Source organism: Giraffa tippelskirchi, chromosome 5 (assembly GCF_054371585.1).
Source record: "Giraffa tippelskirchi isolate mGirTip1 chromosome 5, T2T-mGirTip1v1.2.pri, whole genome shotgun sequence".
Classification (NCBI taxonomy): domain Eukaryota; kingdom Metazoa; phylum Chordata; class Mammalia; order Artiodactyla; family Giraffidae; genus Giraffa; species Giraffa tippelskirchi.
The window spans coordinates 97,333,022-97,435,590 of record NC_137279.1 but is presented as its reverse complement, the minus strand read 5'-3'; the positions used below and the strand labels follow the sequence as shown (position 1 = coordinate 97,435,590).

General features: G+C 47.5%; 6 protein-coding genes and 1 long non-coding RNA gene across 31 annotated transcripts; 2 read left to right on the top strand and 5 right to left on the bottom strand.

Annotated features, from left to right (window-relative positions):
- Window positions 1-8,744: 8,744 nt before the first annotated feature.
- Window positions 8,745-16,016, bottom strand: MRPL9 (mitochondrial ribosomal protein L9). 3 transcript variants are annotated; one of them, XM_081490869.1, is made up of 7 exons: window positions 15,833-16,016; window positions 15,483-15,639; window positions 14,636-14,760; window positions 14,380-14,430; window positions 12,626-12,727; window positions 9,585-9,668; window positions 8,745-9,472 (listed from the first exon to the last, which is right to left on the bottom strand). In XM_081490869.1, the coding sequence occupies exons 1-7, from the start codon at window positions 15,983-15,985 to the stop codon at window positions 9,338-9,340; spliced, it is 807 nt and encodes a 268-aa protein (XP_081346995.1). In that variant the 5' UTR covers window positions 15,986-16,016; the 3' UTR covers window positions 8,745-9,337. The 3 variants fall into 3 exon arrangements, with proteins under 3 accessions (XP_081346995.1, XP_081346997.1, XP_081346996.1); XM_081490871.1 differs by having other exon boundaries at window positions 9,608-9,668; XM_081490870.1 differs by lacking the exon at window positions 12,626-12,727.
- On the top strand, window positions 15,629-21,952 carry OAZ3 (ornithine decarboxylase antizyme 3). The gene is given in 6 exon segments (XM_081490876.1): window positions 15,629-15,660; window positions 19,710-19,773; window positions 19,775-19,849; window positions 20,620-20,795; window positions 21,286-21,371; window positions 21,698-21,952. Coding segments are annotated over 6 exon segments (576 nt in total). The 3' UTR covers window positions 21,841-21,952.
- A 1,530-nt stretch (window positions 21,953-23,482) lies between these two features.
- TDRKH (tudor and KH domain containing) lies at window positions 23,483-44,507 on the bottom strand. 13 transcript variants are annotated; one of them, XM_081490856.1, is made up of 15 exons: window positions 44,078-44,321; window positions 31,187-31,230; window positions 30,705-30,841; window positions 29,967-30,073; window positions 29,166-29,355; window positions 28,123-28,262; window positions 27,695-28,016; window positions 26,440-26,600; window positions 26,085-26,257; window positions 25,787-25,851; window positions 25,353-25,504; window positions 25,026-25,127; window positions 24,682-24,775; window positions 24,394-24,481; window positions 23,483-24,215 (listed from the first exon to the last, which is right to left on the bottom strand). In XM_081490856.1, coding segments are annotated over exons 2-14 (1,698 nt in total). In that variant the 5' UTR covers window positions 31,189-31,230; window positions 44,078-44,321; the 3' UTR covers window positions 23,483-24,215; window positions 24,394-24,428. The 13 variants fall into 13 exon arrangements, with proteins under 13 accessions (XP_081346982.1, XP_081346972.1, XP_081346980.1 ...); XM_081490846.1 differs by having other exon boundaries at window positions 44,115-44,321; XM_081490854.1 differs by having other exon boundaries at window positions 44,207-44,321.
- Window positions 44,508-44,637: 130 nt separating this feature from the next.
- LOC145506379 (uncharacterized) lies at window positions 44,638-48,862 on the top strand. The gene is made up of 3 exons (XR_014053834.1): window positions 44,638-45,052; window positions 48,419-48,518; window positions 48,610-48,862. It is a non-coding gene; the product is annotated as an uncharacterized LOC145506379 (long non-coding RNA).
- A 2,802-nt stretch (window positions 48,863-51,664) lies between these two features.
- LINGO4 (leucine rich repeat and Ig domain containing 4) lies at window positions 51,665-56,993 on the bottom strand. The gene is made up of 2 exons (XM_081490843.1): window positions 56,513-56,993; window positions 51,665-54,128 (listed from the first exon to the last, which is right to left on the bottom strand). Exon 2 carries the CDS (start codon window positions 54,113-54,115, stop codon window positions 52,331-52,333), a length of 1,785 nt encoding a protein of 594 aa, XP_081346969.1. The 5' UTR covers window positions 54,116-54,128; window positions 56,513-56,993; the 3' UTR covers window positions 51,665-52,330.
- Window positions 56,994-57,296: 303 nt separating this feature from the next.
- Window positions 57,297-82,141, bottom strand: RORC (RAR related orphan receptor C). Of its 9 annotated transcripts, none has more exons than XM_081490863.1 (11): window positions 82,044-82,141; window positions 79,361-79,390; window positions 67,519-67,608; window positions 67,095-67,236; window positions 65,319-65,831; window positions 64,857-64,978; window positions 63,897-64,029; window positions 63,625-63,732; window positions 63,339-63,449; window positions 61,804-61,913; window positions 57,297-58,803 (listed from the first exon to the last, which is right to left on the bottom strand). In XM_081490863.1, exons 4-11 carry the CDS (start codon window positions 67,105-67,107, stop codon window positions 58,642-58,644), a joined length of 1,272 nt encoding a protein of 423 aa, XP_081346989.1. In that variant the 5' UTR covers window positions 67,108-67,236; window positions 67,519-67,608; window positions 79,361-79,390; window positions 82,044-82,141; the 3' UTR covers window positions 57,297-58,641. The 9 variants fall into 9 exon arrangements, with proteins under 9 accessions (XP_081346989.1, XP_081346983.1, XP_081346988.1 ...); XM_081490857.1 differs by having other exon boundaries at window positions 67,523-67,608; XM_081490862.1 differs by having other exon boundaries at window positions 82,068-82,141.
- Window positions 82,142-90,154: 8,013 nt separating this feature from the next.
- On the bottom strand, window positions 90,155-92,176 carry C2CD4D (C2 calcium dependent domain containing 4D). Of its 3 annotated transcripts, none has more exons than XM_081490867.1 (2): window positions 91,749-92,176; window positions 90,155-91,394 (listed from the first exon to the last, which is right to left on the bottom strand). In XM_081490867.1, the coding sequence occupies exon 2, from the start codon at window positions 91,319-91,321 to the stop codon at window positions 90,272-90,274; it is 1,050 nt and encodes a 349-aa protein (XP_081346993.1). In that variant the 5' UTR covers window positions 91,322-91,394; window positions 91,749-92,176; the 3' UTR covers window positions 90,155-90,271. The 3 variants fall into 3 exon arrangements, with proteins under 3 accessions (XP_081346993.1, XP_081346992.1, XP_081346994.1); XM_081490866.1 differs by having other exon boundaries at window positions 91,979-92,176; XM_081490868.1 differs by having other exon boundaries at window positions 92,145-92,176.
- Between the last annotated feature and the right edge of the window lie 10,393 nt (window positions 92,177-102,569).

The following is a 102,569-nucleotide window of genomic DNA, read 5'->3' as shown; positions in this document are numbered from 1 at the left end:
AAGGCTTTGGCATAGTCAATAAAGCAGAAATAGATGTTTTTCTGGAACTCTCTTGCTTTTTCAATAATCCAGCAGATGTTGGCAACTTGATCTCTGGTTCCTCTGCCTTTTCTAAATCCAGCTTGAACATCTGGAAGTTCACGGTTCACGTATTGTTGAAGCCTGGCTTGGAGAATTTTGAGCATTACTTTGCTAGTGTGTGAGATGAGTGCAATTGTGAGGTAGTTTGAACATTCTTTGGCATTGCCCTTCTTTGGGATTGGAATGAAAACTGACCTTTTCCAGTCCTGTGGCCACTGTTGAGTTTTCCAAGTTTGCTGGCATATTGAGTGCAGCACTTTCACAGCATCATCTTTCAGGATTTGAAATAGCTCAACTGGAATTCCATCACCTCCACTAGCTTTGTTCATAGTGATGCTTCCTAAGGCCCACTTGACTTCACATTCCAGGATGTCTGGCTCCAGGTGAGTGATCACACCATCGTGATTATCTGGGTCGTGAAGATCTTTTTTGTACAGTTCTTCTGTGTATTCTTGCCACCTCTTCTTAATATCTTCTGCTTCTGTTAGGTCCATACCATTTCTGTCCTTTATTGAGCCCATCTTTGCATGAAATGTTCCCTTGGTATCTCTGATTTTCTTGAAGAGATCTCTAGTCTTTCCCATTCTATTGTTTTCCTCTATTTCTTTCCACTGATTACTGAGGAAGGCTTTCTTATCTCTCCTTGCTATTCTTTGGAATTCTGCATTCAAATGGGTATATCTTTCCCTTTCTCCTTAACTGTTATAGGTTTGTTCAAATGATATATTTCATATTGAGTTGATTGTGATGTTTTTTCCCTAGGATTTAATCTGCTTGTCCAAGTTCTCAATTTTATATGTATAGAGTTCATAGTATTCCCTTATCTTTTTTAGTATTTGCAGGGTTTTTAGTGATATGCCATGTTTCATTCCTATGTTTGTAATTTTGTCTTTTTCTTGTCACTCTTCCTAGGGGTTTGTCAATTTTATTGATTTTTTTTTTCTCTCAAAGGACTAGCTCTTTGTTTCATTACTATTCTCTATTGTGTTTTATAAGTTTCATTGATTTCTGTTCTGTTTCCTTATGTTTTTTTTATTTCCTTGCTCATGCTTGTTATGGGTTTAGTTGGATCTTTTTCTAAGTTCTTGAAATGAGAGTTTAGATGACTGATTTTAGACCTTTCTTCTTTTCTAATGTATGCATTTAGTGCTATAATTTTCCCTCTAATGCTTTAGCTGTGTGCCACAAATTTTAATATATTGCATTTTAATTTTTATTTAGTTTGATGTATTAGAATTTTTTTTTTGAGACTTCATTGAGCCATAAGTCAGCTAAGTATTTGGAGATTTTCCTCTTATCCTTCTATTATTGATTTCTAGTTTGGTTTCAGTTCTTTTAAATTGGTTGAGACTGGTTTTATAGCCCAGGATATGGCCTATGTTGGGAGAATAAAAAAATATGTATTCTGCTCTTGTTGGGTAGAATGTTCTATAAATGTTGATAAATTCCTGTTGGTTGATGGTGGTGTTGAATTTTTCTGTATCTGTGCTGATTTTCTGGTTGTTCTATCAGGAGACCCAGGTTTGATCCCTGGGTCGGGAAGATCCCCTGGAGAAGAGAATGGCAACCCACTTCAGTATTCTTGCCTAGAGAATCCCATGGACAGAGGAGCCTGGAGAATCCCATGGACAGAGGAGCCTGGCAGGCTGCAGTCATGGGCACAGAGTTGGACACAACTGAGAAATTAACCAATTAACACTTTTACTTACATATATTTATATACACACACATATATATATATCTTCCGGTTTTATTGAGATATAATTGACATACAGCACTGTATAAGTGTAAGGTGTACAGCATAGATATTTGACTTACATACATCATGAAGTGATTATAATAATGAATTTAGTGACAATCTGTTATCTCATATACAAAATTAAAGTAATAGATACATTTTTCCTTGTGATGAGAGCTGTTAGAATTTGCTCTTAACTTTTATTTATAACATACAGCAGTGTTAATTATGTTTATCATGTGCATTATATCCCTAGTACTTATTTATAACTGGAAGTTTGTACCTTTTGACTATTTTCATCCAGTTCCTCTTCTGCTCATTCTATCATTATAGTTCAAGTGAGTTTTCAGTAGACGGTATTTATTTGGGTCATATTTTTTTTTAACCCACACTGTTGATTTCTGTCTTTAATTGATGTATTTAGACTATTGCATTTAATATATTTATTGGTATGTTAGAGCTTAAGGCTGCCATTTATTTTTTGTGTTTATTCTGTTTCTGTATTCTTTTTCCTGCCTTCCTGAGGATTACTTAGACATTTTTTAGAATTCCATTTTGTTTTTGAGTGTATCTCTTTGTATAGCTTTTTAAAAAATTGACTGCTGCAGGTATTTTATACACACACACACACACACACACACACACACACACACACACATATATGTATAATTTATCATAGCCTACTGATGTTATCCTTTACCAGTTTGAGTGAAGTATGGAAACTCTACATCTGTATAATACCCTATTCTCTCTCATTTATAATTCTTTAAAATATTTCCTCTATATATTGTTAGGAGTTTCCCTGGTGGCTCAGATAGTAAAGAATCTGCCTGCTAATGCCAGGAGACCTGGGTTCAATCCGTGGGTCAGGAAGATTTCCTTGGAGAAGGGCATGGCAGCCCACTTCAGTATTCTTTCCTGGAAAATTCCATGGACAGAGGAGCCTGGTGGGCTACAGTCCATGGGGTTGCAAAGAGTCAGACACAACCGAGTGACTTACATACACACACACATATTGTTAGAACCAGATCAGATGATGTTATAATTTTTTTCATCAACTGTCAGACATAATTTAGAAAACTCAAGAGGAGATCTGTTGACTTTACCCATATTTTCACTAACCCTGCTGTTTCTTTCTTCCTGATATTCCAAGTTGTTTTTTTCTTTATTGTTTCCTTTCTGTTTAGAGCATTTCCTTTAGCCATTGTTTTTTTTGATTCCCCATGGACAAAGGAACCTGGAAGGCTACAGTCCATAGGGTCGCAAAGAGTTGGACATGACTGAAGTGACTTAGCACACATGCATGCTTTTCTTTTTTTAAAAAATTAATTAATTCATTTTATTGGAAGCTAATTACTTTACAATATTGCAGTGGTTTTTGCCATACATTGACATGAATCAGCCGTGGGTTTACATGCGTTCCCCATCCTGAACCTCCCTCCCACCTCCCTCCCCATCCCATCCCTCAGGGTCATCCCAGTGCACTGGTCCTGAGCACCCTGCCTCATGCATCGAACCTGGACTGGTGATCTATTTCACATATGGTAATATACATGTTGCAATGCTATTCTCTCAAATCATCCCACCCTCGCCTTCTCCCAGAGTCCAAAAGTCTGTTCTTTACATCTGTGTCTCTTTTGCTGTCTCGCATATAGGGTCATCATTACCATCTTTCTAAATTCCATATATATACGTTAATATACTGTGTTGGCGTTTTTCTTTCTGACTTACTTCACTCTGTATAATAGGCTCCAGTTTCATCTACCTCATTAGAACTGATTCAAATGCATTCTTTTTAATGGCTGAGTAATATTCCATTGTGTATATGTACCACAGCTTTCTTATCCATTCGTCTGCCAATGGACATCTAGGTTGCTTCCATGTCCTGACTATTGTAAACAGTGCTGTGATGAACGTTGGGGTACACATGTCTCTTTCAATTCTGGTTTCCTTGGTGTGTATGCCCAGCAGTGGGATTGCTGAGTCATATGCCAGTTCTATTTCCAGTATTTTAAGGAATCTCCACACTGTTCTCCATAGTTAGCCATTCTTTTAGAGTCAGTCTACTGGTGACAAACTTTTAGTTTTCCTTTGTCTTAGAGTGTCTTAATTTCCCTGTCATTCCTGAAGGATATTTTTTTTTTCTAGGTATAGAATTCTGGGTCAGCAGTCCAACATTTGAAAAATACGGTATCAACTCCTTCCTGCTTCCATGGTTTCTGATGAGAAGTCTGCTGTCATTTGAATTGGGCTGTTTTTCCCTTAGCAGCAGTGTCATTTTTCTCTAGCTGTTTTCAAGAATTTTTGTCTTTAGATTTGAGAAGTTTAGTTTTGATATGTCTTGGCATGGATTTCTTTATCTTCTTTGGGGTTTGCTTAGTTTCTTGAATCAATATGTTTGTGTCTCTTAACAAATTTGGGAGGTTTTCAGCCATTATTCTGTTGTATGTATATATATTTTTAGCCCTGCCTTCTTTCTCCTCTCCTTCTGGGACTCCAAGGACAGAAATGTTAGATCTTTTGTTATAGTCTCACAGGCCTCTGAGGCTCCGTTCTTTTTTTTTCCCCCTGGTTCTATTTTCTCTGTGTTGTTCATAGTGGGTAGTTTCTGTTCTCTTTTTCAGCCCTTTCCTCTGTCCTCTTTGGTCTGCTGCTGAGTCCATCCACTGAACTTTTCATTTCCATTATCACATTTGATAGTTTTAACATTTCCACTTAATTCTTCTTTGTATTGTCTATTTCTCTATAACCTATTTTATCCTGTTTGTTTAAAGCGTATTCATAATTGTTTGTTGAAGCATTTTTCTCATGGCTGCTTTAAAATGTGCCAGGTAATTCTAATATCTCTATCATCTCAGTACTGGCATTGATTCTCTTTTTTCATTGATTGAAATCATCTTGGTTCATGGTATGAGGACAGATTTTAAAAAACTGGAATCTGGGCATTTTTGTATTATGAGACTCTGAATCTTAATTTAAAACTTACTTCTGTTTTAACTGATTTTCCCTTATACTGCTTTGGCACAGAAAGGGGAAATAGGTTATTACTGCCAAGTATAGTTTCAGATTTTATCCCTTACCTCCACTGACACCAAGACACATGGAGCTTCTCTTTCCTGTTAGGTGGGGATGTGAGTTCCAGCTTCCTGCATGGTCTCCACTGATACTATGGTGAATATGGCCTCATTACTGCTGGGTGATGGTGAAAGCGCATACTCTCCACTAGGTCTCCTCTGACTCAACCCTGTAGGAAGGCAGAAGCATGCTTCTTTTCTGCCAGGTATGAGTGAATTCCAGGTTCCCTGCCAACACCAGTGAGGGATAGGACTTGTTACTGACTGGTGGAGGGGAAGGTTGTAGTTTCTTATTTGGCCTTCTGTGGCACCACCCTGGCAGCGGTGTTGGCCCAGGTGTTATAACCTTTACAGAGAATGGAAGTCTAGATTCCTCCCTCAGCCTTGGCATGGTGGTGGTAGGGCCACAGCGTTGTCTGTGTTGTTTAGCTGAAGTAGAGCAGTTAATTGTCTAAAAGATTTTTTGCTAAGGCTGCTCCTTTGCTTTGACTAGGAGCAGGCTTTTACTGACGCTTATTATTTGTACTTTTATTTGTACCCCAATTTGGCCTTTCTAAGTTACTGGTTCTTTAAGTCTGGGATAAATGAGGCAAAAAGAAAATCCAAGGGACTCACTGCAGTGTTGTTCCTTGGGTCCCACCATTCCTAGGCGGTATGCTTTCTTCCTTCCACTTCTTAGTTGTCTTTGTTTCATGCATAATTTCTAGGGTTTATAGTTGTACTAGGAATGGTGAAAGTGTATCTACTCCACCTTCCCCAGAAGTAGAAGTTCCATCAGTGTATTTTTCATGTTAGGTATTGTATTCTTCATCTCTGAAAGTCAAAGTCACTCAGTTGTGTCCGACTCTTTTCGACCCCATGGACTATACAGTCCATGGAATTCTCCAGGCCAGAATACTGGAGTGGGTAGCCGTTCCCTTCTCCAGGGGACCTTCCCGAGGCAGGAATCGAGCCAGGGTCTCCTGCATTGCATGCAGTTTCTTTACCAGCTATCAGGGAAGCCCCGATAGAAAGAAGTTCCATCAATGTATTTTTCATGTCAGGTATTGTAGTCTTCATCTCTAGAAGTTCCATTTGGGTATTATATTCTCTCTCTCATTATAGTTTTGTTTGCCTTTACAGCCGTAAATGTCTGAAGCACATTTATATCTGTTTTAATTCCACCATCACTGTCATTTCTAGGAAAATTTCTCATGGTTGGGGTAACATTTTCCTGACTCTGTGTCTTTTTTTATGGTAATATTTGATTGGCTGGCTCTGTGGTAAAGAATCCACCTGCCAGTCCAGGAGATGCAAGAGACGTGAGCTTGATCCCTGTGTTGGGAATATTCCCTGGAGAAGAAAATGGCAACCCACTCCAGTATTCTTGCCTGGAAAATTCCATGGACAGAGAAGAGAAGCCTAGCGGGCTACAGTCCATGGGGTCGCAAAGAGTCACAAGTGACTGAGCATGCATGCAGGTTGATTGGGCATCAGACGCTGGGAATTTTGTTTAGTGTTGTATTTTATGTTTGCTGCATTTCTTTCATGAGTGTTGGTCTTGGTTCTGGCATGCATGGTTACCAGTTTGATCCTTTCAAGGCTTCCTTTCAAGCTTTGCATGGTGGGTCCAGAGTTGCCTTTATCCTAATGCCCTTTTGAAGACTCTACCCGGTGCTGTATGTATTATAAGATCTACCCACACTGTCAGGAATACAATTCACAAAACATTCCCAGTATTGTGTGTGGGAGCTCTGAGAACTATTTGGCTTACTGTCTTTTGGTGTTCCCCACCCCCCAGCCTCATGGTTTCACCCCACACATCCACAGGTCAGTATTCAGACCAAGGTTTGAGGGGATCCCTCTGCAGATCTTCAAAACTCCAGTCACTCCTTTATCTACAGTGTTCTGTTTCTCAATTTCTAGTCAGTTTATCTTCCATCAACCCTAAGAGACCCCTATTATAGCAAGGAGGTACAGCACTGGGTACATGACCATAGGATCCATGGTCTGATCACATACCATACTATCTAGAAGCAACACAACACAACATCTTGGACACCAGCTTGGAGACAACACCCTGTAAAGATAAGATACCATCCTCCAGGATACAGTTTATACCCTGGATCAACAGACAACCTAGAATGCTGTCCCTAACTAAAACATATGGGTCTGCGAAACGGGGGTTGGGTGTAGGAGCAGCCCCCCTTTACCATCACTCTCAGTGACCCACCTGGAGGAAAGTGTGCCTCCAACTCGGGGCTCTGAATATTTAGAAGTCCTGCTTCACAGAAGGGAAATATTTTTACTAGTGAACACACTAAAAATCTCATTACATTTTAAGTTAGGGCTGTCACCAGATTTACTTCAGATCATTACCAAAAGACAATGAGGTTAAGGGAAGGAATCATTAACCTGGCAGGAGTAACTGATTTAACCATCAGGAGGTAGGGCTGCTATTACACAATGGGGACAAGGGAGTGTATATTTGGCACCTAAGTCATCCACTCTTGCTTCTCTCTTGCCTAATTTTTATTATAAATGGACAAGTGTAGTCATGACCTGAGAAGGTAACCCATTTGGGCCAACAGAAGTATAAACTGAGGGGATGTGGGGGAGAATCTAGAATGGGTAGGCGAAGAGGAAATAGGTATCAGTTGTAGACTTAAGCTACAGCAGCAGGGGCTATAGTCTGTCCCAGATCTTCCTCTTGTTTTCCCAGAACCTGAAGGATCATTTTAGGACTTATGAAGCAAATGGGTCTGAAGAGAACAATAAGTGGACTGTAGTGGACACTGTGATGTGTTGCCCAGACTCCTGCCTTCAGCACTGAGTCACTTACTTCCCAGGCTGCTGAGAATGCATACAGCTCTCATCCATGTTCCCCCTGGGAACTGCTTGTCCCTGAAATCAGTCACCTCACTCAAGACCCTCTCCTGGTCAGTGTTGGGTTCTATAGGTCTGGCCACTTGCCTCAATGTGGTACACATCTCTGTAGAGCCATTCCTAGCTTCAGCTTCCCGTGGGACTAAGACCTTTGCTGAAACTGCATCAGCTCAACTTCTGTCTCTACCTAATCTTGCTTCCTTCATTCCCCAACAGGTGTTAATCTAGAGGACCCCCCCCACCCGAGTAAACCTCACCCACATCATGGTTTTGCCAAGAACTCACCTTATGACAAGTATTTAAACACTTTTTGAGATTAGCTGTGTGGAATGTTGTCTGTTGCTCAATTTCAGAGAGCTTCAACATAGTGATGGTGGTGGTGTGGAATGATGTGGTGTTGTGACCTTTCCATTTCAAGGACAGCAGGGATTGATGGCAAATTTGACAGTGGAACAGCAAATTTCAAAGAATACTAGTGATTGACCTGAGTTATGGAATTCTGGAAAGTGTGAGGTTGGATACAGATAAAAGTGCTGCAACCACTGATGAAAGAACTCTCATTAGCAAGGATGGCTACATGTGGATGAAAGTAGTTAATTGGCTTGGCAAGGCAGGTGAGCTCAAACAGGATAAATCAATTTCTCTGAGCTTCTGGTAAGGGTAGCAGAGTCAATGGTTTCATCTTGATCCTTCCTAAAAATCCCACATTTGAGTGACTCCAGCACAATCCACTTAACAAGAGTTGGTCTTTCTTCCAGGAATGAACCTTGCACTTATGTAGAACTATCTACTTGCCTCATCTCCCAATCCATAATAACCTATGAACTAACCCCACATCTTAACCTTTGTCTGAAAACCAAGGTATTTTCTTTTTCAAAATTTCAAAGAGTTCCCTTTTTAAACTTCCTTCATCCCAGCTTTATTTTCTCCAACAACTGTCCTTAGGCCTTATTCAGATCTCCTTAGAAAAGTAGAATCCATTGTGCTTATTTGCATTGGGGACTTTATTAGTATACTTAGTAAGTTTTAAGACCATAGGCATATCAGCTTGTTGAGTAATTTGTCCATAGCAACTGTGGGCTGTAGCCAAAAATGTTTTCTTTTTCCCCTTTAGCAGCAAACCCCAGGGGCTTTCCAAGAGGACATTCCACTTGGAAGTCCTGTCCCCAGTCTACTCAAGTCAGAAAAGAACACAACCTTTTTATTTTTTCTTAGATACAAGGTTCAGTTTGGATGATGAGATAAGCTAGCTAGCTCTACCATTTAGTGCAATGAATTCCAATGAGGGAAGAGGCTAAATAGGATCTAGACTCTTTTGGTCTATTAATATTTAGCTTATCAAAACCACAGCCTGTACTTCTGGAGTAGGCCTCCCCAATAAGGCCAAACGTGGTAACTGTTGAAGATGGCAAATATGGACAATTCAACACATACATACAGTCTGATCTGCTGTTGCTGCCCCCATATGCTCTCTCAAATTCCGTATCTGGTTAGAGCTAGGAGCAGTATCACAGTGCTGGTCCATCTTTGCGCCACCATTCCTCTGATTCTGCTTCGCTGCTTTCGCGGGAGAACAGGTTCAGATCTTCTGCAAGCTGGTGGAGGCCATTCCCTTGGCAGCTTGCTGGGCTAACCAGTACTTATATCTTTTGGTTTTAGGCCTCTCAAAGTTCACCACGGACATAGGTACCCTCACAGTGTCAAGTCCATTTACCTGCACACAGAACAATAGGAATGCTTAGATCAGTTGGGCAAATAAGGCTACCACCACCGAATCCCAGCTTTCTACCCAGTCAGGAAAAGGAGACCATATGTGAAACACTCACCGTCACCTCGCACCAGTACTCACCCCTCTGGGTGATGGGCTCTTTGGGCAACTTTAATGCATGTGGGGCAACCACAACGCCAAGCTGCAAAAAATCACAGCCAAAAGGAGCTATTTACATGGCTGCCACTCTGGGCAATCTCAAGAGGATTCTAGACTTCCCTGTACAGGGATGAGTAAAACTGGGGAGTTTATCCTGGCTGATCCCACGGAAAGGCACAAACCTCCATAAAGAGTGGCAGAGAAACTCAGTCCTGATTTCTCAGGGAGGTGGATTCACAAACAGAAACAGGGTTTGAGATCAAAATCACTTCATCCAAAAAAGTAAAAATTCTCCAGTGTGACAATTCCTCAGCTTTTCCTATCTAGAGAAAATAAATGTTCCCATCTTCTCCAATCAGTTTTCAATTTCTATGTGACCATCCTTAGTCATTTCCCTCCCACACCCCTGCAAACCAATCAAGAACACTTTCCCTAAGATAGACAGCCACATGTAAATTAATGAAGTTAGAACACACCCTCACACCATACACAAAATTAAACTCAAAATGGTGTAAAGACTTAAACACAAGACGTAACACCACGAAACTGGAAGAGAACAAAAGGAAAACATTCTGACAGACATTGTGCCAATGATTTCCTAGATTAGTCTCCCAAGGCCACAGAAATACAAGCAAAAGTAAACAATGAGACCTAACCAGACTTACAAGCTTTTGCACAGCAAAGGAAATCATAAAACAGAAAGACAACCTACAGACTGGGAGAAAATTTTTGCAAATGATGCCACTGACAAAGGCTTAATTTCCAAAATATACTAACAATTCACATACAACTCAACAACAAAAAAACCAACCCAACTGGACTTCCCTGGTGGTCCAGTGGTTAAGAATCTTGTCTGCCAATGCAGGGGACGTGAGTTGAGTCCCTGAAGATTTCACATGCTGGGGGGCAACTAAGCCCATGCACCCCAGAGCCCATGCTCTGAAACAGAGGCCACCACAGTGAGAAGCCTGTGCACTGCAACGAGAGAGTAGCTCCTGTTCACTGAAACTGGAAAAAGCCTGTGCACAGCAATGAAGACCAAGTGCAGCTAAACATAAATAAAAACTGAAAGGAAAAAAAAGCCACCTTAATCAGAAAATGGGCAGATGACCTAAACAGACATTTCTCCAAAGAAGACATACAATGGCCAACAGACACATGAAAAGATGCTCATCACTGATAATGATTAGAGAGATGCAAATCAAAAGTAAATGAGGTACCATCTCCCACCGGTCAGAATAGCCATCATTAGAAAGTCTACATAGACCTCCTGGGTAGTCCAGTGGTAAAGAATTCACCTGCCAATGCAGGGGACATGGGTTTAATGCCCTGGTCCGAGAAGATCTCACATGCCGAGGGGCAACTGAGCTCGCAACCTGCAACTACAGAGTCCACACACCACAACCACTGAAGCCCATGCTCCGCAATAAGAGAAGTCACTGCAATAAGCCCATGTACTGCAAGTATAGAGTAGCCCCAACTCTCCACAACTGGGAAAAGCCCACATGAAGCAATGAAGGCCAGTGTATCCAAAAGTAAAACAAAAAGTCTACAGATAACAAACGCTGGAGAGGGTGTGGAGAAAAGGGAATCCTCTTACACTACTGGTGAGAATGTAAACTGGTGCAGCCAGTATGGGAAACAGTATGGAGCTTCCTCAAAAAAATAAAACTAGAGTTGCCATATGATCCAGCAATACCACTCCTAGGTATGCACTTAGTGACTCAGTTGTGCTGGACTCTTTGTGACCCCAGGAACTGCAGTCCACCAGGCTCCTCTGTCCATGGGGATTCTCCAGGCAAGAATACTGGAGTGGGTTGCCATGCCCTCCTCCAGGGGATCTTTGCAACTCATATACCTGGGTTCAAACCCAGGTCTCCTGCATTGCAGGTGAATTCTTTACTGTCTGATCCACCAGGGAAGCCCATTCCTGGGTTACTGTCTGATCCACCAGGGAAGCCCAATCCTGGGTTTCTATCTGGACAAAACTATAATTCAAAAAGATACATGTGGGACTTCCCTGGCGGTCCAGTGGTTAAGAAATCACCTGCCAATGCAGGGGACAGGGGTTTTATCCCTGGTCTGGGAAGATCCCACATGTTGCAGACCAGACCAACTCAGCTCCTGTGCCACAGCTACTGAAGCCCCCACACCTAGAGCCCATGCTGTGCAACAAGAGAAGCCACCACAATGGGAAGCCTGCACACCACAACAAAGAGCAGCCCATGCTTGCTGCAACTAGAGAAAGCCTGCGTGAAGCAACAAAGACCCATCGCAGTCAAGACATGGAACAACCTAAATGTCCGTCAACACATGAATGGATAAAGAAACTGTGGTACATATATACAATGGAATACTGCTCACCCACAGAAAAGAATGAAATCATGCCATCTGCAATAACAGGGATGGACCTAGAGATTACCATACTAAGTGAACTAAGGCAGAAAGACAAATACCATATGCTATCACTTATACGTGGAATCTAAAATATGACACAAATGATCTATGAAACAAACAGATTCACAAACGTAGAGAACAGACTTCTGACTGCCAAGGAGGAGGGTGCATTGATTTACATATAGCTGTCCAACTTAGGGAAAGCATTCTTGACTGGCTTGCACAGCTGTGGGAGGGAAATGACTTGTGGTTACCAGATTGGGGAGGGATGGATTGAGAGTCTGGGATTAGCAGACTATATATTATGACTATATAGGATGGATAAACAGCGAGGTCCTACTGTATACAACAGGGAACTATATTCAATATCCTGTGACAAGCCATAATAGACTATGAAAAAAGATACACATATATAAAACAATCATTTTGCTGTGTAGTAGAAATTAACATGTTTTAAATCAATCAAAAAAAAAAAAAAAGCTTTCCTTAACTTCAACTGGATGATCATATCCTTTCCTAACAGAGGGATCAATCCTGGAATAGCTGCTTCTTCCCAGGGGTAGCTTCCTTCTTAGGGGTATAGTGGTGTTTGGGAGTACTCACATTTCTGAGAAAGTGGCGGGCAACTATTTCAGGGTTTAGCTCCCACCTGACATTGTTCTTCATTCCTACCTCCAGGTGACAACTCCTCAGAAATTTCACTGTCTGAGAGGAATTATAAACAGAAGATAGGTTAGAGTTGGAATCAAGGAGAGGAAACATGTTAGCAAGAGGCCAAGAGGCATAAAGTCTGAGAGTTCAGGCAAAGCACGATTCCTGCCTCATAGCCAAGAAAGGTGAGATGATGAATAGGAAAGATAAAAATTGCTGTTGTGTCAAGACTGATATTATGGAAAGATGTTTTAGCAATGCTCTGGAGGGGAATGCTGCCTATACTTGGCTATTTCTAAGCAAGGAGACACAGGCCATGTCAAAGTTAGGCTCATCGACTGTTCATCTCAGGATGGGAAGACTTTCATAGACTGTTTTAACCCAATATTCTGGCCCTTCAATCCTACCACTACACCATTAATGCTTCCTCCTTGCTTACAGAATGAAGTATAAATTCATTAGCTGAGGATTAAAGATGTTTTATAGATCATGCCCACCCCACCTTCCAGTCATGTATTTCCTAATATACTCTTTAAGTCCTCTACTTTAACTAGACTGGTCTACTTTCTATTTTAAAACATGCTTTAACTGAGCTATCACTTCACTGACATAGTGGCGATCATCAAAAGAATATAAGTAACAAATGTTGGCAAGGATGTGGAGAAAAGGGAATCCTTGTACACTGTTGGTGGGAATTTAAATTTGTGCAGCTACTGTGGAAAACAGTATAGCGGTTTCTCAAAAAACTAAAAATATTAGAACTACCATATTATACAGAAATTCCATTCCTGGGTATATATATCCAAAACCCCCCAAAACACTAATTCAAGAAGATACACACACCCAAATGTTCATAGCCACGTTATGTACGCAACCTAAGTGTCTATTAACAGATGAATGGATAAAGATATGGTATATGCAAATACACACACACAAACACAATGGAATACTATGCAGCCATTTGCGGCAACAAGGATGGACTTGGAGAGCATTATGCTAGGTGAAATAAAGTCAGAGAAAGAAAAATACTGTATGATATCACTTATATATGTGGAATCTAAAAAATACAAACCAGTGAATATAATGAGAAAAAAACAGATGCAGAGATATAGAGTGTAAGATAGGCTACAAGGATGTACTCTACAGCATGGGGAATATAGCCAATATTTTGTAATAACTATAAATGGAAGTATAACCTTTAAAACATGCCTTAATTATCTACTGAAACTTTGTCTCCCTTAATACCTTTTCTACCTTCCTGATCTATCCAAAGTCTATTAATCCCACAAGGCCTAATTCAATCCCATCTGAAAAAATCCCTCCTCAATCACCCTAATCCATTTTAGTCCATGTCACTCATAATTTATAGTCTTGAGTTTATGTATCACCTTCTCTTGTGTCTATGTTCTCTCCAACTTGTCTGTAAACACCCCTGAAGGCAGGGTCCTCATCTCATACTTTTCCATGGGTCCCCTGGTGCCCAGGTTGGGGCCTCCCTCAATAAGCTAGAGCACTTAACCCAACATGTCAGGATCTCCTAAGAGATCTTAATATTAATATCAGTTACAGTAGCCACAATACTTCCCCTTGCCCCTACCTTGTGCCTGAAATCAGGAGACTTCAAGGAAATCAAGAAGCCTTTCAGGGAGAGGTTGGTGACTTCTGTAGGTGACCAATAAATAAAGATTTTCTATGTTTCTACTCACCGCCTCACCTGCCTTGGTCTGGATTTTGTCTAGTTTTCCTTCTTGTCTCAGCTAGAAAAGAAAGTTACAGATTGAGAAAAAGAAAAGAGTAACTAACAACAAATTCTTACTATGCCGGCCATAGTCTGGGCTTCTGAATTCCTGTTCGTCTAGTCCCTACCTCATTTTCAAATTAAATATCAAAGGGAAAGAAGTTGTTAGAAGTAATGTTCAGGTTTTAATATCTCGAGTCCCTTTGCTTTCTTTTTGGGCTCACCAATTTCTCCTCTTCAAACAGCTTCTTGTTTTCAGGAGATGCATACACAGCCAGTCCTTGAGGAAGTAGTCGATTACGGCCCACAGATTTTTTCACTGAGACCAGGTCACCTCGGACTCCAAGTTCTGCCAACATTGAACAGAGGCACAGGATCAGAATTATCTAGCAGTCCCTAAAGACGAGATGATCAAAGAAAAACAGACCTTTTCTTCTCTCTCTCAGTGCTTATTCCTCCCAGAAGAAATATTAGTATTCACAAGGAACAACACGGTTAATAATTCATTTCTTTAGGGCCCAGTTGAGAAACTCAATATTCCATGTACAAAGTGAAGCATTGGCCCATCACGGAGATTTCAGTATGTGGTGCCTACTGTCAGGCCTTTCTCCCCACACAATGTTAACGATGCTGTGCTAAGTGGCTTCAGCCCTGTCCAACTCTTTGCGACCATGTGGACTGTAGCCCACCAGGCTCCTCTCTCCATGGGGAGAATACTGGAGTGGGTTGCCATGTCCTCCAGGGGATCTTCCCAATCCAGGTATCAAACCCGTGTCTCTTTAAGTCTCCTGCATTGGCGGCGGGTTCCTTACCACTAGCGCCACCTGGGAAGCCCACGCACAGGGAAACAGTCAAAATGAGGCCTTCCAAGACTGGAACATAAAATTAGATGCTGCTGCATTCATATTCTAATTTTCTATGTAGGAAATCAATGTCACAATCACATTACTTTTTACCGCTTACTCTTCTCAAAACAGACAGCTGATCATTCCCCCAAAGTAGTCAAAGGGCAGAAGAAAGTTGATGCCGAACAGAACCAGCCTAAGAGAAGTACCTCTCCCCGGGCCTTACCGTCCACCGACTGGGTGAGAATGAGCTCCAGGTTGTCTTTGGGCCGGTGTTTCGTATCTTCCACGAGCTTGTAGACGCGGTGTCGCCGGTGCAGGCGCGGTTTCCGGCCTTCTCCAGCTAGCGGCACCTTCCACCAGCGCTCTACAATGACCGTGCCCTGGCGGCCGGGGGAGCGAGGGTGAGCGAGTCTTCAAGGAAAAGCCTCCTCCACTGGCCGCCGGCACCTCAAGGAGAGCCCACCACCCCCGATTTGGGGCCCACCCGGTCTCAGCGCGCTCCTCAAAACAAGCCTCGACCATAACTAGCTCCACCGGAGGCAAGGAGCCCCAGAACTCAGACCCGGCCCTCACCCGACTGTGAGACAGGCTGAAGTCGCGCTCCGAGCCGGGGGTGCTCCCTAAAAGTCGCGGTCGGAGGAGCTCCCGGAACCCTCCTCGCAGCAGCCGCTCAGTGAACACCCGCAGCTGAATTCCCCGCGGGACCGCGAAACCGGCTACCGCCATGTTCTCGAGGGCAGAGGAAGATCTGCAAGGCGCAGGCGGCAGGAAAGGCCCCCACGGGCTGCCCGCGGCGCGCCTGAGCCGGCGCGGCTCTGTGCGCGCTGAGCTTCAAGGAAATCCTGGCACGGATTGAGCTGCGATTGGGGTGTCTGGAGACCAAAGATCTGGCTGGGATGACAGCTCCACGATTCAGCATTTCTGCCACTCCCTTTTCCCAATTTCTTCTCGGGGGAGGGACACCCATGGCCATTGACAGATAATAGAATGACTGTTAGGTGCCCTGACACCGGGAAAGACACCCTCTCCCTCGGCTTCACTTTATTATTGGAGGCCTTTTATTTTTTTTTATCTCCAGTCGCTCTCTGAGGTCGCTTCCAGTTCTGACGTTCTGTGATAGCTGGATGCTGAGAGGAGAGGGTGCTGCTCTCCCTTTTCCTTACTTCAAATCTGTCTAAAAGTGGTGGAAGGATGGAATCCTCTGGAAAACTCTGCCAACCTCAGGATCGTCTCTTAATCGTTACACTACAGTATTTAGTCCTCCTACCCTGGAATAAGATACTATCTTCCTTCAGGATTACTGCAATAGTCTAACAAATAAGTGTAAATCACGAGGGAGACAGTTCCCTCTGTGGAGGGTCTCAGTACTGGGGAGTAAACCATATAAATGGAATGAATAGGGCCTGTTTGGCAGAAGAGATTTATGGAAAGATGCTCTAAGCGTCATGTTATTTGACCTATAAACAGCCTTTGGCCAGCAGTCCCTCGTAATTACACTTTCTTTAGGTAGCTTCCAGGACACTGATTTATTTTTTTCCTTGTGGTCTCAACGTGCTCCCAGAAACAAGCGGGGAGCTTCATTCATTTTCTTCAGTCTCCTTTGCTGATTTCTCCTTTATTCTTCATCTCTTAGATTGCCCCCAGGACTCAGTCTTTGGATCTTTACTCTTCTCAATGCCAATCTTTACTCATATGCCAATGACTTCAAATTTCTGTCTTCACGCTAGACGTCTCAACTCCACACATGACTATCCAGCTGCTTACTTCATCTTCCCCTTATACTGCTGCTGCTAAATCGCTTCAGTTGTGTCCGACTCTGTGCGACTCCATAGACGGCAGCCCACCAGGCTCCGCCATCCCTGGGATTCTCCAGGCAAGAACACTGGAGTGGGTTGCCATTTCCTTCTCCAATGCATGAAAGTGAAAAGTGAAAGTGAAGTCGCTCAGTCGTGTCCGACCCTTAGCGACCCCATGGACTGCAGCCTACCAGGCTCCTCCTTCCATGGGATTTTCCAGGCAAGAGTACTGGAGTGGGGTGCAATTGCCTTCCCCTTATACATCTGTGGACAATTCAAAGTTAACATGCTCCAAACTAAACCCATCTCTATCCTCTGCCCCATATTGCCTCACCTGCAGCCTTTCTCCTCTCAGTCGATTGTAACTCCATTCTTTCAGTTCTTGGACTCACCTTCTCTCCTACTTCAGGAAATCCTGTGAGTGCTACCTTTATACTATTTCCAGAGTCCAACCGTATCCCATCACCTCCAGCTCTCCACCATAGTATAAGATACCATCTTTCTCCAGGATTACTGCAATAGTCTCCTAACAAATATCCTTTAGAGCTCTCCAGTTTATTTACAATACACCAGTCAGAATCTTATGAAAAACATGTCAGATCATGTCTCATCTGTCCAAAACCTGCAAAGACTTCCCCTTTAGTCAAACAAAAAGGCCATACAATGGTCTACAAGGCCCTGTATAACCCGGTCCCATTAGCTGTTGTCGTCTTCTACTCCCCCTATAGCTTACAAGGCTTCCCAGGTAGCACTAGTGGTAAAGAACTGGTGTGCCAGTCCAGGAAACATAAGAGATGCCAGTTCAATCCCCTGGGTTGGGAAGATCCCCTGGAGGAGGAAATGGCAACCCCCAGTATTCTTGCCTGGAGAATCCCATGGACAGGAGGCTGGCAGACTATGGTCCATGGGGTCGCAAAGGGTCAGACATGACTGAAGCAACTTAGCACAGGGCTTGTAGTCAACCCAGAGTGGACTCCTGTTTCTTGAAAACATTTGACACGTTCTCCTTAGGGATTTGCACTAGCTGTTGCTTTTACACAGAAGCTGTTACCCTCAGATGTTGGCTTGGCCTAACTCCCTCACCCCCTTCAAGTCTTTAAATGTCACCTTTTCAATGAGACTTCCTTAGATCACCCTATTTATTACTGCCACTGCCCCAACCCCTTCACACTCCTGATCCTTCTTTTTACTGTATCATATTCTAACACGTGAAACAGTTTTCTTGTGTTTAGTGTTTAGGTTTGTTCTTTCAGTGGTAGAAGCTCCATGGGGCAGGGATATTTGCTTTGTTTACTGGTGTATCCCAAGCTCACAGTAGGCCCCCAATAAGTATTTGTTAAATGGATGAATGAAGAATGTGCAGAGGTCTCAGACTGGTGGCGCCAGCTCCAAATTTTGCACACAATGTTGATTTATCAATAATTTTTATTTTTTGAGTTAGTAGTAAAATTTCTCAGATTTAAAAAAAATCTTTTTGAGAAACTTATCACAAAAATCTCTTTCCAGTTTCTGTTGAAAATCATATGATCTGGTCTGCATTCCTGCATGGAAACTTGGAGCTGAGCGTGTCCACGCCACCCCCCCACTTCTTTTTTGAGTGTGTGAGCTTTTCATTTTGCTATAGCCCCACCCAGCAGCTCCACTAATTTCCCCAGCTGTCCAGGCCCCTGGAGGCATTGAGTTTGCAGTTCCTACCCCATAAGGCACTGAGAAAGTTCAACAATATGTAGAACCATTGGGTTATTAAAGGTAGGGGTAATAAAAATATTGAACTGACAGGAACAGGGAACCAACCAATCAAGTCAGATACTGGATCAGGGCCTTAGAAGCCTCCTGCAGTGTCAGACCCCAATCTGTTGCTGAAGTGTGTGTTTGCCACATGCACATGCCAGAGGGGAGCCCACATTCCGTGAGCACAAGTGGTCAGCCGGGCTGTTTACCAACCATACAGAAACAAAAGGTATCTTAATTTCTGGTACAGCCGTGAAGTCCATACTAGTTGAACAAGAGCTTTGGGGGCTACCTAAGGGGGTAGGGTGGGGTAGGGAGCAGCAGAGAGGAGTCCTGAAGTGACTGAAGGGCTGACCCTTTGTCCATGTCACAGTGCTCACCATGTCACAATGACACCAGTGGCCTGAACCCCTGCCACCAGCCCCTGAACCTCACTTTGCCGCGGGGAGGCACTGAACTAAGAAACTGCCTTGTTACAGGTCACGCCCCTCTTTCTACTCCCTTTCTTATATCAAGAGGGGAAAAACACGGAACTACCTCTACCCGTTCTGGTCACCATACGCCTATTACCTTTACTGTTACAAGTACCGGATCACCCTCCGGGAGAAGATGCTGCCTTGCTGTAGAAGGTACTTGTTTTAATCTCTACCTGTAGTTGTTTATATAAACTGTAAAGAAAAGTAAAAGAATTTGAAAGGACTCCTTAAGTGGCAAAAGATAATAGCAAAATAGGGTGGAAGGCTGGCATGGGACTTTGTAAACCTTTCTATCTGGCTGGCCTGGGGAAATGGAAATAGATAGGCTGGTTCACATAAGATACAGAAGACAGTGCCAGAGCCTGGCCTGGTGTACCTGGAAGGTAAGAGTCTCTCCTCATCTCAGACTCAGAGATCAACTAATTTGGGCCTCTTTTTCCTCATCAGCATCACCACTTATAAGGAAGAGGAGGACTTGACACTCCGGCCCCGTTGCTGTCTTCAGTGCTCCTGAGTCCCTAGTAGGTCTTCAGGGGGGCAGACGCACCGAGCAGGGTGATCAAGACCAGCTTAAAGAATTACATTCGGTAAGTGGACTGGGAGCTGGTGCTGGGACATGGCAGCCCATTGCTTGCTGTAATATGATATCTTGCAAAGGGACATGAACTAGTTGGAAAATAAATCATAGAAAGCTAGCTCATGTGAGCTCCTATGTAAAAGTGACTTGCTTATATACAAGGATTCTGGTCCAGAGAACTTAAGGCAGGGTCCTAGGGCTGGTGTTGAAAAGCAGGATGGGAAAAGAGGAATTGAAAACAAAGATAAACTATATTAAGACATAAAGCTGTATTCTGGGACATAAAGCTGTTCAGATGCCAAGTTTTGGGTCTAGAATCTGGAACTCCTGCACTTGCCTTTGTATCATCATGCCTAGGTATGAGCTATACATTCTTAGATAAGAAGTGGCAGAATTTAGAGAAAACATATATGATGGAAAAAAGTAGAAGAGTATTATTAGTGAGACAGTAAACAGATGGCACAGCTTTGTTTAAATAAGCTGTTTGATGTAAATACCAGTTTCTGAACCGTTAGTGCACCCCTGAGTGAAGTCAGCAGGTAGTATACTGTATTGACTCCAGATTCCACATTTTGTGTCAAGGAAAACTCCATGATAAAGACAGAGTTAGGTCCTAGGACTAAGGGATATTGAGTAAGGCCTGGCTCCACTTCGCCTAGGCTCTCCATCAGCCCCCTCCTTGCTTCCACAGATACACCCAAACAGGCCTGAGATCTGATTTGAGGGTTAGGTGAGCACAGAAACAGGAGACTGTTACTCTCATTTTTACTCCTTTCCTAGGCTGGGAACCTGACGGTGCTGTCTACTGACCCCCTGCTTCACAAGGACCCAGTGCGGTTAGACTTCCACTTCCGCCTCACCCCCCAGACCTCTGCCCACTGGCACGGCCTTCTGTGTGACCATAGGCTCTTCCTGGACATCCCGTATCGGGCCTTGGATCAAGGCAGCCGGGAAAGGTGACTGAGTCTGGGTTGGGGGGGAGGGGGAGGTGAAGGGAAGAGGTAGGGATTTCACTCTGATGTCACAATCAGGTAACAGGAATGCTAGCCAGTGAGGGCTTATTCAGGAGCTGGATACATTCAAATTACTGAACCAGCCGGCGAGCTGAGCCAGGATCTGGATTTAAGGGATAACAACCCATAGGAGGTTGCTAAACTGATTCAGAATCACAAGGTGGAATCCATCAATAGTTGAAAGGAAGTGATCTCCAGCTGTTTGTCTTTATAGAGTGGCTCCTTTCCCCAAGCCCCTTTGATGGCAGGGGTATCAGGCCATAGTGTATAAACCCTTAGCTTCAGAGAAAAATCCATCAAAACTAGTTTGGAACTTTCACCTCCTTGGGTCAGGAAACACTGAGCAATAAAATATCTTCTGCTGCAAATAGGCACCTTTCTCGATTTTGAGTTTGTGAAATGTGCTATTAACCATTTTCCTTCTGGTCCCTAGTTTGACCGCAGCACTGGAGTATGTGGAGGAGAAGACCAATGTGGATTCCGTGTTTGTAAACTTCCAAAACAACCGGAATGACAGAGGTGGGGAATCTGCTCTGTCCTTCCTGGCCCTTTGTGCTGAAGCAGCTGACAGTGATTTCCCCTTTATAGGAGACCTTCCTCCCCTCACTTTAAAGGGCATGTTCAGGCAGTTCAGGGATTCAACCCTCATCCCCTTCTCCCCATCAAGGAAATTAAGGCACCTTAATTTCTGTTCAGTCAAGTCATAACTGAACTGTCAGGAAGGCCCTGCACACAGATTTCAGAAGCTAGACTGAAGGAGCACTGGTGAAATTACACAGAAGCCAAATCTAGGGGAATGGTTGCATGGAGCCTCAGAGTAGTCTAATTTTGTTCTCTTTTCACAGGTGCTCTGCTACGCGCCTTCAACTACATGGGCTTTGAGGTAGTCAGACCAGACCACCCAGCCCTTCCTCCCTGGGACAATGTCATCTTTATGGTGTATCCCCTTGAAAGGGATGTTGGCCACCTGCCCAGTGAACCTCCCTGAACATGCTTATTCCTACTCTGTGAGGGGCTGGGAGTCTTGTTAAGTGAGAACCAAGCTTCCAGGATGTGACAAAACATCTTCCATCTAGGAATAAAGGGTAGTGCAATCCTCATGTGTTTACTATTTCTTTGCAGGGGGCTGGGGGGGTGGAGAGGGTTGGCTGGAGTGAAAAATTAACCTTACAGAGCTGAATTCACTGTAGGATAGACAGACATTTGATGACTGAAAAGGTCAAAGGGGTCTGAGCAAGACAGGGAAAGGACCCAAGGATTTTAAGCTTTTGCCTTCCCCCTGTCCCCAAACCATTCCCTTATTTATTTTAACCATCTGAGCACTTGCCAGGAGCAGGAACCAAGCACCAGGGAATTCAGAAAGCTTAAGCTTTACTGGGATATTTTTATCCATATATTTCGGTTCAAACTGGAGACAAGTGAAGGAAATCAGAGAAGGTACATGGTTCCTGTGGCACTAATTTAAGGGCAGGAACATTCCAGGAGGCTGCAAAAGTAGAGTGTTGTTAAGAATAGGGCCATCAGAATGGGTTAAGAATAGGGCCGTCAGAATGGGTTAAAAGGTCTTAAAAGCCATATTAAAGGAAAAGAGTTTCATACACAGTAACAAACTGCAGCTAAGAATGACACACCACTCATTTTTCAGAGAAGTCCTATGAACAATTTATATCAGGAAACCTCTTTTTAGAGTAAAGGCTGATAAACAACAAGGTCCTACTATATGGCACAGGGAATTATACTCAATATCCTGGGATAAACCATAACGGAAAAGAATACAAAAATTAAAGAATGTCTATATGTGTATAACTGAGTCACTTTGCTGTACAGCAGAGATTGTCACAACATTGTAAATCAACTATACTTCAATTAAATAAAATTAAAAATAAAGAGTAAAGGCTGAGGAAACTGGGGACTAACTGGCCCCACGATCCTGTCGTAGAGCAGCTCCAACTCCAGGGCCAGGCCTGCTGCAGTGAGCAGCAAGTGCAGCCAAGGTCTGAAATATCACATCAACGGCGCGCTTTCACTGATTCCTGTGGGACTACCCAAGCTACACAGAGGTGCTCCTTCACTGAAGTCTTTCTGCTAACTGGTACTGAGGTTTTTCTGAGACAATAAAATTTGAAAATTGTGTTTCTGGGAAAATATAGTTGCCATGTAGTATATGGGTAGACTTCATTAATTCCTAGATTAAAAAGTCCTGCAAAGGACAGTCTTATATACTAGTTTTAAGTCTTCTACTTTACCTTGCTGATCTTTAAAACAAAAAAAAAAGTTAATTTACTGTTATTCTCCCATCCACTTTCAAACACCTTCACAGTTCTCACTGGATCCTCACAATACTGTCAGAAATGGAGAGATGCTATGTAAGGAAACAGGCTCTGTAAGTTCACAGCAAAGATCTATTCCTAGAACCCAGGCTTCTATAATTCTAATCTACCTCTTTTAGGTGAGGTTTTAGTGAATGATTAATTCTGAAGTCGCTTTAAGGAAAGAATATGATCTGCACATGAGAGGGACAGCTGTTTCATAGGTGGTGTGAGGTGTTAGGCAATTTTACCAGATTTCAGTACAGCAGATACCCACAGGCTTATTGCCACCTTGTGATTCAACCAGCATTTAGTTTTAGATAACTTTCGTAAGAACTTTATTCAGCAAAGAACACCCCAAATGATCTAAACAGCTCTACAAGTTCTCTATGGCTCTGTGTGTATACATATATTGATATAGATACTATACCAGCAATATAGCAATATTTCCTGAGTTACCTTTCTCCTTGTCTACTTGTATTTTAACCAAAGTTTACCGGGAAATAGCTGGAGCACTGTTACAAAAATCTTGTCTCCAATAACATATCAGCAGTTGAGGCTGGGAGGCAGTATTCTCTTCTCACTTCCTGAGGCTTTTAATATAATTATGCTGATTTTTGCCTTTGCTGCCTGACTTAACTGCAATTTTTGAGTTTACCACTCAAAAGATTTCCCCTTAACCAGAGTCAGCTGATGCGGTGAGTCAGTCTGCAGAATCATCACTTCCAATAACCAAACCCTGGCTGTTTCCCAGCCTCAAAGAGGACACTGCCTAGCAGTGCCGTGCATTATGAACTGGCAGAGGGGAACAAGCTGGATACTAAGCAGCCTGAAAGTCGTGTGGCAGTACTCACACTACACAGGGCACAAGGGGTAGTGGTGAAGTTAGGGGCATGTGTCTGTCTCCCTCCATCCCACATGCTCTCTGGTAGTCCAGTGGAAGAAGAAAATGCATTTGGTTCACGGCAAGCCAGGTCATGTATATAACAAAGGAAGAACTGCATAGATCTCTATTACAGGCTCTTCTCTCCAGGCACCAAGTCTTATGCCAAACCTGCCAAAGACAAACACAAAGAGACACAAAAATCTTGGAAGGGCTCAAACTGAAAGTAAAGCTGCAGGAAGGCAGCTGCAAAGAAGTAGTAATAAGATGGGCTACAGGGAAGAGGCAAGACCCTGTGGTCACCCTCATTACTCTCTGGTTGCTACAGATAGAGGACAGTTCTACTCACAGCAAAGCAGATGGCCAAGGCAACTGAAGGTGACTTCAGAGTAAGTAGTCATCTTCAAGATTGTCATCACCAGACATAGAGGCAGCTTCTATTCAGACATGAGGGTAAAGTTAGATACTGCCCTACTGTAGCAGGCACTGCCATTGAGAATCAGAGAAAAAAATAGGCTTTTTGGTGTTCAATGACCACTCTGGTTAGGAGATAAATCTTGACACAACTTTCCTAGTTTGGAGAGGCTAAGAATTGGTAACTTCCAGAGATGCTCGAGGGAGCAAATGCTGTTTGTACCTGATAAACTGAGGCAGGACAGGGTGTTTGCTATCTCTCCAGGGCTCTTCTTGGTCTCAGTGAGCATGCTCAGTGAGACATCTGTTTCTGTGGCCTGAGGGCATGAAACAGGAGAAAAAGGAAGAATGTGTTTGGCTGGTGGAAAAGGAGAAGCCACCCCATCATTTTGCTCACAGTCTGGTGTGGCTGCTGAGGGACACAATGCTTCCCTTGATCAACTAGTGAAGCAACTCGAGTCCTTAAGAGTGCTCTACAAACTGCATGCATGACTAGAAACCCTCCTGTCTCGAGGCACAAGGTTTGTCCCAAAGCAGCACCCCAAATGACGATAATGGCTCACTTACCAGGTCATCCAACATTACTGGGACAGCTCTGTTTTCTTCCATGTCTTCTGCGAGCTCAACTGCGTATCCTTTACGAACTAATTCTAGCCCAATATCAAGTTTCTGAGAAAAGAAATGAAAAGGCTTCTTGGGTGTTCAAAGAAGGGCAAATCAAAGGAAGGGGAGAAGAGCTGGGGTTGATACTTTAAAAAATTCCTTTGGTGGTCAGTTAAGCAGGATCTTATGAGGCAGGACTATCATCAAATAAGGATTTCTGGGAAAGGAAAAGAAGATGAGCCTATAAGTATACTGAAGAGACAGTGAGCAACGAGTGAACTTCAGTCTTACCTTCCCGTTGCTAGTATCATATAAATAGATCTTGGGCCAAGTTGAGATCCCAGATTGGACATAGCTAGAGATCTTGGCCACCAGGGGCTTCCAGTCAGCACAGTGAGTGAGTCTGTCAAACTCATCCAAAGCTTCCTCTTCCCATTGTTCACCTGGTTAAAAAAATTTGTAGACAGAGCCTAAGAAGGGGTCAGTGCTGACGGGGGTGGGATTATGCCCTGGAGGGAAGCTGGAATTAACCTCTGTCTACTTCAGAAGGTACCCATATCTGACTGCCAGGCAGGTTTCTGGCTGTTGCTGTCTGGCACTGATTATGAAAAGGCGCCTGAGCCCCCAGAACTCAAAAAGCCTGGGAATGTGAGAATCCCCACCACATGCTCTATAAAAGTTATTCTATTTGGATGCAGAGTCAATAGGTAATAGGACCAATTTACCTGAGGGGGCAATCCGTGCCAGACTACACTCTATTGCTTGAAATGGAAGGCTTAGGAAGTCACTCCTAAAGTGAAAGAAACTGAAATTAGAATCCGAGTGCTAGGAGGGCCTTCTTATATTCCTTGCTTCTAGACAGCACCAATTAACCCAGCAGCAGAAGATACTTATCTGATCCCTGTAAAGAGGTTCTCTTCCAACCCCCACCCCTACCCTCCCCAGTGAGAAGTGCCAACAGCTCACCACCCTATGGCCAGGACTGAGTCAACAGATGAGACTCCAGCCTGACTCCACACTGACCTGAGCACCCTGAGGTCCCTCAGTGGGCAATCTCCATTATCTCCAAAGTCAACAAAGTAAAGGTCCAGGTTCCCATTCTCCAAGGTACCAAGGACCCGGGCTCGATACCAGGAACCATTTGTAGGTAAAGGTGCTGCGACAATGTCTCCTACATGTACAGTCAAGTCTTCAGGCTACGCAAGGAAATGAGGAGTCAGGAGAGGGCAGAGTTAGGAAGGGATGGGCTAAAAAAATGAATACCAGAAGGAACAAAGAACAAGCCATTGCTCCACAGCAAAGGGAAAAGAATACATCACAATGAAAAAGATATGTCCCCCTTTCATCAAACCCCAGCCCTGTTCCTACAGCAACTCACCAGACTATTTTCGTAGTGCTGGGTCATCTCTCTGACAAGCTTATCCAGTTGCAGGCTGCGGGAGCCAATGATTTGGATCCAGAAGTGGTTAGGATGTTCAGAGGCAGAGACATAGACTTCTAGGAATTCATCAGCATGGAAACTGAAGTCCGGACTGGGAACTAACCACAGGCATAAGCAAGTTAAGCTACAGAATCATTATTATCTAATATGATGGCCATTATCAGAATCATCTCTGATTGAAATGGGAAGATTGCATCGGTGGGGTGAAAGGTACAAACCAAGTGGCTAATACCATTTAAAAATGGCTGGAGGGACAACTGGATGAATCATACAAGAACATCCTGAAGGAAAGGTACTATAAGCTATGTTCTGTTCCTTTCTATGTAATTGAGTAATTAGAGTTCATTCACATTCTTTGTCATCTGCCATGTATTCAAATCAGCACCAATTATAATGAAGTGAAATCCCAATATGCTAGCTGCAGCAGACCAGGGAGAAGATACATGGACAGATGTGGGCCTGCTGCAGATTGTATTCCACCACTGACTCATTACAGACTCTGGACACATCTATGAACCTTTTAAGGACACTGGTCTTCCCTCCCCATCCCAGTACCTATGTATAGAAGAAAAAGCCCACAGCCTTTTCATTCTTCTTGAATGGTAAAGATTTTTAAGAACAGTAATGAGACAGGAAAAAATATTGGACTCAAAAGTATTTTACTTATTTGTATATGTTTGAAGAAAGAATACCATGTAATTCAATTATTTGATGTATTACTCGCAGACCAGTTTCCTGTGAACGAGCATATTTCTATATTGTTCTCTAATTATTAGCTGGTTTGTATTCAGAAAAAAATTTGTGTTCAGTATTAACCCAAGGAAAATATTACCAGAAAGTCCCATCTGTAATTAAAGAACTGTAAATGTAGTCAAGAAAATAGACATTATTTTTTATTGTTTCCTTATTCTGGGTTATCTAAGCCAGTATTTCTGGCTTCCCAGGGAGCAGTGGTAAAGAACCCACCTGCCAATGCAGGATTGGCAGAGGGCTCGATCCCTGGGTTGGGAAGATACCCTGGAGAAGGAAATGGCAACCTGCTAAAGTATTCTTCCTGGGAGATCCCATGAACAGAGGAGACTGGCAGGCAACAGTCCATGGGGTTGCAAACAGTCAGACACAACTGAGCATCCACACATAGCCAGTATTTCTATCTTCCATACGGCTAAGGGGTTTCCCCTTTGTTACATACTTTCAAACATGGACATCTCTGGACTGGTCTGGACACCAGACCTCTGAAAGCTGTCATCATTAGGTTTCTCCCAGGAACCCTCTTCTGGTCCTACAACAGCCACATCACCATCTCCTTTGTGGGGAGGAACTGCCAGAGGTGCCGCCTGTTTTAAGCTAGTGCCAGTGTTTTTCCATAAAGCTGGCTCTCTGGCTCCACCTGGCTCTGTCACTTCCTCTCTTCTTACGCTGATTGGCTGCTTCCGTGGAACTCTGGTTTCTGCAGAATGAGCAATTCTCTTTCTAAGTTCTTCATCTTCTGAAACTTTCTCCAGTATCAAATGCTGTGGAAAATAAGAGAAGGGATGATATCTACATGGTCAGATACTGATCCAGGATGGAGTAAAGGGTTCTTCTCACTCTCAGATACAATTCAGGTTAGCTACTTGCCTTAGCTGCTGCCACTTCCTTCTGTGTTCCTGAGATTTTTATAAGTCTTGATAGTAGCAATGTCCCTTCTGATTCTTTGTCACAGGTTATTTTGGCTCCTGAGGCCTTACAGATAGAACGAATTGTCTCGCCGCCTCTCCCTGTATTGAATAATACATAAAACCCTGTCCTTTTCTCTACTACTACTAGCAATGCCACTATCTTGTATACACTACGAGGGGAGAGTCAGGGCTCATTTTCAAACTAAACAGAGTGTAGGATAGTGAATGGAAAACAGGAGCTACTGAAATCCTTACTATAATAAGGGGGGTACTAGATTATTTGCTCTATACATTTTATTTAAATTTTACACACTGGCTAAGTTAATGTGGTCATGTCACTTTCATCTTCTGGCCACTGAGCAGACTTCACATCCTCACTTCATTAGAAGGTATTCTACATGAAACCACTGGACCAAGGACAGGACATTTCTCTGCCTCTCACAGCAGCATGAGGAATGCTCTAGGGGAAGGCATGAAAGGTGCTTTCTAGAGCACGGTCTTGAGAGATTTAGGATAAAATGAGCATCCTTAGCTTCCCTTTAAAAGTCTACTATGAGGTAAATACATTTACCTGAACCCTTGTGGAACCTATTTGTAAGGTTCAGATCATACTTTAAAAAATTTTTTATTATTTATTTTTGGCTGCGTTGGGTCTTAGCTGTAGCATGCAGGCATCTCTCCAGTTGTGGCACACAGGCTTAGCTTCCCTGAGGCTTTTAGGATCTTAGTTCCCTGACCAGGGATCGAACACATGTTCCCTGCATTAGAAGGCAAATTTTTAACCACTGAACCACCAGGGACGTTCTCTTACAACTTCTTGAGGTAATGAGTTTTGTTCTACCACTGGCTCTATAAAAAAGTAAAGCTCTGGTCTCAATTTCCTGTCTTTTTTTCCTCAGCAAGGTGAAGGGGAAGTAGGCCAGGAAAAACCCTTCGGAAGGTGTGAAAGAAAGGCAAAGGGAAACAAAAGAGGAAACAGCAGAGAAAGCTGTCCAGTGGTACCTATGATTCTGCCCACAGATCTCTGGGGAACTGATAGCTGCTCAGACACTGGGGTATTCTCTGTCAGGATCTGATGAATTGCTGCTTTGGCCTTGCACACCTGAACAGGAAAACCACTGATAAGCAGCACCCGCTCATCTCCTATATCCTCCGTGTCCACATCGATCCGAGCACCTGTCTTCTTTCTTAGCTGCAGAGAAAAGGATACGTGGCAGTATGTTCTGGAAGAGCTCTCACCTGGGTCAGCTAAGGATACTCTAAACCTAACCCTGGAGGTGGATGGAACTGGACACAGTAATCAGTGAAATCGGGTGCTATAAGCAGTCCTCAATTACATGTACTTATGGAAGGAGAGACAACGGTAACCCTAAACAGCAGTTAATCCAAAACAGTTTCTCTGTGTTTAGACTGGTCTTTCCCCAAATTTGGATTAAAGAATCAATTATTTTGTTTTCTTGACATTCCAACTGAATAATGGAAGATGGTAAAAAGAATCAGGGAGCAATTAATTTATTACTGCCAATTAATAACAGTTCGTAATTCCATAGTAGAAAGGAATGATTCAAACTATACCAGGATGAGAACCATACAATTAAAAATCCCCATTTCAAGCTAAGTCACCCATTCTGTAAGGAGTAGAAGGACTCATCTCCGGAAGGAAAATAGCTGCTAGAAACTTCCTTTTTTGTTGTTGTTGTTGTTTAAAATATACATAGTGTAAGTGGGTTTTACAGAATGGGGGCAGAGGATGGGCAGCAGAAATCAATCCCTGGGAAAGCTGTTGCCTGCTCACACACTTACTTGTTTAATATTGGCTCCTTGCCGGCCAATGATGAGCTTTACAGCTTCCTGGGGAACTCGCATCTCTATCTCGATGTCCTCTTCCCCAACAAATGTCAGCCGTTCTTCTGCACAGATCATCAGATCAGACTTAGACAATACCCAAAGCTATTACTTCCCTCCCCTGAATCAAAGCTGTCAAAGAGACACTGATGTAAAAGATAAACTGAGGATTTCAATCATAAAGAGAAGGAGAAGCAGCATCTGAGTGAGAACTAAAAGGTCCTGCAAGACCAGATGGGCATTCTCTCTGGGATACCATTTTCAAATGTTAAAATGGGAAAAGCCATTGGATTCTGGGCAAACTACTTCTCCCAAGACATGACTCCTGGAGAAGAATTAAGGCCAGAAGTTGCCTGAGGAGTCCACTAGGCTCGGAACTTCCCTTGTTTATACACAAATCATTTTTCTAAGTCTTACTCTCTAGGTCAAGCCTGTGGAGAAACTGGACCCAACAGTTAGCAGAATCCCTTACAGTGCTGGTGTTGCTGAAGGGAACAAATCAACAGAATTATAAAATGAGTTCTTTATTTCACAGACTAGCTTCACATTAACATAGAAAAGAAAAACTTTGTTTCAAAGGTCCCTCACAGAGAGCCAATTACATCCCAACAAATGACAACCTGAAAGAAGTTTCAAGTTAACAATGCCAGAACAGAGTCTAACCATTTTGGTATGTACAGCCATGGATTCACATACCTCTGCTTTCCCTATATCTGCGGTATAGGATATAGGCAACTGTTGCACCGGCAGGGATCCCAAGGCCCAGTGCTATTTTTTGAATAGTGGACAAACTTGTCCAACAAGTCCGTTCAGTGGACATTTTTGGCTGCCTCCTGAAATAAGCAAATGAAGAGAAAAGAGCTTTCATACAACTTTTACGTCAGAGAGAATGGAACACATTACAATATTACAAAGAATACTACAGCCTAATCTCCCATTTCAAGAGCTTGAGCAGTCTCAAGGTGTACTTCATGTGAAAGGTCACAGAGTATTTTTTCAAAAAGTAAGCTGAGGGACACATACACATATGACTAAATAGAGGAGTGCTACTACCTTCTCAACCCCTGCAAAGAGAACTACATATTGATCAGCTTTAAAAGACAAAGGAACAAGAAATTCACTGAATCAAATATTTTAAAAAATTTACATTTCATATCAAACTATTTAAAATTCCTTACATGTGCACTTCTATGCCTCCTGGCCTTTCCAGACGCTGTTGTCTCTGAAAGGAATGGCATTCCAGGCCCAGGTTTAGGTTTTGCTACTTCTACTTCTCTTTCTTGGAAGTGTGGTCTATTTATTCTCTGTACTCCTTATTTCTACTTACTCCTCAACTAACAGTAAACGGGGATTCTCTCCCATGCCTTCATCAAAACTAGAACTTTCCAGGTAATTAACCTAGATGGCATATATAAGCCTTATCTAATCTCACCTCTGTTCCCTCTTTCCCATGGTTTCTATTTGTCTGGAGGAGTCTTCTGAGTTTTGAGCTTGTCTTCCAGTGGCCTCTATCCATTGCTATTGTCACTCTGCTCTCTTTGGGCAATTTTATCCAAACTTGAAGCCTGAACTACTATCTATATGCTAATGACCCCAACACTGTACCTGAACTGATTGCTCATCAAATCTCATTTAGACCACTGTAACCGTCTTCTTGCTATTAGTCTCTCTCTGACACTGTATCTTCATTTTCTTACAAAGCATATCTTAATATGTCCCTCACTCTATTTATTTATTTCATGTATCAATACTTTATCACCCTCCCAATTATTTTATACCATCTCTTCTCAAACTTCTAGTGCTTCCTTCTTCATTCTCCCTCTCAACTGATGTCTGCTTCCTATTTCACTGAGAAAGTAAAGCATTTGGAGAAAATATTAACTAAACTGATCCATCCACCTCCACCTCCTAAATATTTTTTGTCTTCTCTCCTGTGGTCATCGATGAACTGTCCTGGCTCTAGCACTGAGTCTTTCATGTAAGTGCTGCTCTCCTTCCTTTTCCTGCATCATTAATGTTTTCCTCTCTACTGAATCGTTCCACGAGAAGACAAACATGCTATTATTTCTTAAAATTCTTTCTCAATTCCACTTATTCCTCCAAATACTACTTATTTCTTTCCTTCCTTTTCCAAGAAAACTCAGTGTCAATGTTTCTGCGCTAGATTTCTCTTCTTGAATTCACTCTTGCTGCTCTAGTGACGGTCACCAGTGATTTGGATTTGCTAAATCCAATGATCAAGCCTCAGTCCTCCCTTTACCTCCCCCACCACCAGACTCTGGCACAGCTGGTGACTCCCTCTTCTCTGACACTTTCTTCACGTGGCTTCACAGTACTGTTTCCTGGTTTTCCTTCTCCCTTTCTGGCTGCTCCATCAGTCTCCTTTGTTGGTTCTTGCTCCATTTTTTAACCTCTAAACACTGGAGTGACTCAGGGCTCTGTTCTTTGCCCTCTTTATTCAAGAATCATTCTGTATTGGCTTTAAACCCCATCTATTTGCTGATGTTTAACTCCCAAATTCATAGATCTAGTGGGGACTGTTCTCCTGAACTCCAGGTTTGTACATCCAACTGCTTATGAAGTATCTCCATTTGATGTTTAATAGGTATCTCAAACTTAGCAAATGCAAGTTTGCTAAGCACTCCGGATCTCACTCCTTTCTTCTTTGCCCTATCAGTTAGTGGCAACTTCATTCTTTTCAGTTCCTCAAGCTAAAAATCTTACTCTTCTTCCCCTCAAACAGCACATATATCCTGGAAGCAAATCCTATTAGTTTTACATTGATTATCCAGAATCTGACCACTTTTTAACCTCTCCATTGCTATGACCACCATCTGCTCAAAACCACCATTATCTCTTGTCTAGATTATTAAAAAGCTTAATTACCTCCCTGCTTTTTATCATCATCCAATTTATTCCCAATACAACAGCTGGAGTAAGTGAGAAAGTGTTATTCATCTGTGCAAATCCTTCCATGGTTTTCCATTTCATTATGATTAAAAGCCAGTCATTATAATGACCTGCAAGGTGTTCATTTTGATTGTTTCCCCACTGGAAAGTTAACTCCCCAGAGGTAGGAATTTTTTGGTTTTATTTTGTTCCTCAGTACTTAGCACATAGTAGCCACTCAATAAGTATTTGGTCAATAATAATCTTTGAATGAATACACTTCCTCTTATTCTTCAGCAACTCTCTTGCCTACATGTAAGCTCAGTGGTATGAAAGGTTCTTTATAACCTAATCTCTGCCTACCATCGCCATAGCCTTATATTCTAATACTACTTGTACTAGGGGAACAGGATGTGCTTTCTTAAGTATCCTTGCTCTGTCACATGTCACTTCTATCTTCACAGTCTTACTCCTTAGCCCATCAATACACTTACAACCATTCTGTTTTTCACTTTAACAAATTACATGTGATGAAATAAAAATTCACATTCTAAGGCAAGTCGAGGATAATTTAAACATTAAAAAAATTTTCTCTGCCCTTTGGCCTTCTCTCTCCTCTCCACTGTGCACTGTGTATCTGCACCATGCATTGACCAAACCTCCTCACTGGCAGAAATACCTGCCCAAACCATAAAGCATAACATTCTTGGGGAGCTAGACTTAGAAGCAGCACACATTCGATCCACTATACTGCCCTTATAATGTTGCTCAGATTGTATCTCATATCTGAATTAGGCTGCCAAGTTAATAATGGGAAACTGTGCCTCGAAGGCCAAACTCCCGTGCAGACAGACGGGGATCACCTATGGGGATACCAGCTGGGTTTATGTGTGCTCGCAAATACTTAACTCAAAATTAAAGGAAACCCCACCCTGAAATGGCCAAGACTGGGTTCTCTTTTTGGCATTCCAAAACTGATTTTCTGAATGCAGTTAAAAGCTGGCAGTCTCCTGAAACTCTGCCTGCAGGGTCTACTAGAAATAGTGGAAAGAATTTTTCTCTTTTAAAAATTAGGTTAGCAGGGAGAAATATTTGTACAGGGCTAGCTTTTTAAAGCTTTGGATCCTGTGAATTGAAAAACTTCCAAGTTAAAATTTTAGAGGGCTTTCATCTTAAACTACAGTACCTATTTCAACTGATATGCAGAAGCCTCAAAAGGCTTCAAAATTTCAAAATAGCCTCATTGAAAGATTTGTTGTAGAGGGCTAATGAAAGATTAATGATAGGTATCTAAAAACTGCTCCCCTCTATCTTTGAGTACTCATTCTAATAATCCTCTCTCTGACTTGCCTTTCTACTCTGGAGACACTATTAAATGGTTACCTTTAGAAACGGGACCACCTGAGGAATGCAAGTTGGTACAGCCACTATGGAAAACAGTAAGGAGGTTCCTCAGAAAACCAGAGTTATCATATGACCCAGCAATCCCACTCCTGGGCATACATCCAGACAAAACTATAATTCAAAAAGATCCATGCACCCCTATGTTCACAGCAGCTCTACTCACAAAAGCCAAGACATGGAAACAACCTAGACGTCCACTGATGGATGAATGGAAAAAGAAGATGTGACATATATATATACAATGGAATACTACTTAGCCATAAAGAACAACAAAATAATGTCATTTGCAGCAACATGGATGCAACTAGAGATTATCATACCAAGTGAAGTCAGAGAAAGACAAATGTCACACTTATATGTAGAAACTAAAACACAGCAGAAATGAACCTATACAAACAGAAACAGACTCACAGACAGAGATTAGACTTGTGATTGCCAAGGGGGAGGGGGAGGAGGGACCAGCTGGGAATTTGCTGTTGGTAGATGCAAACATTTAGAATGGATAAACAACAAGGTCCTACTATATATAGCACAGGAAACCATAATGGAAAAGAATATTTAAAAAAGAAATATATATGTGTAAAACTGAGTCACTCTGCTGTATAGCAGAGACTGGCACAGAATTGTAAATCAACTATACTTCAATTAAAAGAAAAAGAAATGGGATACCTGAGGCTATAGACCATAGTTAAATAATTTCTTAAACCCAGAAAGAATCCTTAAAAGTGTTTGCAAATGGATTGCCAAGATGGGCGACCACTGGCATGGCTAAACTGATCATAGCTGATATTTAGAACCTGACAGGAATTTTACTGGGGGGGGGGGTGGAGTCTCTGTCCCCCAAGCTAAATGAGGGAACATAAAATTTCAGCATTAGTGAATGCATATGTCAGTCCTTGCACTGAGGTGGCTACTCAGTTTTATGAGGAATTAAAAACCACTGTCCTTGTGTTGCAGGAAGGGGGACCCCTTCCAGGGCACCAAAATGGGCTCCTGTCTAACACTCGGAAATGAACTGTCTGAGCAGACACATGTGCTAACCAAGCAAGAAATATTACTGGAAAGGGCTCCTGGGCAGACGGCTGTAGGGTAAGGGAACCCAGGAAAACAGCTCTGCCACATAGCTCACAGTCTCAGGTTTTATGGCAATGGGATTAGTTTTCAGGTTGTCTTTGGCCAATCATCCTGACTCAGAGTCCTTTCTGGTGGCACATGCATTGCTCAGCCAAGATGGGTGCCAACAAGAAGGATTATGGAAGGTGGTCGGACACATGGTGTCTCCTTTTGTTCTTTCTCGAACCCTTCTGGTTAGTGGTGGCTTATGAGTTCCGTGTTCCTTACCAGGACCTCCTGTCATAAAATAACTCATGCAAATAGTTACTATGGTGCCTGGCCAGGGTGGGCGGTTTTCAGTCAGTGTGCTTCCCCTAACACTTGTTTTAAAAATCTAGTCTTCACAGGACCAGAGGTGTGGCCTTCAGAAATAATACAAAACTCACAGGTGGCACCAGTGGTAAAGAAACCTGCCTGCCAATGCCAGAGACTCAAGAGATGAGAGTTCGATCCCTGGGTCGGGAAGATCCCCTGGAGAAGGAAATGGCAACCACTCCGGTATTCTTGCCTGGGAAATCCCATGGACAGAGGAGCCTGGTGGGCTACAGTCCACAGGCTCATGAAGAGTCGGACATGACTTAGTGACTAAACAACAACAAAACCTCACTTATTAAGAGGCTTGCAAGTACTGAAAAACAAAAATCTAGCCCTTAAGGAACAAAGTGTTCCAAGGAGGAACTTGTGTTTTTCTTCCTATGCCTTTGAGACACAAATATTCTATTTGGTCTTTTCCAGGAGCTCTTATCTGGACCATCTTTTTTTTTTTCTTTGCTGCACTGTGTGGCTTGTGTAATCTATGGTCCCCAGAGATTGAACCTGGGCCCCCTGCACTGGGAGTGCAGACCACCAGGAAATTCCCTGGACTATTTTTTTAAAACACAAATTTCATGCAAATCAAAACTACAACGATATACTACCAAACACTGTGCAAAATGGCCATCATTAAAATGTCTACTGGATACTGAAGAGAATAAGATTGTGGAGTAGAAAGACTTAAGCTTACCTCCTTTCATGAAAACACCAAAATCACAACTAACGGCTGAACAATCTTTGACAAAAAAGACTTAAACCAATAAAAAAAAGATATTCTACATCCAAGAAAAACCACAACAAGACAGAGGGGCGCTTTCACGATTTAATCAAATCCCATATTCACTGGGCAGGCAACTGACAAACTGGAAAATAACTATATTGCAGAGGTTCTCCCACAGGATTGAGAGTTCTGAGCCCCACATCAGGCTCCTCAACCTGGGGATCTGGCATCAGAAGTACGAGTCCCCAAAGCATTTGGCTTTGTGGGCAGTGGGGCTTGAGTGCAGGAGCGCCACAGGACTGGGGGAAACAGACTCTACTCTTAGAGAGCACATAACAAGGTTTTACATGCGTTGGGACCCAGGGCAGTGACTCCATAGACGCCTGGGCCAGACCTACTTGGAGGTCTTGAAGGTTCTCCTGGGGAGACAGAGGTTGGCTGTGGCTCACAGTGGGGGCAAGAACAGGTGGCAGAGGCCCCAGTGAATATTCAGTGTGAGCTCTCCAGGAGGTCACCATTTTGGCATTGAGACATGGCCCCACTCAAAAGCTTACAGGTTCCAGTGCTGAGATGTCTCAGGTCAAACAACCAACAGGGACTCCCTGGTGGTACAGAGGATAGGAATCCACCTGCTAATGCAGGGCAGATCCTTGGTCCGGGATCCACGGATCCCTGGTCTGAGAAGATTCCATATGTCGTGGAGCAACAAAAGCCCATGTGCCACAACCATTGATCTCACATGCTGCAACTACTGAAGCCTATGCTCTGCAACAAGACAAGCCACTGCAATGAGAAGCTCATGTGCTGCAACGAAGAGTAGCCTGTGTGCAGCAACAAAAGACCCAGCAATGAAGACCCAGCGCAACAACAACAACAAAACTAACAAGGTGGGAACAGAGCCCCACACATCAGTAGACAGGCTGCTTAAAGTTGTCCTGATCCCACAGCCACCTCTAAACACACTCCTGCTTACCAGAGGGACAAGACCCAGCTCCACTCACCAGTGAGCAGGCACCAGTCTCTCCTTTCAGGAGGCCTGCAGAAGCCCCCTGGACCAACCTCACCTACAAGGGGACAGAGAACAGAAGCAAGAAGCTACAATCTTGCAGGCTGAGGAACAGAAGCTACAAACATAGAAAGTTAGACAATAGAGAGTAATGATAGTAAACAAATTATATCAAGCATCTTTTCCAACCACAACAATCACAACACTATGAGATCAGAAGTCAACTACAAGAATAAAAAAAAGGTAAGAAACAAACAACATGGAAGCTAAACAATATGTTACTAAACAACCACTGGATTACTAAAGAAATCAAAGACAAAATAAAAAAATACCTGGAGACAAATGAAAATGAAAACAGTGATCCAAAACCCGTGGGACACAGCAGCAGCTCTGAGAGAAGTTTACAGCAATACAATCTTACTTCAAGAGACAAGAAAAATCTCAAACAACCTAACCTTACAACTAAAGCAACAAGAGAAAGAAAAACAAATTCCAAAGTTAGTAGAAGAAATCATAATTGTCAGAGCAGAAATAAATGAAATAGAGATGAAGAAAACAAAAAAGATCAATGAAACTAAAAGCTGGTTCTCTGAAAAGATAAAATTGATAAATCTTTAGCCAGACTCATCAAGGAAAAAAGAGGGCACAAATCAATAAAATTAGAAATGAAAAACTGATACCAGAGAACTACAAAGGATCATAAGAGACTACTACAAGCAACTATTACATCAATAAAATGGATAACCCTAGAAGAAAAGGTCAAATTCTTAGAAAGGTACAGTCTCTTTTCTTGGAAGAAAGGAAAGAAAACCAGGAAGAAAATAGAACGGACCAATCACAAGTACTGAAATTGAAACTGTGATTTAAAAACTTTTAACAAACGAAAGTCCAGGACCAGATAGTTTCACAAGTAAATTCTATCAAACATTTAAACACCTATCCTTTTGAAACTATTCCAAAATACTGCAGAGGAAGGAATACTCCAAACTCATTCTATGACACCACCATCATCCTGATGCCAAAGCCAGATAAAGATACCACCAAAAAAGAAAATTACAGGTGAATATTACTAATGAACATAGATGCAAAAATTCTCAAATAGTAACCATGTGAATCCTACAATATATTAAAAAACATACACCGTGATCAAGTGGGATTTATTCCAGAGATGCAAGGATGTTTCAATATCTGCAAATTGATCAGTGTGATATACCACATTAACAAATAGAAGAATAAAAATCATATGATCACCTCAATAGATGCAGAAAAAGCTTTTGATAAAAATTCAATACCAATTTATGATTTAAAAAAACTCTCCAGAAACAGGGCATGGAGGGAACCTATGTCAACATAATAAAGGCTATATATGACAAACTCACAGGTAACATCATACTCAATGGTGAAAAGCTGAAAGCATTTTCTCTGAGATTAGGAACAAGACAAGGGATGTCTGCTCTTGCCAATTTTATTCAACATAGTTCTGGAAGTCCTAGCCATGGCAATCAGAGAATAAATAAAAGGAATCCAAATTGGAAAAGAAAAGAACTGTTACTGTTTGCAGATGACATGATATTATACACAGAAAATCCTAAAGATACTACCAGAAAACTACCAGAGCTCAATGAATCTGGTAAAGTTGCAAGATAAAAAATTAATACACTCTTGCATTCCTATGGGGCTTCCCAGGTGGCACTAGTGGTAAAGAACCTGCCTGCCAATGCAGGAGATGTAAGAGATCTTCCCTAGGTCAGGAAGATCCCCCGGAGGAGGGCATGGCAACCCACTCGAGTATTCTTGCCTGGAGAATTTCATGGACAGAGAAGACTGGTGGGCTACACTCCATGGGATCGCAGAGTCGGACATGACTGAAGCATGAAAGATTAGAAAGAGAAATTAAAGAGACAATCTCATTTATCATCAAAAAGAATAAAATATCAATACTTAGAAATAAACCTATCCATGGAGGCAAAAGACCTGTATTCTGAAAACTATAAAATGCTGATGAAAGAAATCAAAGATGACAAACAGATGAAAAGATATACTGTGTTCTTGGATTGGAAAAATTAATATCGTCAAAATGAGTATACTACCCAAAGAAATCTACAGATTCAATACAATCCCTATCAAATTACCAATGACATTTTTCACAGAATTAACAGCAAAAAATTTTTAAATTTTTATGGAAACACAAAAGACCCTGAATAGGCAAAGCAATTCTAAGAAAGAAAAAAAGAGCTGGAGGAATCAGGCTCCTTGACTTCAGATTATACCACAAACAGCTCATGCAGGTCAATTAAAGAAACAAAACAACCCTATCAAAAACTGGGCAAAAGATCTAAATAGACATTTCTCCAAAGATGAGAGATGATCAAAAAACACATGAAAAGATGCTCAACATTGTTAATTATTAGAGAAATGCAAATCAAAACTACAATGAGGTATCATCTCACACTGGTTAGAATGGCCATTACCAAAAAGTCTACAAACAATAAATGCTAGAGAAGGTGTAGAGAAAATGGAACCTGCCTACACTGTTGGTGGGAATGTAAATTGATATAGGCACTATGGAGAACAGAATGGGAGTTCCTTAAAAAAACTAAAAGTAGAACTACCATATGATCCAGCAATCCCATTCCTGGGCATATATTTGAGAAAACCATATTCAAAAAGATACACGTACCTCTATGTTCATGGCAGCACTATTCACATTAGCCAAGACATGGAAACAACCTACATGTCCATTGACAGAGTAGTAGTGAAAGAAGATGTGGTACAAGTATTACTCTATCACAAATATTACTCAGCCATAAAAAAGAATGTAATTTGCAGGAACACATATGGATTTAGAGATCATCATACTAAATAAGTCAGAAAGACAAATACCATATGATATCACTTACATGTAGAATCTAAAATATGACACAAATGAACTTATTTACAAAACAGAAGCAGACTCACAGACATGGAAAACAAACCTATGGTTACCTAAGGGGAAAGGGAATGGAGAAGGGATAAATTAGGAGTTTGGGATTAGCACATACAAACTACTATATATATAAAGTAGATAAACAACATCCTACTATATAGCACAGGGAACTATATTCAATATCTTGTAATAAACCATAATAGAAAATATGAAAAATAATACATGTATATATGTATAGCAGAATCACTTTGCTGTACACCAGCAACTAACTTAACACTGTAAATCAATTACATTTCAATTTAAAAAATAAAATGCAAATTTCAGGAAGGGTGTAGGTAATTTGGAACTTGTCAATGACAAAATCTTAACTATCTTCTCCATTTAGCAAAAAGGGTTTAGCTATCTAAAAAGGTGACTGATTTGTTCCATCTGCCAGAAACTCAATTTGAATTTGCTTGTAACTGATGGGTTTAATATTATTGTCCCTGATTCATGACTGAAATTTTGGAATGAAAACTATAGGGTGTCTGTTATGTATCTGTGTTATGGATGTGCTGCATTGCCAAAATTAATTTGTAAAAGAACTCTATATAATTGGCTTAAAGGATTTAAAACACCTATATAAATACTCAGAAATTTCACATGATCTTGTAAGCAGATAGGATAAGAGGTCCCTGGACATGGTTTTCTTGACAGTAGAGAAGCCATTTTTAGCCTAAGTCATTTTGTGATCTAAGCCTGGCCACAATGCTTGTCCTTGAACAGGTCTCATGACAGTAACTAAAGATTTTAAGGGAACAAAGAATCCAGAAAACAATGGCTTATCAGGCAAGAGAAGTAACAACAGCAAAGATAATGTTATCAGTTGTTAACAGAACTCCAGGTTCTGTTTCAGTCTTAAAGATTAGCCTGAAGCACTGAACCACCAGATCAACTGGCACCTAAGGGATGATGTCTTTTCCTGCCTCTCCTGACTTCAACCAACTAAGGCTAGGACTCTCAATCACCCAAGTCCCTTCATGAATATGCAGAATTAACAGCATAAAATATCTATATTTTGTGCCCTTACACAGACCCACCAGTGTTGCTATTTGAGGAGACACTGTTTTGGGACAGATCCTCAGTGTTCTCCTTACTTGCTGCAAGTAATAAATCCTTTTTCTCCCAGTCTTTGACTTGGTTTTATGGCTTGACACCCACCAAGAGGTGAAGCCAATTCTCTGGTAATATCTGGGAAATACTCAATACTGAATCAATATCTGGTATTAAAATTAGCTTAAGTTTGCTGAATTAATAATATACATCTCTTTAGAATCATCAACATAGTGGATAATATTTTTATTGTACCTAGATTTACTAGAAATCAAACAAGACCTTAAATCTGTTGCAAAATTTGCTGGCAAGAAAATAACTTGATATGATGAAACTTTTAAGTAAATGGAAGTAAATGAAGTAAGAGCCTTTAGGTAAACTCTTTTGGACTAATTATGTTTTGGGAATGTCTATCCAAAATGCTCTCCATATTTTGGTAATTTGAAATTTAAGCATTTTGCTAAATTAAGTTAAATACTGAAAGTCTACTGAATAGATAATTACTAAATAAAATGAGATACTGTAGCATTAGTGAATATAGATTTCCTTTTACAAAGAAACTAAAGATATTTAGAACTATTTAATATGTTTGGTGCCATGCTAAGACATTTTCTATTAAAAAGCACATGTTTTCTGGAAACCATAAATAGTATTTATGTACTATTTATAAGCATAAATAGTATGTAAGTATTTCTATACTATATATAAGCTTGCCAATCTACAGAATGCTAATGTAAAAAAGTTAATAATTGCTTACTTGTTAGTTTTCATTAAAAATTAGAGTTTTAAGAGCTGAGAATTCTAATTAATACACGCAATTTAAGCTACTAGAATAAGGGAAACACTGCAGTATATGAGGAAAGAAAAATGTTTTCAGGAAAAAGAAGATATGAGGAACAGAAATACATTTCTATATTTGCCTTTGAGATCTTTTATTGTCATTTTGGTTTGGTGACTAAGTATCGTTCCACGTATAATCGTATTTGACCAAGCGTTTTAAAGCTTTTTGATATATTAATTTTTTTTTTTTTTTTTACTTTTAGGCCACACGGAGTGGCATATGGGATCCTAGTTCCCAGACCAGGGATGGAACTAGCACTCCCTGCCATTGGAAGCTCAGAGTCTTAACCACTGACAAGGAAGTCTCAAAACTTTTTGATATTTTTGACAAACTTCCCAAAGTTGTAATTCTAAATAAAGTTCATCTGACCTCTAATTTACTTTGAGATTTTCCAAAGGGTCTCTAGAACACCTCAAAATGTTTTTCTCTGTCTCAGAGAGGACAGAATGACCCTAGTATGACTCTGTACTAAGTTGGGTTTTATTGCTATGGGTTTCCACAGTACTCCAAACATCCCTTTATAGCACTTGCATTGCTTATAATCATTGATTAATGGCTATGTCTGTAGTGAGAATGAACTGAAGGCAGCAACAGCCGGTGTAGGGAGACCAATTGAGAGGCTAGTCCAGGTGTCAATGATGGAGATGGAGAGAGGCAGACAGAGGGTTCAGAGAGCTTTCAAAGGAAGAATACACAAGATCCAGCAACTGATTTATGGAAAAGTCAGAGGGTGAGCCAAGGAGCTGGCTATCATGTTTCTCATTTGAGCACCTGGTAGATGGTAGTGTCTGAGACAGAATATTGATGATCTGTTGGGAGGGGGTGGGGGGGGATGTTTGTAACATGGATGAATTTACTGGGTGACTTCCATTTGAAACAAAACCTAAATTTTACTAACATCTCTTCAGATACTACAAATGAGGTTTGTGCTAAAATATCAGCTGATATCTCAAAGAATATCTACTTGATTAATATTAATCAAGTATAGTTGTTTACAATTTACATATCCTTTCACATTGTTAAGTTTCTCTTAAAAATTAAAAGTGGAAAATATGATGGAAATGAGAGTAATTTTATAGTACTAAATGCTAACTTGTGTTTGATTTTATTACTTCAAGTTGAATGTAAGGAGGAGACTAGAACTTAAGATCATAGCTCCTACATAAAGAGTAGACATGTGGGTCATTTCAAGGTTGAGAAATGTAGGCAGGCAACGAGTTTTTCCGTAAAAGCTAACTTTGACATTTCCTGATATTTGTATTAAAACAGTTGCTAATAACTATCTGATATGCATTTCAAAACACAAAGTGAACTCCATGGGAGCCAGGATCTGATATATCACTCCAGTATCTTCTGACAACCAGAACCTACAAGGTACCTAAAACATGGTGATCGGTTTGTTGAACTGAAGCAGCTCACTCAATTTTCTCATTCTTGCTACATTTATTTTTAAACCAGTGAGTGAAAAAAGCCTCCACCCATTTCTCTCAGCTGAGGAACGAGTAGCTGTGACACAGGAGTCTTGAGCCAAAACCCACGATTCTATCTGCATTAAAAACTAAAGAGGGAAACTGGAAAAACAAATACTGAAGACCATTAAAGAAAAAGCTTTGGGAAATGAGGCAAACTGATAGTAACTGGCTTGGGGCAAACTCTCTCGCACAGTGCAAGGGTCCGCTGTGACCACCTTGGGACAAGCGCACTTTCTTTGAAAACAGTTAATAGCCCCGGGATGGGAGAAAGCTGCCCCCACATAGCGCCTCACCACCCCAGGCTCAGAAGCTAGCTCCCGGGCCCCATACCCTCGTCTCGCCCAGGGACACCTTCTTTCTCTCAGACCCACATTCCCCGCCTTCTTGTTGCCAGTGGTGTTCCTGGCTCAGACTCCCCAAACCTTCGCTCCTGGTCCCTGCCTTTACCGCTCCTGAAGTCAGCCGTCGCGCGCTTTGCCTCGCACCTCACCCCCGGGGCCGTAGCCGCCTCTCACCAGCAGCACCACTCCGAGGCCCGCCAGCCTCGCTTCAGCCGCCTCTTACCCGCCCCCGTAGCCCGCCCGCACCAATCAATGCCCGGCTTGCAAGCCCGACCAATCAACCTCCTCCTCGAAACCAATCCTCGCGGGAGCTGCCCCTGAGCGACGGCGCTGTACTGCGTGCTGGTACCCAATTACCCGGATGGAAACCAAAGCCCGGCCCACCAGGTCAGCCAATAGACTCCAGGGAAAGCCGACGACGTTGAGATTGCACCTGCTGAGTATTAAACAGCCAATTAGAGGCTCAAGGAGTACTCCCAGCCCACTCCAGGCCAATTACCTAGGAGGCTTCCACTGAGGTGGGGGTGGGGATGGAGTGTAAATCAGCGCTCCAGAGGGGCAAGGGGGTGGAATCACTCAACCGCATCACCATTCGCACAAAATTATTGCCTTTGTAGAAAGCCAGTGCCACTCTACAACCCAGTGACCATCGGGGAAGCCGCCTCCTGACGGGCGATCCTTTGCCTCGATCGGTCTGCAAACCATGACAGAGACTCAGGAGACATGAAAAACGTGCCCCCCGCCTCATCTCGCGGGAAAACATTAAAAAGTCTTTGTAGAGATAGAGAAAAAGCCAAGCGGAAGGAATTGCGCCGCAGAGCGTGAGGATCTCTATTTCTCTATTTCTCTGTCGAGGAGTGAACAGACGAGGAGGACTGACACCACACAGCAGGAGAGATGAAGGACCCAAGTTCGGAGCAACCCGTGGTAAGGGAGCTGTAAGTAGTTCGGGCATCAGGGGCCCACCCTTCCCTGGGGATTAAAGGGAGACCGGTCAAGGCTACTGGCGCGAAGGCACAAGCTGCGGGTAGGGGAGCCGTTTCTGTGGGGGCGAGGAAGGGGATGCAGACGGCGGTTTGCTTTGGAAGAGTGTATTCCAGTCGCCGTCTGGGTACTTGGACGGTTATGGACGGTTGGGCCCTGCTACCCATTCAGAGCGGCGGAGAGCCTCGCGAGATGGCCCCGACCCTTCCCTGCCTCCAGTCCCCGCCCCGCACTAGGGGCTCACCCTGCGGGCAGGGGTTGAGCGCTCCATGTAATGTGGGAATCGTTCGCACCAGCTTCTGTCACAATGCCTGGCACATGATAAGCATGCAGTAAATGTTTGTAAAATAAATGCAAGATTATATGTTTAGTCAACTAAGGAGATGCCATTGAGCCTCAGTTTTCCGTTTTGTATTAATTTAAAAAATATATGTGTTTTGAGTAAGTAATACATGTACATTCTACCAAGGAATGAACAGGTTTCTCATCCTTAAAGAAGCAACCGGTTTTACCAGATTCTTGTGGATTTTCCACAAGATTTCTATAATATGCATACATTAAATTCATATATATTATCCAGTTGGTAACATGTTATATATGACTATTTTGCAATTTCACTTTGCATGCTCCAGATATCTATCTGTAGCAGCACATGCCTAATAGTTAAGTTTCACAGTAAGCTTGAGGCATGTATTAAGGTTTATTCAATCAGTCCTTTAACATTATATTGATACCCAAGTATATTTTGTTTGTCTCTTATCTGTACAGTAAATATTTAGGGCTGCAAACATTTAAGTCTGACAAGTGTGTGTATTATTATTATTTTTTATTTGGCTATATACAATTTCACAAATTCTCTTTCTTCCACAAAGATTTTTCTCATTTACATTCCACCAACAACATTTGAAAAGGATTTTGGTAAGTATAGTATTGCCAAATTGCCTTCCACAGAAATTTTACCAGTTTTCTCTACCATCAGCAAGCTTATATAGCCTGTTATAAAACTTTTGGATTTTTGACAATCTGATAGTGTAAATGGCATCTCACTGAAATTTTAATTTTCATTTCTCTTACAAGATTGAACATCTCTTAGTATGTTTAAGTGGCAATTATATTTTTCTGTAAATTGTCTGTTCATATACTTTGGATATCTGATAAGGGTTGGATAAAAGCTTCCCAGGTGGTGCTAATGGTAAAGAACCCCTCTGCCAGTGTAGGACAGGTAAGAGGTGAGAGTTTGATCCCTGGGTTCAGGAAGATCCCCTAATCCCCCAGAGAACAGAATGGCTACCCACTCCAGTATTCTTGCCTGGAGAATTCCGTGGACAGAGGAGTCTGGGTGGGCTACAGTCCATAGGGCCGTAATGAGTTGGACACAACTGAGGTGACTTAGCACATAAAACAAAATTGGATCTCTATTTCACACCTTAACACCAAAATAAATTCCAGGTGAACTAAATACTTACATATACAAAAAGGACATTATAAAAGTATTTAAAGAAAACATAGGGTAATTTTTAAATAATCTAGATAGTAGGAACCAGTGAAGTTGTTCAGTCGTGTCCGACTTTACAATCCCATGGACTGTAGCCTACCAGTCTCCTCCATCCATGGAATTTTCCAGGCAAGAGTACTGGTGGAATGGGTTGCCATTTCCTTCTCCAGGAGATCTTCCCAACCCAGGGATCAAACCCAGGTCTCCCTCATTTCAGGCAGACGCTTTACTGTCTGAGCTACCAGGGAGGCTCAGCTAGTAGGAGGCTTTTCTAAATATGATATGAAACCTAGAAGTTATCAAAGAAAATGCTGACTAATTCAGCTACATAAAATAAAAAATACTTGCATAACAAAAAAAGTCACAATAAAAAGAAGAAGACGTAGGACAAATTGGGATTGGGTGAATTGTGATTTCTTTATTCTCATCTCCAGTTCTAAAGAGTCCATTTTATTTCCTTGAAGAGTATTCTGAACAAGGTGTAGGTGGCAGCAGGTGAAACTAGTTAAAGTGTGGGTGGCCCAGAATTCAGTGGGCCGGTGTTTCCACTCCACAAGGCAAAGCAGGGAAGTAGACTTTAGCTAGAGGGCTGGACAGGGAGGGATTCTCAATACAGTAGCTTAGTTTCAGAGCCTGCTGCTTACAGAGTTCCCTTCTTGGACAACATGCAAACCATTCAAATGATACTCTGTCTGAGGTTTTGGAAAACAACACAGTGGCTCTGCCCATTGTAGGATTCACCCCATCACTCAAGGCTCTTCACCAGAAACCGACAACTGGGAGCATGGGTCTTAGTATCAGAAATTATGCTGGTGCTACCCTTTTGTCTTTAGGTAAGATTAATGAGTTGTGGCAGGTGTCCTAGGAGAGAGACACTCTCCTCACCCTCTTTGGCCACCATCATCCAGCTTGAAGTCTTCCTCCTTAATTCCCCTTTACAAAACAGTTTAGAGGAAAAGGATTCAAGAGTTCCTGATCTCACACACTCTCCAGCCTTCATCACCACCACACTGACTTCTTAGAGCAAAAATCCTACCCAAAGCCTCCTGCATCTCTCTGAGAGATGGACGCTGTGGGGAGAATGGTGGCGGGGAGGGGAGCAGAGCAGCTGGAGTATGTTTTCTTATAGGATCTGTCCTATCACTTGCTCTTACTTATGCAATTAGCTACTTCACACCATAGCCCTTCCTAGCCTTTTCTCTTTGCCTCTAATGGACCTGGAGAGCACAGGCAACCTAAGCCTTCACCTTTCTCCCTGCCACCTGAGGCTTCCCACAGCAGAGTTTCTATAAGCATTTTTGTCCGTTGCGTGCACCGGGTATTCTCACAGGGGTTTGTAACTCTCAAAGTTGAGGATCATTGCCTTGCAGCATGCTCTTCCTTTGAATCAGGGAAACAGCCCAGCAAAGGATGTAGGGAAATTAGAGCATCTCAGGGACCAAAATAGGGAGTGTGGAAGTGCTGCCAGAATGTCTTTGGGTCCAAACTTCTCTCAGCTTAGATGAGATCATGTCTGAAATGAAACAGAGGAGGGGTAGAGAGAGGATGGGGCAGGATGATCTCAGGAAGGTTCTCTCAAGCAGGAGTAGGCAGGTGAATAGAGCTGAATTCTTCTCAAGAGTAAAGCAGTTCACCAATCGTCCCACCATACTGGAAATTCCTGAGTTGGCACTCTATAACCTAAGAGGTTGTTGAGGTTAGAACTCTGAAAAGCACCTATGAAATCTGAAGCCTCCATTTTTAATCACAAGAGGCTGTGTTGCTGGCATCCAGGCATTTCATCTGATTTCTGGAATTTCTGCTTCTTTCTGCAGAGGCAAGGACATTGGGAGAGGAGACTGAGAAAAAAAGATTAAAAGCCAACAACTGATCCCTTGCTTCCTGAATCAGGTGCATTAGAGTTACTGAAAGAAGGTGAGGATCAACAACTGACCCCAGTTTTCCTTAAGAGTTGGTCCGAGTAGGTGGGGCGGAGGATGTCACCTGGATTTTACCTTTCTCACAGGTCAGTTCCTGCAGCCGAGAGACCCTGGGCAAGTGGGTAATGAGAGCAGACAGTGACTGGAGCTGTACGACAGTGTCATGGAAAGCATTTGGCTTTTGAGTCAGACAGCCCTAAGTTCAGAAGCAGCTCCCTTACTAATTAGCTCTGTGTACTCAAGCATGTTACTTAATCTACCTGACCTTTCGTTCCATCAGCCAAGATTCCCTATCTTATATGGTTGATATGAGGATTAAATTAGAAATCCTACATATAACCACTGGTATAAAATAAGTGTTATTTCTTTTCTATCTCCACGGCTGTCGCCCCAGGGGAGAGCTGGCATTGGATTGCCTGTGATGTGGATCGTAACATTCCTGCACATACACACATACCACTTGCCCATGTCTTTGGTTGTTGTCACACACTTGTCCACACACAGACACCTACCACCACCACCACCCCCAGCTAAAGCAGCCTTTCCAGACAGGTGAGGTAAGCAGTTGGCTTACTGATGATGGTACAAGCTGTGGTACAATTGCTCATCCCAGTAACCTTGTTACAGTAATTAGTGTCGCTCCTTGAAAGTGTTCTGGAAAGGCTGTATCAGGAGAGCAAGGGGTGGTTGTGGGGGTGGGGGAGCCCCACAGGCATTTCCTCTAGGTTGAATGTGTTTTTGGGGGGATACTTTTCCTACCTGTGCTCTAGTCTACACCTAGAGTTATAACATCTGGAGCTGTGTTGTCTAATAAAGTAGCCACTGGCTACATGTAGCTATTGAACACTTGAAAGATAGCTGGTGTGACTGAGGAGTGGAATTTAAAATTTACTTCATTTCAGTTAATTTAAGTGTTAAAACCAATATTTAGTTATGAAAAACTTCTTTTGGCTACACTGAGCTATATGTGGGATCTTAGTTCCCTAACCAGGGATTGGAACCATGCCCCCCTACAGTGGAAGCTCAGAGTCTTAACCACTGGACTACCAGGGAAGTCTCTAGAAAACTTTTAATATGGTTGGAACAACTTGGATGTATCAGTTGATTTTTTCAACAGTGAATTTTATGAAACCTAAATACAGATCAGATATTTCTGGCGAAAATTTAGTTACCAAATTGGAATGTACCATGAGTGTAAAGGATATACTAAGTTTCAAAGGCCTAGTATGAAAAAATAATGTGAAACATTTCATCACTCATTTTTATATTGATAACATGTTGAAATGATCATAGTTTGGGTATACTGGGTTAAATAAACTATAGTCTTAAAATTAATTGTATCTGTTGCTTTTTTTTCAATGTGATACCATTGAAAAAATGGTATACCCTAAGTGACTCGCGGGACTTCCCTGGTGGCTCAACTGGTAAAGAATCCACCTGCAATGCGGGAGACCTGGGTTCGATCCCTGGGTTGGGAAGATCCCCTGGAGGAGGGCATGGCAACCCATTCCAGTATTCTTGTCTGGAGAATCCCCATGGACATAGCAGCCTGGCGGGCTACAGTCCCTGGGGTCAAAAAGAGTTGGACATGACTGAGCGACTAAGCATACCACAGCACAAGTGACTCGCAGTCTGTTTCTCCTGGGCTGCTCTGGAGGCAGTGGGGCTCAGGCAGCAGCAGCTCCTGATCTAGACACATGTCATCTGTTCCCCACTGCCTCAGGGTGGGGATGCTTCCCAGAGAAGATTTCTCTGAACCGCAATGCTGCTTCTGCCCTTTTCTGCATTGCAATGTGCACAATTGAAATGAGAACTTCTAGCACCTGTCCCCCAAGTCGCAATCTAACAAGCAGCTGGTGGAAGATTTCGGAGATGGGGGAAGAGGGGTGTGCCCCAGGGGAACCTTTCTGGTGTCCTATAACCTGGAGAGGAGAGGTTGCTGCAAGGCTAAGAGAACTGTCTGTTGCATGGTAGGGGGCAGGGTTGGAGGCTCCAGGGTACTCAAGATTGCCTGATTCCCCAGCCTCACTCTCCAAACTGCTGGGTTTCACATTCACCTCTGCGTTCTCCCCACCCTACCCCCACATTCCCACCTCTGCCCCACTGAAGAGTTTGCCTACTGGTGAAGTCTGGCTGGCTCCATATGGCGCCAGCTTCTCTCATCTGTCAGGGATAGTTTGGGCTGGGAGTCTTCTAATGAGTAGAGTCTCCCCAGAGCAAGGACTATGACAGCAGGAATGGCTCGGAAGCTGATGATGCTTGCGGATTGTTGGGTGAGGGATGGGTGGGGACCCATGAAGATGGAGAGGAACTGAGGATGCTGTGCAGATGCTGCTGCAGAGAGAGAAAGAGAGGGAGGGAGAAGGAGAGGCTCCCCGGGACCTCGTGACTCTCCACTTCTCGGTCCCTCCTCCCAGCTCCTTTCCTCTCCTTTTACTCGTCCCCTTCCTATGATGCTGAGACTGCTTCTGCCTCTCTTTAGCTCTCAGCATCTCCACATTTTCTGGCACTGCTTTGCCCTCTCTTTGAAGCACACTCAGAGGCAGTCAGCATCTTCTCCTCCCACTCCACCTCTGCATCTGGGGTCTCCATAAGGACAGCGGGAAGGCATGTAGTTCCTGCTGCTCCTTCTTCCCTCCACTTTTCACTAGAGCTTGCAGTGCTCCTCCCACCTTGCTCCTCCAAACCTAGTTCTGTTGTGTTCTGGGTCTCTCTCCTTTGACAGCTGCAGATTCTCGTTTTTGTTAGCATTTTGTGGAGGTTCTCTTGCTTTCCACCAAGGGCACTAGGGATCTGCAAAACAGGAATGGTAGGGAGATTCCAACCAGAATGAGAAAGAAAGGGGAGGAGCTGGGTGTCCTGGGTTGGAATTTCTGCAGAGGGATCCTTTGGAAGGCAGAGACTCTCTCCTCCAACTCTGGAGATGGAGCACATAGAGGAAAGGGCTGACATGGAAACAGGCTGGGGGTGCTGATCTTTTCAGGCATGGCGGGCAACCTTTTGCATAAACCTTTGGCTGTCAGGCTCGTTAAATTCAGGCAAGGTCATTGGGTTACAGGCTTAACAGGCAGACAGAAGGGTAGGAAGCGGGATTCTGACAGAAGGGGTGGAAAAGACTGAAGTAAAGAAAACTCGATCACATTTAGTTGTGGCCTCCACTGTCATGGCCTTTTGATAGCAGCTTTAATGACATGACAGCAGCTTTAATGATATGGCGGGGGGGGGTTCATGCAGACCCAGTGCCAGTGTGTAGTCTGTCCCCACCCCCCATTCCCCACTCCCCCATCACATCCTCTTCTCTTTAGCTTGAGGTCATCGGCCCTAGTTCCTTGTGCCTAGAGAGGGGACAGAGCAGCAAGAGGGAGAGAGAGACACCACCTGGATAAGGAGCAGACTCCAAGAAGCAGTTGCCCTTTCCAGCCCCACCCCTGAAGTAGCCTTATCGCTGCGGTTGGCAATTGGTTTTGGTTATTCAGGGTATGTGTAAGTGTGTGTGAAGGAAGTCTGGAGTTTAGACTAGCAGACTGGAGGGTTATAGTTACTGCTTTGTATGTGGTGTGAGGGGAGGGCTGGGCTGACTACAGGATCTACACCTTCTGTTTCCTAGGACCCTCAGGGAAGAGATGACAATGCTTTCCTTAAACTGCAAAAGCCTGAGGAGGCAGCATTTGCTGCTGGCGTGGTGTGGGCAGGAGGTGGGGAAGATCTGGGCTGTTTGGGACGAACGTCCAGTCCAAGCAGCCTTGGTTCTCTCCTACTGTGGTATCTGAAGCTGGCCTAGATGAGGCCCCACTGTGGAAGGAAAGGTCAGAAGAGCTTGGCAGTGACCCGGTTACCCCCAGAGTTCTTATCCCCAGAGGTCCGAGGTGCCACAAAGTCGAAGGTCACGTGGTGTTTGACCCGGCCTTTGCCTTTGCTCCAGAGGGCGATGAGGCCGAAACAGAGGGTCACCGAGGTGAGGAAGGGGAGGAAGCCAACTGCTAGCACCATAGCTATACCTCTGCTGTCCAAGAAGAAAGGCCCTGGGATCCCTGGCGAGGTGATGTTGGGGTCAGAGAGAGTGCCATTCGGTGGTTCAACTTGGATCACTTCCAGCCAGGTCCTCAGGGAGTCATTCCCCGCCACGTTGCTGACCACACAGACATAGGCCCCTCTATCCCGGAGTTGCACAGAGCGGATCTCCAGTGTCCCATCCTGTAGGACCCTCACTCTCCCAGCCCTCCCCAGCCGAACCCCCTGAGGCCTCATCCAGGAGATGGTGGGGGCTGGGTCCCCATCTCCAGAGCAGGAGAAAACGGCGTGACCCCCCTCCTCAGCCATGACCCACCGTGGCCCGGATTTTCGGATCAGGGCTGGTCGGCAGGTGAAGTGCCCTGGAGGTAGGATATCTGAAAACTCCCTCAGGCTCTTCCCCTGGACGTGCTGGGGGCCAGCACAGGCAGGTGGGGTAGAGCCAAAGTCCAGGCGGCGGCGGAGCCGGAGAAGCCAGAGGAGGCGGCAGTCACAGGTCAGGGGATTACCTGACAGCCTCAGGGTGACCAGTTTGTCTGGAGAAGGGAAGGCTGTTTCCTCCAGTGTCTGAAGGGCGTTGTCGGCCACATCCAGGAGGTGGAAGGCTGTCAAGCCATGGAAGGCGTGGGCCGCGATGGAGGTGAGGCAGGCACCCGACAGTCGGAGCTCCTGGAGCCGCACCAGGGAACTGAGCCTCCGGGCTGGGATGGCCGAGATGGGGTTCTGAGAAAGATCCAAGACCCTGAGGAAGCTCAGGTGGTGCAGTGCTTGGAAGGGCACCGAGCTCAGGTTGCAGTGGGTGATGGCCAGGCTGCTGAGATTGAGCCCGCCCAGGCTCCCTGGCTCCAGAGCCTCCAGAGATGGCCAGTGGTGGATCTCCAGCTCCCTTAGCTGCCCCAGCCCCCGCAGCGCCCCCGCCGGCAGCCTCCCGATGTCCAGTTCTCGGAGCCTCAGGGCCCCCAGTGCCGGGAGACGGGCCAGGGCCGGGCCAGGCACGGTGCTGAGGTTGCAGCGCTCCAGGGTGAGGGTGCTCAGCTTGGCCAGCCCGGCAAAGGCTCCCGGAGCCACAAACACCAGGTGATTGTCCCCAACCTCCAGCTGCTGGAGGCTGCCTAGCTCCCTGAAAGCGCCGTCAAGGAAGAGGACGATCTGGTTGAGGCGAAGGTCTAGCAGTGTGAGGGCAGACAGGCCTGAGAAGACCCCAGGCCCCATGATTCGCAGCCGGTTGCCTTGCATCCTCAGGGTGAGTAGGCTGTGCAGGCCGTGGAAGGCCCCCGGCTCCAGGGTGGACAGCTGGTTGTAGCTCAGGTCCAGTTCCCGGAGCTGGCCCAGGCGGGAGAGCATTCCCTGCTGAAGCCCCCAAAGGCGGTTCCCACTCAGGTCCAGGAGCTCGGTGTCTAGTGGGAGTCCCCCCGGGACAGCCTCCAATCGCCGGTGGGCGCAAAGCACTGCCTGGGGTTGGGAGGTGCAGTCACACACAGCAGGGCAGTTGCCACTGCTCCCCAACACCGGCAGGAGGAGCAGGAAAAAGACGGGGAGCCATGGGGGCCAGGCTTGCTTTGGAGCTGTGGCCACAGCCATGCCCTCTTTGCTCCTGGAACAGAGGATGACATGGCCCTTTTTGGAAAGTGGCTCAGATAATGGGTACCATGGATTTCCCTGAGCCTCCATAGAGGAGAGGGATTGAGCTACTTGTCTCAGCGTGGCCGGGTAGTGTGCAGACGCAGGAGAGATTCTGGTGTACACCCCCTGGAGCCTCCTCTTTGGGGACTCTCTACTCCCCTCCACCACCCCTGGCTAACAGGCCAAGTGCTTACTAGCTCATGGAACCCTAGTCCAGTGGGGAAGGTTTTATGGGAACATGACAGAGATCCAGAAATACCCAGGTCCCCTCTCCTGACAGCTGCTCTCCTAGTCTCTGCCCTGTCCCTCTCTGCTCACCCTTCTTTCATTTTATCTGCCCACAGCTTTGTCTAAGGCTTAAAGGGGTCATATCCCTGGATCCTGATCGGAGAGAGGCCTCACCTTGACTAAGTCATCTAAGCCTGGGAAGCATGTGGGCCTCAATTTGGCCCCCCAGGATCCACTCACTGCCTCTCTGCCCTCCTCCGGCCTGGCCCAGGGCCTGAGGCCCCAGACTAACATGAGGCAATCTCCCCAGAACGCCTTATGGATGACAGCCAAGCTACACATTAAATGTGGCAGAGGATACAGGGCACACGTGAATCTCTCACCAGAACCCCAAGGGCAGCCCACCTCCTCTGTAGATGACGCTGGGGTGTAAGGGACCCAAGAGAGGCCTGAACATTGTTTGCTTGGTCCTCAGACTTAGGCTTCTCTCATGGCCCTCTGTGGTGGTTTGATTCAAACCCCGTGTGGGAGTCTGAGAGAGATCTCTTGTTGCCTTTGGCCTCTGCTGCCTGAGAAATGCACAAGAGACACATTGGGAGCCAGGGAGGCATAGACGAGTGAGGAGGGACAGTGTCTAACCAGATACTGTGGTGGGAGTAAGCAGGCCCTTGGCTGGCATAGGAGATCTCGGCACAGGCTGTGTGCCCAGCCTGTCAACTTAAAGTAAGTTTCTGGGTGCCAGGTGCCTGGGAAAAATTAGGAAGATGATGACTATGATGACCACTAGAGGCTGAATGAGGTGACAGAGGAGAAAAGATCCCATGGACCCATCCTGGTCAATGACCACTGGGACCCCAAGAGAGGGGAGGTACTGGAATTGGCAAGGGATGGCTGCAGAGACAGGACAAGAGCAAACTAATGCTCCCTGGGAGGCAGGATGCCTGGGTTTCTTTCTAGCTGCAGATCCCAGTCACCTTTGACCTTTCAGACTTCTGGCTTTCTGGGCCCTATGAGATCAGCTTTCTACCACATGGGCCATTTTCTCCCAGGTGGAACTTAGGAAAGACAGTTTAAGAGATAGTGTGATTTTTTTCCCCTTTATTTCCCACACTATACCCCCTCCCACAAGGATCATTCAGGTGGCTACCCTACAGCTATTTCAGAGGACCATAGTAATTCAGGAACTGCAGAAAGAGGCCGAAAGGGCAAGGGACATGGGACACTGTTCTGAGGCTTGGGCATGAGAAAGAATGGCCCAGCTGAGGCTATTGAGCAGGCTCCTCTGTTCCCTATCCCAACCTAACAGGTATGGATGGCATGCTAAGAGTTCTTCAGGGACCAATGTCCCAGCTTCCCTCATCCCTGCCCCCCCTCCCCCAGTGCCTGTCCTGGGAAGTCCACCTGACAGCTAGCTCTTTATCACTACTGCTGCAGTTCCTGCTCTTCCTTCTTTCCTGCATTCAGCAAAAGTGCAGTGAAGCGTGTAACCCAGCTTCCCTCCTTCCCACTCTTGTGAGCATCCTCTTAGTCTCCAGAGCCTGCCAGACCAGGGGCTGGCAGGTCCAGCCCCCTTCTCTTTAAAGGTGGCTAATGTAATCACAAACTTCCTTTGCCAAGCTCCGTGGCTATGGGACTGGCTCCCTGCCACTTTGCAGAAAGAGATAGGTGTCAGAACCACTTCTTTCTCTCCTCATGTGGGCTGGGGTCCAGGGCATCACCCTCAAGAAGCAGGGTGCTTTCTTCTTCTTGTCTCTGTGTGCCAGTCTGGGGACACATTTGATCCTGGACAGCCTCTTTAAAGCAGACCTGAGGAAGCATGGGGAACTACATGGGGAGGGGGCTCCTGGAGGAGAGATCTCTGGAATATCCACACTGATTGCAAAATAATCCTTCCCAGAAGTAGAGAGAGCACCTGGGAAATGGAGGGAGATCTCCTTGGAGTCCTTCTGCCCAGGGGCACCTGGGACATCTTACTTTTCCCACCAAAGTCCTAAGGGGCCAAGATCAATGGTGGGCTGGGGGCGGAGTGGGCACAAACCCTCTAGCCCTCATGGGTCCGGCCTTGTCTCTGAGCATGTTATGAAGAAGGGCAGCTGCAGCTCCGGGACAGGAAGTGGGGGCACTTACCGGAGAAGCCGGAGGGTGGCATCAAGTTGGGCACCGCATCTGTCCAGGGCTGGGGGCCTGTCCCATTCAAGCTGCCCCTCGGCCCGCACCTCCCCGTGTGTCTCACTCCCCGCCTGCCCGCCTGCCGGGCCGCTGCTGCTATTGCTGCTGCGGCTGCCTGCTGCCAAGACCGAGGTAGAGAGAAGAGCCAGAAAGCATTTCTCCTCTTTTTTTTTTCCTCTCTCTCTTTTTAAACCAGGCGAGAATGAGTCTGCAGCAACCCTGTTGGTGCAAAATAAATAAATAAAGCAACCAGGGAGGGCTGCAGCAGTTGCCACTACAGGCTGGCAGTGGAGGGGAAGAGCACAGGGGGAGGCTTGGAGCCCCAGGGGTAGGAGGGTTGGCAGCTCCACAGAGTCTCTCGGACATCCTGACTCCCCCTGGGGAGCCTTGGGGCCGGCCAGGCACTCTCCATAGGGTTGTCTTTCAGTCTCCCAAATGCTGGGAGATTCTGTGCCACCTCTCATTCTAAATGTCCCCTGTGGGTATCATTTGTAGGGAAAGTTCTCAGTCCAGAACACCCGCTGTGGTGCTTAGTCTGAGATTGCTTCAGTGGGGAGGGGGTTTGCTCCTGATAGTCAGCTCCCTCACCTCTATGGGGGACGGCTCAGGGTGGGGGGCTAGCATCCTTACTGTGTTGATGGCTGCCTGGGCTAGGAACCTGGGTCCTCATGCAGAAATGAGATTTTAGAGCAGCACTAGGATAACCTTCATTAAGGCTCCTCCCACCTGACACACACACCTCTTGCCTTTGAAAACATTTTATAAAGAATGGTACAGGTTGGGGTTTATGTTTACACTCCCCTGAGAGGGAAAAAAACAAAAAAGAAAAAAATCAAACCTCCTGACCACCTGCTGTTTCCCTCCAAGGAGGGCACGCAGCTGTTTATAAAACCAAGAGAAGTTCTTGGGCAAGATCACAGTCTTCTCCACCTTGCTGGACCCAGCGGTATCCACATAGAGAGTGCTGGAATTGCATCTGCTTCCTTTCTCATAACAAGAGCAGGGCTGCAGGGTGGGGAGCAGACAACTAGTACTCCAAGGGTATGTCCTTGGCCCTGAGACTGATCAGTGCCCAGCTATCTCTTCTTTTAGGATTTCTGGCAACCAAAGACAGCTGAGGCTGGCATAGAGTTTGGGCCACCCCTGGCCTAAGACTGGTGAACTGGGGCACTGGGTGAAATGTTCTGGGGTCCCTCAGGATTGGGACTCTTTCCTGGGGCCACTAAGTTTCTCTGAGCTGTGATCTCAAGGAAGACAGAGATTGTGTCAGATTAAATGTGTCTATAGAGCTGCATGACTGCAGGTTGAGTGTGTGAGTATGTTTCACCTGTCTGTGGATGTGTGTCTCTGATCAGATTTGGGTAACCCCTAAAGTCTATTTTTAAAGTGCACATAAGAAGTCTGAGTTCTGTCTGTCTGTGATGTTCTTGGTCTTCATCATACCCTATCCTTATATGCAAATCCCATAAAATTATCATCCCCAGCCTCTCCCTTACTCCCATCCCATCCTTACCCTTCACATATCCAGTTGTTGTTTTTTTAAGAGTGCCTAACCATTTCCTTGCTGAGCTGGGAGGAAGGGGGAAGGCAGAAAACCTAGTGATGCAGATTCATGTTATATACAGGTCCTTCTGGGCTCCGGCCGCCAGTCTCCAAGCTTGCTGCACCTCCCCAGCCAAAGCCCCCAGGGAAATGCAATGAGGTATTTCAAAGTCCTATTCTTAGCTTCTGAGTCCAGAGTTGCGTTCCATTCATCCAGGGTGTCCTGGAACTCCCTATTGTCCTGAGGATACCTAGGTCCTCCGAGAGGTCCTTGTATCCCACCCCAGGCCTCCCAGAAGCTGGGGATGACAGAGCATGGGAAAAGAGCCTGGACAAAGCTGAGGCTGGGGACGGAGTCCCTCCATCCCAACCCTCTGGCTCTTGGCCTGCTGCCAGGCAGGCCGGTGGGCTTAAACCCAGTCTCAGCGTTTGTTCACCCATCCCCCCAAACAGAGACCACCCTCCAGGGGCCACAGGAAAGGAAAAGACCAAGGGAAAGGTGAGCCAGCAGGCTGTAGGAAAGGGAACGGAGTCCCTCCTCCAGGTCACTTGGACAGTCCCTCGGGTGACTCGATTTCAGTGCTGAAGAGTTCCTTGTAGAGTGGAGGGAAAGCAGCTTGGACCACGATAGGGTGGAGATGCTGGAAGGTTTGCAGCTTTTCCACATGCTGGCTACACAGGCTCCGCAGCTTCCCCTTAGGTGGCAGCTGGAAGTGGGTTCATGAGGAAGGAGGGTGAGTACTGCAGCTCTGTCCCCAGGTCAGAGAAGTCCTCCCATCCTTCCTGGGCTGGGATAACCCTCTGTACTCTCTCCCTGCACACTCAGCACTTGTGAGTGTGGGTCAGCCAGATCCCATTGGTAGGGGTAGGTCTGTATTCAAGGAACTGGAGGCACGTGAGAACTGCAGTGAGACAGGAACATGTTTTCTGGCTGAACCCCCCAAACGGTGTTCCTGCTACTCCTTAAATGAGCCCTGTTCAGGACTCTCTAACTCACTCTCTTATGCTTTTTTAAAAAATGTTTTTGCCACGCCATGTGGCATGTGGGATCTTAATTCCCTGACCAGGGATCGAACCCATGCCCTCTGCACTGGAAGCATGAAGTCTTAATCGCTGGACCACCAGGGAAGTCCCCATGCTTTTATAATAGTGAAAGTCTGTGACTCTCTGTTACATACTGTTAGGTGCCTGTTTGCCTTTGTTGATGCTGTTCCCCTTACCTGGAATGCCTTTTCAATTCTTCTGTGCCTGGCTAATTCTTACTCACCTTCAGTGTTACCTCCTCTAGGACTATTTCCCTGGACTAAAGGTCCCTTCCTTTGGGCTTCCCTCTGTGTAGCACTTAAATCCCATTTTAGGAAAATGATCCAATTTGTCTATCTTTCCAGCCGTGATTTAAGCTCCTTGAGTCTCTCTCCCTCCCTCTCCTCCCCCACTCTCTATATCCTCTGTACCTATCATACTGCTTGCACACGGCAAATGCTCAATAACTGTTTCTTTGGACTAAGCAATTTCCAAACAGATACCCAACACTGCAAATAATAAACCAACATTGCCAGCACTCAGCCAGTGGAGGGGAATGAAAAAGGCCCAGAGATCCATGAGGAGACAGAGGCAGAGAGACCTCACCAGAGAAAGACTGAGAAAACCATTTATCTTCTGCAGTTTCCTGTATCACCAAGTGAGGCTTGAAAGCACCTCTCACCAGCCACCATCCCTTTCTCCCCAGGTTAGTTATCTAGGAAAGGGACAGTCAGGGAAGAGCAGGCAGGGTGGGATCCCTTGATACCTCTTGAATTCATCCTCTTTTCATTCCTGCTTTATCTTGCATTTGTTTGGGCTATTGCAACAGCTTCATTCATTCATTCTTTCATTCATTCTCATTATATGTGTTGAGAACCTTTTGGCTAGGCACTGTGATGGGCTGTGGTGATGCATCGGTGAATAAAACAAAATCTCTACCTTTATTAAATGTATATTCTAGTGAGGGAGCCAGAAAATAAATATATATTAGAAAACTTCTTCAAAAAAACAATAAAGGAGACTGATGGATAGAAAGCTTTTTGGATGGGGTGGTCTGGGAAAACCTCTCCAGGATAAAGGGATGGAGCAGGTTGCTTGGAAAACTAGGGGAAGAAGCATCCAGCCACCTGGAACAGCAGGTGCAAAAGCCCTGAGAAGCAACTTGATGTGTTCAAGGAATAGCAAGGAGGCCGGTGCTGCTGGAATGGGTGACTGAGAGGGCAATGGAAGGAGAGGAGGTGAGCAAAGAAGTTGGGGGTCATGTCATGAGGCCAGTTGGCCACGACACAGACTCTGGATTTGACTCTCAGCTTGATGGCAGCTATAGGAGAAGTGAGGACAGTGCTGTGTGGCTGCAGTAGGACAGACATGGTGGAGCACGGGTCCAGCTGGAGGCCTCTCTAATGGTCCTAGTGAACACTGACAGCAAGAGGGTGACGGTGGGGAGGTGATGTATTCTGAAGGTGGATTTCATCAGATTTGCTTTCCAACTGCTCTCCCAGGTTCTCCTCCTGAACTATTCTACCAGACTTGAGGTTTATGTAGGGCAGAGACTGTCATTTAAGTCATTTCTGTATTCTCAGCACCCAGTACAGTGCCTGGCACACAGCAAGGGTCCATTGCTTGAACCATTCCATAAATGGTCCTCTTACATTGGTTCCAAATTAAATTGCCTAAAAAATAGCTCTGATGATATCATTCCTCTAGCCTTTGGTGCTCTCCATTGTCTGGAAATAAAGTCTTAATTCTTTAATATGGCATTGAAAGTCCTCTCTGATTTGCTCCCTGACCTAATTTTTAAGCTTGTCTTCTGCTACTTTCCTGCCCCCATCAATCTATCGCAGCTTCCGATCTTACATGTAGTCAAAATGTTCCATGAACTATTCTCCATATACACATTATATGCCTCCTTATTTTTGGTCATATTGTTCCCTAAGCCTGGAATGCCTACACCACCCCTCAATGCCTGTTAAAATAAATATTTCATGGCCTAGTTTAAATGCCACCTTCACTAGGAAGCATTTATGATCCTCTCCTTTTGCCCTCAAGTTATTTTCAATCCCTATTCCATGCTGTCACATTTCCCCAATATTTCTTATTGTAGTTATATATCAGGGGCACACAGATGCTGTAGAAAGAGCCCCGGGACTTGCATTTATCACTCACGATTGTGTAAACCTGAACAAGTCATTTAGGTTTCCTTATCACTACAGGGAGATTTTAACATCTCTCTTACTGACTGAGTTGTCACAAAGATGAGTATATCTGGGAAAGCACGTTGTTAATCACATTATTATTTTATCCCATATCACATCCTATTCTGCGTTAGAGTCATTGGTATACAAATCTCTTCTTCACAGCAGGTTAAAAACTCTTGGTGGGGGTAAGGACAGCATCTCTGTATCTTTCCACTCACAGTACAAGCAGGTGCTGGTAACAGTGGCTCTATTAAACTGAATTGTTCCCTGGAGGTCCCTCCCAGTTTCAGGCTCCCTAACTTTTCATCTGTACCCACACAGAAGTGACTGCTCAGTCCCCGTGTCCTGTGCTGTTGCAAGCTCTCTCGTACAACTTAGCTCTCAGGTGCTTCCTCCTCTGGACCCTCAGACCCTGGTCCTCTCAAACCCTGAGGTCACAGATCTGGCACCAGGCCTGACCTCCTCTGTCCCAGGGACTGCTCCTACCTTTGCCAGGATGCCTTGGCGATGAGTCTTGCAGAGATGATGATGAAAGGCCAGCTCCAGATTGCACTGCAGCTGTTCTACTTTCCTTTTCTCTTGGAGCCCTGGCCGGTCTGAAGGAGGGGATGGGACCACAGCAAAAACAAGAAAGAACATGGACGTTAACTTCCTCCAAAGGGTGTGTCATTTTGGACATCTGTGCTGAACAGAGATCTTCTTAGCTGAGTGAGAGACAGTGTAGGGGGTGTGGGTGTGTGTTGTTTTGGAGTTGGTAAGCTGTGGGGCCTTGGTTAGCTCTCTATAAGGAAAACTGGGGAGAGATGAAAGAGATGAGACATTCTGATCTCCCAGTTCCAGGCTGCCTTCTCCCTGGTACCTGATATTTCACATAGTTAATTCAGTGCTCTCCACTAAAACTCTGCTGTGGGGAAGAAAAGATCTCCCCCTTCACCCCGACTTGGCAAGGATGGCCCCAGAGAGGAGATGGGCCTTGTGTAGCCACCTAGGTCAGCACTGGGGCTTCTGCAGCAGTCTGTGGCTAACTTCAAGAGACAAACCACCTTTTGTCCTGACTCCATAAAATAACCAGAAGTCATCTTTTCAGTCTTTATTTCCAGTTCAAGGGTCTCTACTCATTGGCAGAGCCAGTGGATAACTTGGTCTACAAACTCAAGTTAGTAGCACAACCCACTTCCCCAGGTTCTCGGAATCCTTAGCATTCAGTGGGCTCACCCAGCCCACTCCATTCTGTGGAGTGGACATCCAGAGTCCTGCCCTGATGGCAGGTAGCCTTTTGTTTTTATTTTTGCCTCTGTCCTAGGGATCTTAGTTTGCCCACCAGGGGCTGAACCCACACCCTCAGCAGTGAAAGCATGGAGTCCTAACCACTGGGCTGCCAGGGAATTCCAGATGGCGTGTTGTCTTAAAATGAGTTCACACAGAGCAGCGATTCTCAAGCTTGGTGGCACATTACAATAACCTACGAGAGGCTGTGAAAAATTCTGGTGTTCTGGCTGCACCTGAGATCCGTGACGTCAGAGTCACAGCACTCATTTTTTAAAGCTCCGCGGGTGATTCCCGTGTGGACCCACAGTGGAATCCCTGGCAGGGACTCACATGCAGCCTAACTGCTCTCGGGGAAGCGGCTCACTTCCTCTCTTCCTCATGTCTCCCCACTTCTCCAGCCCCACCTGCGCTTCTCTCTTCCCTCTCTCAGGCTCCTCTGGATCTTTATTTTGACTCATCTTATTTTACAGCAACATTGGGTGGGCTTATTCTGCTTTATAAAGCACCTTCGCAGATTTAACCACAGCGAAGGTCCACACCCTTCAGTATCCGTCATGCCCCCTCCAGGGGATCTTCCCGACCCAGGGATGGAAACCCACATGTCTTATGTCTCCTGCATTGGCGGGTGGATTCTTTTCCACTAGCACCACCTGTGAAGGCTGTTTGAGCACAGCACACAAGGTCCAGACTCTTCAGTACCTTTCGTGCCCCCACCGCCTGACTGTCCTTTGCCCAAGCCCAGTGACACTCACTGGCATTGATGAGGACGAGGGCTGTGTAGAGGGCGATCTCGTCCTCTGAAAAGCGCAAGGCACTCAGGGAGCGGGAGAAGTCAAAGATGGAGCTGATGAGTTCACTGCAGCCTGGGAGGGTGGAAGTGAAACAGTGAGCAAAGTGGGTGAGGCCACGAGGACACCCGCCCCCTTGGTCTGTGGAGCAGAGCGGGCAGTCTGTCCTGAAAAGAGGGCGCCCTGGGTCTGGAAGCCTCAGATAGGGTTGGCATCGGACTCCTCTTGCTCATTTCCCCCTGCCCCTCACCCAAGGCTCGGAACAGCTCCACGCCACCGTATTTGCCTTCAAAAAAGACTGTGTCGTTGTCAGCGTTGTAGGCCCGGCACATCCTGACCAGCACCACTTCCATGGCTCCTGGGGAGCGGGGAGAAATGCAGCCGCATTGTCACACAGAGCCAGGAATCTGTCTCTGTCCCCCTTGAGTGTCCTGGTTCCCTTAAGGCACCTCCCTCCACACAGCCCCGCCCATTCCACACTGGTCCCCACTGCCCCGCGGCCCGCCCACTCTCCCTGGGCACCTGCTTTGAGTAGCACGATCTGGTCGTTCTGGCAGAGTTCCATAAAGCCCGGGAGCCTCTTAGCAAACTCCACCACATACTGAATGGCCTCGGTGAGTCGGTGGGCACAGCGTCCCCACATCTCCCACATCGACTGCAGAGGAGGAGGGAGGTCCCACTGGAGCTGTCTTTTAGGACCCCCGGGACCCCACTGAGGCCCTGGACACCCAGACAAAACTGCAAGTACCCCCTACATTCTCAGCACTTGTGTTTTTAGCCTATTCTTAGCACAATGCACTTTGGGGCCCGATGGATCTAAATTTGCCTTTGGCTCCACTACTTTGTGACGTGGAGTATGTCTATGAACTCCTCTGTGCTCAGTTTCTCAGTCCATTAAAAACAGGAATGGCAACCTCATAGGGTGGTTGTTGTAAGGGTCAAGGATAATTTATGTAAAGTGTTCAGCACAGTGCCTGGCAAAGAAAGAGTGTTGAAACAGATGCTAATGAGGAGTCTGACTATTGTTGATAGAGGAGGAGGAAGGAGAGTATACTAAGGTCTGTACTTCTAGGTCTGGTTGGTGAAGGACATAGGATGCGTGTGCGTGTGTGTGTTAGTGGTGTTTGACTTTTTGCGACCCCATGGACTACAGCCCTCCAAGGTTCTTCTGTCCATGGGATCAAAAATACTGGAGTAGATTGCCTTCTCCAGGGGATCTTTCTGATGCAGGGATTGAACCCAGGTCTCCCACATTGCAAGCAAATTCTTTACCGATGAAGACCAGGTAAAACAACCATAGGCAGGAGCTAAGGAGAAGCTCTCACCCATCTTCTAGGGTGCATACTTAAAAGCGGGTACACACTGTGCCTCTCTGTGATACCCTGCCTTGCCCCAGCCCACTCATGTGTGCAGGTTGCTATCTCTGGACTCCCTGGGTAGTGGCGGGAGTCCTTCCTCCCCGGCGCGGTGTCCTGGCCTCACCTTCCTCTGGTAGCCAGCCACCTCCTCTCGGGAGAAGATGTTGGAGCGCTGACGGAGCAGGTCCTCCAGCCGCAGCTGACACGTCTCCCGGTAGGACTTGCAAACGTTCTGCACTAGGTGCTCTGGGGCCAGGGGAGGAAGGCAGAGGTTCGATCTCAGCCAGCTCCTACCTTTTGCATACCAAGGGCGCTCCTCTGCCTGGCCTAGCCCTGCCCTGCCTCCTCCCAGACCCTTGTGTATGTTTGGTTTACATGGGATGCTGACTAGGGCCCCCCCACCCCATTTTTTTGCTGGACTGCACAGTATCTAGGATCTTAGTTCCCTGACCAGGGATAGAACCCATGTCCCTGTAGTGAAAATGTGGACTCTTAACCACTGGATCACCACGGAAGTCCCACAGGGCCCCTTTCTTGGAAGCTCCTCCCTCATCTTTCTACGCTCTCCGCCTCCCCAGCTGCTTACCAATCTCCGTCAGGGAAGCATAAGGCACCTCTGGGGTGCTGCGGAAACTGGGGGTGAAGTAGCTGTCCAGGCCCCTTCCTGGCTCCCCAAGCCCAGGACGCCTGGGGTCCTCAAAGTGAAGTCCACACCTGTCCGCGGCCAGTTGGCTGCCTGTGCCATAGAAGTTCTCTCTGCCCTCAGCCTTGCCCCGCTCAGGGCTGTGTTCCAAGTGGTATGAGGCCCCATTGAGCCCGGCCTTGGCCAGGCTGTTGGAGTAGGAGGGCCCACAGCCTGGAGCTCTCAGGAGACTGGGGGGACAGGCTGAGGCCTCTGGTAGGTCAGGCGAGGAGCCTAGGGGTAGCTGCCCGTCCGGGAGCCCCAAGGTGCAGGCGAGGGGGTCTGCTCCTTGGGCTCCCATGGGAGGGGTCTTGGCCGCTTGTTCCCGTTGCTGCTGTTGCCGCTGCTGCAGCTGTTTCTGCACCTCTGCATGCAGGCTGTCCCTTTGCTTCTTGGACATGCGGCCGAACTTGACAGCTGAAAGAGGTCGGGGGATCAGGAGTTTGGAGGCAGGAGGACACGGTACAGGGCAGAGTCAATAGGCATTGTGATCATTACAGGATTAACTTGCTGCTCCTTGAAGAGCTCACTCCAAGCAGAGTTCTCCTGCCTTCCAGGAGAGCAGAGCCTGCCTTCCAGGCATTTCTGTTCAAGACCCACCTCCCCCACTCCTGTCTGCTTCTGGGCTCTGTCCAGCCCAGATGTATCAGCAGACGTATCAGTCTTCTGAGCAAACTCTCCCTGCTTGAAACCAGCTTTGACTAAGTGGCAGAATTGAGCAATGAGTCTGGGCTGAGGAGCCCGGCCTCCTGCTATGGGGCTGGGGATAGCTGAGGAGGGAGCCTCAAGCTGTATCGGGGTCACCTCGCCCATCTAGGAGGGTCGGAGGAAGAGGAGAGCCGAGAACACAGGTCTCCCTGTGGTCAGGCCTGCAGGCTCCCTGGTGACCTAGATACTCACCACAGCCCAACCCAGGCTCCGCGGCTTGTTTCTGAACATCCTCTTCTGCTCTCTCTTTCCTGCCTTTTCACTCACCCCACCACCCCTCCCAGGTGTGGGGGCACAGCCCCTCACCCCACCTGCCCCTTTGCAACCCTGCGTATTTCCTTTCACTTTGTTATTTTGGGCGCTGAAAAGTGCTGACAGGCTCCTTCTGGCTCCCCATCACCTCATGCCTCCCCCAGCCCCACCCTGGGCTCCTTCTGTGGTGTTGGAGGGGGGAGCAGTTTGGGGGCTGCAAGGGGGCAGTGGCTGAGAAAGATGGAGAAAGGCACCAGGAACAGCCGCCTCGCCAACCTCAGCCTTCCGGGCTGTTCTCAGGGTGACTCTGGTCCCATTCATAGTCACAGCCCTTTGTCCCAAGCTGGGGATAGGGATACGGGGAGCCAGGTGGAGTTGGAGCAATGGGGCAGCTAGGGAAAGATGTGGACTGTGGATGGGGATGGGATCTGGGCTGGAGGGGAGTTGGGTGAGGAGAGTCCCTCCTGAGGAAGGGGAAAAGGGTCTAGGAGTTTGAGAAAACAAGGATTGTTGTTGCAGAGGCTGAAGCTGGAGACTGTGAAGACCTTTGATGAAGGCAGCATGCCCACCCCCACGTTGGACAGTGGAAGAGACCAGGGCCTGCCAGAGGGAAGGATGGAGGGTGGAGCCCCGGAAAGCTGTTTAACCCCTGTCTGGTGCAGTAGGTCAGGCCGCTGCTCTGGCAACTGAAGCCCTGGGGGGCTGCCCACTTGGCCTCACCATCTCGGGACATGCCCAGGGCCAGGCATTTCTGCAGGCGGCAGTGCTGGCATCGGTTGCGGCTTGTGCGGTCAATGGGGCAGTTCTGCTGACGGGTGCAGGAGTAGGCCACATTGCACTGCTGGCTCCGGCGGAAGAAGCCCTGAGGAAGGCAGGTGAAGACCATGGCTGCTGATCCTGGCCAGGCCTAGGTCAGTCTGAGGGCCTCCATATCGTAGGACCACTCAGTTTTCTCTCCTCCATTATAATCTGTCCTGCAGTCACTTCCCTAGTTGAAGACAAGGCCCTCCAGTGCACAGGGCTCTCCAGGCAAGGCGCCACTGGGCAGCTCCCTAGCTGTCTCAGGAGACCAGCCCGGCAGGCAGTACGAAGGCTGCTGAGCCCCCTCTCCTATCCTCTGAAGAGACTGTGTATGAGCGAGCACTCACCTTGCACCCCTCACAGGTGATAACCCCGTAGTGGATCCCAGATGACTTGTCCCCACAGATTTTGCAAGGAATCACTTCAATTTGTGCTGGAAGAAGAAAAGAGCAGAGGTCAGCCTGGGAGCCTTCAGTGCATCCTACCCCAGCACCTGGGAGGTAGATACAGGGATGTGGTGTGTCCTCTGCTGCCCTATCCCAGTCCATCTTGTTTTATCTCTCTTGTAAGATGGAAGACCGGGCTTCCCTGGTGGCTCAGTGGTAAAGAACCCACCTGCCAAGCAGGAGACGTGGGTTCAATCCCTGGGTCAGGAAGATCCCCTGGACATGAAAATGGCAACCCACTCCGGTATTCTTACCTGGAGAATCCCATGGACAGAGGAGCCTGGCGGGCTACATACAGTCCATGGGGTCGCAAAGAGTGGGACAGGACTTAGTGACTGAACAACAACAATAATATGGAAGAAGGAGTGAATGCCAAATGCCACTCAGCAAAGGATCTGTGGAGGCTGTTTTAGTTTTGCGGAGCGGCTGGGGTTGTATCAGTTCTATGGGGGCAGAGAAAGCAGCTGCAGAGAGGCCACCTGCTCAGCCCTTCAAGATGAAAAGCTCTAGTTGCCTCCCTCCCGCCTGGGGACCTAGGAGTCCTCACTACTTCACAACACCTGCTTCCCGCCCAGGGGGCTTCCTCTGAGCTGCCCTCCCCCTGCTGGGGCTTGGCCCCCAGGGCAGAAGAGTGTGGGGCCTGGTGGGAAGATGTGGTGCACCAGGCGGGAGGGACCTGGGGGCCAGGTAGAGCTGCCTGCCATCCTCAGCCGGGAAGGCTCAGGGAGGGGCTGTGTAGAGACAGGGGCCAAGAAGACAGGGTCACAAGGTGGGGCCCAGAGAGGGTAGAGAGGAGCCAGATGGAGCCCAGGAAAGTGGGGTCAGCAAGCCAGCTCTTCTGGATGTCTGAGAGCCAGGGAGTGGATCAAACAGAGCTCCCAGGTTCCTGGCCCAGAGCAGAGGGTGGCTCTCTGTATGGATACTTATGTGTGCGTACGCGGGCCTCTGTCTCCATCTGTGTGAGCCCAAATCATGAATGTTAACGCTGGCTGTGACTAGAGACCATCAGATCATTCAGACCTCTTTTTTTCCCCTTTACAGAGGAAGGAATAGGCCAGATAAGATCAGATGGTTGGCCCAGGTTCACACAGCTAGCTTACTCAGGAGCTGGGTCTATATCCTAGTTCCCCATAGCTTTCCATTCTGCTGATCCATGTCTGTGATTTCAGGGGCACACACATCGGTGGGCATGTTGCCTGTTTGAAGGGGTGCTCGTGTGTGCATGTGTGTGTGTGTGTGTACATGAAAGGTATATGTGATTCATGAGCCAACAGGCATAGCTGCTTGAGCCAGTGTGTACACGTGCATATTTGTGTGTTAGTGTTTGTTCACTGGCTGCCAGGACCCTCCCCCTCTCCCACTAAGCTCATTGTAACCTACTTCCCTGGTGCCTTCGCTGTGGTTGGTTACTGGCCGCAGGTTCGTTTCTACTTTGCCCCATCCTTTTCAATGCCCACAGCTCCCTGCTAAGTTTCAGGGATGAGCCGCTGGCCTCCCCACCAGCCAATCTTTGGAGGCACTGGGCAGGGATGGGTTCCTTTTCAGGCTTTTTAATCACTTCTAAGGGCATGCACCTCTCTCCTCTGCCGTTGCTGACCTGCTGCCTCCCCTCTGGGGTAGAATGCCTGGGATGGAGCAGGACGTAAAAGTGGTCTAGGACCGCAGCCCCTCCTCATCTCTGATTCCAAGGGTCAGAGGAAGCAGCAGCCCGCCTACAGGGTAAATCCACAGTCCTGTGAACTATCTTCTGGCCTAGGCAGGGACTCTGGTTGTGGCGTAGGGCCTGCTGATGTGAGGTGGGGAGGGTGACCATGGCTTGCCCACTACTCCCCCAAGTATTGTTTTTGTCACCCTTAAACCATCATCCCCTCAGGCTAGCCTAGACCTGAGTCAGAGTTAGCAGCTGCCTCTCATGGGGGACAGGGTGTCTGAAATCCCTCCGTTAGAACTCGAGTCTCTCCTAACCCCCAGTCCCACTAGCCTGCCCAGCACCCACCCAATAGGCTGTTCTGATCATCTAGGACAGATGGCAAGAGAGCTTTCAGACTCTTTCCAGTAAATTAAGAGCAGATGGGAATGAGTGGAGGGAAGAGAGAACAGGGGAGGACTGGATACTAGAAAAGGGGCAGAGGATGCAGGGATACCCGCCCATCTTAGCCACTAGATTCTCTAGGTCTCGGTGCCCTTGTCAGTAAAATCAGGGTAAGCACAGCCTTCATTGCCAGTGCAGGGGGTGACAGGCGTTAGCATAGGGGGGTACATGGAATCACCTGAGGAAAGTACCTTGCAGCTGTAAACACTGTGTGCTGGCTGCCATTGAGCACAGCGGTGGAAACAGAACCCAGAAGGCATTTGAGGCCCAAGAGAAGTGCTTGTCTCCTGTGGAGTCAGCTCTTGCCTCTCCCCCACACATTTCCCCTCCAGCATTGTGGGATCTCACTCCTCAGTGGCCCTAAGCCCGGAGAGGGCAGAAACCATCATGGGTCACCCAAAAAGTAAGTGGGAGGGAGACTAGGCCAAGCCACAGTGGGAACTTGGGCTCCAGCCCAGTGCTCAACCACAGGCCTCCCTGCCTCTTCCCTTCTCCAAGAGCCACATCCGTGTGCGTGTATGCGCTGACCACACGGGTGACCCAGACACGTCTCTCGGCCCCACCGCCTGACCCACTGTTGGTCCTAGCCCCAGGAACCTCACAACAGTGTCACCGAGACCTTGCCCTTTTCATAGGACAATGTGGCCAGCCCCAGGCCACCTTCACAAATACCCGTGTTTGGGGGAGACCAGAGTTTGGACCCCAGCCACCAGGCCAGCCAATCATAGTCCCACACTCCCCAGCCACAGTCCGAGACAGAGGTACAGAGTGAGACAGGCACACAGGGTCAGGGGTTTTGGGCTAGACCCTCCAGCCTCTCAGCTAGAGAGACCAAGAGGTTCGGGACCAGGAGACAACAGAGGTAGATACAAAGATGGAGAGAGAGCCCTGGAAACACAGAAAAAACCCACACTCATGTCCTGGCCCCATGCCCAAGCCCTGGCCCTGTCAGCACTGTCAGGCCCTCTTATTCTACTACTCCCTCCTGGCCCTGCCACCTGTACCCTGGCCATGCCATCTACCCAAAACCTCAAAGAGAAAGTACCGATGTGACTTGTGGAGGAGGGGCGGGGAGAGGACGGGAAGGGGACTGGCAGAGGTGGCGGTGGGGTGAGCTGGAGCTGAAAAACACCTTGAATACCTCACCTTTGCAACCTCCCCTCATGAGCCCTGTCCCTGAAGCAGCAGCTGGTGGGAACCCAGATTGGGGAGGGGAGCTGAGTAATCACAGGATTACTCAAGCTGTTTCCCAGGAGCCTGGCCTGCCAGGAACTTACCATCTAAGGGCCTAACAGTGCCAGGAACTAGAACTAAGCAGAGGTCAGGAGCCTCGAGGTCAACCCCTGCAGCATGGCTCCCACAGCAGCCCTCACTCTGTCTGCCCTCACCTGCTGCTTCAGGAAGATCTGTGTAGCTCACTGTGGTTCCTCTCCCAGGGCCCATTAAAGGAAACCCTTCAATTCCAAGGAGGGAGACGACGTCCCCCGTACACATGATACCTCCTGAAACCACCTAGTGACTGCATGACCCTATACCTCTGAGTTGCCAACAAGATCCCCTAGGGAGCTAGTTAAGATGCAGGTCCCTACTCAGGAAGTTGGAGGGCCCCAGGTTCTGCATTTGAACAAGCTCTTGGTTGGTGCCCAAGCTGGCTGGTCCTCACCCTACATTTCTGAGTAGCAAGAATGTAGTCCCTCTTCCTGCTTCTGCCTCTTCCTGAGGCATAAGGGTGGGGCTGGTGGTCTCCTTCCCAGCTCACTCTTTTATCTGCCAACCGGTGTGAATTCTAAAACTTCATTCCAGCACAGTACTAGGAAAAGAAAATGAATCTCTTCCGGACTGCTTTAAGGATTGAAGGATCCCCAGGGAGCCTCCTCTGAGCACCTCCTATGTGGGGAAATACGGTAGAGACAAAGTAGGCTGTCCCCCTCCCTCCAGCCTCCTCTAATCTCACCCTTCTCACAGCTGCAAGATTCATTGATAGCGCTCTTTGAATGCATCCTGAGCTTGGCCCTGTGCCACCTTAGAAAGCCAGCCCTGGGCCCTGTCCAGGTGCCCTACGCCACAGAGAGGAAGTGGTAGGAGCAAAGGAGGGGCTGCAACCCAGGGGGATCTTTCCCCTCAAACCCCAGAACCACCTCAGCTCTGGCAGAGAAAGATGCAGCAGAGGCACCCTGAGGTCCTCATCTTCCCCTGGTGCTCTATCTGCCCAAGGCTAGGCTTTTCCTCTCTCCTCTCTCTCTTTTTCTCCAAAGAACATTGATTAAGGATGATGATGACAAGTGGCATCTTCCCAGGTGGCAGAGTGGTCAAGAATCCACCTGCCAATGCAGGAGACACAAGAGACGTGGGCTCGATCCCTGGGTCAGGAAGATCCCCTGGAGAAGGAAATGGCAACCTACTCCAGTATTTTTGATCCCATGGACAGAAAAGCCTGGAGGCTACCCACCCCAGTATTCTTGCCTGGGAAGTTCCATGGACAGTGGAGCCTGGCAGGCAACAGTTTATGGGGTCGCAGAGTCAGACATGACTGAGCAGCTGAGCACACACAAGGATGATAGACATAAGCATTGGCTGAATTCTTACTCTGTGCCAGGCTTTACGTACATTTTTCATTTAATGACCACAATAATCCCGTGAAGTAGGTACTATTTGTATTGTCCTCATTTTAAGAATGAGAAAACTGAGTCCAGGGGAAAGTGGCTTGACTAAGGTTCCACAAGCTTGCTGGTCCTCACCAGAAGTGGGAGATCTGGCATGTAAGCCCAGGTCTCTGTAACCTGAGAGCCAGTGTCCCCAACCATTGAGCATTTCAATCTAGAAGGATGAGACAGCCAAATGCACTAGGCAGATTGTGGGTGGGGGCATGTTTACCAGCTTCAGCGGAAGTGCGAAGTGAAGGGGATGGGCTAGGACCAGAATTCAGGGAGGACACCCATGGAACTAAAGCCGGGCCTCATGTCTAGTCTAAAGATCCAGCGAGTCATTATTCCCTCTGTCCCATACCTTCTCCTGTGGTGTCAGCCCCCTCCTTCCTTTAACCATGGTTTGCCCACCCCAGCAGAGCTCCTGACTTAGGACTCCTCGAAGGACCACAGCTCCCCTGGCGTGTGGTTTGGCTTTCAGGTCAGGCATGCTGGCAGGCCTCTTTGCAGAAACCAGTGAGTGAGTGAGTGAGAAAGAGGACTGTATCTCTTTTCTTAGCTCAGGGGCCCTCACCCCACAGCTCCAACTCAGTCCCTCTCCCCACAGAGACCACACCTCCGGCTAGGGGATCCCTGTGTACCCCAGCCCGTCACCAGCCTCCCTCCTTTCTCAGCTCTCAGTTCCCGCAGCTTCTGCAAAGCTGGAAACCACGGCGGTGGGCTCCCCGCCGCAAAGAGCAGGAGGGGGAGGGAAGGGTGGGGGTCAGAACAGAAGCTGCTGTACCTGGTGAACGCTCCTGCCTGCCCTTGGTGAAAATTTTCTGCTGATACACCCAGGTCCCAGAGCTGAGAAAGCAGTGAAGCTAAAACTCAGGTGGGCGAGGGAGAGTCTGGGGTTTTGAAAAGCTACGAAAGACAGCCAGCCACCTGAAACCCCCCTCCTGGTGCCCCCGCCACCCCCGCAGTCTGGGACAGGAGAAAGGAGGGGAAACAAAAGAATTTAGTGAAAACAACCAGGGGATGGGGGGAGGGGATGAATCACCAGGAGGAAGCAGTAAGGAGCAGGAGCCCAGACGCACCGCCAGTGGCCTTCCCGAGGCTCGAGTCTCCTTTCCAGAGGGCCTCTGCTGCTGTGGGAGGCCAGGGCACCCAGAAAGACCCAAGCTCTGGCCCCGAGCCCCTGCCCTGCTGCCGTCACCCCTCCTAGATGGACATCTCCATCCTTTCTGAGCCTGGAGTCCCAGGGAGGGGGCAGCTGGAGGAGTGGAGATTAGATCTCAGAAAGGACTAGTCATTGGAGGAGACCCCAGGGCTGCCTCTCTAGGAGAGCTCTCAGCATGGGAAAGTCCCTGTTCCCCATCTGAATCAGGGGACAGAGGCACGGGAGGGGGAGGGAGCCCCTGGGAGGGGCAGCCACACCAATACCCATGTTTCATGGTAATGGGACAGGCTGGGGTGCTCCCAACTTCTAGAGCCCTGAGCTGGAGGTGTTTGGGAGTCCTGTTAGAAATGGGCAGAGAGAAAAAGCCAAAGGTGCAACAGCGATTCAAGGAAGGAGGGGGCGCTTTGTATGGCTCTGAGCTCTCTGGGTGAGGTCTGTGGCACGCTGGGACTTGGACTTCTTTCTGGTTCACAGGTCCTCCTCATCATGACCAGACTTGAGAAAGATCAGGGCACAACAAAGACGAGAAAGCAACCTCATAGCCCTTGCCCTCCCACCTCCCCATCCAAGCCTAATGCCAGGGCCTTATGTCCGTTGGCTCCTCTCCAGCCATGCCCCGGAGTGAGCTGACGGGGCCACCCTTCCTCTGGCTGGCTGGGGAGTTCTTCTGGCTAATGGATGTTTCCTCTCTACTCAGCAGCAGGTCATGATGGCAGAGTCCCTATCATTCTTTCGGAACTTCTATAAATTCCGTCCCTCCCAATACTGATCAATACTCAGTGTCTCCCCTCTCCTGCCCACCTCTTTTCTCTCTGTCACCCCCTGTGTCTGTGTGCCTTTCCATCTTCTGCACTTCAGTCCTGTCTCAGGCTACACGTTTTAATGTTTTGGCTCTCCTGGCATTTCTCCAGTTGTAGCTCTATCTAGACATCACTCTCTTCCCATGTGTTCCATAGATCTTCTGTCATTTGAGTTTGGCCTCTGCATCTCTCTTTATTTCTTGGTCTGGTTTCTTTCTTCTTCTTCTTCTTCTTCTTCTTTTTTTTTTAATTTATTTGGCTGCACTGGGTCTTAGTTGCAGCATGCAGAATCTTTTATTTTCAACGTGTGGGATCTAGTTCCCCTACCAGGGATCAAACCTGGGCCCCCTGCATTGGGGAGTCCTAGCCACTGGACCACCAGGGAAGTCCCATTGGTCTGTTTTCTGTTCCTTGTGTGTCTGGACCTTGGTCTTTGTGTGGATCACAGTTCCAAGACCCCAGTGCTCTGCCCGCCCCAGAGAAGGTCAGAGAACATGGTGGTAGCTGGTACTCACGAGGGACTATGAGGTACCCAGAGATGTCCAAGTGAGAAGGACCGGTGGCACCAATCCCAGATCAGAGGAGACCCCTCTCCAGCCTACCAGCTTGGTGGGGGTTGGGTTTGTTATGTAGAGCTGCTCTGTTCAGTGTCTCCCCTGTTCAGTCCTGGGCTCTCCTGCCCTCCTGCCAGGCTCTGAAGCACATCTGACCTTTGCTTCCCAAGGTGAATTTGCTGATTTGAGACCATTTCTGGGAAGACTAACCTTTGCTAACCTTTCCTGCTAACCTTTGCTGCTACTGGGAAGAAGCTAGAAGGGAAACTGAAGTTTGGGTCTCCTCACCCCTCCTGACTGCCCCAGCTCGTACACCTGCACTCTGAGTCTCCATCCCAAGTGTGGAAGTAAAGCTCTTTCCTTTCCTTGGCCACCTCTCTGTGTCTCCTCTGAGTTTCCTCCACTACCCTGGGGGATGCTTTACTTGGAGACCACCGCTCTCTTCTTGGTCAGAACAGGAGCTTCTCCAAAGTTAGTTTTGTTTTTAAATTCACCTTACTGTTTTGTTTTTTTTTAAACAAGAGACAGGGGCCCAATGACTTGCCTAAGGACAAGGCTAGTCAGTGACAGAGGTGGCCTCAGAACCTGGTCTTTAGACTCAGCCCATGGGGTTTTCCAGTACACAATATGGACTCTCTTTTGTGGGTTGTGGGAAGACCCCCAGTTGAGGCTGGGGGTGCCTCATGCCTCAGGCCACAGGGGTCCAGGGCTTCCTTTTTCGTCCTTCACCCTGTGCTCTGGGAGGTTCTCTGGCTCTCCACATGAGGGCGATTTGCCCACCCCTGCTCTGCTAGAAGGCACAGGGACCCCAGACATCTGCCCACCAGCTGTGGGCCCATGGCTTTGGGCCAGGAAGCCAGTAAAGTTGAAGGCTTTTTGCTCTCATCTCTACTGCCTGATCCTACTCATCAAACAGGCATCTGAACCTGGGATGAGGGGTCTCTCTCTCATACACCCACACACCACACCCACACCCACACCCACACCCACGGCACCCTGGCTAGATTCCACTTGGTCGTCATGATCCTGCAGTGGGCAGGGAGTGTGATGGCTCAGAGGCCTTGAGGCTGGGGTTCTGACCCCCTCTGCCAGCTTCCCTCTCTTTACCCTCGCCGACCCACTGCTTCAGGGCACAGCGGCTCCTCCGGCCTCCTTTCTCACCCTGCCCACAGGTAGTTTGGAGGCGTGGAGGGAAACACTGCAGTGGGTGCCGGGACAGAGAGTTTGGGCTGCCTGTTAATTACCAGCCTCCACCTACTACAGCTGTGTGATCTAGGGGTGAAGCACTGGGCCCCTCTGGGTCTCAGTCTTTTTTTGTAAAACAAGGCATGGGGCACCTCACCTACCCTGGGAGATCCTTGCCAGAGCCCATGACAGAGGAGTTCCTCAATAGTCCCTTTACTGCGACTGCTCTAAGAGAACCGAACGAGACTCCACAACTACTCCACCCAACAGATCCTAGCCTTGACCAGGACACACCCTGCCAGGGAAGAGCACTCGGCTTTTGCCCACACTGTTCCCTCCTTTTCAGAAGGCCCGGGAATGATGATGGGCCCCAGGCTTCCCCGCTCCCAGGAGGCCCATTCACTTACTTCTCATGACTGAGTCCTGGGCTTTGCCGCCTGGGCTCCCTGTCCTTCTCAGCCGGGGTGGTCCAGGGATGGGGCGCAGCTGACAACAGGGTTGGGGGCCAGGCCCTCTTGGCAGAGCCTCAGTCCGCAGCTCTGCACCTAGCTCTCCCCCAGTGCTTCTGGGCCGGGGGGTTTAAGATCTGCACCACACAGGTGGCCGAGTGACAAACCCCCCCAACTCCACCCCCCCACCCCCCTTGGGGTGCAGCGGGTAGGATGACAGGCGCCCCATGTGGCCAATCTGGGCCTGGGGCAGAGTGTGAGGGGCGGGGCAGCCAATCGCAGGGGGCGTTGGAAAATTCCAAAACCACAGGCGACAGCCACACGCGTAAAAGCTGTTTCCACCCGCCAGGGTAGTTCTGGCTGGGGAGCCGGAATGGAGCTCACAAGAGCCTGGGGCCAGGTCCTTACTACCCCTCCCCCCGAGGATCCCCGAGAGCCTGACCCTCTTTGCCAGGTGACTCCAGGGACGGGGCTATTTCTAGAGGTAAGTCACAGAATGTCTGCCTGGGGCCACCTGCGACCCTATGGACTGCCAACAGCCGTGCTCAGTGAGATGCAGTCTGGGAGGCTGCCCACCACCCACCACGCTCATGCCCTCCCTGCAGACACGGTGCATGCCCTGGGCGAGGGCATAAGTGATTATAGTAGCAGTAATAACCATCAGACAAATGCCACTATCTGTAGGAGGGATTAGTCGGTCAGAAATTTCCTCAGGAGCAAAACTGCTGAGCTTGGAATGAAGATGATGTTAATAATAATGCTTAACCATGTGCCAGAAATGGTTCTTAAGGCTTTATGTGGGTGATCTAATCCTCACAAAAAACTTTATATTGTAGGTACCATTATCCCTACTTCAAAGATGAGGACAGTGAGACACAGAGAGGTTAAGTAACTTGCCAGAGGCCACACAGCTAGCAAAGTGGTGGAATCAGGATTCAAAATCAGGGTGTTTGACCCCAGATTACACTTGAGAAATGGGAAGCTTTCTCTGGTTCAGCTCTGCTTAGGAGGGTCTTCTGCTGTGTGAGTCTCTGTAGAGTTTCTTGTCTTGGAGTCCTTCTCTGGGGTCCATCAACCTCAGAGGTCCTCTTAGCCTCATATCTGCTCTGTGGGCACCTCAGACTCAGGGTTCCCTCTTCAGGACCCCTTAGTAATCAGGTGCCCCTCTCAGTCTGGGAGTCCCTCTTGGGCTTCTCCCTTCCTGGGGCTGTCTCGGAGCTCCCTTTTATGACTGTCTCCACTCCAGAGCCCACTTTTCAGAGTCTCTGGGCCTGGGGGAGGCTTTAATCTTTCCCGGATTCTCTGGGCCAAACCTCCTAAGAGGTCTCTGATCTTGCCGGGACTCTAATGGCGCCTGGCACAGGCCTTTCCCCGCTGGCCTTCCTTGGGCACTTAGGAGCTGGCAGTGGGTTGGTAGAGGGGCTCTCAGCTCATGTTCTCCTGAGGACCCTCAGGGGTGGGGGTGGGGTGGAGGTATGGTTGCACAGGGCCAGTGGGTTGGAAGGGGATGAAGGGGTGTGGTCCTGGCCGAGGTTTCTGTGGTAAGGGGTTGAGGGTAGGAATGGCGTTTAGCCTCTTCCAGTTCCAGATGCTCCGAAAGTCCCCCTTCTCCCCCCCACCCACATATGGTCCCTGGCCCCCACCTCCCCCAGCTCACCCGCGTCACTCCTTGACCCGCTTTCCTCCCAGGGCCCTGCTCAGCATTTCCGTGGGGCCCTGTGGCTAGGGGCAGGCGAGGCACTGATCAGGATTGTGCTGAGCAAAGCAACCCCCCACTCAGAAGGATGTAGCCTCCTGGTGGGCCCCCAGCCTCTATCTGACCAGCTCAGGGAGGAGGGTGATGCTTGGGCCCTCTGAGATCTTTCTGCTTGGAACAGGGAGCTCTAGGCGATGATGGCAGCAGAAAGAGCTGCCGTGAGCTCTCAGGAAGACCTGGTAGGCAGTCCAAGGGAGGGCCATGGAGAAAGGCAGGTGACCTTTCATGTCCTGGAGTGGTCCTCCTCAGTTCAAGGATTCTGAGAAGGCATCCTGGGGCTGGAAGGGCATGTTGATGGGACCTGAGCTTTGAGACCAAGGTGCAATGGGTGCATTTTCTGGGGGTGTAGCCTTTCTTATGAACTAGGAGGATAGATCTGATGTGTTGAGAGTTCCTGAGAGAAGGTGTTCCTTGCTAGTATCCATTGGTAAGTCCTTCCTGAGCTCTAATCCCTTCCTCACATGTTGCAGACTCAGTCTTTCAATGCCCCCAGGACCCAGAGTGTTTCTCTCCATGTGTTTCCTACCAAGATGAAGGCTTTCCTGTTCTCCTGCTCTTCACAGGCTGGCCCCAGGCTTGTTCATGCCTCGGGATGTGTTAACCACAGAAATGCACAGCAAACCTGACTCTGCCACCACAAAGCCTGGTGCAGGCTCCCTGAGTCCCTGAGGCCACCCTGCCTCAGAATCTCCCTGCCTGACCTAGCGATCTCTGCCACTGCCCCTCCCCTACTGCCCCCACCCCCACCCCTGCCATCTCCTGTGCCTCTGTCCAGCAGTTCCTTCTCCTTCCTGTGGCTCCCTTTCACTGTCCTCTCCTTACTTTGCGATGTTCCCTCGCACTTTTCAGGCTTCACCCTTATCTCCTCCCTTTGCCCCCAATCTTGAGGTTTCATCACTCTTCCTCCTCATCTCCCCATCTCCCTGGTTTTTCAGCTCCACCTCCCTTCAGGCCTGGCCACCTCTGCCTGGTTGCTCCAGCTCTGTGCATGCAAGACAAGTGCCTTGCTTTTACATGGACCTCCTAGCGCCCTTGCTGAATTCTTTGCCATCTCTCCACACCCTAGCACCAGTTCCTGCCCCGATCCTCTACTCACAGGTGTGGGTCTTCTTTGCAGCCAGCAGCTCTGTAAGGAGAAGAGAGGGGGTCAGGGCCAAACGTTGAGGACCATGGAGGATCAAGAGATTCTCCCCAATGCTCAGGCCCTCGTTCCCACCCCAATCCTTCCTGGAAGAACCTGGCATCTGAGGAGAAGGTGGGACCACCTCCACTGCACTGCTCTCTTCACTCTGCCCTACAGTCATGCGAAGCCTCTTCAAATGCTGAAACGTGCCAGGCTCCTCACCAGTCTGGGACTTCCCCACATTATTCTTTCTGCCTGGAAGGCCCTTCCCTGGCCCCTCCTCAATCTAGACAACTTTTCATCCCCCAAGTTCCCAATCAAGTCTTTTCCTCAGAGAAGCCCTCCTGCCCTTGTGCTGACACACTCAGCACCAGCAGTTGATTTCCTGGCACCCATCACATCATCTCACTGCTATAATTGTTCATGATCTAAGAACAGGGAGCTTTCCTGCTAGACAGTAAGCTCTATGGGGGCAGGGACTGTGTCTGTCTTGTTCATATTATTTTGTAGTGCCTGCCCCTTAGAGATACACAGTAAATACTCTGCTGGCTGCACAAATACTCTGCTCAGTCGTGTTCAACTCTGCAACCCTACTACTGTAGCCTGCCAGACTCCTCCGTCCATGGGATTTTCCTGGCAAGAATATTGGAGTGTGTTGTCATTTCTTCCTCCAGGGGAATCTTCCTGACTCAGGGATCAAACCTGCATCTCCTACATTGTCAGGAGAATTCTTTACCACTGAGCCAAGCGGCCAGAGTTAAAACTCTTGGTTGCTTATTTGTGCCCGCAAGCAGCTGGGAATTTCGAGGTGTAGGGGTTGAGGGTAGGGTAGTGAGGATGTTAGAAGGAAGAAGGGAGAGCTGCAAGCACAGACACCCCCACCATACACACTGCCTCCTGCAGGCTCTGGCTCCACTGGCCCCTCAGCCTGCAGAGGAAGGAATGCCTCATGCTGTGTGTGGCTGGTCCAGGTGAAGAGAAGGCTGTAGGGAGCATAGGTGGGTTGATGTGGGAGGGAGGCAGGGAGGCACAGACCTCCAGAGGGGCAGCTGCTGAGGGGGAAGCCTTAGCTAGCACCTGGTTGGAGCAGGGAAGAGCATGTCATTCATTCATATGGTTAACTTTTATTGAACACCTATCAAAGGAGTCCCTGTGAAGAAGCTTCCCCTGCCAGACCTTACTGCATTTTGTACATCCACACAGCAGCTTCTCACAGAGCACAAGGCCAGTCTCTCATTTCAGTAAACGCTGCAGGCCTGCCTTAAGCCCCTTATATTTTCCCTGACCTCTGACTCTGCTCTCCTGTTACTTTTTCCTTCTACTTGCCCAGTGGGCTTCCCTGGTGACTCAGATGGGAAAGAATCCGGGAGACCTGCAATGCGGGAGACATGGGTTGGATCCCTGGGTTGGGAATATCCCCTGGAGGAGGGAACGGCTACCTACTCTAGTATTCTTGCCTGGAGAATCCCCATGGAAGAGGAGCCTGGCGGGCTACAGTTTATGGGGTCGCAAAGAGTCAGACACCACCGAGCGACTAAGCACAGCACTTGTCCAATGCTCAGCATCTTTCCCTTCTGCCCACCCTCCCAGCTCACACACTGTCCCTCTGCCCAGGAGATGCCCCCTACAAGCCAGTTCCTCCACTGGACTGGGTGGGAGTGATGGACTTGAAGGTCTGGGCTCAGCTGGGGTGGGGTAGGGTTGGGGGAGGACTGCGCAGAGAGGGGGTGGCTCCATCCGGCCCCTCCCGCCTGCCACCAATCCTGCCTGGCCCCACCCAGCTTCCTCCCTGACGTGGCACCCTCTCTCTAGCCTCTAGCCTTGAACCTCATAGCAGGCCTGGGGTAGGGGAGCTCACCTTGCTTGCCCCGGCAGTGGAGTTCTTCCTCCACCAGGTGGCCCCACCACTTTTTACCTCAGAGCTCTCACCTGACCTAGCATGTGGCCATGGGATCCCACTGAGCGGTCTCTGAGTTAGACCCTTCGTTGGGCCAAGGACTGCGTGACTCTCCACACCCCCTCCGCCCCCCATCCCCGCTACCCCTGGCCGAGTGTCCCACATTTTCTGCAGAAATGAAACTGCATCCTCCACCCCCCACCCTGAGCCAGTGGGGAGCAAAGTGCTGGGGGTGGGCGTGGGCAGCGGACAGGGTTCTATTGCTTTCTCCCCTGACCTTTGTCATCTTTAGAGGCAGGACGGCTTCCTCTGTTGCTGAATGAACAGAAAGTGGAGTGGTCGGCCTCTTACTGCTGCCTGGGGTCCCAGCCAGATGAGCAGTGTCCGCCCCTCCTCCCAGGGGGCGCTGTCACTTGAAACCACACCCTGCCCACATGCTGGCCCTTCCTCCCTCCAGCCTCCCTGACTCTGTTCTCTCCTCTCCTCCCCCAGCCCACTTGTCTCTTCCTTCTTTCCCCTTTCTTTCCCCTCCGTGTGCTTCCTGCTTCTCCCTCCTCCTGTTTCTCTCCTGTCTGGTCCCCAGCCCTTCCTTCCATGTCTCCTTCAGTCTCTATCAAGACCTGTCCTGTCTCACCGGCCTACCCTCCCCTGCCAACCCATCTTTCTCTCCTTCTCGCTTCTCTTGCCCCAACCCTCTCACGTCCCGACCAGCCTCTTCCCATCTCTCCTCTGCACCTCCTGGGAGCCCCTTCCACCTGCCTGTAAGGCTGCAGGGCCTCTTACCCTGTGAGGCTCGGTGGTGTCTCTGTGGGGCCCTGTCCATGGGGCAACTCCCTTGGTGCCGTCCTTGCTGCCCTGGCTGCCCAGGAGGGCAGGGAGCAGGGCCCAGGGGAGGGAAGAGGGCGGAGGGAGGGAGCACCTGGCCCAAGAGCAGGCAGGGGAAAGGAGTGGCTGACAGAGCGTCCCGGCATCAGGAGGGGACACAGGGAGAGATGGGAGGAACAGAGTCTGGGGCCTTGAGGAGAGACAGGATAGGTGACGGGAAGGGCACTGGCCTTTCTGCATCACCTACTGTGTGCTGGGCCCTTTGCCAGTCATTTTCTGTAAATCCATGATTTTCTCCAATCCTCCCAATGTCCATCATGGAGCAAGCATAGCTGCTTCAGATAACTATGTGATGCTCCTAAGCTAGATGATGCTCGAAGATAGTCACAACTTGCCCAAGGATTGTACAAGGACAGTAAGTGGTTGAGTTGTGCTTTGAACCCAGGTCTTTGTGACTCTAGAATCATGTGCTTTCTGTTTGACCAAAACTTGAGTGCTCAGTCACTCAGTCATGTCTGACTTTTTGCAACCCCACTGACTTCAGCCTGCCAGTCTCCGCTGTCACTGGGATTTTCTTGGGAAGAATACTGGAGTGGATTGCCATTTCCTCCTCCAGGGGATCTTCCTAACCCAGGGATCCAACCTGTGTCTCATGCATTAGCAGGTGGATTCTTTACCACTGAGCCACCAAGACAGGTGATTGGTAAAGGGGAGGTGGGAAGGGGAGAGATGAAGATGGGATGGCTTATTTGGGGGATGGTGCCTCTTCTACAGGGTGAGGTTGGGTTCATCCCAGCAGTTCTTGGTTTCCTTGAGGCCTCTGCCTGCTTATCCTCTGCACTATGCTGACCTTCTCTAGAACTCCCCAGCTCCCTGATGCCTTCACAGCCTCCTGGTCTGCTGGGTGCTGGGGGGCAGTCCTGGAGTGTGTACTGAGGCAGAGGAGCAATGGGGAGAGGAGCGTAGAGGAGACATGCTACACTGCCCTAGTTGCAGGAAGGAGACCCCCCCACCCGCCCAGTCTGGTAGCCCCCACGGAGGAAGGGCTCTGGGGAGGCCACAGGATACAGCTTTTGAGGGTCCTGGGTGCCACTGATAGCCTGCACAGCCTTGGCCCAGAGTTTGATTAGCTGGGCCTGGCTCTCCTGGTTACCCAACAGGCCGGCTGGCCAGGGGCCAGGCTGCAGTGGGGAGGCTCCCTGGCACCTCCTCCTGCTCTCACTCCCAGCTGGTAAACAGCAGAGCAGGAGCCAGACACGCCTCAGCCTCGTGACTGCGGCCCACTCCCCACTCCCCCCGACGTGGTGCACGTGGCACCTGGCGTGGAGAGGGCGGGTGGCTGTCCCCTCCCGGGCCTGCCCTCCCATCTCGCCATCCTCCACTCGTGCCCCACCCTGGAGCTTCATGCTTGGCTCCTAGCGGCTCCTCCATTCCCAGGTGGCTTCCAGAGTCTCCTAGGGCTGCAGCTTACAGGACAGAGGTTAGAGGTAGAGAAGGACTTTCCAGCTCCCAGGATGGTTGACAAGAGGGTAGGGAGTGAGGAAGAGTGAAGTGGAAACTTTTGGGGACCTTCTCGTACCGAGAGTCTGAGGGCGTGTGTCTGTGTCTCTGAGACTCTGATTATCCCCGTGTCCTTTTGGTAAATGCATGGCCCACGCATCTATGTACACTTCTCTGCACAGAACAGGATGTTGGTCTGTTTTGGGGTGCAGCCCCTTGGGCAGGCTTCAGTAAGCAAAGCTCTCTGAAGAACCCCCAGGCAGATCAATAGAGTCAGTGAGAGGCAGGAGGGCAGGGGCACCGGGAGTGCTGCTCTGCTAGCCCCTCCCCACCCATGATTGGCTTTGCTTCCACTCAGGACCCTCTCTCTGTGTTTCCCCCTGCCAACCCCCCATGCCTACGGCTCTTCTGTTTTCTGTGCCTCATCTCTCTCTTTTCTTCTCTTTAAGCCTCCCTTCCTCTGTGACTCTGGGTCTCTCAGGATCCTTCCTAACCTCCCAAGCATGGGCACAGAGCAGAGGCCATGCAGAGCGCCTGGCAATGGGCACTTGGCCCCAGCATGGTGCCAGGCAGCCCTGCCTGCCCCAGATACCACAGGTCTGGTTGCCTCTCTCAGCCCCGCCACTTCGGGTCACTGTGTAAGATGGGAAGGAAGTGACTGGTAGTTGGGAAGACAGAGTCCTCCTAGACCTAAGCTAGTTACATACTTCCTGGACTTTTCTACCCCTTCCTTGCCCTCAGCATGGATGGCTGGTGTTCTTTCTCCCTGGGGCAAGAAGGTAACTCATCCTTTTGGGAAGTCCCCTCATGCCTACCCTTCCTCTCTTCTGCTCCAATCACAGCCCCCTTTCTGGAAGAATCAGTCCTTTCAGAGCAGGGCATTGGTTATTTCCTCCTCACGTTTTTATGCAAGGAAGAGGCTGATAGGGATCAGAGAATCATTTCACCCCCCACGTGCCCAAGTTCCCTTATCAGGGGAATCTGAAAGTGAGGGGCAAGCAGCTTAGAGGGGGTGGAGGGTGGTGGTGGCGGCTTGGAACTGGGGAACAGTCACCAACTTCTCTTTCCCTTCTTCCCCACCCCTAAACCACAGAAACCACTTAAAGCTCAGGGCAGGCCTGCCCTCCTGGGGGGGCCTGGGGTGGAAAGGTGGAAAGTATGGGGGACCTGGGCAGCCTGCATGCCACATACTACCTCAGCTCCATCCTTCGAGGCCCATCCCCTCTGGGAAGCCTGACCCAGAGGTCCATGCCTGGGGAGACCTCAACCCACTGAAGTGACTCAGGATGGGGGCCCAGGCCCCTCAATCATGAAAGAAAAGACATCCCACTTTTATAAACACCTCACAGTCACCAGCTCTCCCCTTTCCTGTCACAAAGGCCACTGTGGGTGGAGGGAGAGTAGAAATTTGACCCTAGTAACTGGCCCTGAACGTTCACTTTGCCCCTGCCTGTCAGTTAACATTTATGGTCATTTAGGCTTAGATGCAGCAAGGAGGGTTGAAAAACAGGAGCTCTGATTTTTGGAGCCAAAAGACAGATAAGAATGCAGCTTACTATTATCAGGCCTCAATTACCACATCATTAAAAGGGGGGCAATAAGTTCAGGATGGAGGACACATGGACACCCATGGCTGATTCATGTCGATGTATGGCAAAACCCACTACAATATTATAAAGTAATTAGCCTCCAATTAAAATAAATTAATTAAAAAAAAATAAAAGGGGGACAATATCAGTCCAGACTTGTGTCTGGACATACTTTGAGGCCAGAGCAGTTTGCACACTGGAGGGGTTCTTCTGACCTTATTGGCCCCAGGGTATGCTTTTGTGGCTTTAGTTCGCCAGGAAGTTCCTCCTGAGACATTGTGGTCCCCACGGTGTGGGGAAGGGAAGGTCACAGCTGTGGACTGAGTGAACTGCTCCTGACTGGAATGGACTTGAATTCTCACCTCTCAGCCACCTCTGAGCAGCAGTAGGTTTGGAGGAAGCCACAGATCTGAAATTTCCCTGCAGCCAGGGCTGATCCTCAGGCAAGTTTACTTAACCTCTCTGATCTATCGGCTCGGTCAAATGGTAACAGAACCCACCTTGCTGAGTGGCTGCAATGATTAACTGGCATAATGAGTAAAATACAGGACCTACGGGTACAAAGTACTGTGGTTAAAAAGAAATGTTTCAGTCTCTGTCTCTCTCTTTCCATTCCTCCCTTCTTCTCTCTGTCTGACTTCCTTCCTTTGCCCCTTTCCTGCTTCAATTTTCTCTAAAACAGATTACCAAGTAATATTTTTACATTTTACTTATTCATTTTGTAACTTGTCTGATTCCCATTTCTGTTTTTTTTTCACTGTTTATTTATTAATTGGAATATAATTGCTTTCAATATTGTGCTGGTTTCTGCCATACATCAACATGAATCAGCCATAGGTAGACATATGTCCCCTCCCTCTTGAACCTCCCTCCCACCCTTCTAGGTTGTCACAGAGCAGCTCTCTGTGTCATATAGCAACTACCCATTAGCTAGCTATTTTACATACAGTAATGTATATGTTTCAATGCTACCCTCTCAATTCATCCCACCCTCTCCTTTCCTTCCCTGTGTCCACAAGCTTGTCCTTTATGTCTGTGTCTCTATTGTGCCTGCATGCTAAGTCACTTCAGTTGTGTTAGACTGTTTGTGACGCTATGGACTGTAGCCCCCAAGACTCCTCTGTCCAAGGGATTCTCTAGGGTTCTTTACCACTAGCTCCACCTGGGAAGCCCTGAGTCTCTATTGCCGCCCTGCAAATAAGTCCATCGCTACCATTTTTCTAGATTCCATACATATGTGTTAATATCGATATTTATCTTTCTCTTTTTGACTTACTTCATTCTGTGTAACAGGCTCCCGTTTCTGTTTTGATCACTGCTGTATCCAAAGTCCAGCACCTGCCGTGTGTGTATGTGCTCAGTTGCTCAGTTGTATCCCATTCTGTGCGACTCTATGGACTGTAGTCTGCCAGTCTCCTCTGTCCATGAAATTCTCCAGGCAAGAATACTGGAGTGGGTTGCCATTCCCTTCTCCAGGGGATCTTCCTGACCCAGGAATCAAACCCAGGTCTCCTGTGTTGCAGTCAGATCCTTTACTGACTGAGCCACCAGGGAAGCCCCTGCTGGCCCTCCATAAGTATTTGTTGAAGGACGGCAGGAATGAAGGGTGAATGGCCTCTTCTTTTCTTTCTCCTTTGAAATAGGCATCAAATACAGCTGTTCACCAAATGTTGTTAGGGGAGGATTTGGGGTTGAAGTACGACAGTACTAGGGATAGAACTGGACCTATGGGTGGACTTCACATGTTGAAAAGATTGGAGAGCTATCATCCTAGGGAAGGAAGTGACCTGATTGGGAGGTGACAGCTGGCACTTAGGATATTATGTTGTTGTTGTTCAGTTACTAGGTTGTGTGACCCCATGGACTGCAGCACTCCAGGCTTCCCTGTCCATTACCAACTCCTGGAGCTTGTGCAAACTCATGTCCATCGAGTTGGTGATGCCATCCAACTATCTCATCCTCTGTCGTCCCCTTCTCCTGCCTTCAATCTTTCCCAGAATCAGGGTGTCAGCCCTTCACATCAGGTGGCTAAAGTGTTGGAACTTCAGCATCAGTCGTTCCAATGAATATTCAGAACTGATTCCCTTAGGATTAACTGGTTGGATCTCCTTGCAGTCCAAGGGACTCTCAAGAGTCTTCTCCAACATGACAGTTCAAAAGCACCAGTTCTTTGGCACTCAGCCTTCTTTATGGTCCAGCTCTCATGTCCATAGGTGACTACTGGAAAACCCATAGTTCAGTTTGGACTAGACCTTTGTTGGCAAAGTAATGTCTCTGCTCTTTAATATGCTGTCTAGGTTTGTCATGACTTTTCTTCCAAGGAGCAAGCATCTTTTAATTTCATGGCTGCAGTCATCATCTGCTGTGATTTTGGAGCCCAAGAAAATAAAGTCTATCACTGTTTCCATTGCTTCCCCATCTATTTGCCATGAGGTGATGGGACCAGTAAAAAAACTAAAATCATGGCATCTGGTCCCATCAGTCAGTCAGTTCAGTCACTCAGTCGTGTCCGACTCTTTGTGACCCCATGGACTGCAGCACGCCAGGCTTCCCTGTCCTTCACCAACTCACAGAGCCTACTCAAACTCATGTCCATTGCATCGGTAATGCCATCCAACCATCTCATCCTCTGTCATCCCCTTCTCCTCCCATCACTTCATGGCAAATAGATGGGGAAACAATGGAAACGGTGACAGACTTTATTTTCTCGGGCTCCAAAATAACTGCAGATGGTGACTGCAGCCATGAAATTAAAAGACGCTTGCTCCTTGGAGGAAAAGCTGTGACCAACCTAGACAGCATATTAAAAAGCAGAGATATTACTTTGCCAACAAAGGTCTAGTCAAAACTAAACTCTGGACTTTCCATTAGTCACGTATGGATGTGAGAGTTGGACCATAAAGAAGGCTGAGCGCTGAAGAACTGATGCTTTTGAACTGTGGTGTTGAAGAAGATTCTTGAGAGTCCCTTGGACTGCAAGGAGATTAAATCAGTCAATCCTAAAGGAAATCCTGAGTAGTCCTGAATATTCATTGGAAGGACTGATGCTGAGGCTGAAACTCCAATACTTTGGCCATATGATGAGAAGAAATGACTCATTGGAAAAGACCCTGATACAGGGAAAGATTGAAGGGAGGAGGAGAAGGGGACGACAGAGGATGAGATGGTCGGATGGCATCACCAGCTCGATGGGCATGAGTTTGAGCAGGCTCCGGGAGTTGGTGATGGACAGGGAAACCTGGCGTGCTGTAGTCCTTGGGGTTGAAAAGAGTTGGACATGACTGAGTGACTGAATTCAATGGACCAGATGCCATGATCTTCTTTTTTTGAATGTTGAGTTTTAAGCCAGCTTTATCACTCTCCTCTTTCATTTGCGCCAAGAGGCTATTTCTTGTTTGCTTTTTGCCATAAGATGGTGTCCTCTGCAATGAATATTAAGGGTTGATTTCCTGTAGGATTGACTGGTTTGATCTTGCTGTCCAAGGGACTCTCAAAAGAGTCTTCTCCAGCACCACTATAGTGAGGTGATTGAGAGCTCAGACTCTAAGGCCAGACTGTGGTTTGAATCCTAGTTCTATCCCTCACTGGATTAGTAAAACTTGAGGTCACACTGGATAACAATATTAACAATAGTACTTAACTCTCATGGGAGTTGCTGACAAGTTGTTGGATAAGATTCCTTGCATGCTGCTGCTGCTAAGTTGCTTCAGTCATGTCCGACTCTGTGAGACCCCATGGACAGCAGCCCACCAGGCTCCTCTGTCCACAGGATTCTCCAGGCAAGAGTTCTGGAGTGGGTTGCCATTTCATGGCGATCATCTTTTTTGTAGCTGTTAGTGCTTAATATTAGTTGATCAACGCTACCACCTGGTGGACATCTGGAGCAAGATTTCCCTGGCCTGGGGGGTTGGGGAGGGACCTAATTAGGGGAGGGAGACGGAATGGAGGAGCATGGTGAGGGTGTGTATGTGAGTGTGTGTATATAATGCTAGCATTATATATGCTGAGGTTTATCTAGGTAACGAAGGCTTGGCCCTAGTTAGGAGCACTTGGCAAAATGAGAAATGACCCAAGGGGGTGGGAAAAAGAAGCTGGGTTGGCACGGTGTCTCCCTCCCTCTCCTATTCCCTTTTTTCCTCTTCCAAGCCTGGCCTGAGCCAAGAGGAACCAGCTTCAGAGAAGGAAGGGTGAGAGAGAAGAAGGTCACTGCTGACGTCAGGGACATTCAGGTAGGAGGTAAATACAATATGACCTACATGTATCCATCTTCCACATTCTGCCCCTACTCACCTGGGTAGCCTTTTCTGGGCATCCATGAGAATAGCTCTCACAGTCCAGTGGGACCCCTCTGCCCCCAGGACCTCAATCCCTGTGACCTTATATCTTGGTCTTTCAGCACTCAAGTGCAGTTTTACTCCCCAGGGAGGCCTAGGTGTGGAAGGAACAGGCAGGAGAGAGGATCCCTAAAGGCATAGTCTGCTAGTCTGACATCCTCTGACTCACTCCCAAGACCCAGAAATTTCATCTCTCTCTTCAGATCAGATGTGGGTGTGAGTGGGGTGCTAGATGGGTGGGGAGTGTTGATTTTCCCTGTGCAGCCCCCAGGAACCTCCAGGGGAAGGTGAGTTATGCTGGCTTCAGTCACAGAGCTTTTCAGTGGTTGGAGGGCCCCCTGAAGGGATAGGGGTCTTGTTGAGCAGGGACCTCAGACCCACTCAGCTCAGACCTAGTGAACTAGTGTCAGAGTCTCTGAGGAACAGAGCTCAGGATTCTTTCCCTGTGTTTAACAAGCTCATTCAGGATTTTTGATGTCTGGTAATTGTGATAATCACATTCAAGTTTGAGAACCACTTCTTAAGGCCTGCTCCAAATCAGAAAACCTGAATGAGCTTCCTCCATCTCTTGTAGGGCCGGGGCAGAGGGAGGAGGGCAGGCTGCAGATCTGATAGCGCAGTGTGCAAACAAAGGGAGAAAGATATTTTATTTGCAAAAATAAATACATGCTGGGCAGATGGAAAGAATGAAGACTGAAGACCCGGTGGAGCCCTCCTGAGGAAGAGACCGTCTCTCAGGCTACAGGCTGAGATGGGCAGGCACTAGGGAGGCCCCGGGACCTAGCCCACCACCCAAGGGCGGCAGCAGGGCAATCAGGGGCGTCTCACACTCCCCCAGCAGCACGTCCCTGCGCAATCCTGCGCCCCTGTCCATCACCTTGGCCCTCAGACTGTGGGCGGCCAGGTCCGGCGGGCCGAGCCCATCGAAGAAAAAGTCCTCGTTGAAGATGGGGTTGGTGCTGCACTTGACCACTCTGCTCCGCTGGCCCCGCGGCCGGGCGCGCGGCCGCAGCCTCAGCACCACGCAGCAGCCGCCGCCGCCGCTCCCGGGGCCGGCCCGCGACTGCGGCAGGCCCTCGGCGCTCACCAGGCGCAGCCGCAGCCTCCCGGGCCCGGCCGGGTACTCGGCGGAGAGCCGCAGCTGCCCTCCCCGGGGCTCGAGGTGCAGCACGCTCTCCTGGGTCGGCCGCAGTTGGCAGCACAAGAAATCGAGGTGGAAGAGGGGCGGTGTGGGTGGTCCTGCGCGGCGCGAGGCGTGCGGGCTGGTGTCGGCCGAGCTCGCCTGCACCCGGGACAGCGAGCGCGGCCGGGGCGGCCGGGGCCGGTCGAGGCCTGGCCGCGGCGAGCCGAAGGGCGACGAATCAGGCGACGACGCCGTGTCGCTGTCGGGGGCCTGGCAGAGTCGCAGGTCCGGGGCGGAGACGTGCAGCTGGGACGGCGCGGGGGGCAGCCCGCCGACGGGGGTGGCCGGTGGCCAGTGAAACAGGGACTCGCGCCGGCGCGTGTGCGGGCTCTCGGGCAGGAAGGCCCAGCCTTCGCGGCCAGCCAGGTGTGGCAGCGAACAGGTCGCGGGGAGGCCGCGCCCGCCGCTGTGGGGCTGCGCGCCACCTGGGTCCCGGAGCCGAGGCGGAATGAAGAACTGCGGGATGCGGTCCGGGGTGAGGACGTTGGGGCAAGGGCGAGCCAGTGGGCACGGGGGGCGGCGCTTAGGAAACAAACTGGAGGGCGCCCACCGGGCCCTGGACTCCTCGGCCCCTACCTGGTAGCCAGCTTTCTCCAAGAGCCACATGAGGCGGTGGTGGTGGGGTGCTGAAAGTCCCGAATTCCACGAGGCCGAGAGGATCCAAGTCCAGCGTGGAGGCCTGGGCAAGGAAAGAAGGGGAGCCCAAGGTGAATGATGCTGCAAACGTACACCGGGTGATCTGCCGCCGCTCCCTTCTTTGGGGGCCCAACCGGCGCACTAGGCCCATTTTGAGCGGCGAAAACAAAGGGCGGCCAAGTCTGGGGGTCCGGAGAGAAATAGAGGGAGTCCAGGGCTGGACAGTCAGGCCTCGGACACACGAGTACGCAGACTCTCCCACTGCTTTCACTGGTACTAAAGATGTACACCCACTTCAGAGTGAGAAGGTCTAACACACCCACTGGCACCCTAGACCCCTTTTAGCAGAATCGGGTAACACCACATTATCAAAAGGTCTGTAGTCACAAACACTGACCCAGAGCTGGAACTCCCTCATATTCACTCTCCTCCTCAAGAGACACCGCGGCCCTAGGGGAGGGGGCGTCACCCCCGTCTCCTGTGCCCATTCCGGAACACTGGGGCTCTTCTCCAGGGTCTGATCTGGCGACTCCCCCCACTCCCCTCCCCAGCCCCACCCCTTGGCTCCCGTCCCCTGCGGCTGCTCAAGTTTCTCCAGGCTGAGCCATCCTTCGTCCCTCGCCTCACTTGTATCCTCTTGCTCCTCCCTCGCCTTCCGGGGTCGTTTCAGGCCAGAAACAAACTGCCTGCATACAAACCGCCCTGAGAGCACCCACGGCATGCTCAAGAAGAGCACCTCTCGGGGGCACAGAATGCCACCCCTCACTTAAGCCCTGACTGTCCGGCTCCCTACCTCCCAGTCCTACCGCATCCCGAGTCTGCAGCGGACCGCGTAGTTGGGCCGCCCCTCCCACTCTCCTCTCCTTTTCTCCCTAGGAAACCGCTGAGCACAAAGACAGCATTGATTCTCTATCACCCTCTGACCTGATTCTGGGAGGCCCTCCGCAGCGCGCTTACCGCACCCGCTCGCCGCACTCCCAGGGAGCGCGATGTTCCGAGTTTCTGTCTGGGAGTCTGAGCTCCAAGGCAGTGGGCTCGGCCTGGCGCCCAGAGTTCAGGCCTCACCTGTGGGCCACCTCTGGGTCCTGGCCTCGGGCCCAGAGTCGTTCGGAGCCCGGAGGGGAACAACTTCCTCTCCAGCTTGCTCCCCCAGCCCAGTCCTGGGAGGAGCTGGCAGGGGCCTCCGTTGCCTACCTACGACCTCTTTTCCTGGATAAACACAGCTTTGTCTTTGCGTCCATCAGCCCGGCCTTCTTAACTCCTTCCTTCAGGTTTCTAGCAGCAAGCCAGCCCTGTGCCCTGGGGCCTTCTCTGCTGAGAGCTGGGGAGGGCTGCTGTGAAAAGGGAGACAGCCATTCGTTCGCAGTGGCCTCCATCCCTTAATGCTACCCGGGCCCCACCCAACCCTCCTAGGTGAAACCCACAGCCCTGACCACACAAACGGTAACTTCTGCAAAGCCCTCCCTGCTGGAATCCTGCCTTGGCCCCCATTGTTTAGTTCTGGAGACATCCCAGTTGCTCCCAAACACAGTGACTGCAGTGACTGGTTCTTTGAATTACACTGGACCAGGGAAAAGTGACCAAACTGGAAATATCTGGACATAGAGACACTGAGGACAGAGCTGTGTCCATCAGTGAGTAGAGGTCAGGCTTGTCAGATGTGTGTTAAACTGTAAACATAGTGTCTGTCCCTTCCTTCCCGTCCTTGAAGGCAGATTCTAGGAAACACAGGCCACCACTGGCAAGATGAGACCATCAGCTGTACTTCAGCAACACTCACCATCCTTCATTCCCTCCTTAAGACATTCGTCTTTGAGGACCACTTCCCCTTCACCCTTCAGATCTGGAGGTCCTCACTGACATTCTTCCATTGAAATTAGGACGTTCAGTGGTCTGCTTTCATAGTACCCCATACTTCTCCCTTATGGCCCTGTTCAAAGTTTCTTTTTTTTTTCTGATTTATTTTTGTGACTGTTTAATATCCTCTTCCTTTAGTAGACTGTAAGCATCACAAAGACAGCACTTAAAACAAGTCAGATGCTCAATCAGGATTGTGAATGAATGAATGATATTAAGCAGGTGGCTCAGCCAGCAAAGAATCTGCCTGCAATGCAGGAGACCTGGGTTCCATCCCTGGGTCAGGAAGATTCTCTGGAGAAGGCAAAGGCTACCCACCCCAGTATTCTTGCCTGGAGAATTCCATGGACAGAGGAGCCTGGTGGGCTACAGTCCATGGGGTCTCAAAGAGTCAGTCATGAATGAGTGACTAACATTTTCACTTCAAGCAGAATTGTATCTGAATTAGTTCATTTATCCCTTCATTGTGTTAAATTCTGGGGATACATAGAAGGGGGAAGCAGACAGACAATAATGACAGCAACAAGGAAAATTGTGAAATTCAGGAAATGAACAAGATTATTGTTTTGATATCTGATACTTAAAAGTCTTCAGGGAGCAAATGTTCTTTTATGGAAATGACTGGCAGCACCCAGACCCTCCAATCCAAAGGCTCTGACTTAGCTCAGCCTTGGTGTCATTTCTGGGGAGGGTGGTCTGTGTGGAGTGCTGCAGCCAAGAACTTGCAACTGTGGCATCAGTCAGGTTGGGGATTTGAGCCCTGGGACTTACTAACTGTATGACCTCTGGCATGTAACTTAATCTCTCGGGAGTTCTCCTTTCCCATCTGAAAAATGGAGAGAAAATATCTAAACTTCAGAGTTAGCGTGAAGATTAAGATCACACATCGGGGCTTTCTTGGTGGTCCAGTGGTTAAGAATCCACTGGCCAATTCAGGGGACATGGGTTCCATCCCTGGTCCAGGAAAAGCCCACAATCTGAGGGGTAGCTAAGCCCATGTGCCACAACTACTGAACCCTTGTGTTGCAGCTACTGAAGCTCATGCACTTAGAGCCTGTGCTCTGCAACAAGAGAAGCCACTGCCATGAGAAGCCCACGCAGTGCAACGAACAGCCCCCATTTGCTGCAACTAGAGAAAGTTCACGCATAGAAGAATCAAGGAACTAAACAGAAATTAAAAAACAAAAACTAAAAGAGTGAAAAAGATCACACTTGGGTATCAGTTAGACTGACTTCTGCTACAAGTACATGAAAACAGAAACCCCAATTCAATCTTACTTGACAATAAGGACATTTTTGTCTTCTGTGAAAATAAGTCCAGAGGAAGGGTACAATTCAGGGAAGTTTGATTCTTTAGTTTCATTCATTCATCCATCCATAGTTATTGACTACCTACCACATGCCAGGCACTGTGTACTAGACTCTGAGGATATAGCAGTGAGAGAACAGAGAAATCTTCTGGCCAAATGGAATTTATACTTTAGTGGGAGAAGAAAGACCATAGACAAAAATAAATTAGTAAAAAATACAGCTTGTCAGATGAAAATCAGTGTTGGGGAGAAAATTAAAGTAGGAGAGGATCATAGAGGGTGTCAGAAGAGCATACAATTTTAAATAGTGGGGTCAAGGATGGCCACCTTGAGAATGTAACATTTCAGTAATGATATGAAGGAAGGAGAAAGGAAAGCATTCTAAGCAGAAGGAATTGAAATGCAAAGTCCCTGAAGCAGAAGCATGCCTGGGGTGTTTAAGGAGGCAGAGTCCGGTGTAGCTGGAACAGAATGAATGATGGGAAGATGACATTAGAGAGATAGTAAGGCCAGAATCTTATGGGACTTGAAGCCACGGTAACAATTTTAGCTTTTCCTTGTGATGAGCTAAGGAGTGATACAACTTGACTTATGCATTAAAAGGGTTGCTCTGGCGGCTGTGTTGAGAGTAGAATGAGAGGGATAAGGGCATAATAGGGAAAACAGATAAAAGAATATTGAAATAATCTTTGCACAAGATGATTGGGGGCATGGATCAGCATTGTAGTAGTCAGTTTCTGGCTATATTCTGAAGATAGAATCAACAGGATTTCATGATGGATCCATCCTTATCTAAAGAGAAAGAATTATCCAAGGGTTTTAGCTCTAACAGTTGGAAGAATGGAGTTGCCATTTGCTGAGGGGGAAAATATAAGGAGCTCAATTTTAGATCTGAAGCTGAAGCTCCAATACTGTGGCCACCTGATGTGAAGAGCTGACTCATTAGAAAAGACCCTGGTGCTAGGAAAGATTGAAGGCAGGAGGAGAAGGGGATGATAGAGGATGAGATGGTTGGATGGCATCACTGACTCAATGGACATGAGCGTGAGCAAGCTCCGGGAGCTGATGAAGGACAGGGAATCCTGGTATGCTGCAGTCCATGGGGATGCAAAGAGTCAGACACAACTTAGTGACTGAGCAACAATTTTAGATGAGTTAAATTTGAGATGTCTGTTAGACATCTAAATGGAGATACTGACTAGAGGGATGGAATCAGGTGGGAGGTAGGAGGGAGGTTCAAGAGGGAGAGGACATATGTATAGCTATGGCTGATTCATGTTGATGTATGGCAGAAACCAACACAATATTATAAAGCAATTATCCTTCAATTAAGAATAAATAATTTAAAATATTGAGATGTTGAGTAAGCAGGTAGATATATGAATCCAGAGCTCAAGGAGAGGCCCAGACTGGAAGTATAAATGTGGACACCAAGAGAAATGTAAATGGAATTTAAAGTCAGAAGACTTGATGAACTGTAGGTAGAAAATAAAAACCATCCAACAACTGAGTCCTGGATGCCCCAGCAAAGTGGGAGAGGAGGAGGAAGCAACTATGCCAGATGCTCTGGCAAGGTCCGATAAAATAAGGACTGAGACTTGACCATTAGGTGTAGCATCCACAGAGCCATTGGCGCCTTTGACAAGAGCAGTTTCATGGAGTGGTGAAGGCAAAAGACTAATTGGAGTGGGCTCAAGAAAGAAGAGGAGAAAGAGAGTGAAGACAACTCTCTGGAAGAGTTTGCTCAAAGGGAGAAGAGGGGCAGTGACCAGAGAGGGAGTAGAATCAAGAGAAAATATTTTAAATGACAGAAATAATATGTTTGCCAATGAGAAAAATCAAATAGAAAAGGAAAACTGGTAATGCAGATGAGACAAAGGAAAATATTTGGAGCAATGTTGCCAAGTAGACTAGAAGAAATTGGTGTCACGCATAAGGAATAGAGATAAAGGTGGTCCCTTGCCTGCATGTGAACAGTTCACCCACAGTTACTGGAGAGGAAGTGGAATAAACTGGTAGAGGCAGTGGAGAGATATGGTGGTGGGGGCTTGCCCTCTCTGAATACTTCTAATTTCTCAGTGAAACAGGAAACAAGGTCATTAGGTGAGAGTGATTATGGGGGAGGAAGGTGGTGCTTGGGGTTTGGGTAGAGGGGACCAGGAATGAAACAGTCACCTAGGAGGTCAGGAGAGTGAATGATCTACAAAACTGCGGGGTGATTGCTGGACAGTATTATGGGCCCACTTCATATCCTTGTGGCTCAGATGGTATAGAATCTGCCTGCAATGCAGGAGATCCAGGTTTGATCCCTGGGTCAGTAAGATCCCCTGAAGAAGGGAATGGCAACCCACTCCAGTATTCTTGCTTGAAGAATTCCATGGACAGAGGAGCCTGGCAGGCTACAGTCCACGGGGTTGAAAAGAGTTGGACACGACTGAGCAACTAACACTAACTTAGGAGAGTAACCATGACTTTAAAGCGAGACTGGACAGGAAGGTTGTGTAGGTTTTCTCCAGCTGTGCTCAGCTGTGCTGTGTGCAGGGGGAAAATGGGCAGAGATTTGGATTTAGCCAGTATTGTGCTCAATCTCTGAAAGTTCATTTTCCTCCTTCCTCTTGCCTTCCATTTTCTCTTCTTGGTAGATATTAAATTAAGGGGGCACACAAGGTTGTACACTACCTAGGCTGTATACCAGTGGGACTGAAAACTGACTGTAGACAATCCACAATCTGACTGTATTAGTCTGGGTCTGGTAAGGAAGACAGTATTCTCTCTGGTGGCTCAGACAATAATGAATCTGCCTGCAATGCAGGAGACCTAGGTTCGATCCCTGGGTCGGGAAGATTCCCTGGAGAAGGAAATGGCTACACACTCTAGTATTCTTGCTTGGAGAATTCCATGGTCAGAGGAGCCTGGCGGGCTACAGTCCATGGGGTTGCAAGCAGTTGTTAGGTGGTTCAACAGAGGGCATTTATCACAGGGAACCTGTCGCCAAGGTGGTGGAAGAACAAAAATGGCAAAATAGGAAGGTGAGGGCTGTCTAGCAGGATCTGTAATCATGGAGACACCACCATTACTTGAGTTGCCTCTCAAAACAGAAAAGGGTGAGAAATACCCTTACATCTCCCGACTCCCCACTTTCCAGTCTGCCACCAGAGCCTTTCAAAGCCAATGACAAAGGAGACTGGGAAATGTAGATTGCCGGCACTGGGCCTCTGCAGTCCAAGGCAGAGTAGGACAAGGGTGGGGATCTGAGAGCAATCACTCAAATGACTGGCACACTAGGGAGCTGAAAGCTGACTTAATTAGAACAATAAGACATCAGACCTGGAACTTGGAGGTCACCTCATCTACTCTTTCATTTTTATAGAGCAGGAAACAGACCCCAAAAGAAATGATGTGCCAAAGAGTAGCAGAGTTGACACTAGAAACCAGATCTTCTATCTTAAAGAACCTCTGTTCTTTCTTGTACTCCAGGGGTCTTCATCATTAAGCAGAGCTTCTTCCTTGAATGAGGACCCACAGGGTGGCTTCCCGCCCCTTCCAGCACCATTGCTGCCACTCAAGAACTTTATAGATGACCTGGGGCGTTGGCCTCCTTTTTCTTGCCAGTGCCACTGTAGAAGGACACTTAGAGGACTGGGCAGTACAGAGTGCTTTCCTGGGTTCAAGCCAGAAGAAGAGAAACAGAGGGGAGAGACTTTTCCTCCAGGTCAGCAGACAACTACAAGACTCCCTGGGCTTTTGGGCTAAATTGTCCCATGTCCTTGAGCAGTGGTCTCAGGCAGCATAATTTGGCCACCCGCGCTCACTGAAGGTACTGGCAGGTGATAGGATTGGTGATATACTATATCTTGCAGCTCTGGCTCCTCATCCAGGACCCTTGATGAATGACCTAACTCTCTGATCTTAGTTTCAGGAAGACCTTAGGGGGAGCTGATATGAACTATTGATATCCCTTGCTTTCTGAACTGGTTAGTCTTATTATTGCTTTATTCACTCTTTGGTTTCTCTTGGCCCTTGATTCAGATATTTGGAGAACACATATCCTTTGCTTCAAGCAAAATAAGCTATCACATTTGCCTGGATGGCCTGATGGATTCCCCCCCATCTACCTGAGTAGTAGTTGCATTCCAGATGAACGCACTACACATGGAATTGGTTTTTAAAGTGTGGAGGTGGCACCTCCCCTTGTTTCTGCCTAGAAAGCTGCAATACTTGGCCCTCTGTGAGAAGAGAGGCATCTGTCAATGCTCTCAATGCTAGAGAAGCATTCCAGCAGCTGGTGATCCCTGCCTACCCTCCAGGCCTTTTCCAATCAAGTCTGTCACTCCCAGCCTGGCTGTGGGTCTTGCCTGAGACTCTCCTACTTCTGTAGGTTTTTCAGCTTATGCTTGTTTTCTGCTAGAAACTGGCCCCAGTAGAGAAGTGACAGGGTGTATTGAACCTCTGCCATCCTCAGCACTTGGCTTCCAAAGTCATCCTGAGTGTTGACATCCAGTTGCCAAGTGAGAAAAGAAAGAAGCAGGTTGTATTTGAGTTTCCAAATACAACTGTTTTGGTTTTCTTCCTTTTCTTGACTGTATGGGAAAGATGGAATATATTTCCCTTCTTCTCTTGGAAGTGTTTATATGAAGATTAGGCCCTAGATGGTTGGATGGCATCACCGACTCAATAGACATGAGTTTGGGTAAACTCCGGGAATTGGTAATGGACAGGGAGGCCTGGCATGCTGCAGTCCATGGGGTCGCAAAGAGTCACATACAACTGAGCGACTGAACTGAACAGACCATGAATAAAGGACAATAGGTTTTTGGTGTATAGTGATTTAGACTCTGGGTTTAATTGATTTTCAAAGGCAACTGTGAAAGCACAAGAGAAAGGTGTTTTTTGTTTTGTTTTGTTGCTGTGCCATGCAGCATGTGGGATCTTAGTTCCCCAACTGGAGATCAAATCTATGCCCCCTGCATTGAAAGTGCAGAGTCTTAACCACTGGACCACTAGGGAAGTCCCTGAGAAAGGATTTTTATGTGAGTATGTGGGGGAGGGAATAGCTGCCACAAGGTTTCTGGCTATGGTTTCTAGCAAATCTCCAGTTTTTGGAAGGCAATGGATGAAGTCCCTTCAAATCCATGTCAACCGATCTTTTGCTTGTCATTCAAGACTGATGGCTTAGGAAGTATGTGGTCTAGTTACTGGAAAGAGAACCTGATCCACCCACCACTGCTGAATTTGTGTCCAACTCTCTGACCCTGTTCCATGCCACAAAAACCTCATTTTCCCTGAACCCACTGAATTTGAATTCTTTACTTGGCAGGATGAGTTTGGACACAGAGTCACCCTCCTCTGCTGATTCTTCTTTCAAACTGAGGCAGTGGTGGCTAGCTACTTACCAACCCCATTTCCCTTTCTTCCACAACATGGAGTTAGACCATATTTTCCAGCTAACTTCCCTTGCAGTTTGGTGGAGTCTTGTGATTAAGGAAACACATTGAGGCTTGGTTCTGAAAACCTCCCTGTGATTCTCTCTTCCCTCATTTGGCAACTAGGTGTCAACCCAGGATGACTTTGGAAATTGCATGTTGAAGATGACAGAGCTTTTGTCAGTCAGGTTCCTGAATGACTGCTAGAAACCAAACACTAGACCTAACATGAATGAAAACTACAGTCTATTTAGGAAAAGGGTTAGATTATGGAGATGAAAAGCTTTATCTGTGTCAGCATTTGGCATCACCATACCTGATAAAGGGTGTCCCAGGTGGCTCAGTGGTAAGGATCTGCCTGCCAATGCAGGAGATGGGGTTTTGATCCCTGGGTTGGAAAGATCCCCTGGAGAAGGAAATGGCAACCCACTCTAGTATTCTTGCCTGGGAAATCCCATACACAGGGGAGCCTGGTGGGCTCCAGCCCATGGGGTTGCAAAGAGTTGGACACAACTTATCGGAGAAATATCAATAACCTCAGATGGGCTGATGACACCACTCTAATGGCAGAAAGCAAAGAGGAATTAAAGAGCCTCTTGATGAAGGTGAAAGAGGAGAGTGACAAAGCTGGCTTAAAACTCAGCATTCAAAAAACTAAGATCATGGCATCCAGTCCCATCACGTCATGGCAAATAGATGGGGAAACAATGGAAACAATGACCAACTTTATTTTCTTGGGCTCCAAATCACTGTGGACAGCGACTGCAGCCACGAAATTAAAAGATGCTTGCTCCTTGAAAGAAAAGCTATGACAAACCTAGACAGCATATTAAAAAGCAGAGACATTACTTTGTCGACGAAGGCCCATCTAGTCAAAGCTATGGTTTTTCCAGCAGTCATGTATGGATGTGAAAGTTGGACTATAAAGGAAGTTGAGTGCTGAAGAATTGATGCTTTTGAACTGTGGTGTTGGAGAAGACTCTTGAGATTCCCTTGGACTGCAAGGAGATCCAACCAGTCCATCCTAAAGGAAATCAACTCTGATTCATTGGAAGAACTGACACTGAACTCCAATATTTTGGCCACCTGATGTGAAGAGCTGACTCATTGGAAAAGACGCTGATGCTGGGAAAGATTAAAGGCAGGAGGAGAAGGGAATGACAGAAAATGAGATGGTTGGATGGCATCACTGATTCAATGGACATGAGTTTGAGCAAACTCTGGGAGTTGGTGATGAACAGGGAAACCTGGCATGCTGCACTCCATAGGTCACAAAGAGTTGGACACCAATGAGCGACTGAACAATGACAGAGCTGTTCTCACATCAAACCTTTCCTCCTTAGAAATGTGCACCAGCCATATTAGTCTTTTTCCTCCTTTACCATTGTTCTCACCTGATGCATCTGCCATGGCCTCTTGGTTTTGCCGGCTGCTTCACACTTTCCTTTCACTCCAGAGGCCTGCCTTTCACCAGTAGCTGGGCCTTCAGCATGCCTTAGCCCCCATGTACATGGTCAATTTGTTTTCCTGATCCTCACTGTGGCTTATGCAAATCATTGCCCTTCCTCCAGACCTCTTTCCCTACTGGTGGCCTTGCCTCCTATCTCACTGAGGAAGTCAAGGTGCTCCTGCCAACTTCTAATCCCTGTCAACCTCTAATCCCTCTCTGTACCACCCTCCAACTCCTTCCTTTTGGTCTCAGAGTCACATTGATGTTTTTCTGTCTCCACTTGTGTCCACTTGTGGACTCCAGAGCTTTAGTAGTTGTGGCCCACAGGCTTAGTTGCCCCTCAGCGTGTGGGATCTTCCAGGACCAGGGATCAAACCCATGTCTCCTGCATTGGCAGATGGATTCTTGGTTAAGAATCCCTTGGACTGCCACAGAAGTCCCTCCATTTGTGCTCTTGATCCATCTCTAAGACCAGATGGCTGTTCTGTGAGATGACATTTCTCCTCAATACACTTAAATCTCTTTCTTTAAATAACATAATAACAACAACAAAATTCCTAGAAAGACTCATCTCGATCCACTTTGTCATTCCCATTCATTTTTTCATCTACCACAATCTAGGTTTTGCTCCTACCTCCTGGCAAAAAAGACCACCACTTTCCTTACTGCCAAGTCCGAAGGCCTCTTTTTAATTCTTACCTGCTTTCTCTATAGCATTTGATACTGCTGACCTAACGACGGTCCCACCTGTCCTATTCTTGGCCTCCTTAGTGGGTGTTTGATTCTCTGTCCCAGCTTTAAGCCTTAGTGTGATCACATGTTCTGTCATTGACCCTTTTCCCTGTCCTTCCTTCCTCTCTCATCTTGTCACTCTCGTGCTCCCTGGCTCCTCCTCACTTTCACTCTGCATAATCCACTCCATGGGATTCCATGTCAGTTTTTATGTTGATGACTTATAGATTGAGTCAGTATGTAATCAATTCTGAGTTCCAAATGATAATACCCAGGGCTCCTGCTGCTGCTCCCCCGATGGTGGAGGTTTCATGGGTACTTCAAGCTCAATTCATGTGAAGTTGACTCAGTATCTCCCTCCACCTCAAACCTGCTCCCCTGTATGCCCAGTGATGCCACCTGGAGCCATCAAGCCAGAAACTGTACTCTTTGCAACATTTTCATAT

Bases quoted from the DNA above. Each gene is read 5' to 3' on its own strand.
- MRPL9 (XM_081490869.1), bottom strand. From the start codon at position 15,985: ATGGCGGTAGCCGGTTTCGCGGTCCCGCGGGGAATTCAGCTGCGGGTG. The intron at 14,431-14,635 runs GTGAGCCCAAAA...TTTCTTTTCTAG, and splicing joins TGTTTGAAGAGGAGAAATTG to CTGAGACAAGAAGGAAAACT. The intron at 9,669-12,625 runs GTGAGTACTCCC...GATTTTTTGCAG, and splicing joins CCCGCCACTTTCTCAGAAAT to CTTGGCGTTGTGGTTGCCCC.
- TDRKH (XM_081490844.1), bottom strand. The intron at 25,852-26,084 runs GTCAGTGTGGAG...CTTTCACTTTAG, and splicing joins AGGGACCTCAGGGTGCTCAG to GAGTGACTTCCTAAGCCTTC. The intron at 24,776-25,025 runs GTAAGTGAGCCA...TCATGCCCTCAG, and splicing joins CAGTAATGTTGGATGACCTG to GCCACAGAAACAGATGTCTC.
- LINGO4 (XM_081490843.1), bottom strand. From the start codon at position 54,115: ATGGCTGTGGCCACAGCTCCAAAGCAAGCCTGGCCCCCATGGCTCCCC.
- RORC (XM_081490857.1), bottom strand. From the start codon at position 82,107: ATGGACAGGGCCCCACAGAGACACCACCGAGCCTCACAGGGTAAGAGG. The intron at 67,609-79,360 runs GTGAGTAGAGGA...TTCTTCTTCCAG, and splicing joins TGCAAAGAAGACCCACACCT to CACAAATTGAAGTGATTCCT. The intron at 61,914-63,338 runs GTGAGTGTCACT...CCCCTCCTTCAG, and splicing joins CCTCGTCCTCATCAATGCCA to ACCGGCCAGGGCTCCAAGAG.
- C2CD4D (XM_081490866.1), bottom strand. From the start codon at position 92,043: ATGCAGGCAGTTTGTTTCTGGCCTGAAACGACCCCGGAAGGCGAGGGA. The intron at 91,395-91,978 runs GTGAGGCGAGGG...TTCCTTGCCCAG, and splicing joins GGAGGAGCAAGAGGATACAA to GCCTCCACGCTGGACTTGGA.